We start from the raw sequence: 144,179 nt of genomic DNA, 5'->3' as shown, positions 1-144,179 counted from the left end.
CTAATACTTAATTATTTGAAAATATATAAATAATAGTGAGATTGATTTCTAAATCCAAAGTTTAGAAATATCAGTCTTAAAAAATTTATGATTAGAATTGAAATTATGCAAAAATTATGGATTAGAAAAGCAAATAGAAACACACTGCCTTGCTCTGCAGCTGTAAATACTCCACAGAGTGCTTAGTATAGCAAGGTTCTGTGTCAAAGACTTTGTAAACATGCTATTATTTCATCTTTATAATATTTCTGAAACAGAAGCATTGTTTGCTTCATTTTAAAAAACAACAAAATGAGGTTCAGAACGGTTTGTAGCAGCTAACAATTTCCCAAATAATCTTAAATGATGCATGATGAAGCCCCTGATTCCTTGCTAGCCTCTTCTCACAGCGTGCTCTGCCCACCCTCTGAATCGTGGGCATACTGGTTTTCCTTTCGGTCCACCACCATTCCACCATGCCCCATGCCCCAGGAGCTTCCGCAGGCGCCCCTCTTTCAGCCTGGACAACTCACCCAACCCCACTCTCCCCGCCTTTATTAACTCCAGTCCTTGTTCAGACCTGAAATAAAATGGGATTTACCCAGAAAAGACTTCAGATGTTCCCCAGGTGAGACTACCCTAACCTGCAAAAGAGACTGGGCCTCCCTTCCATCCTTCATAGTATGCTATGCTTCTCTTCAAAGTACTTACAAATATTTTTAAGAACTCAGTTGCTATTTATTTTTTCTACGTATGTCTATTGTGGACTGGAATGTATGTTCCATGAGGGTAAGGGTAAGAGTCTGTCTTGCTCCCTGCCATACCCTCCCATGCTTCCCTATAACCAATGTGATGGCCTGCCTCTGTGCCTTCTTGTCCCAGTATTTAGTTAATATTCGGTTAATATTGTTTGGAGTGAGTAAATGAATAAATAGAACAATGTAAAGGCAAAAGTAAAACATTTGACCCTAGACCTCACACCTTTAATCAGTAAGCTATGCTGACTCTCTGGCTAACCTAAATCTTAGCTCCCATGGACATGAGGAGCAAAAATATAATTCTACTGTGAGTTCCCTTTGCTCTTGGGAGATGGAGGCATTTGGAAACATAGCCTTGATTTTAAAATATCGTTATGTTAATGATTACTAATATAAACAACTTCTTAATTTTGGTTAGACAAAAGCTATTTGCAAAAAGCTAACGTGTTGTTAATATGAGATGATCAGAGGGGTTTGCAGTCAGCATAGTGGCAAATGCTATTCCTGCAGAGTTTCAATCTCCTATTCAGCGTAACTTCACATAACCAAGGAGGTGTCAAATATTTTATAATTACCTTCAGTTTTCATAGTGCAACCAATACCTGCTCTTATATAGGTTGCATGCTTGCCAATATTGGAATAAAGAAACATATTTGCTTCTGAGCACAGGAAGATTGCATGCAAATCTAAAACATCACACCAAAATGAGTGTTCGTGGCCTCCTTATGGTGATGATCAATTTAGTTTTTTGTGTGTATTATTGCCATTCCTTGTATTAAAGACTAACATAGACACTGTAACAAAGGATATACACAGACAATAAAAGCCAAATATAAAAATTGGTGTGAAGTCCTGAAATAATTTAAACAGTTTCTGGCAGCACAGAGAATATTATCTGGAGCCAAAAGATAGATCAGCTCTGATTTGGGGGGAAATAATTTTAAAAGATCTAGCCCTTCAATATACCTATCTAAATCTTTAAAAATTTTAAAGTATTCACAATTATTTTTAATTTTTTACTTTAATGCTGGTGATGTTAATATTAAATTATATGACATGAAGTAGTTATTTTATTTTGTGCTAAAAGTATATCTAAAACATACTGATCTAGCTTGCATGCTGCCTGTGGCAGTTACCAATGTATTGCCTCACATCTCTAAATTCACTCTACAGTGTATCTGCTCTCAATAACTGAACAACCTCTTCAAGATTTTCTCCTCTGCAGACCATGATATCAAGCTTTGTCAGTAGAGGGCATGGGAAGAGACTTTAAAGGAGAAAGGGGACTTCTTATTCCTGTTTGTGATACGTTTATTTTGTTTTTTTCTTGCTCCTGCTATTCTGTTGGTCAAGGAACAGGTTTGTGGGGATCTGGTGTTGCTCTGCGCCAGCCATGTGCCCAGAGCACACAGTCCTATGACAACTATGCAACCCCATTCCAGAGTTTTGTCTGCTGCTTTCCCGATAACCGTAGAATAGCTTTGGACTAGGCAACTCAATTAACTTACTTGCCATCCAACAATGTCTGAACCCCAGCCTGGATGTGGAGGGCAGGCCGTTCCAAGGACGTCCTCCCTTTGGTATTTTTCCCTAACCTAGGAAAAGGCTGAGCAGCCCTATAGAATTCTTTTTTTTAATCTTTATGGTTACAGTTCTATCATAGCTCAATAATTCTTTATATTGAGCTCCCCTTGTCTAGATTACTGGGTGGCTCTGTCTCCTATGTGGTCTCAAACTAATACATCCTCCATATATAACATAATGAACAATGTTTATAAAACATGCAACATTTTTAAAATTTTGTAAATGATTATAATAGTTGATATGACTATTTATTTTAATGAATAATCAGGAATCCAGCTCAGAATTTAAATGTTTATTTTTCCAGGGTGGAGACATTGCACACATAATGGTCATATGTCTTATTTCATTGCATCACAGAGAAGAATGTGACTTTGTATTTAAGTAGATGCTTCATATTTTTCCACTGTAAGAACACTGTTACTTAGAAACAAATATTAAAACTGCTAGTTTTTACTTTTAAATAGTAATTGACCCTAAAGGTAGAGTCTTTGTTAATATATGGGCATTAAATCGAGACTCAATTTCTAAATCTATGGCCTTACTCACTATTCTTATCAAAGGCCAGGAAGAAAGTACAAGTATGTTCTTAAAAGTTATGAATAGTGGTAAATGTTGATAAAAGTGTTATTAGCACAACTGATTTACAATATATTCCTATCTAGTAAAGTGAAATAATTTCCTGTCTATTAACTATCATATAGCAGTTGTTCTACCAATCTGGGACTTGGTAGTGGCAGGAAGAGTTGAGATTGGATACAAATGGGAGGCTAGAAATCAACACTGAAATAAAATGGACTTTTGGGCATTGAACAAGAATCAAGTGATGGAATTCCAGTCAAACAGGCAAGGCATAATGTCTGGAGAAACCAAGGTAAGTATTAGGTAATACTGGGACAAGACGAGGAGGCACAGAGGCAGCCCATCACACTGGTGACAGGGAAGTCCAGCAAGAGTTGAAGAGTTAGTATTAACTACACTAAGTTAAGTCAGTTAAGTCCTAAAGCAGAGATTTCTAGAGGGGATGAGAGGAGTGCCAAAGAAATTGGGGGGTGGTGGGATGGGGATAGCATAATTATCACTTCAGGGGTAAAAATACCAATAAAGGATTAAGGTACAGAGACTTCAAGAGCATGAAAGGACTAAAATCCTGGATGAAGAGAGGAAATTTGCAGGGAACCCAAACCAAGGCCTAGGCATGAGATTATTAACAAGAGAGAAAGATTAGGTTGTTGGACATGGGATGTAGGATGGCTTTTTGGCAACACACAAGACTATGAAGGAGTAAGTGAATAACAGAGAAGAGTGGAATTGGCAAAAAATTACCTCAGAGTGAAACTGCTGATATGCTGGCTTGGAGCTCTTAAATTCAGACTAAATTCTTTTCCAATTCTGGGGCTGGATTTACTCGAGAGAGAGAGGGGATGTAGAATTTAGTGTTTCCAATTATAGCTCTAAGGGATGAGAGTGAATGGGAACAGATAAATTGGTAGGACATTAAATCTTTATCGCAGAAAATAATCTATGTCTGTTTTGAAGATCATTAAGAATTATAATCCACTTATGTTTATAATCTTCATATTTGGGCAGAGTATAAAATGTTACAGAGTGCAAAATGTTACAGTGAGGCAAAATAAAGAAACAGTTTGGTTTTCCTAAAGACAGTTATTTGATCTTTAAACATTATAAGATAACATTATATAAAACATGTACCCCATCAGGGCCCTGAGGTGTGTTGGAAATAAGAGGAAGATATAGGTTTCCATATAAAATTGCATGAACTTGTACATATCACTTCCTTTCTCCTTGTCATACTTTATCTGTTAAAGATTTACCTTTTAAAAGAGAGGGCTGATATTCCAGTTATTTATTGCTTTGGAACAAACTACTACAAATTAGTAGTTAAAAAAATAGAATCATTGTATTGTGTCTCATAAATTTTCTGGACCAGACTTCTAGCAGAGCTCAGCTGAGTCATTTTACTGTTCCATGTGGTATTGATAGAGGATACGTGGGGATATTGAATCGTTAGAGGGGCTGGGCTATAGAGTGGAAGTGGTATATTCACACATCTAATGACTCAGTGGGTACATTTCAAAGGCTGGGCTCAGCTGGGATTATCAACAAAATGCCTAAATGTTGCCTTTTCAGTAAAGTAGCCTCAAGGTAGTTGGACTTCTTGCATAGTGGATCAAGGCTCCAAGAGTAATTGTTCAAATAGGCAAGTTAATGTTACATGGTCTTTCATAACCTAACATTACTTCTGCAGTACTGTATTGGTCAAAGCAGTCTCAATCCTGCATATATTTAAGGGGATATATTAGAATTAAATGCCCAAAAGAGATATTTGAAATAATTTACTGCCATCTTTAAAACTGTTACAGTTCCCTGCCTGGCTACAAAGTATTGACATTCCTCCATGCACAAGACCCACCATAAATCTCATCCCATTATGCTATAAAGCTCGGGTTCAAGGTCTGAGATCTCATAATCTGAATCAGGTCTAGTTATGGAACTAGACAGCTTGCTGTTTTCCTTGGGTGCAGGTCCTCTTAGTCTGAAGACCTGTGAAATAATGAGACAATTTTTCTGTCTCTCACCAAACCAATGTCTAAACATGAGACAGGCATAGAATAGCTGCAGAAAACACTCTTGTTTAATAAGGAGAAAAATGAGAGACACAGCAATCACTCTCCTATGGCAATTATTAAATATAGACTGGCACACATTTACATTTTCTTGATTTGGCTCAGTCCTGATCCCTGGGTGTAATTCTACATGGCTCTTGGCTTTGATAGCCTCTGAAGACTTCCCTTTCCATATAATGTAGCTTTTCTCATAAAATCTTGTTCCTATAAAAATCTAAGTTTTTTGGCTGCATCCTGTCTGTAGAATTTTGGGGGATCCAAAGGCCTCATTAAGATTTATGTTATTCTCTCTGTCCCTTTCAGTCTATGCAACTATAATTCCTTTAAAATCTTTGTGGATTTCTTGCATGCCAATTCCTAATCTATTCTATTAGCCACTTCTGTTTCAGATACGGCCTTCTCTCTCTCGATCTGCTTGTGAGGCTGTTTTTGACTATGCACCAAAGAGTCTAAAGTACCCTTTTCTATCCCAGAGTGTTTATATGGTGTCCCTCTAGAGTCCGTTTTTTCCTTTTTTAACTGAGATGGTAGATGAGATACTGTCTTAAATATTTCTGAGGTCATGCCTGAATTCACTGAGGCTGTGTTTTACTGACAGTGTCCTAGATTTGATCTTTGCCCTGAGGTTATCTCTTAGGATGAGAACACTTTGCTGGTTAGATGGTTGGGAAGATTGTCCTAAGCTCTTTACATTTACTCCATATTCTTCTCGAAGACTGCACAGTTTATTATTTAGTTCCTCTCTCTCCAGTTGCATTTTATTATAGACATTGGGAAGAAACCAGCTAGCACTTTTAAGACTACCCAGAAATTATCTTAACTAGATCATGAGGTTCAGTAAGTATATTTTGTATTTTCCAGTGCACCTCAGGTAGCAGTATTGCCTAACTTTCTGCCAGCTCTTGGTAACTTCCAATTTTCTTTTTTTCTCAATCTCTTTCTAGTCTTCCATACTGGCCACTTCCAGGCTTGTCAGACTTTTGCCTACTGCCCTGTCCCTAAACCAAAGCCACACATATTAGATTTCATAATGGTAGTACTTCACTTCCAGGTACCAAATTCTGTTTCAGCTCTCTATTGTTGTATTTAAAAATCCACAAAAACAGAACAAAAAATAAAATAACCACCCAGTTTAATGACTTAGAAAATCACTTTATTATATCTCATAGTTTTTGTGAGTCAGTATTTCATTTACCTTTAAATGAGTGATTCTTCTCTCTCTTATGGCTTTGACAGAAGTCATTTGGGGGTATTCATTTGTCCATTTGCAGGAATGTAGGGTCCAAAGCAGAGTCAATCTCATGATGCGTTCCTTGGAATGCCTGGAAGGCTAACCTCAGCTGGCCGCATCTACCAGAATGCCTGCCCGTGGCCAGCAGGGCACGCACCTCAGTAAAGGGGCATTTCTAACAGGGTACCCCAGGGTTTCAAGAGCAGAGTTCTGGCTGCTACCTCTTGATGGGAGAAATGACAGTAATTTGTGGCCCTGTTTTTAAAATGCCAAAATTGGGCAAGATAATCACTAACGTCTTTTCTGTTTCTGAAAATCTGTTCCAAAAACAACAATAATAAAGATGTAGCATGGTTATGAAATAAAAGAAAAACATATTTGCTTTTCATATGTTATAAACCTCTAAGACTGCTGAAGCATTAAATGGTCTACAACACTTATCTCTTAAAATATTTAATTCCAAAGAGAACTGTGGGTGTTAAAGACATCTCTAGCCAAGATTGGGTGGAAAATACCTAAAAATATATAACTTTATATTTGTGTTTGTATAAAAATGGCTGTATTGCTTATAACCTCTTGTCATGAAGCATACTTTTTCCCACAGAAGCTTATAAACAAAGTTGAAAAACACCATTCTTAAAGCTGTTATGTTTTCAGTTATTTTGATAATATGAATAAAAAATTATTGCCATGAAAGTTTTTCATGTCATTATTTATTTAATTAACATTATAAAAATCAACATATGATTTTGATTCATTGTAGTACCTGAAATAACACAAATCTAGAGATGGCAATAATCTTAGAGATCATCTGGACAAATTTTTTCAGCTGCAGTGCGTGATCCAACCAATGCAAACTTTGTCCCCAGTTTGGAACTGTTTTTTTCACAACAATTTTATTCAGATGATAAATTGTGATCTTGTTGGATGGGGGCATCTTGATGCCTAGTGTCGACCCACAAGCACGGAAAAACTCCTCATTTCTCAAATTTCATTAAGTGGGTTTTCAGATTGGTGGAAGGAAAGTGGTCCTGAAGAGAGAGGGATGCTGCCGTCTAGTCATAAAACCTACAAAATTCTCTTTGAAAGTTACTCCTGTGATCAGAATTTGTGGTGTCCACTTTGTCGGCTCCCATAATGCTACTGCCATTCCAGAGTCGTTACATTTACCAAGACATAATCATACAGACTGGTCTTTGTCCTCATTATATTGTTCCAGGACTTCAGGAAGAGCAAGGATATAGTGGGTGGAGGATAAAGTCCAGTAACAGTAATTAACACCCTCGGTACAGTCAGTCTTGGTGCATATCTCCTTTCTATCATTTCTCTCATGTATAAAAGGCATTTATCTGTCCATGGATCTGTCATCTCACTATACTTAAAGTTCTTTAGGAATGAGGGTTTTATTTTATTCATTTTATAATTAGTTAAGAGAATCTAGTCAAGTAGAAAGCAGATAATTCAAATAAATTTTTGAATTCAAAGTTTAATGCTTTCATATTATTTAAATTCATTCAAAGTCTGTTATCTAGGAGTAGACAGGTTAGTCCATTGAAATCTGATCACTGCATGGTGCTATCATATAATTCTCTCACTGCACATTACCTTTATGACAGTGAAAAGAATTTTATACATATTTAATGTTGTTTATAGTAGGGAAATAAATTTTATATATAGTATATATAATTTGTTTCACTACAGTAAAGGAATAAGCATAGATAGTATTTTTATTACACATAAGGATTTTTAGTATTTGTTGAGTTCACATTATATTACTCTATGCATAGTTAACCAAAGTTCTCAGACTCTATCCTATCAACTTATTCCATAAATTGAAATAAATTTATGAATTTATTTCAAGTCTTTTTATCATGTTTCTCAACTTTATAAAATTAAATTTTAATATCTACTATTTATCCCTGAGTAACATTTGTCCCTGTTATCTTTTATAATATAACTTTCCATTTTATTTTCTCTTATTCTACATCAAATATTCCAAAGTTTTAAGTCTTCCATTTGTCGTTCAAAACTTGAATTTTTGTACCTATTACATGCCAGATGACTCTGTCTATCAGAGATGAGTGCTCTCTTTCATTGGTCACATGTAAATTTCTTTGAGCATAAAGTCTGACTTTTGAGATATTGCTTTGTAAAGTGCTATATACACCAGGCATTCTAAAATAAATGTTTGACACTAGAATATTGGATTTTGGTAAATGTCAGATTGTAGTGGAAAGTAATATAGTAATTTGAGACTGATTTAGGACATGGGTTGCACAGATTTCTCATTTCTGTGCATCGATATTTAGAGATATGTATTTCTGGTTTATATTTTAAAATTTCACACAAAGCTTTTACTTGCTAAATAAAGGTGAATATTTAATTTTTTAAAACAATGCACAGCTCATAGACAGAATTATTAGAAATCCTTATTGATTTTATGTAAAGTATGTTATTTGCAAAATCTCAGTTATAAGTTACTCTGATATAAAATTCAGCATTTGAAGAAAAACTTGAACATAGGCACAAGGATCCAACTTTCTAATACATTTTTTGATGAGCTGCATACTCTTACAAGTGCCCTTCTGTGATGGTATTTGCTGAATAGATTCCCAAGTGGCACTTACATTTCTGTTATTTTCTAGTAGAGATGCATTTGTCCATTTTTCTATATACGTTAATACCTTTAAGATTTTATATGAATTTTCTTCACCACCTCACCACAAAATAAATGTTAGATCATTTTACTGTTGTATCCCCACAATTCTATAATGATACCATTACAAAGATAGCTCTCTTTCTCATAATTATGAGTCACTCTCAAATGTTCTCTTTTTAGCCAGTTACTATAAACCAAGGGAAAACAATTTACCACAAACTCTAATAGATAAGTAACAATGCTATAATTTTCAGTGAAACTGTTGCTAAAATGTGTGACTGTTACTTTAGCAGCCATTTCTTTTTTAACCATTATGGGTATTATCTTTTCTCAATTTTATATATCTATATATTAAGAGGCTGAAAAGGGCATGTCTTCCTTTTCACCTATTTTTTATCAATTGGGAAGAGATTGATATCCTTTGAATGCAATTTCCTCTCTATAGAAAAGAAATGTTCACATAGATCCTTTAAAGAAATTAACTCCTGCTCAAAGTTACAAACTCTGGGATGGAAACTGCACTCTATTTTCCATTCAATATATTGGAATAGACCAAAATAGTGAGGGGCAAGAGAGGAAGCCAGACAAGAAGCCAACTAGATACATAAGGAAGTTCTGCAAGTTTGCTAAGTCTCCCTTCACATTTCTTTCTCTCTTTGGGCACCTCCTATACCCAAAGTGCCATGACAACAGATCCCATTGCTCATTCATAACTGAGCCTCTCCCTTGTCCCCAAGACCCAGCTCAGACATACAGACATTGCTTTACTCGCGAAGCTCCCTGTGACCTGTAGGCTCCCCTAGTGCCCTGAGTCCTTTTTTGTTGTTGTTTGTTTTGTTTTTGTTTTCCTTCCCTCATAGCATTATCCAAGTCTATTGTAATGATTCAGTAGCATTTTACCTGCCTGGCTCACTCTTTGAAATGCTTTCTTTCTTTGTATTCTATGATGCATGGTGCATGGCTCTTCTGGTTTTCCTTTACTTCCTGTCCTTTAGTACGTATCTTCATTGGATGATTCTTTCTCCACTAACTGATTACAATTATTTTGTACACTGGTTCAACACTCTACCAGCCAAACTTCTAGGCTCTGAAGATTCAGAAGCATGAAATATTAATAAAAAGTAGACTTCATTAGGCCTTGTTCTTGGCCCTCTCCTTATACACTGTTATTAATGCCTGTGGCTTCTTATTTCAGGTACATCTTGTGGACTTTAGGATCAGCTCTCAGTTCTGAAATTAAATATGATCTATCAAATTTCCTGTTTAATATTTCCTTAGAGGAATCTCACAATGATGACCTCTAAAGCCAAATTCATTATTTCTTCTGGTCTCCCTCTCAGAGATAGATTGAAATTAAGATAATTCTTCATTTAAAATAGAATTCTTTAGGTGGGAAAATTCTGTGTCATAATGAACTTGCAATTCTGGGCCTGACTCTGCAAGCTATTAGTAACTTGGTAACTCTCAAGACTTCTGAGAATTTTATTTTAATTGCCTACAAAAATTTTTACATGTTGATCCAAGATCTAAGTATTATTTGTTTCCATGATCCTAAAGACCATGATATTAATATTGTAATAACATGGGGAAGAAGAATGAAAATAAAAGCACAGAATCTGTGAATCTCAATGAGTTTGTCCAGGCTTGTCCATCAGAAAATCTTGACTTTTCATCATTAATCCTTCTTTGCTATTGTTTTTCCTTTCAATATACAACCCTTGACTTTCCCACCTCTTCTCCTTTCTAAACCCATAAAATAAAAGAGGGAAATCTGACTTGCTAATAACTTCTGTTTGTCTGTCCATAGTTGCCATTATTAGCAAAGTAGGAAGAAGGGCCCAACCTTTATCCCTTCCTAGTGCAAACTTAACTTGGCGTTTAATACAGTTAATAAATGATTTGAGTCTCATGTTTCCACATGATTTCAAAGCATGGTTCCTATTGCTGAACGAGCTTTTAGAGGAGCAGATGAATTTTCTCTTTATCGTCATTTGATGCTGAAACTTAACATTACATGGACAACCATGTCTTGCAATAGTTGAAAGTAAACTGAGTTTGAATCTTAAGTGTTTCTTTAGAATAGCTGTGGTGGAAACATCCAGTTCAATATTGTCTTAGGCAATGAGTTATTGTAACACAAACAACCACACTTAGACAATTGGGGATCAACACTAATCCAAATACATGATGTGCTGGGTAGTCTAGTAGCCTCAGACTTTGGTTTAGGAAGACAGGTAGTAAAGAGAAAGAGAGCAGCTATAAGGGCAGGGAAATTTCAGGAGGAAGGAAACTGAAAAAAATAAATAAAAATAAATAAATAAACCTTTCAAAGTATAAAATGTATAAAAACATATAAATCAGACTTTAAGTTGGCTTCCCAGAAGTACAGGGACTGCCTTTCAATAAAGGACCAAGCCAAACCAAACCAAACAAAATAAACCAGAGCATATATAAATTTAGTTTACATTTGTATATGCATAATTAGAAAAGAGTGTCATAGTATAAATTCTCATGGATAAAGAACCATTATAATGCAATAACCTTAAGATTTTACCAAGCACATGCAATAACAAATATTTACTGGTTACTATTCAAAGGATGAATGTTTTAAATATTTAGAGTAACTAAGAGGTGTGTGATTAATAATTTCCCTCAAGGAGATTTTATCAAGTAAAATAGTATGATATAGAGAATTGGTCATCTAAAAACAAAATATCAATAAATAATATTTAGGAACTTCCAATAAAACATCTTAAAATCAGCAAATATTTGAATGGTTTTAGATTTTCATTTATGTATATGGATGCTGTTTTAAAAACAGCCTAGATATTTAAGAAGATTATTTATAAATTCAGTTGAAATCTATAAATGCTTCATGGAAGAGTGGAAAGCATGCTGGATTTGGAATATAAATATAACTGGTGCTCCCATCTCAGCTATTTCATTTGCAAACTAAAAGATTCAGAGAGGTTTATGGCCTTTCAATTGCAGTTTTTCTCATGTATTAAATTCAGACAGTATAAACAACACCAACCACACAGTTTTTATTTTTGTAAAAGTTAAATAGTTATCCAAGTATTTTGAAAAGGTGAAGAAATGTATCATGCTGGAAATTGTGATTGTGTTCTTCCTATTTCCCAAATAGTCTGTTTCTTTCTCTTATATTCTCCTTCCATTGTCCTTTATAGCTTTTGTGGTAGAAATAATCATAAATGAGAATGAACATACCTTAACAGTTTTATATAAGATGAAAAGGCTGGGTTTGTCCACTGATTTGTCTTCTTGGAATGTTTATTAAACAACCATGTTTGGACTTCTTTTTGATTTTGAACAGAAATGGGACAGCCATTTCTTACCATTTTGCAATTTCCTCCTGATCAGCTTGTATATACTAAAATAATATTTCTTAAAGTACTTTTTTCTGCCTTCAAAGTAATAACCAGAAACATGAGTTCTATAGGATATATGCCATGTATGTCAAGTAGCAGGTAATAATGGCAACATCTGATATTTAACAGATAACTTTCAAATTTATTTCTGTATTTTAGGGCTTATTGTTCCAATTTTACAACTTGAAAGTCATGTAATTTTTCAGTTATTGAAAAGAACCTCATCAGTTAATTGCATAACCTTAAACCTTCACTGCAATAAATGATAGTTCTTCAGAAAATGTGCACATTTTGAAGATCCTTTAAAAAAATGTATCTAAATAAAAAGGCTAATTACCTACATATAAAAAGTTATCTTGCTATATGGTACTGTATTTTCTCCTTATAACATAACCAAAAACTTCAAGCAACTGGAATGGGGTACGAAGTATGTATGTACACACATACACATAAATTGTGTGTGCATTTAAGTATATGTATGCAATACATGCATACATATGCACCTATATTATTTAGTACACACAGTTCATATATGACATTATTTGTAAATATGATACATCCATTTATATTTTTTAAAAACCTATTGGTTTACCCTACCACTGGCAGATCCTAATGGATTGCAGAGATCCTTAAAAAATAAGACTAGCACATTTGCTTTTGCAATCAGCCCTCAAAAGCAAAAAGCCTTTGGCATTGAATGTGCTTATCAAAAGATTAATTACCTTGTTAAGTTGCACTTACATTACCATGTAAATAGTAAGTCTTTATTATTGCAAATGATTTTTCTGCCCTCTGTAAAGCTTCAATAATACTTTTTTTTTCCTGATTTGGTCTGGTTATGAAACTGAATTTAAGAGAGTAATTAAAAATATGTATACTTCAGTGTTCTAAGTTCTGCCAGGTTAACCAAATTATTTCTGTAATATTTTGCAAAACAAAAGAGCTCTGCTTAATGAACTGGTCAAAATGAAGCTAAAAAAAATTGTCTTGTGATGCTTTCGTTCTTGATAAATGACTTCCACGAGCTATAAAATCTAACTAGATGTTATTATCCAAAACACTAAGAGTGTTGTCATAGCTGTGTTATTGATGGTCAGAACTCAAGAGGGACAGGTAAGTGAAGGAGTGGCAGAAGAGAAAGATGTAACACAAAACCCCCAAGGCTTGTACCTCTTGAGATTTGGGTGATGATTCCCATGAATTAAATAAACACACATGAAAGTACAAAGAATTAGAGATGCCAATGACGGTATCTGCAAATGAATAAAAGAAAAAGAGGCTTTCTTTTTGTTTATCGAAACATGACCATTTCTACTTTTCTTGTTCAAATGAGGAGTTGTCTCTGAAAAGCTGTTCCCAAAGGAAATTAACCCCCCCCACCCCCCCCCAAAATCAAGTCTACACTCCTGTGCTGCATTCTAGATGATGACTTTGTTAAGCTGGGAATATTCATAGATAAACACAATAAACTCACTCTCAGGAAACAGCTTGGAAAGGTGAGAAAAAAGAACCAAGCACAGCTCAGAGAGGTGCTTAAAATTTTTGTATTCTAATTTATACGAATGCATGTGTATCTGCACATATCTATATAGCTATAGATAGATATAGATACCAGATAAACATGGCATGTCAAAACAGATGTCTATTTAAAGTACAAAAAGTGCCACTTGTGGTTTTTATGTACGGTTCAACATAACATTGTTTTCTCTCAGTCAATGATGTGTTGGGTCTGGCTGTGAGCCCAGGTCTCTCACATAATGATTAACCTGAGACTAGCATAGAGCCATCTGGTAGTGTCTCAGGTATGAAACACATGAAAAAAATACCTACCAATTTATGCACTTCATTCTGAAAGCACAATAACATTGCTAGCAAAGCTCTCTTTTGCGGAGAAAGATGTTACTGGAGCTCCCTTCCAGGCTCACCATCTTGTGGCAAGAAGGAATTCAAGAATGAAACAGGTAGGTATAAGCAAGGAAGAAAGTTTATTGAGGAAAATGAAAGTACAGGCTCCAAAGGGTAAGCGTGGGGAATGCTCAAGAGAGAGATGTGCAGCACGTTGTTTGGCACAAGGGTTTTTAACAGATCAAACAAAGAGAGGTGGGGTTTGAGATATTGGTACATTGTGATTGGTGAGTAATCATTCAAATTAAGTATTGTAAGTAGGTTATTGTGATTGGTTGTCTGTACGTTCTTGTGGTTGGTTAATAAACATGTAAATTAAAGTCTGTTAGTAAGCTATTACAATAGGCTGAATTCAAGTCAAGGATTGTGAAGAGGTTATTCCCATCAGTCCATGCTGCATGGTTGAACAATGTATCTTACTTTGTTCAACCTCCTCGGGTTTCAAGAGCCTGACTGTTCTTACCAGATACCCTCACACCCCAACCCTCCATCCCCCACACCTAGTCCAAAGGCACCTCAGGGCCAGCGAGATGTTTTTCCTACATCTAATCTGCCTTAACATGAACCACAATATGACACTTTTTCAGTAATGGAGCTACGAAACCTCTTGCAAATAAATGAAATAGATAACATTTTACTCGATTTTTATAGAAGAATGAAAGACACATGATCTAGGGAACAAGAAGAAAAGAATGACTTCTATCATGGAATCATAAATTTGAAAGCAAACATATATTATTTTCTTTTAATACCATGAGTATCTGAACTAGTTAAAATACTAAGAAGCGTGGTAAAAGATGGAAGGGTACTACCAGCCCAGGCCTGTGGTGACTCTTAGTAAATGTCATCAGGAATGAATGAATGATCTCTGACATTGACTTTGTAATAAAACAACGAGAGAAAGGACATTTTTTCTCCTCCCGAGTTGCTTTCTGGGTTGAGAAACAGCATCTAAAAAATCTACATGTGCCTGTGTCTTCCTGTTCTCTTGCAATGTAAACAAGTATTTACCTATGTTTCTTACACTGAGTATGAGAAAGCTTGAGCCTTCGTAGTGATGATTCCTTTTTCTTCTTTTCCATTCCAAGAATTATCTCTGGTATTAGGTTTTTCATTAAGCAGAGATTTTTGTTAATTCTAATATTCTGGGAGTAACAGTCCACCTCCAACATGCTGAATTATCTCATTTTCCCCAGGCACATTGAAGGTTTGAGCATAAGTCAGAAAATTAGGTCTGTGCTCAAAAGAAATAGATCATTTTTTCCATTTTCTGTTTTATTTTGTCCATGAAGACATCTGTTTCTAGCTTGTCTGCCTTTAGGCTGTGAAACTAAAAACCTTCATTAGAATTTTTTAATGTTTTGCAAACTGTATGTAGCAAATAAAACTGTATTGTGTGACTAGTGGATAAGGAACAAATGAATCATACATGGGGATCATGTAAATATTTCCATTCACTGTAATTTAAAAAATGTCTCCTGATCTTATATTCTCTTAAAAAAAAAATAATGCTGGAGTTTATAACATGGTCAACACTAGATTACTGTTATAGGCTAAAAAATGTTACAACTAGGTCCTTTTGCTACTTACTCTAATAAATCCCCTCGGAGGACATTAAAGATAGAAATACGTCAGACAAATTTATCTCACATAAGATCACATTAAAGCAAGACTTCAAGGTGTTTAGATATGAATATTTTTAGCTTATTGTTTCCTTTATTTGCCAAACTCAGGTTTTTCCAAAATGAAAAAACTTATTCTAGATCTACCGTAATACGCATGTTTTGGAGAGTGGAAGGTTGAATGACTCTTTGACCTTGGTAGAAACAATAGTCTATGTATCTTTTTCTCCATTGCAACTTTTCTTTAACTCATCATTTTCCTAACTGGTTTATAGGACTCGATGCTGTGCCTGTCCATTTGGACTGTACGTTTTGGAGATAGACACCACTGAGGGAAATCGGCTTCTCCCAACTCTCACTGCCATGCTTTCATCAGTGTTTCTAATGGACCTCAGAGCTGGTAGATGGTGTCTTTGATCAATAGATCAGATTAACATTAAAAATGAAATATCATCATAAATTGGTAATAAAATTCTGTCAAGGGATGACAAAATTAGAAGTAAGAAGATCTATTCAGTTTTAGCATATGTTCAAAGCTATCTGTATCTGTATATTTATATACAGATATAAAACACAAGTAGATATTTTAACTTTCTTTGAAATTATATATAAAGGCATACTGATGCAAAAATGCCAAAACTGAGTATTAATTTTAATTAAAATACCTATGGAGCAGCACATTGTTTTGTAGCTGCTGTTGATTGACATGATTTTGGGTGAATATATTAACAGTGCATTTTCATCCTACTATTTGAAATCTAAAATATCATATATATGTTTGCAGATATTTCACAGAGATACATGTGGGTATTTTGGGAAAGACACATGTTAAGTCTGATTTCCAAAAAATTCCTGTTCATCTCTAAGTATTTTTGGAGAATCCCTTCTTGCCACCATCCTCCATTATCTCAGAAACTGATACAACTTGGCATGTTAAACTGAAAAGGTCCCAGAATTTGATTAACATTGCAAATAGAATGGTAAATGTCAAATTACCCTAACAACTATGAGGTTGTTCAAATGTTTAAATTAGGACTTTTAGCAAGCCAACTTCTTAGCACTAAATTTAATCCCCTAAGGAAATGGCAGCTACAAAACACTGACAGCTCTTTTTTCTTCTCTAACAAACTGTAAACAGATTACTGTTTTGAATAAAAGTAGTTTGAGGTGAGCAATAAACATTTTGGTTTTGTAATCTATATTTTGTAGTTTATTTTTTGTAATTCATTTTACAGTATTCAGTCTATTCTGGTAATCTCTTGGGAAAATCTTTGATGGTTTCAATAATCTGCCTGATAAAATATATTGTACAAGTGAATCTAATATAACACAATTTCCATTCTGAAGCTAAGTATCTCTCTTTCTTTCTCTAAAGCTTAGCAAGAATTCATGGGCTAAGGAATATTTTCCTGTATCTTTCCAAATCCAGAGGGCAAAAAACTAGAATTGTTCACTACAGCCTGTTATTTATTTGCTATAAAAGAATGGTTTACAATTATCCATTATCCAAGCAAATCACAGCATTGACTATCTTACACATTTTATACTGAATATTATTATGGGTACATACCACTATAACATAGTACTCGCATTTGGGGCTGGTATAGTTTATAGTAAAACACATTATGTTTAAAGCAAAAATAATTTTTAAGGGTGGTTTGGTGTACAATTTCATCTCCTGTAGCATCTGTTGAAAGGAGCTTTAGCTAGAACTGGTTTCATTATGAGCTCTCAGATAGGCTTTATTAGGCACATTCCATTTTTATATTTCTTTAACACTTACTTTGCTCTTGAGGCTAGCCAATTTTTTATTTTTAAAAATTTATGTATTGGCTAAAGTAACAATCAATGAATATTAAGATGGCTTATGGAAAGAGAAGAAAATAGTTTTGTAATCTGTCTTAGGATTCACAATAAAATGATTAACCAGCTAAAATTAATATAGATGTTCAGTTATTGTAAAAAGAAGAAGACTCTGCTTTTCAATAGGTGGAGAAAATTATGCGTGGAATTTATTTATGATGGTTTTGTTTTTTTCCTGTCATTAGTTACAGTGTGATATCTGGCAATTTTACTCGTGGATTCCTTCCAATGTAGATATGACACCAGGATATGTTCTGCTGTGTACAACTCAGAGCTTGATCTTATGAAATATGTTCACTAAGGAGTCAGAATGGTAGAATTTGCTACCCAAAATACTGGAAAGAAGCAATTGCCATAATGGGCTAACACATTGTGGAAATGTCTTCGACATTTTTTAGCCCTTCTATTGAAAAAATAAAACATAGACAGAATAAGCCAATCAAGATAAATGTACACTTTAATGAGTTATTAGGGAAACACCCTTGTAACTTGATCAACAGATAAGAATTTGCTAGCAACACCAGAACTCCATCCATGTATCCTATCCCAAGTACAGGCCTGGCTTACCCTGAAAAATTATCTACCATGCTGAACTTTTATAATGAACATTTCTCCATGTGCTTTTATATTTTATCACTCAAGTTTTCAAATGTGGACATTATAGTTTAATTTTTTCCCAATAAACAATTCATGTACATTTAGAGTCTGTCAATTTACAGATTCCCCTGCCATCCCATTCTTTTCCTCGTAGTATGTTGAAGAACTTGGGCTTTGACCTGTTGATTATCCCACAGCCTGGGTCTTGCTGATTGCACACTTTTGATGCAGTTCAGTATGTTCTATGCACTCTCTAGTTCTTCAAAATTGGTAGCTGAGTCCTGATTTAGGTTTGTTCTCTTTGGCAGTTTTATAGTCAATGTGGTTTTCAATGAAAGCAGTTAAGATCAGGTTGTTTCTTTTTTGTATGTATTGATTGCAGCTATTGTTGCTGAATCCCTAGATCCATTACTTTATTAGAGATTGCAAAATAATGATCTTGCAATTTTATTATTTCTTTTGCAATTATTAGTTGGAATACTTTTATAAAAGGATGCTTCCCGTCATCTACTATTTTTTATCCAGCAGTATGGTTCATATAAGAGAGACAGGATAAATGTTTAATCCTATCCCTTTATTTACTAGCTTTTAAGCTAATGGATTGTTTCCTCAACATACCCTAAATTACTTTAAAAATATCATTATAAGTTCATGGCTTTAAGTATATCAATGGATTTTAATCAATTGCAATTAGTATGCTTTCTGAAGTTCAAATTGTCTCATCTTTGACCAGTTCCATTTTCTTCACATTGACTCCCAAGTTCTTCTGTCATGACCTAGCAGACTTTATAGCTTCCTTACTATTTGGTTTAATGGTCTGATGTTCCAGGTTCAAGTTACATATTTCCAGCCCCAGTTCTAGGGTCTAATTTTTCTAGGAATCTAGGTTGCTTTTACTGGAAATGATGTTCCAAGACCACAATCTCATTGTTTCTGGGTTGCTAATTTTGCCTTGTACTTTTAAAGAGAGGAACTTTAACATATATGATATATGATAAAATAATACATATATGTATAGAAAATTAATATATATTCCTAAGATATATTTTTGTATTCACCAAACTTATTAAATATAAATACCTCATGAGTTAAAATACCTTATGACTTCTTCTGAATCTTCCCATTCACAGTCAACACTGAAGGGGTTTTATTTAACCTTCTTTATATTCCATCTGTTTCCCTGTCCTTCCACACTAAGAATCCTGGCCTCAATCACAGGAAGGGATTGTAGAAATAAAATGTCCTGTAATTACTAATTCACTTTATCTCATATCACATACATGACAGTCTTGGAATTATACAACTAAATATGATTGCCACCACTAAAATTACTAAGAAGAGTTGAAATATTGTTGGTTATGTGCTTTGCATTCCACACCCATTTTTATAGGTGCACTATATTTGCATTAGCACAACATACAGTAATGTCATTCTATACTCCTTTTTAACCTTTACACTTAGTCTTAGTTCTGCAAGTAACTGTAGGTTTAATGATTACAATCTAGTTATGTTAGTTAGCTAAAGATTGTTCTCTAGTAAAATATTTAGGAAGTACTCATGGGAGCAATATTCCTTGAGTTTTTACATGTTAACAGCAGTTTATCTTTGAACTTACTACAGTCAGTCAGTTTTTCTGGACATAAACTCTTTGGCTTACATTGATTTTTTTCCCTTTGTATAACTTAAATATGCTAAACCACTTTCTTCAGATAATAAAGTGTTTTCATAATATCTAATAATGGAATATTAACTTTGTACGTATTATGAGTTATATGCTATTTTTTTCCTAGATGTACAAATGACTTCATAAAATTTTCCTTTAAAATACAGTTTTACTGGCATATTTCATGACAATGGTTGTTCTCATTCATTGTTTTCAAGGGCATGGTGTGATCCTTCAATAAAAGGTGTCAAAGTCTTTCTGAAAGTTTTTTCAATGATAAGTTTTACTACTCTTTCAGTATTTAACTTCAATCCTTTTCTGAAAACTTTCTTGAATTTTAAGTTTTAGCATTATTTTTCCTTTCTTTGGTTTGGTCTTCAAAAGCTCCTATTATCCATATGTTGGATCTTACTTTCAGATCTTAAATATTTACAATTTTTTCTCTTCTTTTTTTTTTTTAGTGGAGTTTATTGAGGTATAATTTGTCTGCTGTAAAATTCACCATTTTTGAATGTATAGTGAGATTATATACAGTAAAATTTACCCTCCTTAAATATACAATAAACGTACGATATAAATCTATACATTCAAGCTATAGAACATTTTTATCAGTTTAAAAAATCCTCTTTTGCTTCTTTGTAGTCAATCCCTTTTCCCTTACCCTTGCCTCTGGCAACTATTGATATGACTTCTGCCCTTATGTTTTTGCATCTTCTAGAAAGTCGTTGATAAATCACACAATGTGTAGCCTCTTACGTCTGGTTTCTTTCACTTAGCAAAATGCTTTTTAATAATCCAAGTTGTGAATGTATGGATAGTTTGTTCCATTTTATTGATGAGTTGTGTTCCACTGTGTGGCTGTACTACAATTTGGTTATTCCTTTACCGACTGATGAACCTTAGGATTGTTTCCTCTTTTTGCTTATTATGAACAAAGCTGCTAAAGACAATAATGGAAAGCTCTTTTTATGGACTTATATTTTTATTTGGGGACTGGATTGCTAGATCATAAGGTAAGCAAATATCCAGCTTTATAAGAAACTGCCAAATTGTTTTCCAATATTGTTATTCAATATTAACTTCATTTCTTTTCCCACCAGCAATATATGGGAGTTACACTGTTTCACGTCCTTTCCAGAACTTGTTATCATCAGTTTTATCTTAAAATTTGTCCATTCTGATAAAATGTGGAAGTATGGCATTATTGTTCTCATTTATATTTCCCTAATGAGTAATCATGTTGGTCATCTTTACCTGTGTTTATTTGCTATCTGTGCTATTCTTTATTGAAATATTTGTTCAGATGTTGTGTCCTTTTTTATCAAATAGTTTGTCTATTATTAAAGAGTTGTAAGAGTCTGCTATATATTCTGCACGCAAGTCTTGTAACAGATACATGTTTGCAAATATTTTCTCCCAGTCAGTAGTTACTTTTCACATGATTAACAGTCTCACAAAAAGTAGTTATTTTAATTTGAATTACATATTTTTCTTATTTTTAACTTTATATCTCCTATATAAAAAATTTTGGTTAAACAAAGTCATAAAAATCTTCCTTTATGTTTTATTTAGAATTTTAGAATGTTCTTTCCTTTTACATCTATGATCCATTTCAACTTATTTTTGTATATTTTTCACAGAGAATGTATTTTTTACTTTTCTTTCTCTTTTTCTTTTATTTTCTCTTATTTCCTTCTTTCTTTTTATATAGCATATTGGCATCAATTGTTACACTACTTTTTGTTGAAAAGAACATTTTTTTTCTCCATTTAATTACCCTAGTAAATATTTGAAAATCATTTGACTGTGTATTTATGGGACTATTTCTGGACTCTGTTCTGTACTATTGATTTATATAACTATTTTGACACCCTTACTACACTGATTTCCTAGAAACCTTATAAAAATGTCTTGAAATCAATAATGTGAGTACTCCACTATGGATTTCCTTTTCAAAAAGTTATAGCTATTTTAGTTCCTTTATTTTTCAATGGAATTTTAGAATCAGCTTTTCAATTAGTATAATAAATTCCACTGGGATTTTGACTGTGATTGATTTGAAACTATAGATGAAACTAGAGAGACTAAGCATCTTAAATATATTGATTCTGCCAATCCATAAACTTCATACATACTTCCATTTTCTTAGGTCTTTTTTAATTCTCTCATCAAAGTGGCTGTAGTTTGAAGCATATAAAGCCTGCACATATTTATCCCTAAGTATTTTATTTTTATTGATGGCATGGTAAATTGCATTTGTTTTAGTTTCAATTTCCTAATTGCTTACTGCTAGCATATATGCATGCAATTGATTTATGCTTATTAATCTAGAATCCTGTGATTTTGCTTAACTCACTAGTTCTACTGGAAGTTTTGTAGTTGTGGGAGAATTTTTATACATAGATGATCATGTGGTCTGTGAAAATTTATTTTTCTTTCTTCCTTTCCAAGAATCTCCCAAACAATGTTAAATAGAATTGGTGCAAGCAGACTTCCTTCCCTTCTCCCAAATATTTGAGGAAAGCTTTCGGTCTTCCATCACTGAATATGGTATTAGTTCTAGGTGTTTTGTAGATGTCCCTTATCAGTTTGAGGAAAGTTTTCCTGTTACTTGTTTGCTGAGAGTTTTTATCATGAGTGGAGGGTCAATTTTTTAAAATAATCCTTCTGTACTTATTGAGATGATCATGTTTTTCCTTCGTTAATGTGTGCTAAACTTTCACTTAGATGAATTTCAATTGATCAAGGTATATTTTACCTTTTAATACTGCTGGATTCAATTTGGTCATATTTTGTCAAAGACTTTTATATCTAATTTCATGAAATATACTGGTCTGTATTTTTCTATTATTTTGTAATATGAGAAATACAGGTGACGAGCAGTGGAGTGTCTGCTATAAAGACAATTGCATCAGGCCATGGCTGTGAGATCTGCAAAGTTTTAGGTACTGGTGCTCCCAGGGAAACATCAAGTCTAGTGCAACTAGAAAGAGACAGCAGAGAAGTGGTGATGTGACAGTCACATCAGTGAAAGTACATCAAGATGGGAACTGAAAGTTTTAAGACCACAATTAGAAATTGGGCAGCAGGCTCTTATTTATACATTCATTGAGAGCTAAATTACCTCTCTGATGAACAGATTGCAGAGGTTCACAGAATAATTCCAGATGGGTCGAAAAGCAAGCATCTTGTAAAAGGGATCAAGTAACAAAGAGTGATGGAACTCCTACCTTGGGTTTATTTATGTTGTATTTAATTACTTGCTTGATTATTTACTTGTCAATTATGTATTTATTTATAACTTATGAGTTTTTTGTCATGTTTTGTTTTAGTCTGAAATTCTGTCATCAGATTTTAGTCTAAGTAACCTCTTTGGGGAATAGCAATCTTAATGAAATTGGTACCATCTCAAAAAATACCTTATTTTACCATCTAGTTTAAGTTAGTCTCTGCTGAGTTACTATCTATAACATTATACAATTTTAGTGTCTTCACTGCATTTATCATTATCTGAAATGGTATTGCTTATTTGTTCATTAGTTGATTCATTATCTGATTTATCCCACTAGAATGTACACTCCATAGACTGTTGTTAAAAGCATATAACAAATGAACATTAAAAGATTAGTAAGTATGTGTGTGTGTATGAATGTTTGTGTATCAAGTGTGTGATATACAGAATGACAGAATGAATTCATTTTATTTTATTTAAGATGTGTATTCAGATCCAATAAAAACTCGTGAGTGAAGGGCACTGATCTAAATAGAGCCCAGATGATATTGGGCATAGAATAATGTAATAGTGATAACTCTGAAATACCATTATCAGTGAAATATTGTATCATATTATACAAGTATCATGACAACTAACTACCCAGAGATCTGTTTCTAGCTGCAATCTCAAGATATAATTCTTTCCACTAAGGAGATCAGGTAAAACACCTCCATCTTGTGATTTCATGGTAGGAAACATAATTGACAAACACTCTTTGTCAAAAGGGAATGCTGATCTGAGCACAGAAAAAATGCATGGGAAAAGAACCCTTAAGTTATTACCAAAATAGAGAAGAAATCAATGCCTTAGCAGTTAATGAAGGAAGCCAGCATTTTGGATGACAGCAAAAATTTCATAGCAACCAATTTATTAAAAGTCATGCCCTGAGTTACCTGTAGCATTTACAGAATTTACAGCAAAGACCGATGACTAAGTGATTCTTCCACCTCAATCTAGGACCTATTCAGCAGGAAGATACAATGAGAGGGATAAGCCAAACCCGAGAGAAAAGGGGAAATTTCCATAGTTACATTTGTTAAGCTTTGCCATCAGATCTTATCAACATTTCCTTGTGTGAGAAGAAATTGAAATGTATTGTCAGAACATCAAAGAATAATATTTATTGCTGTACACATTTATTCTCAAAATTAGTGTAATATGTACACAATGAATTATATCCAGGTAGCCATTCAGACTATTGTTTATAAACTTTTAAGAATTTAATTAATTTACATTTTCTTTGTAAGCATATTAATTTGTTTTTCAAGATGGCACTTAAAGAGTACAATGTTGATATTCTGGAGAGAGAAAAATGATCAAATGCAGGCTTAGGAACGTACCAGCAGACTCTGTCAAAATGATTTGTTGATGGCCTGTAGAATATGATGCACATTTTTTTTTTCTGATATGGTAATGTAAAGTAAGTGTGCTATGAAAACAGGATCCAAGTTATTGCAGTATTCAGTTACAACACATTATCCTACGTTGTGCCCTTCTACATTGATTCCTTTTTCTTGGTATTCAAATGACAGACTTTCATTTGATTATCCTTAACACATTTTGTTCTTTAACTCATTTCTAATCTCTTTTCTTGTATTTCAGTGTCCTTTGCTCATTCACTTTAGGCTACCGTTCATTTCAATAGTAGTAAATTTTGTCTTTTCTTTAACGTTCTTTTAGCATTACTTGTGTGATTTCTCAGAATTCCTCTAACCATTTTAGCCGTTTTCACTCTAGTTAAAATATTTGTTTTGAATAAATAAATACTTGAATGCAAAAAAAAATATTTTGACTACTCTGAGAAATATATCACTTTATACATTTTTCATATCTTGTATTTTGTTCAAAACAGATGATTCAAAATTCTGTGAAATGCCCACAATTCTTGTAAACAATTACTACCTAACAATTTCTGTCAGTATTTATCAATTATTAGGATACTTCATATATCATCACTGGATGTTTGTTTGTTGCTTGGTTAACAGCTTGAAATTCAAACCATCCTGAACATAGGGGAAACTCATCTATGTCATCTGTCATCTACACATTATCAGGAAAAATTCATCTAATTGTTGATAGCCATCATCATCATCATCATCGCTATCATCATCACTATCAGAAGAATTTAGATTCATTCTTGGGAGGTCATTTTACCAAGTCAGTAAAATCTCTCATTAAAGGCTCCTACCTCATATATGCATATTTTACCTGACAATTAGATTCAGGTTCTGGGGAAAACCAGGAAGATTGTTTCCTTTACAGAATACTCTTGGTAAAGATTATTTATGACTGATTATGTAACTGATTACCAATTGCGAGCAAGCCTTGCTTGCTTTTCACTTCTAGTGAGGATAAATATTTTGCTAGTGAACTATATCTTTTGTATAGGAGTCAACTCCCACATGGATTAAGGGACAGCTTTAGTTTGATAGATACGAACAAATAAAATCATAATCAATTTCAAAAAGGATAATCTATATAATGATAATAATATCTTCTATGCATCACAAAGGTTCACAGCCAACAGATTCACCTTTATACTATCTCTGAAAAAAAAAAAAATGAGTTTAAAGCCAAGGTATACCAGTTATGAATCTTCATTAAAAAACAAAACAAAAGAAAACAAAACAACGTACCACTCAAGGCTTAAAATGTTCTCAGAATGGTCGTTGCCATGAAAGCTGCAATGTTTTATAGTTAAAAGAGACCTATATGCAAGTCAGGTGATTTGAGATACGATCCTGATTCTGCCCTCAGAGGGTCTTGATCAGGTCCCCTTTTCCTTCTAACACTCCATCTTCTCAACCCAAATGGAAATATTGAATGAAAACTTCTTCCAGCTTGGAAAACCTGTGCACTACTGTAGCAAGTCCTCTTGTTAAAATATGTAGGAAATTTGAATGACACCATCTTATTCCTCAAAAAGACAGTGTAAAAAAATTAAACACATTCCCACCAATTGCCAAATGCTCTTTCTACTACCATAGTAAATTGGAGGATCTGTAAACCAGGGAAGTGTCATCTCATGCAGCAATCTCTGAGGACTCATGGTTTACTCCATTGGTTTTAGGGAGGCACACAAAGATAATTTATAAACCTTATGAGATGTTTATGAGCCTTAAAACATGGAATCAGTCTTATGTGATGTTTATGGACATAGGGAACTTAGGTTCAATGAGGAACTGAATTATGTACTCAGAGATCTTCACCCTTGCACAAAGTGTCAGAAGGAAGTTATAGAGAACACCTTCTCTATAAATAATTTGAGCCAACTTTCTAAATAATATTTAGTGACAATTATGATTCCTGTAAGCTTTTTGACTTTGGCCAATAGAATAAAAATGTGCCTATTCTCTCATATATGGGATCTTAATTATTGCCTAAATATGGATTAGCTCGTCTAATCAGTAGCTACAGTTAAACTATGGAGCATCTTTTAAAAGGGCACTTGTCAATTGCTACAGACAAAAGTGAGCAAAGGAAAAGAGGGGAAGTGTTGAAGAGTCTGGTGATAACCTGTAACCAGTCAAACCCTGTCCTCGCCTCTCTCTGCAATTCCCCTCCAGCATCTTCAGATTTAGCATCCTCTGTGAGTGCAGCTCTCTTATTTCTCCACTTCCAAAGTATCCTAAAGACATCTCAGATTACTTCATTTAACACTACGTGGTTTGTCTATAAATTCTCTCAGTATCTAAGACAACTTCTATCGATACACTCAAATTGTTAGTGAGTTTTGAATCACAGAAGTCCATAAAATATAAATTCAGCTTATTATAACTAATGATTGTACTGACTGCTGGTTCCTAAGAGATTATTGGTAGATGTGCAAAAAAATTCTACATGTAATCCAATAGAGTTTTTAAGAACAAATTTAATCATAAAATTTATTTTAACAGCTTTATGTGGAATGAGTGTCTCTATATACCAGAGTCAAGGGACAAAATCTGTGTAAAATTTTCAGATCTGTATGGCAGGAAAAGCATAAAATAGTTTATAAGATGTCCCACAAAAATAATCAGGGAAGAGATAGCATACTGTTTATAAAACTTACTCTGTGTTGAAAGTCAGAATATATTTAAGAAATGGTCAATCATAACAGAAAATTGTAGACTATATAAAGTGTTAATCTCCAAGCCTTGCTAGCTATACAGATTAATCAAATATTAACCACTATAAATGATCACATGCATTTAGTAAAACCTCCCAAGTACATGTAAAATGGGGTGCAAGCTATTGTAGCTGCTCAAAAATCAAATATAAAATTTAAATTCCATCAAAATCCTGTGAACACCTTGAATTTACCTTTCAACAGTCTATTAACTATTTGCTTACGGTTGATTTGTCTTAAAAAAAGAGGAAAACTCAACAACCCATTTTGTGCCAAAATTAATTCTAACAGTAATACATTTTGTGCTCCACTGACTTTCAATTTATTACCAGTGGAGCTTGGTTGATTGTTTTGATGTTCAGCTTATTGGCAATGAAGTAGGATTTACTGTACCACAGCCTTTCCGTAACATAAATGTTACTTCATTGAGCCGGTGCCTCATTGTAAAGCACCACAAGAATATAATTTAATTGTCTGTCTTTGCTTAAACTCATGAAGCTTTTGAGTGTGGTAGAATGTTTAATGTCAGACTTGTCTCCCTGAATATTTATTTTGCAATTTCAAGTCATAGGAGGTAAAATGAGTTAGTCTAGAGTTGCTATTGCAGTTTGATTACATTGACACCAGATGGCAGTGAACAGGTCCCAGGTATTAGACATTTTTTCTCTGATATTCAAGAATTCATTTAACTTTATACCCAAGCATTGTATATTCTTTAAAAACAGTTAATATTAAACTTTAAGCAATACATTAAAAGATAATTTTAAAAACAACTTTTTAAAGTGGAGAGAAACCCTTTCTTTAATCAAGGTTAATTTTTAACTCCATTTCTTTCTTTAATTTCTTTATTAATATTTGAAAGTCTAGTTTCAGTTTCAAAGAAATATATACTTTTATATATTTTTTCACATTTCCATTAGTTTGTTTGGATTTTTCTTCAGTTTCTATAAACTCATTTTTGCTTTTTTTACACCAGAGTCCTGGCAATTCCAAGGTAAGTTAATGGATATTTTTCCCTTTTTATTCCCCCCCACACAAAAAAGGATTTACTGCACTTTTTGTCCTATATACAGACTAATGTAGATTGTTTTATTTTTTGAAACATAGTTTCAAAATTACTTCCTCCAGAAGAGGGTTTCTGGACAGAGTTTGTCAGGAAAACACCAACATGCTCTTTTACATGCTCCAGGATACAACTGTTACCCTCTCTTGGAGAATTTCTAGAAAAAACTTTAGGGTTAATATGGCAAAGTATGAGCAATGCTTTATGTGAACATAGAGAGGCAAAAAATCAACAAGACACAGGCGGAAGTTTGATAAGGGAAATGCAGGAACCTATGTCCTTCAAACATCTTGCTTTGGTAATTGCATGGATGATGTTTTCATTCACTAAAACAGGTGTATGGGGTGCAAGCAGAGAAAGATTATAAACAGTAATAATGAGTTATTGCTGACATTTCATATTTGAGGTCCCTCTGAGATCTCCAAGTGGTGATATAATGTAGGGAGTCATGTATATTGTTTTAAAGAATAGGCAAAAGATCTGAGCTAGGTAAATATATCTGAGAATCGTTATTGATATATATGTAATATATATCAATATATTTGGTAATAGTTGGTGCTATATATAAAGCCTGAAAATGATTACAGGGTTATTCTTATATTTTAGAAGCAGGCAAAGAAAGTGGATTCCCTAAAGGAGATTGATAAGCAGCAGCCAGATATGAAAGAAGACAATGATACTGGTGTCATGGGAACCAGGGGAGAAGAAACTTTCAAGAAGGAGAGTAATTTAAAAATAATGGGCAAGATGGCAGACTGGTGAGCTGTATGTTTTAGTTACTCCTCCAGGAAAGTAGGTAAAAAGCCAGGAACTGCGTGGACTGGACACCACAGAGCAATCTGTCTTTGGGCATACTTCATACAACACTCATGAAAACGTGGAACTGCTGAGATCAGCGAAATCTGTAAGTTTTTGCGGCCAGGGGACCCGCGCCCCTCCCTGCCAGGCTCAGTCCTGGGGGAGGAGGGGCTGTCAGCTCCGGGAGGGAGAAGGGAGAATTGCAGCGGCTGCTCTTATCGGAAACTCATTCTACTGATTCAAACTCCAACCATAGATAGACTGAGACCAGACACCAGAGACTCTGAGAGCAGCCAGCCCAGCAGAGAGGAGACAGGCATAGAAAAAAAACAACACGAAAAACTCCAAAATAAAAGCAGAGGATTTTTGGAGTTCTGGTGAACACAGAAAGGGGAAGGGCGGAGATCAGGCCTTGAGGCGCATATGCAAATCCCGAAGCAAAGCTGATCTCTCTGCCCTGTGCACCTTTCCTTAATGGCCCTGGTTGCTTTGTCTATTAGCATTTCAATAACCCATTAGATCTCTGAGGAGGGCCGTTTTTTGTTTTTTTGTTTTTTTTAAATCCTTTTTGCTTTTTCTAAAACAATTACTCTAAGAAGCTCAATACAGAAAGCTTCAAAGAATTGAAATTTGGGCACGTCAAGTCAAGAGCAGAACTAAGAGAGCTCTGAGACAAAAGGCAATAATCCAGTGGCTGAGAAAATTCACTAAACAACACAACTTCCCAAGAAAAGGGGGGTGTCCGCTCACAGCCACCATCCTGGTGGACAGGAAACACTCCTGCCCATCGCCAGCCCCATAGCCCAGAGCTGCCCCAGACAACCCAGTGTGACGGAAGTGCTTCAAATAACAGGCACACACCACAAAACTGGGCGTGGACATTAGCCTTCCCTGCAACCTCAGCTGAATGTCCCAGAGCTGGGAAGGGGGAGCAGTGTGAATTAACAGAGCCCCATTCAGCCATCATTTGAGCAGACTGGGAGCCTCCCAACACAGCCCAGCAGCCCAGAACTGCCCTGGGGGGACGGCACTCACCTGTGACATAGCACAGTCATCCCTCAACAGAGGACCCGGGGTGCACAGCCTGGAAGAGGGGCCCACTTGCAAGTCTCAGGAGCCATACGCCAATACCAAAGACTTGTGGGTCAGTGGCAGAGACAAACTGTGGCAGGACTGAACTGAAGGATTAGACTATTGCAGCAGCTTTAAAACTCTAGGATCATCAGGCAGATTTGATTGTTAGGGCCACCCCCCCTCCCCGACTGCCCAGAAACACGCCCCACATACAGGGCAGGCAACACCAACTACACACGCAAGCTTGGTACACCAATTGGGCCCCACAAGACTCACTCCCCCACTCACCAAAAAGGCTAAGCAGGGGAGATCTGGCTTGTGGAGAACAGGTGGCTCGTGGACGCCACCTGCTGGTTAGTTAGAGAAAGTGTACTCCACGAAGCTGTAGATCTGATAAATTAGAGATAAGGACTTCAACTGGTCTACAAACCCTAAAAGAACCCTATCAAGTTCAGCAAATGCCATGAGGCCAAAAACAACAGAAAATTATAAAGCATATGAAAAAACCAGACGATATGGATAACCCAAGCCCAAGCACCCAAATCAAAAGACCAGAAGAGACACAGCACCTAGAGCAGCTACTCAAAGAACTAAAGATGAACAATGAGACCATAGTACGGGATATGAAGGAAATCGAGAAGACCCTAGAAGAGCATAAAGAAGACATTGCAAGACTAAATAAAAAAATGGATGATCTTATGGAAATTAAAGAAACTGTTGACCAAATTAAAAAGATTCTGGACACTCATAGTACAAGACTAGAGGAAGTTGAACAACGAATCAGTGACCTGGAAGATGACAGAATGGAAAATGAAAGCATAAAAGAAAGAATGGGGAAAAAAATTGAAAAACTCGAAATGGACCTCAGGGATATGATAGATAATATGAAACGTCCGAATATAAGACTCATTGGTGTCCCAGAAGGGGAAGAAAAGGGTAAAGGTCTAGGAAAAGTATTCAAAGAAATTGTTGGGGAAAACTTCCCAAATCTTCTAAACAACATAAATACACAAATCATAAATGCTCAGCGAACTCCAAATAGAATAAATCCAAAAAAACCCACTCCGAGACATATACTGATCACACTGTCAAACATAGAAGAGAAGGAACAAGTTCTGAAAGCAGCAAGAGAAAAGCAATTCACCACATACAAAGGAAACAGCATAAGACTAAGTAGTGACTACTCAGCAGCCACCATGGAGGCAAGAAGGCAGTGGCACGATATATTTAAAATTCTGAGTGAGAGGAATTTCCAGCCAAGAATACTTTATCCAGCAAAGCTCTCCTTCAAATTTGAGGGAGAGCTTAAATTTTTCACAGACAAAGAAATGCTGAGAGAATTTGCTAACAGGAGACCTGCCCTACTGGAGATACTAAAGGGAGCCCTACAGACAGAGAAACAAAGACAGGACAGAGAGACCTGGAGAAAGGTTCAGTACTAAAGAGATTCGGTATGGGTACAATAAAGGATATTAATAGAGGGAAAAATATGGCAAACATAATCCAAAGGATAAGATGTCCGATTCAAGAAATGCCTTCACGGTTTTAACGTTGAATGTAAATGGATTAAACTCCCCAATTAAAAGATATAGATTCGCAGAATGGATCAAAAAAAATGAACCATCAATATGTTGCATACAAGAGACTCATCTTAGACACAGGGACACAAAGAAACTGAAAGTGAAAGGATGGAAAAAATATTTCATGCAAGCTACAGCCAAAAGAAAGCAGGTGTAGCAATATTAATCTCAGATAAAATAGACTTCAAATGCAGGGATGTTTTGAGAGACAAAGAAGGCCACTACATACTAATAAAAGGGGCAATTCAGCAAGAAGAAATAACAATCGTAAATGTCTATGCACCCAATCAAGGTGCCACAAAATACATGAGAGAAACATTGGCAAAACTAAAGGAAGCAATTGATGTTTCCACAATAATTGTGGGAGACTTCAACACATCACTCTCTCCTATAGATAGATCAACCAGACAGAAGAACAATAAAGAAATTGAAAACCTAACCAATCTGATAAATGAATTAGATTTAACAGACATGTACATTACATTACATCCCAAATCACCAGGATACACATACTTTTCTAGTGCTCACGGAACTTTCTCCAGAATAGATCATATGCTGGGACATAAAACAAGCCTCAATAAATTTAAAAAGATTGAAATTATTCAAAGCACATTCTCTGACCACAATGGAATACAATTAGAAGTCAATAACCATCAGAGACTTAGAAAATTCACAAATACCTGGAGGTTAAACAACACACTCCTAAACAATCAGTGGGTTAAAGAAGAAATAGCAAGAGAAATTGCTAAATATATAGAGACGAATGAAAATGAGAACACAACATACCAAAACCTATGGGATGCAGCAAAAGCAGTGCTAAGGGGGAAATTTATAGCACTAAACGCATATATTAAAAAGGAAGAAAGAGCCAAAATCAAAGAACTAATGGATCAACTGAAGAAGCTAGAAAATGAACAGCAAACCAATCCTAAACCAAGTACAAGAAAAGAAATAACAAGGATTAAAGCAGAAATAAATGACATAGAGAACAAAAAAACAATAGAAAGGATAAATATCACCAAAAGTTGGTTCTTTGAGAAGATCAACAAGATTGACAAGCCCCTAGCTAGACTGACAAAATCAAAAAGAGAGAAGACCCATATAAACAAAATAATGAATGAAAAAGGTGACATAACTGCAGATCCTGAAGAAATTAAAAAAATTATAAGAGGATATTATGAACAACTGTATGGCAACAAACTGGATAATGTAGAAGAAATGGACAATTTCCTGGAAACATATGAACAACCTAGACTGACCAGAGAAGAAATAGAAGACCTCAACCAACCCATCACAAGCAAAGAGATCCAATCAGTCATCAAAAATCTTCCCACAAATAAATGCCCAGGGCCAGATGGCTTCACAGGGGAATTCTACCAAACTTTCCAGAAAGAACTGACACCAATCTTACTCAAACTCTTTCAAAACATTGAAAAAAATGGAACACTACCTAACTCATTTTATGAAGCTAACATCAATCTAATACCAAAACCAGGCAAAGATGCTACAAAAAAGGAAAACTACCGGCCAATCTCCCTAATGAATATAGATGCAAAAATCCTCAACAAAATAATTGCAAATCGAATCCAAAGACACATTAAAAAAATCATACACCATGACCAAGTGGGGTTCATTCCAGGCATGCAAGGATGGTTCAACATCAGAAAAACAATCAATGTATTACAACACATTAAAAACTCGAAAGGGAAAAATCAATTGATCATCTCAATAGATGCTGAAAAAGCATTTGACAAAATCCAACATCCCTTTTTGATAAAAACACTTCAAAAGGTAGGAATTGAAGGAAACTTCCTCAACATGATAAAGAGCATATATGAAAAACCCACAGCCAGCATAGTACTCAATGGTGAGAGACTGAAAGCCTTCCCTCTAAGATCAGGAACAAGACAAGGATGCCCGCTGTCACCACTGTTATTCAACATTGTGCTGGAAGTGCTAGCCAGGGCAATCCGGCAAGACAAAGAAATAAAAGGCATCCAAATTGGAAAAGAAGAAGTAAAACTGTCACTGTTTGCAGATGATATGATCTTATATCTAGAAAACCCTGAGAAATCAACGATACACCTACTAGAGCTAATAAACAAATTTAGCAAAGTAGCGGGATACAAGATTAATGCATATAAGTCAGTAATGTTTCTATATGCTAGAAATGAACAAACTGAAGAGACACTCAAGAAAAAGATACCATTTTCAATAGCAACTAAAAAAATCAAGTACCTAGGAATCAACTTAACCAAAGATGTAAAAGACCTATACAAAGAAAACTACATAACTCTACTAAAAGAAATAGAAGGGGACCTTAAAAGATGGAAAAATATTCCATGTTCATGGATAGGAAGGCTAAATGTCATTAAGATGTCAATTCTACCCAAACTCATCTACAGATTCAATGCAATCCCAATCAAAATTCCAACAACCTACTTTGCAGACTTGGAAAAGCTAGTTATCAAATTTATTTGGAAAGGGAAGATGCCTCGAATTGCTAAAGACACTCTAAAAAAGAAAAACGAAGTGGGAGGACTTACACTCCCTGACTTTGAAGCTTATTATAAAGCCACAGTTGCCAAAACAGCATGGTACTGGCACAAAGATAGACATATAGATCAATGGAATCGAATTGAGAATTCAGAGATAGACCCTCAGATCTATGGCCGACTGATCTTTGATAAGGCCCCCAAAGTCACCGAACTGAGCCATAATGGTCTTTTCAACAAATGGGGCTGAGAGAGTTGGATATCCATATCCAAAAGAATGAAAGAGGACCCCTACCTCACCCCCTACACAAAAATTAACTCAAAATGGACCAAAGATCTCAATATAAAAGAAAGTACCATAAAACTCCTAGAAGATAATGTAGGAAAACATCTTCAAGACCTTGTATTAGGAGGCCACTTCCTAGACTTTACACCCAAAGCACAAGCAACAAAAGAGAAAATAGATAAATGGGAACTCCTCAAGCTTAGAAGTTTCTGCACCTCAAAGGAATTTCTCAAAAAGGTAAAGAGGCAGCCAACTCAATGGGAAAAAATTTTTGGAAACCATGTATCTGGCAAAAGACTGATATCTTGCATATACAGAGAAATCCTACAACTCAATGACAATAGTACAGACAGCCCAATTATAAAATGGGCAAAAGATATGAAAAGACAGTTCTCTGAAGAGGAAATACAAATGGCCAAGAAATACATGAAAAAATGTTCAGCTTCACTAGCTATTAGAGAGATGCAAATTAAGACCACAATGAGATACCATCTAACACCGGTTAGAATGGCTGCCATTAAACAAACAGGAAACTACAAATGCTGGAGGGGATGTGGAGAAATTGGAACTCTTATTCATTGTTGGTGGGACTGTATAATGGTTCAGCCACTCTGGAAGTCAGTCTGGCAGTTCCTTAGAAAACTAGATATAGAGCTACCATTCGATCCAGCGATTGCACTTCTCGGTATATACCCGGAAGATCGGAAAGCAGTGACACGAACAGATATCTGCACGCCAATGTTCATAGCAGCATTATTCACAATTGCCAAGAGATGGAAACAACCCAAATGTCCTTCAACAGATGAGTGGATAAATAAAATGTGGTATATACACACGATGGAATACTACGCGGCAGTAAGAAGGAACGATCTGGTGAAACATATGACAACATGGATGAACCTTGAAGACATAATGCTGAGCGAAATAAGCCAGGCACAAAAAGAGAAATATTATATGCTACCACTAATGTGAACTTTGAAAAATGTAAAACAAATGGTTTATAATGTAGAATGTAGGGGAACTAGCAGTAGAGAGCAATTAAGGAAGGGGGAACAATAATCCAAGAAGAACAGATAAGCTATTTAACGTTCTGGGGATGCCCAGAAATGACTATGGTCTGTTAATTTCTGATGGATGTAGTAGGAGCAAGTTCACTGAAATGTTGCTATATTATGTAACTTTCTTGGGGTAAAGTAGGAACATGTTGGAAGTTAAGCAGTTATCTTAGGTTAGTTGTCTTTTTCTTACTCCCTTGTTATGGTCTCTTTGAAATGTTCTTTTATTGTATGTTTGTTTTCTTTTTAACTTTTTTTTTCATACAGTTGATTTAAAAAAGAAGGGAAAGTTAAAAAAAAAAAAAAAAAAGAAAAAAGACAAACAAGGAAAAAAAAAAAAAAAAGATGTAGTGCCCCCTTGAGGAGCCTGTGGAGAATGCAGGGGTATTCGCCTACCCCACCTCCATGGTTGCTAACATGACCACAGACATAGGGGACTGGTGGTTTGATGGGTTGAGCCCTCTACCATAAGTTTTACCCTTGGGAAGACGGTTGCTGCAAAGGAGAGGCTAGGCCTCCCTGTATTTGTGCCTAAGAGTCTCCTCCTGAATGCCTCTTTGTTGCTCAGATGTGGCCCTCTCTCTCTGGCTAAGCCAACTTGAAAGGTGAAATCACTGCCCTCCCCCCTACGTGGGATCAGACACCCAGGGAAGTGAATCTCCCTGGCAACGTGGAATATGACTCCCGGGGAGGAATGTAGACCCGGCATCGTGGGATGGAGAACATCTTCTTGACCAAAAGGGGGATGTGAAAGGAAATGAAATAAGCTTCAGTGGCAGAGAGATTCCAAAATGAGCCGAGAGATCACTCTGGTGGGCACTCTTACGCACACTTTAGACAACCTTTTTTAGGTTCTAAAGAATTGGGGTAGCTGGTGGTGGATACCTGAAACTATTAAACTACAACCCAGAACCCATGAATCTCGAAGACAGTTGTATAAAAATGTAGCTTATGAGGGGTGACAGTGGGATTGGGAATGCCATAAGGACCAAACTCCACTTTGTCTAGTTTATGGATGGATGTGTAGAAAAGTAGGGGAAGCAAACAAACAGACAAAGGAACCCAGTGTTCTTTTTTACTTCAATTGCTCTTTTTCACTCTAATTATTATTCTTGTTATTTTTGTGTGTGTGCTAATGAAGGTGTCAGGGATTGATTTAGGTGATGAATGTACAACTATGTAATGGTACTGTAAACAATCGAAAGTACAATTTGTTTTGTATGACTGCGTGGTATGTGAATATATCTCAATAAAATGATGATTAAAAAAAAAAATAATGGCACATTCTACAGAAAACTCAAAAATGAAAAAAAAAAGAAAAGGTCCATTGTGTAAGGACTGAGGAAGTTACTGCTGACCTCAGCGAGGGCCTTTTCTGTGGAGTGGTGTGGGAAGGAGCCAGATTTTAGAGGTAGAAGATGCTGAAGTGGACATTGATAAGAGATTATGCTACAGATAGTTGCCTGTGAGTGGAATACAGAGGGGAATATAAAATACTAGTAGCGTATTTAAAAGTGCAGGAGGCTTGAGTCAATTATAAAACAATGTTTTTTTTTTTATGGTAAGGACTCAACAAACGTTACTATGATTGTTTGTGAGGGGGTACACTATTATTTCCCCATTTCTGTTATTTCGATGTGTGGAGAAACACTATGAGTCTCTTTCCATGTCTTCCCCACAGGAGAAGGAATGTTTTAGCTTGTTGGGGAGTTCTGTGAAAGAATTGTGTTCATTCTGTGTGCATATTCTCTCTTTCTCTCTCCCCTCCTCTCCCTCCTCCCCCCTACCCCATATCTCCGTCTCCCTCTCCATTCCTGTCTCTCAGTCTGCCATTGATTTTATAAAACCTCCTGCAACTAGATGGATAAAACTAATTGATGAGTGTGTAACAGCAAGCCCATTTGGACAACGAACCCCAAAATCATAGAGCTTTATCCATAATAAAAATGATATTTAATCACTATAATCTGATGTGTTCATCTTTATCACAAATGATTCAAATCTGGCTGAGAAAGAGAGGTTTGATATATTAAATTCCCCACACCTACAAATTGGTATCATGTTCTGGGGCAGGGATAAGGACGTTGCATCAACCTGGCATTTTGGAGGAAGGCTGAGTGGCTGGTCTCCACCCTCTCCTGCCGGGGTGAGCGCCGTCTCCCAGCATTCCCAGAGGTGAACCGGGTCCTGACACAGCGTTTGCTCTAATGTCCAGAGAGGCAATCTGTGTCCTGCTCCTCCAGGACCCAGATATGTACATCCCTTGATTTGTTTTATGATGTGACCACACCCCTCTCAGAGGAGGGCTAGGGAAACTCGTGGCTGCTTCTCCTACTTCAAGATAGGAAGTTCTCTTGTTGCCCTGGCACATCTTTCAGATACGAATGTTCGATTGTGCTGATGCCATGCTGTTGTAGACATTCTTCAGAGACTTCCAGTCTCTCTGGGCTGCACTCACAGAAATGTTATTTCTCTGTGAATCTCCTTAAACTTTATTTTTTCTTTTTCTGAAGACAGTGCTTTTCAGACCGAAAGCCACGACTTGTTTGTGGCTAGTGCCGTTAATCTGTGAGTCATATGATTTAACCAGAACTTAGAAAATAGCCCAGAAAACAGCACACTGCCTATTGTGAGACCAAAGAAATGTTTGGCGAAAGCTCTGTTTCCAGTTTGTAAGTATGTGTTTTTTGCTCTAGGTTAAAATGATGAATTCTAACTCCTGGTCTTGGTCAAAAACAGTTTGAAAAAATGCTGGCATAGACCGTTTCCCACTTCAAAGTTTAACACTAATCATGGGCATATTGTTGGGCTGGCTCAAGAATTCTCAAAAGGAATCATTCTTCTCCTACATTACACTTCTTTGCTAATTCTCTTTCCTCTCACCTAGGGGATCTTTGTCATGGCAAAGTCTTGAAATCTTAAATTATCTTCCATCCCTCCCCACTCAATCATTTATGATGAAAATATTATAGTTTGAGTCATATATATATATACACACACACACATACATACATATATATATATCTGTGATCATATAGATCACATATCCCAAATATACATATAATTAACAAATTAACAGGTACCAAAGTGATGTTTTTCCAACCATTTTCTCAGTGCCCAACAAAAAAACTTTGGCTTTCTAGCCTACAGCCTTGAATTAAAAATCCATTTCAGCCACTCAATTCATGTTCACATTTCTTAAACTGTATCCATTTGATGGGGAGACAACTTAAGGACGAATACATACATACATACATAGAATCATTAAAGAAAATCTAATAAAAACATATTTAATTTGATAATATCCCTTCTTCTTCATATCTAATAATATTAACCTGGTTCAGACCCTCAAAATCTCTCACTTGGATTATTGTGAGAGCCTCCTTATAATTCTGTGGTTTCTAGACTCAAAACCAGTTTATATCCTCTCCACTATGAGAGGGTCAGGAGGATATTTACAATGAGAGAACCTGGTCTTGCCAATTTTTCTAGTTAGAGTATTTATTATGGGGTAACAAACTACCCCAACATTGGGAATCTAGAAACAACTATTTTTTTTTATCATATCTCATTATTTGTTGCTCCAGAAATAAGGCAAGGGTGAACTGAGTGATTCTTCTGTTTCATTTAATGTTGATGGAATTCGCTGTGTGCTCTTCAGCTGAAAGAGGGGCTGATGTGGAGATTCCAAGTCAGCTTAGCTCATGTCTCTTTTCTGGGTGGAGAGGATGTAAAGGCTGTTCTCAGCTCGGGCTATCAACCACAGCATCAATAGGTATCTTCTGCTGTATACTCAGATCTCTTACAGGGGGCTCAGGGATCCCAGAGAGAGTGTCCCAAGGGCTTGGAAGTGAGAATTTGAACTGTCTTTATTTCATCACGTCACTCCTCTGCTTAAAATACATTATCTATATATATTTTAAAGGAATTTAATATGATTTATGATTTATCCACCCTGTCTTATTGAATCCTTTCTTAAATTTTATATTTTGGAAAACTTCAAGTCCCCAATTTTATTTATTTAATTTTATTCAACAAACACTTAAGGAGGCACTATTCTAAGCATGTCACATACAGTGACATGCAGCTTTCATAATAACTTCTATGATGTAGTTACTATTTTACAAATAAGGAAACTAGAACACAGACAGTCTACATAACTTTTCCTAAGTTTTCACTCACTAAGTTGTGGAGTTGTATTTGATCCTAGAAACAAGAGTCCTTGTTTCTAACCTTACTTTTGACTGCAAGCTAGAGCTTCTCTTGCCTCTGAGAATTTTTACCTGTTTTCCTCTCTATTGGTTTATCCATGTTTCAAAAATTTAAGTGGTTTTTCCATACCAGCTCAGTTAATTCCTCCTGTGTGAGACATTTTTAGCACTTTGCACAAGGAACAACTTTAGCCATGATTAAATTCTTTGCTTATTTGTTTCTGCCTGTTTGCACATTAGAAGACATTAAATATGTCCTTAATTTTCACAATCCAAGACTCAGCATAGAGGCGAGCACAGGATTGATGCTCTGTAATTACTTTATGAAAAAATGAGGGTGGAGGGCAGGGGAAATGGGAGTTACTGCATAATGGGTGCAGGTTTTCTGATTAAGGTGATGGGAAAATTCTGGTAATGGATGGTGATGAGGGTAGCATCACATTGTGAATGTGATTAATCCCACTGAATGGTGTGTTTGGTAATGGTTGAGATGGAAAAGTTAATGTTGTATACATGTTTCCTTAATTAAAAAAGAAGAGAGACAACTAAGAATTTAAGAGACAATGATATCTGGCAACCCCACTACTACTAGGTATATACTCCAAAGAACTGAAAGCAGGATTCAGATATTTGAACACCGATGTTATTCACAACTGCAAAAGATGGAAGCAACCCAAGTGTCCATCAACTGGTGAATACATAAACAAAATGTGGTATATACATACAATGGAATATTATTCAGCCATAAGTAAGAACGAAGTTCTGATATGTGTAGCAACATGGATGACCTTTGAAGGCATCACGTTGAGTGAAATAAGCCAAACACAGAAGGCAAATATTGTATGGACTCAGTGACATGAAAGAATTTGAATATGCAAACTCATAGAACCAGAATCTAGAATTTAGGGTACCAGGGGGTGGGGTGGTGATAGGGAATGGGAAGTTAAGACTTAAAATGTGTAGGGTTCCTATTTGGAATGGAAATGTTTTGCTAATGTATGGTGGTGATGGTAGCACAATATTGTGAACATAATTATCAGCACTGAAATATATATCTGAATGTTGCTGAGAGGGGAAATGTTAGGTTTTATAAACTGTAACAGAATAAAAATTTAAATTAAAAAATCCATGGAACTGCACTACACAAACAATGAACCCTAAGTTAAACCATGGACTATAGTTAATAGTACAATTATAAAAATGTGCTTTCATCAATTGTAACAAATATTTCACATCAATGCAAGGTATTAATAATAGGGTGGTATAAGGGAAGCCTGTATTTTATGCCAGATTGTTCTGTAAACACACTTCTCTAAAAAAGACAAAAAAGGAGACAATGACAATTAAATGCAATACATGCTCCTGGACTGGAGATAATAAGAAAAGGCCCAAAAGGACATTGTTCTAGTTTGCTAATGCTGCCAAAATGCAAAGCACCAGAAATGGATTGGCTTTTATAAAAGGGGGTTTATGTGGTTACACAGTTACAGTCTTAAGGCCATAAAGTGTCCATCAACAAAGTGTACCTTCACTGGAGAAAGGCCATTGGCATCCAGAAAACCTCTGTTGGTTGTGAAGGCACGTGGCTGGTTTCCGCTTGCTCTTAGGTTATGTTTCAAAATGACGTTCTCCAAAATGTCTGCATCAGCTTCCAACGGCAGTCTTCAAAATGTCTGTCTCAGCTCCAGCTAGCTATGAGCTCTCTCTGTCTGAGCTTATATAGTGCTCCAGTAAACTAAACAAGGCCCATGCTGAATGGGTGGGGCCATGTCTCCATGGAAATGATCCAATCAGAGTTATCACCTACAGTTGGGTGGGTCACATCTCCATGGACACTGAACCAATAGGTTCCAACCCAATCCACACTAATACGTCTACCCCCAAAAGAATGCATTAAAGAATATGGCTTTTTCTGGGGGACATAAATATACAAATGGCACAGACATTACTAGGACATATGAAAAAAATGGTATATAGACTGAAAGCTTTATATCAATGCTAAAGTTCTTGAACTTGATAACTGTACTTAAGGTGGTTACATAAGTGAATATCCTTGTTCTTAGGAAATGTATATGGGATTATTATGTGTTGAAGTAGCATGACAGATAGATAGAATGATACAGAAAATGTGACAAAATGTTTAAAGTGGGGGATCTGTATATCTGGGTTGTGTATGCTAGAGTTCTCTGTATGGGTTATGCATTATTTTTGTAACTGGCTTATACATTTGAAACTATTTTCAAAATTAAAAGTTTAAGAAAAAAATGAATGACTAGAGATGACTAAATAAACTAGGGTTTCCTTCATTCTGTACCTTGAAGGCTGACACAGAAGTCTGAACAAGTTTTATGTCATGATGTTCATGCCAGAACATATTTTATAAGAATACCTATTAGGAGATGGACAAATATTCTTTGGTCTGAATCATAATATATATATTTTATAAATCTTGTGAATTTTTCCCATGCTGGTAATACTTAAAGGGTTCAATTTTGAGGGGAATGTTTTATTTTAGGAGTACTCACTTTGTTTGAAGAGATCATAAATGTCACACAGCTCCTAGCTGAGGTTTCACAGTGAGGCATTCACTCTATAAAAATTCAGTGGCATTAGAGAATACTAAAAATATTATTATTACAGTTAGTGTAGCTATCTGGAGAATGAGCTAAGGAGAAAAGAAAATCCATATTTAATTAAAACTAAGATTGCAGGGCATATTATGGGTAAGAAAGAATTGATATACATGCATGGTATTCATTTAATGCTTAATGAGAACATCTGGTCATATTTCTAGATTTTAAATTTAGACTGCAGAGTAGGGAAGGGCCTCCTTTCCCACAGGCTACAATAGAAAGTCAAAGCTTAAATGATGTAATGAGTAGATTTGTGCAATTCAATTGTGGTGGCTCTAAACCTTAACATAAAATTATACCACAAAGGATAAAAGATGCTCAAAGAAGACAGGAACCAATATTTATCTGGTAATCAAGGAGCTGTGCAGAAAGAACAATGAATACATAATACAGGCAAATGCTTGCCTGATAATTTCTTTTGGTCAGTAATCCTTCAGAAAGAAATAGAGAATTTAAAAGTACTCAGTGAGAACAAAAAACATAGAGCAAGCTCAAAGACGTGTTCAAGAAGTAGTGATTTTCAATGACTTGAAATTATTTGCTAACTGGGTGTCTGTGCAATAATATAAACACAGCTTCCCCAAAATGAACCTAAGTAAAATGCTTGGAAATAACCGAAAAATATTTTTGAAACAACATATCAAATAACTAGTGCTGATTTATGGTTAAAATAAAAATGGTGGGGGAAAATATAATTATAAAAGAAATTTTTAACTGTCATTGGAACTAAAGATATTTTAAGTGATTTGCTCAAGAAGCCCAACAGAAATGTTAGAATAGAGTCTGATATAAATTATCAGTGGCAATTCTTACATGAATCAAGGTGACTCAAAGTGCTTCTGCAAATATTTGTATTAATGCAGAAGAATTTTTCTGTGGAATCAGATCTGAAATGTTGCTATATATACTTAGGAGGTCAAGAAGTAAATTATAGAAGCTAGTTAAAATAATAATGGAACAACAGTGATCTTAAGAGCCAATAAGCAGAATAATCAAGGGTAATACAATTTTGTTATTCATTCTTTAAGCAGGCATTTCTCTCTTTGAACTTTAAATTCAAAGGCTATAAAGAATAATTTTTGCATATAAAATGGTCTGGGTAAAGAGTGCTTACGGTATGTTAAACAATTTAAATATATAATTATCACATTTTTTTTGTGGCCCTGAACATCCTTGGACAAATTATTGCTTATATTTTTCAATTCTTAATCAAGTGTAATTTAGGAAACTATATTTATGAACAAAGGATTTTGTCACTTACCTTCCAATTATATTTAGAGTTCCTGTGCTTTGACAATTGTTTAACTCTGAACAGAAATAAATGTTTCCCACATTTGGGGAAGTTCACAGAAGTTTATCATTTAGAGCTATTAGTTTGGTGCTTTAAATATGTTTGGTTAGAAACTATTCAATACAAACAAAAAGTGATGTAATTCTTTCTTCTACCTACCTTTATACTAAAATAATCAAGGCAGACTGTTTGAACATAATCATACATTAACAGTGACAAATAAACATGGATAAGGAAAGACTGTGAGGTCCTGCCTTCAGAGACCATATATATTTCATTTAATCAGTGCTGTATCCCAACATCTATCACAGAGGTAGGTGCTTAATAAATACTTGTTGAGTACTTAAGTGAATAAATGGCACAAGCAAGTGATCCTGATGCATCATCTGAAACTACCCAAGGAGCTTACTCTCAAGGAGAGCCTTGCAGTTTGAAATGAAGTCCCCCAAATGCCAGGGCTCTGCTTTGCCTGAAGGTGAGATAAAACTTTGTGAATTTACACAGAAATGGTTCTCAGCTTCTACAGGTTTAAGGACCCAGTATTCTCCGGACGACTGACTAATACATCAGATAGATGATTAGTAATGTTTGGTGTAAAAGAATTTTTTTAAAAAAGAAGTTAGTTGTGTGAGTAAAGCATTAAATGGCATTTCTATGACTTCTGTTCATATCCATTTCTACATCAGCATCCATGGAACTGAGTTTTTGACTGGAGGGCCTGAGCACGCTCTTGGACAGTAAATAGATGGACATGATCAATTTTTGCTACTTGTCCCAGCCTCTTTCAGTTTGACATATTTGTTTGCATTTATAAAAGCTTCATTAAGATTATATTCTAGCCTGGAAAACTTCCATTTCTTTAAGATTACATATTTTCAAGTATTTCTATTTTATGCTGCTCTTCTGTCTTAACTTTCAATTACAGATATCACATCTTTCATTTCTAAGTTGTTGGAGTGAGGCGAATTTTTGGTTCTTTACCATTTCAACAGGAATTATTTAGGATCGTGTTTTAGGTCCCTAACTCATTTGAGAATCTGATGAAAGTTATACTCTAACTAGGAAAAAAGTATATATATGTTAATATAATAGGTACTGATATAAACTATTACATACACACAACTTGGCAGCAGTTTCACAAACATACTGTAATTTATATACTTTTCTCTAGAAGAAGATGGAGTGGAACCACAAACTACAGGAAGAAATCCAGTATCTAGGGAAGAAGGGAAGATGAAACAAGGGACGCGATGTTGCAAAGAGGGTGGAGGAAAAGGAAGACAACAATGGAGAGCTCTCCAGTGATATCATGTAACAAAACTAGTCAAGTATTCTGTGGTAAAGCACCATTCTTTCTTTCTTCCAGAAACTTAAAATATCCTTTTTCCCCCAATTTAACATTTTCTATTTTCAGGAAATCTATGGATCTTCAGGAATAAAGAGGATATTTATGGATATTTTTGGTCAAAAATCAAGATAAATTACTTTCTCCTTGCCAGGTCCCAATTTAATCAAAAGGAGTGAATGCAAGTTTTAGAACTCCATGAGGCAGACATTAATCCAAAGAGGTTTTTCAGTAAAACCTGTTGATTTCCATACTCAAGCTATCATTAGATAAAATCAGATATTACCTTGCAATAGATTTTTGGTTCTCTGATGGTGGGTTTTCTCTCCTCAAACTGCTTCAAAAGTCTAAGCAGAACCGGAAAATGCCACCACCCTGCCCCCACTTTGTCCCAGCAGGAGAGTCTCCTTTGTCAAGTTCCACAAATAAGACATGGCCACCACTTCTTCTCCTTCTGGTGATCTATTCTCACCAAAATCAATTGTTATGTTTCCTTTCTCATGTTCAAGAACTGAGAAGTTTCCTCTCTTCTTTAATAGAGATATAACAAAGCAACAGGCACGCCAACGTTCTCTTGGACAGGTCCACGTTATATGAACTAAAGATTATATCAAGCATGGATCCAATTTCTCTTCTTATAAAATAAAAATATCTCAGGTTTGATGTATTATATACTCCTAATGGCAGTTTAAAAAATCTGTATGAAAAAATCATTAACTCATGGCAAATGACCAAAAATTCCCCTCAGTCTATTGAGTCAGGACCATTTGAGAAGACCATGGAGACAGAGATTTGGAGATGAAAGTAGAATTACACAGTTTTACTCTAACTCCTGCATTTAGGCTTAAATAACCTCCTAATCATCTCCATCACCCAAGACCACCTTGCAGTATCAGTCTTAACTAGCCTTTCAACTAAGTACCAACTGGTCCTAATCCATTTGTTTGTCACATAGAATCTGATCCATTATTAGTGCAGTGGCAATGGAAAGAAAGAAAAATTGAAGAGAGAAAACCTTGCCAGATAGGAACACTGTTTATTACCAACAGGGAAACTATAAGTCAAAAAAGCCTACCACAGTCATAACTAGAGATGACAATTAGAAACTATGTGAAAGGAATCAAGCCTACAAATAAAATTCAATTTTTATTTTCCACACAAAGGGGTGACATTTCAATTATTCTTGTAACTCAATCAGAGAAAAATGTGCCTGCAGTCTTGTGTGAACAAGTGACTGAGACTTCGCAAACACTTGCTCTCTTCTTTGGACAATCTCCTCAAGTTGACATAGCCCTCCTTAGTGAGAGAAGCTCCTTGTATATACACACTTTATATTCCACAGTCTTTCTCAGTTGGAACAGAATTTCATCTCATAGTCTCTTATGTGCATTTAACAACATCATCTTTTTCAGCAGTTATGTTACCCCAAATAAAAGGATTATTATTTGTGTAAGACCGCATATCAACCACACCATTGTCTAAAAATGGCAGTGACATTTTCAAATTTGGAGCAGGACACACACAAATGAAAAAACATTGTTTGATGTCAACAGTACACTGATGACATAGGGTAGTTTGTTTATCTCCATCAAGGCTACATGACAGACTCTGGACCAGGAGACCTCAGTATTAGGGCTTGGGGACATTGCCTGTACACACAGAGCTCTCTGTTGGCTGGGAAGATCATGGAATGTGCTCTGGTTTGCTAATGCTGCTGTTATGCAAAATCCCAGAAATGGACTGGCTTTTATAAAGGGGGTTTATTTGGTTACAACTTTACAATCTGAAGGCCATGAAAATGTCCAAATTAAGTCATCAACATGAGTATACCTTCACCAAAGGAAGGCCAATGGTGTCCATAAAACCTTTGTTAGATGGGAAGGCACATGGATGGCATTTGCTGATCCCGGGTTGTGTTCCAACTCCTCTCTCAGCTTCTGTGCATTCTTCAAAATGCTGCTTATGAGGCATTTTGTCCTCTCTTAGCTTCTCTGGAGCAAACTTTGGGCTACTATAAGTCTGCCTTTAATGGCCATCTTCAAAATGTCTCTCTCAGTTGCTCTCCAAAATGTCACTCACAGCTGCTGTGAGGTCCTTCTGTTTTGAGCTCTTTTATAGGACTCCAGTGACTAAATCAAGACCCACCCTGAATGGACAGAATCCATATCTCCATGGAAATAATTCAATCAAATGGTTTGTCCACAGTTGATTGAGTCACATCTCCATGGAAACAATAAATCAAAGGATTCCAACCCAATCAACACTAATACATCAGCCCCCACAAGATTGCATTGAAGAACATGGTGTTTTGGGAGACATAATACATCACAACTGGCACAGAGCTCTATGAATACATTAATGATGCATGTGTTTTGAATACATCCTTCTGAAGGTCAACAAACAATGCTAAACATTTTTTGTGTGACTACTTTATCCATAACTTAAAGAATGAGAATCAGCATAATCTATTTGCCATTACAGAATATTTCTCCTGAATAGGTTTTTAAGTTTCACCAATTTGGATGTCTAATTTATACTGAAATCATGCTACAATAAGAATTAGAAATAACACTATATTCTTTAAACCATCCAGAAGCTTCAAGTGATCCAGATTTTTTTGGGACAAACACATAAGCAAAATGACCTTAGCATTATTTAGTGAACTTGATGAATATAGACAATCAATATGAAAAATATGAAAATAAATAACACTTGAAAACATTGAAAAATATTAATATAGTAAGAACAGAAATAGATAATCCTGTTTCATTGCCTTTTGTTTGTTTGTATGCTTATTTTTAATTGAGATTGTTCACATACCATACAATTATCCAAAGATTCAAAGTGTACAATCAGTTGCCCCCAGTAACATCATACAACTGGGCAGCGGTCACAACAATTAATGTTTTTTTTTTCAAATTTTTAGAATGTTTTTATTACTCCAGAAGAAAATAAAGACACACACACACAAAAGAAACTCCAATTCTTCCAAACCCCTAACCCCTAACCCCCTTCCCCCTCCATTCTTGACTTGTAGTATTTGTATAGCATATTTGTTACTGTTGAAAGAACATTAAAATACTACTAACTGTAGTATATAGTTTGCAGTAGGTATATGTTTTCTCTATATGCCTCTCTATTATTAACTGTTCTAGTTTGCTAATGCTGCAGAATGCAAAACACCAGAGATGGATTGGCTTTTAAAAAAAGGGAGTTTATTTGGCTACACAGTTACAGTCTTAAGGCCATAAAGTGTCCAAGGTAAGACATCAATAATCGGCTACCTTCACTGGAGGATGGCCAATGGTGTCCAGAAAACCTCTGTTAGCTGGGAAGGCACGTGGCTGGTGTCTGCTCCAAAGTTCTGATTTCAAAATGGCTTTCTCCCAGGATGTTTCTCTCTAGCAAGCTTGCTCCTCTTCAAAACGTCACTCACATCTGCACTCAGTTCCTTCTCTTTGAGTCAGCTCATTTATATGGCTCCACTGATCAAGGCCCACCCTGAATGGGTGGGGCCATGCCTCCATGGGAACATCTCATCAGAGTCATCACCCACAGCTGGGTGGGGCACATTCCAAGCAAATCTAATCAGCACCAAACTGTCTGCCCCATAAGACTACATCAAAGATAATGGCATTTGGGGGACAATACATTCAAACTGGCACATTCCACCCCCTGGACCCCAAAATGACATTATCTTTCCAAATACAAAATACATTCATTCCATCACAATATCACAAAAACTTAAATCATTTCAGTAACAAAAGTTAAGTACAAGATCCTATCAAAATCAATTACAGGTGTGGTGGGTCCTAAGGCATAATTCTCCTTTAGCTTTGGATCTGTAGACTTAGAACAAGTTATATGCTTCCAATATACAAAGGAGGGACATTCATAGGATAAACATTCCCATTGCCATAAGGAGAAAGAGTAAGGAAAACAGGGTTAACAGGACAAAAACAGTTCCCAAAACCTGCGGGACACACTCCATTAGATTTCAAAGTCTGAGAGTCATTTACAGAACAATGTTGCATCCTTGGGGCTTGAGAGAGCAGGAGTCTAACCCTTCCTAAGGGCCTTTGTGGCAGCCCTTTCCTCTCCAAACACTTGGGTGAGTGCTCCAATATATCCACACATTGAGGAGACCACCTTCTCGGCCCCACCCTCCTAAACCATTGGGGCAGCTCCCGGATTTCCTTCCATCTCCGGGGCACACACGCAACCCCTTCAGAACAGTGTGGTGGCAGCCAGGCTCTCCCCAATTCCCTGGGAATGTGCTCCACTCTCTTTGGGGTTTTGTGTGGCAGAACATTTCCTGAGCATCGAGGTGGAAGGCCCGCCCTCGACCTCCAGGGCAAACTCACCCTTTCCATGCATGTGGGCCACTCCACTCTCCCAGCCCAAGACCTCTTGACTCCAGATGTCAACCTCCATGGCTCTATCTTTGAAGAAATTTTTCCTTCAGTTTGTTCCTTGTCTGTCTTCTCCAGTCCAGACTGGCAGTGGCTCTGTCTGTAAAGATCTCACAAAAATTCTGTTGGCTTCACATGAAGCATACAGGGGTCAAAGCCGTCAGACAATAGGACTTTCCACAAATCCTTTCTGGATAATTCCATCTCCAATCTTGGCTTGTACTGAAATGGCGGCTAAGTTCCATGTTTGGTAACATCCTCACGTTGGGCTGTAGCTTCTGGGATTCCACCCCATGGAAGCTTGTAATTTTCCAAGCCATCAGCTTCTGGTTTCTTAGAACCCAAGAGTTCAGTTCTAAGTTTCTCTCTCTCCACTCGCATTTTACTATAAGCTGCAAGGAGAAGCCAGGGTACATCCTCCACACATAGTCTGGAGATCTCCTCAGCTAAGTACTCCAGGTTGTCGCTTTCAAATTCTTCCTTCCATCTGACACCAGGATTCAATTTTGCCAAATTCACTGCCACTTTAAAACAAGGATTGCCTTTCTTCCAGTTCACAACAGCATATTCATCATTTCTGATGAAGACCTCATCAGAAGTATCTTTAAAGTCCATATTTCTACAAACAGTCTCTTCAAAGCAGTTTAGGCCTTTTGTATCAAGCTCCTCACAGTTCTTCCAGAAGCTTCCCCTTATCCATTTAGAAAGCTGTTCCAACATGTTTGGTATTTGCAAACACAGCAGCACTAGCACCCCACTCTCAGTACCAAAATCTGTTCTAGTTTGCTAATGCTGCAGAATGCAAAACACCAGAGATGGATTGGCTTTTAAAAAAGGGGGGGTTATTTGGCTACATAGTTACAGTCTTAAGGCCATAAAGTGTCCACGGTAATCAGTAATCGGCTACCTTCACTGGAGGATGGCCAATGGCGTCCGGAAAACCTCTGTTAGCTGGGAAGGCACGTGGCTGGTGTCTGCTCCAAAGTTCTGATTTCAAAATGGCTTTCTCCCAGGATGTTCCTCTCTAGCAAGCTTGCTCCTCTTCAAAACGTCACTCACATCTGCACTCAGTTCCTTCTCTTTGAGTCAGCCCATTTATATGGCTCCACTGATCAAAGCCCACCCTGAATGGGTGGGGCCATGCCTCCATGGGAACATCTCATCAGAGTCATCACCCACAGCTGGGTGGGGCACATTCCAAGCAAATCTAATCAGCACCAAAACGTCTGCCCCACAAGACTACATCAAAGATAATGGCATTTGGGGGACAATACATTCAAACTGGCACATTAACTTCTAGAGTGTTATACATTTCTTCTTGTTCATGAAAGAGATTTCTAATATTTGTACAGTTAATCACGGACATGCCCACCACAGGTTTTACTGTTTTATACATTCCCATCTTTTAACCTCCAACTTTCCTTCGGGTGTTATATGTGACTCTGAGCTTCCTCTTCCCACCACATTCACACACCATTCAACAATGTTAGTTGTTATCACAATGTGTTACCATCACCTCTGTTCGTTTCAAAAATTTAAGTTCAACCTAGTTGAACATTCTGCTCATAGTAAGCAACCACTTCTCTTTCTTTAGTCTTGTTCTATATCCTGGTAATTTATATTTCATGTCTATTAGTTTACATATTATAATTAGTTCATATCAGTGAGACCATACGATATTTGTCATTTTGTGTCTGACTTATTTCACTCAATATAGTGCCCTCAAGGTTTCTTCATCAACCCTGTTTTTTTTTTAAAGTGGTTTTGTTCACACACCATACATTCCATCTTAAGTAAACAATCAATGGTTCCTTGTATAGTCATATATTTATGTATTCACCACCATCACCATTACCTATACAAGAGCATCACCATTTCTTCCACAAAGCAGGAGGAAGAGTCAAAGAAGTTAGAGAGACAAAAGAAAAGGAAAAAAAAAAGAAAAAAAGAAAGAAAGAGAAAAAAACAAACAAACATGACAGCTAGGAAGCAATAAAAGGAAAGATAGCATTAAACTGAAGTAGAATAAAGTGTCATACAACATTACCAATGCCAAGAGTCCCATACCCCTCCTTATGTCCCCCTCTTATATGCATTTAGCCTTGGTATTCTGCCTTCACCACATTAAAGGAAGCATAATACAATGTTTCTGTTAATTATAGTCTCTAGTTTGCATTGACTGTATTTTTCCTCCAATATCTCCCTATTTTTAACACCTTGTAAGGTTGACATTCATTAGTTCTCCCTCATGAAAAAGTGTATTTGTACATTTTATCACAATTGTTGAGCACTCTAGGTTTCACTGAGTTATACAGTCCCAGTCTTTATCTTGCCTCTTTCCTTCTTGTGTCCCTCATGCTCCTAACCTTCCACTTTCAACCATACTCATGGTCATCTTTGTTCAGTGTACTTACATTGTTGTGTTGCCATCAACCAAAATTGTGTTCCAAACCTCTCACTCTCACTCTGTCTTTTCCTATCTGTCTGTAGTGTCCCCTTTAGTATTTCCTGTAGCATAGGTATCTTGTTCACAAACTCTCTCATTGTCTGTTTGTCAGAGAATATTTAAACTCTCCCTCATATTTGAAGGATAGGTTTGCCAGATATAGGATTCTTGGTTGGTGGTTTTTCTCTTTCACTATCTTAAGTATATCACAACACTTCCTTCTTGCCTCCATGGTTTCTGCTGAGAAATCCACACATAGTCTTATGAAGCTTCCTTTGTATGTAATGGATCACTTTTCTTTTGCTGCTTTCAGGATTCTTTCTGTCCTTGGTGTTTGATAATTTGATTATTAAGTGTTTTAGCATAGGTCTAATAAGATCTATTCTGTTTGGGGTATGCTGCACTTCTTGGATCTGTAATATTATGTCTTTCATAAGAGATGGGAAATTTTCATTGATTATTTCCTCCATTATTGCTTCTGCCACTTTTCCCTTCTCTTCTCCTTCTGGGATACCCATGACGGGTACATTCCTGCATTTCATATTGTCTTTCAATTCCCTGAGAAATTGCTCATGTTTTTCCATTCTTTTCTCTATCTGTTCTTTTGTGTGTAGGCTTTCAGGTGTCTTGTTCTCCAGTTCCTGAATGTTTTCTTCTGCCTCTTGAGATCTGCTGTTGTATGTCTCCATTGTGTCTTTCATCTCTTGTGTTGTGCCTTTCATTTCCATAGGTTCTGCCAGTTGTTTTTTTGAACTTTTTATTTCTAGCTTATGTACATCCAGTTTCCATTATATGCTTTATTTCTTTTGCAATATCTTCCCTAACCTTTTTGAATTGATTTAGCATTAGTTATTTCAATTCCTGCATCTCAGTTGAAGTGTAAGTTTGTTTCTTTTACTGGGCCATAATTTTGTTTTTCTTAGTGTAGGTTGTTGTCTAGGCATCTGGTTTCCTTGGTTAACCCAATTAGGTTTTCCTAGACCAGAAGGGGCTCAGATCTCAGGATGAGACAATAGTATCAGGCTTCCCTGAGGGTGTGTCTTAGAAGCTTGACACACACTGTGACACTTCAAGCTGCTGTGCTTTTCTGACCATCAGGTGGTGCCTGTTAGCCTGTCGCTCCCGACTGGTTTAAGGAGGTGTGGCCCATGGCTGTTTTCCCCCAGGCTCTGGGTCTGGTTCTGAACGGAAGGTGCGTACTAGGTCTGGGCACCACGTATTTTCTAGGGAGTTTTCATTTGCATTTAAATAGGCTCTTTGTCTCTCTGACTCTGCTATTTCCACCTTGAACTGAACTGAAAATGGGCCAGAGTGCTGTGAACTGAGTGCTATGAACTGAAAATGGCTGAGGCTTTCTCCACTGCAGAGTGCTGTGAACTGAAAATGGCTGAGGTTTTCTCCACTGAGCCGCTCAGGGTGGGAAAGAGAAAAAGGGACAGAAAGCCCACTTTCAGGGACAGTCCATGGCCCTCAGTTTCCCCCGTGGGCCAGAGATAGCACCCAGTCCTCTGGGGTCCCCCACCTGGTGCAGAGCAGTCCCCTTGCTCTTCAACATCAGTCATCACTAAAAGCCTCTGTCTACTTGTTGGGGATTTGCAGCTTGCATTGAGCAGTCCATGTTTGCCAATTTAAACCCCCTTGGGGCTGGACTGAGGTATATTTGCTTGTTCAGAGAGTGCTGCTGTCTATCACAGTGAGGCTTTGCAGTTTGGGTTGCATGGGGGCAGGGGGCTCCTGGCTGGGGTCTGCAGTTACTCATAGATTCCATGCTGCAATCCAGGCTGGTGCTCGATGTGTGGACAGTCACAATTTTTCCCCAGCAGTTATTCCAGATCATTTACTAGTTGTTCCTGGTTGTTTATTCATTGTTCTGGGGGGACTAACTAACTTCCTCTCCTCTCTATGCCACCATCTTCTTCCTCCCTCTCTTCATTGCCTTTTGATTCATCAGTTTGTCATTTAAAAGTTAAAGTTGTGTTTATGTTTAGATCACTTGTTCACCTTTATGATTTTCTAGCGTGTAATGAATTGAAGCCCAATTTACAGCTGGGTAACCAATTTTGAGACCTATCAGAGGGCAAAAGACATGTCCCAAGTCTGAGAGAAGTCTGAGCCTCTAGGAGAAGAACAGGTAAGTTGAGAAGGAAAATACTAATCTGTGCTCCCGAAGTGGGGCAGTGAATGTCCTTCCATTATCACCTCATAAAGTATACTCCAGAGGCTGGGAAACTGTTGCACTTCTAGGACTGCTGTCCCTGAGGCTTCTGAAGGCAAGATGTGGTGGCAGCCTCTGTGGCCATACCACCAACACTGTAGTGGGCAGGCTCCAACTAGAGGGGCCTGATTCTTGTGCCTAGGCCCTCATTAAAAAGAGGCTGGAAGAGTAACTACCTGGCCAGGTTCTGCTTGATAAGGTGAGGTATTTTTGAAATATAGGAGGGCAGTTGAGGAGCTGGGCAGCCAAAAAAGAATAATAAATATCTTTATACCGTGCAATTCCCAACAGTCTTGGCTGTGTGTCTTTGCTTTTATATCCTTATAGTGAACCAGTTTGAGTTCTTGGATTCATAGGGTGGCATTATCAAATTTTAGTTGGTTTTCTTTCAGGTAGGTTGGAAAAACTTCAAGTGTCTGAGAGTTTGTTGACCATCTTTCAGACCAACTAGCAGGCAGACCAACCTGAAAGCAATGAAAAATTAGTGAAGGGAGAGACAGGTTTGGAATGAGCAAAGAGCAAAAAGCCAGGACTGGAATTTTAGGAAAAGGTACTCATTTTGTAATCCTGTTGCTAAACACCTGGTAACAGTTATTTTGCATATACTTGTACTTTTCTGGTCTTAAAAATTACCTGGGGAACTTGTTAAAAAATAAAGATTTCCAGGATCTCGACCCACCCACCCCTAGCCCCCCACAACTGACTAAATGAATCAGAAACAACAGGGGCCTTGGAATGTTTATTTTCAACATGCACTCAAGGTGATTCTTATGATCTGGTAAGTTTGGGAAATTCTGAACACTTAGATCATGTTCGTTGACATTAGATCCTGGAGCGCAGTCAGTTAATATACGTTGCCTGGGTCAGTACTCTGTTTTCCACCTTTCAGTTTCATGGTAATGGCAGTGATAATTGGGAAACTCCTGCTAAAGAGAATAAGATCTGCCCTTTGGCTGGCACCTAAGAATTCTTGAACCGAGCATGTTCTTTTATTGCCTAAACAACTCTCGAGGACTTCCATTAACTCCTCTGGCCTTTAAGATACAGTGAAAAAAAAAATAACTTTCCATGTCAGGGTTATAACTTGTATATCCTCTCCTGAACTAACAGCCTTTTAAACCTCTCAATCATGAAAGCATGGCATATGATATTTATCTGTTTAATAAGACTTCTTTTTCTGATTGACTGAGTACCTGCCTTTATCATTTAATTTAAAGTGTTCTTTATCTATTAATCCACTATTTAGGCTACAGATCTTTTTAAAAAATCACAAAAATAAATAAATCAGTTAAAGTTAATAGTTTATATCTATCTCTTTCATATGCAGATACAGAAAATAAAATATGTTTCCTTGGAAAGACAATTAATGCACTTTGGTTAAAATTATCTACTTGACTTTCCAAAACTCTGATTTTTCATCCATATCTGTGGGAAAATGTTTATTTTGGACTTATTTATTTATCCTCCTTGAGATGGAGGGTATATGTGTGTATGCCTGTGTAGTGTGGTGTATGTGTAGATAGTGGTAAGGATGTGGTGTGTGTGTGTGTGTGTGTGTGTGTGTGACTTGTGTGTTCCTTCCATATTTTTATTAAAGATCTTGGACAGTTTTTACCTGCAGCACTCACAGGAGGAATAACATGTTAGAACTGGTGTCCTTTTTGATATTAATAGATCCCCCAGGTACATACAAAATTCCACCTGTCTCTTTGGCACAGACAAGTGTTTCTGAGTTCTTTGTCATTCTTTATTGTTCAGAATCTGGATTCTTTTGGAGAATAAATTGAAATAGGGGAAATGATGTAAAGATATTGAAATAAATCAAATAGCCTTTATAGAACAAAAGGCCTGAAAAAGTCACTGAGAGTTTATTTTCAGCCCATGCCTATGCTTCTAGTAAGGCACACAGCTGAATTTTCTGTCTGATGACATTTTCCCCCATTGCTTTAGTTGCATAGAACATTCATCCAGTTGATTTCAGATATGGTACTTCCGTTTAGTGACATGTGGCTATTCTCTCCCTTTATAGGCATTTCTGTGACTTACAGACTAAACCATATAACCTAGCTAAACACTTATATTAATCTCAAATGGTTGGGTGTGTTCTAGTTTGCTAATGATGCCGTTATGCAAAATACTAGAAATGGATTGGCTTTTATTAAGGAGGTTTATTTGGTTACAAATTTATAGTCCTAAGGCCATAAAAGTGTCCAAACCAAGGCATAAACATAAGTATACCTTCACTGGAGAAAAGCCACTGGTGTTCAGAAAACCTCTGTTAGCTGGGAAGGCACGTGACTGGTGTCTGCTTGCTCCCAGGCTGCGTTTCAAAATGGTGTTCTCCAAACTGTTTCTGGGCTTAGTGTATCAGGGAAAATTCTGGGCTAGTATCTCCAAAGCATCAGCAAGAGTCTGCTTTCAAAGGCCATCTCCAAAATGTCTCTGTCAGCTGTGGCACTGAACTCCTGTCTGAGCTCTTACAGGGCTCCAGTAAACTAATCAAGACCCATGCTGCAAGGGCAGGGCCACGCCTCCATGGAAATAATCTAATCAAAAGTATTACCCATAGTTGGGTGGGACACATCTCCATGGAAACAACCTAATCCAAAGATTCCAACCTAATCAACACTAATATGTCTGCCCCCACAAGACTGCATTAAAGAACATGGTGTTTTGGGGGACAAAATACATTCAAACTGGCACAGGTGTATAGAATTAGGTTTTACTTTTTCTCTCAAATAAAACAAGTTACTTGAGAGGAGAGAAATTTTCTCATGCTCTTTCTTAAAGTTTTCTAGGTGCAATAAGTCAGTGCTGGGGACAAATTATACCTTCAATGAATAATTACTTATTTTAATGCTAAGAGTTCGACCATGAAGTTGATATGGGATGAGACCCATTTTTGACATGGATGGAAAGAACTGTGGGTGAGAATCATAAAGAGCTGACATAGAAACTGACTTCTTTCTCATTCAAAGGATATACTTGTCTTAGGAGAGACAGGGTAGCCAAGATGTATATCTTGTACCATAAGATCTAAAGAAGATCTAAAGCAAGAGTTTTTATCAAATTCTTGTTATATTCATTAAAAAGGCAAAAATTAACAGTAAAAACTATAATCAGAAAGATGAAACAGAAAGGGAAGCAAAAGGAATAAAAATTAAAAAAGTATGACTGAAGTCATAAAGAATAAACTCAATGTATAAAAGAGTGTACAAAGGAAGAATATGAAAGATTTAGTATTTAAAATCTTAGGTTGGTTAAATTCACTAGAAAGACCCTAAAAATACTATATAATATCTTACAAATTCTTCAGTCTGGATAGTATCTAAAATGTGCATAGAAAATAAAAATAAGTTTCAATGTCATCTTTCACTGAGTTCTAGGATATTAAGCTCTAACTTTTGAAATTAACATTTGGTGAGTGGGGCCAATAGAAAGCTGGTGTTGTTTTGACACACAGGGGGAGAAAGTGTAGCTCATTAAAAAGTTTGTTAGAATTATATCTATCCTGTGAAGAAGACACTTTGAGACCCTGTGGTGTGTTGGAACTATGTACCCCAGAAAAACCATGTTCTTATACTTAATCCATTCCTGTGGGAGTGAACCCATTGTAAGTAGACCTTTTAATGAGGTTACTTCAGTAAAATGTATCCCAGAATGGTTCTTAATCCTATTACTGGACTCCTTTATAAGCAGAATGAAACTCAGACAGAGAGAGAGAGAAAGCCACAGGAAGCAGGAAGCCGAAAAAAAGGGAGAGACCAGGAGAGACCACCATGTGCATTGCCATGTGACAGAGAAGTCAAGGACCAAGGATTGCCAGCAGTCAGCCCCAGAACACCAGTCTCTGGGGAGAAAACATCACCTTGATGTTGACTTTAACTGGACTGTCTCTTAGCCTCAAAACAGTGAACTAATAAATTCCCACTGTTTAAACCAACCCATTGCATAGTATTTGCTTGAGCAGCAGGGAAATTAAAACAGACCCCAAAATATTCCAAGCACTCCTCTTCAAACCTCCCATTCTTCCCTATTCTGTCTACACATGGCTACACAGTAGCTGGGGGAACCAAAGATGATACAATGTCATCATCACTGCATTTGACATGTGACAGAACATTCCTGAATGAAGGATGTTCAGAAGTAGCAGTGTGCTGCTCTAGAAAGAGTAGGAGAACGGGAAGAGTAGAAGTTGACCCCACTTTTCCTGTTTCTCTCTCTTTTTAATAGGTCTGGTATAAGAACTGGTGGATTGCAAAAATTTTACACTTGGTAGCCGAGACATCATTCCTTCATAACAAAAAAGACCAAATTGGTTTAAGCTAGCAAACATTATTATAATTTTCAAAAGCAATTACATTTTTTACTGTAATTTGCTTTATCGTTTTTATTATTCATTATTCCTAATACACTTACTAAACTTACTAAACATTAGGGATTTTCTTGTTTTAAAGCTAGCTGATTTAATTCCACTCCCCAGCCAAAAGAAGTCTATCATTTAGGAACTACAACAGAGGCACACAGGGAGGGGGTGGGGGAAGCCATTGCTAAAATGGAAAACTGACTAACCTTTTAAACTGCAATGAGTAAACCTATTCAGGACCAGAAAATAAACTTAAAGAAGTCTGGCAGGTAGAATTTTAATTTGGTTCTGATATATATATACCTTCTATTATTCTTTCCATTTGTGTGGGAATATTATGACATATCACTTCTGTAATATGTAATATGTAGGTTATGTAATATGGGAACAGTGAAGGAATTTTTCAGATATAATTAAGATCCCTAAGCCATTGACTTTAACTTAATCAAAGTGGAGATTATCCTGGATGAATGTGACCTAATCGGGTGGGCCCCTGAAAGGAGAATTTAGAAATCAGGGGCAAGAGAAATCAGATACTCGAAGCAAGAGAGGTTCCCTAGCTGGCCTTGAAGAAGAAATCATGTAGTTAACTGCCTATGGAGGGCCCATGTGGGAAGGAAATAAGGGCAGCATCTAGGGGCTCAGAGCATCCCTGATCAGAAGCCAGTATGAAATCTGGGACTTTAGCTGGTCAACTGCAGGGTACTGGATTCTGCCAAAAAGCAGTGAGTTCAGAAGAGGACTCTGAGCCTCCTTATTAAGATGACTGCTGAATCATACATCTTTATTCACCCTTTTACTTTTAACCTATCCTTTTCTTTCTGTTTAATTATACTATTTGGGTCCTGCTATATTACCTACTCTGGTAATATTTATATGCTATATATATATATATATATATATATATATACACACTGAAATCCCCCCCCTTTAACCACATTCATTTATATAATTCAGTGTTGTTAATTTCATTCTCGATGTTCTGCTACTATCACAGCATTCATTATCAAAACTTTTCCATTGTCTCATACAGAAATTCTGTACATTTTTAAAGCCTTACTTCCCTATTTCCTACACTTACCACATCCCCTGATAAACATTCTAGATTTTGACTGCATGAGCTTGCTTATTCTAATTGTTTCAAATCAGTGGCATCACACAATATTTGTCCTTTTTTGTCTGGTTTATTTTACTCAACAGGATGTCTTCAAAGTTCATCCATGTTTTCACATAATCAGAACTCCATTCCTTTTTAATGCTGAACAATATTCCATTGCATGGATTTAATGTATTTTGTTTATCCATTCACCAGTTGATGGACACTTGGATTGCTTCCATCTTTTGGCAATTGTGAATAATGCCACTATAAACATTGGTGTGAAAGTAACTGTTTGAGTCCTTGCTTTCAATTCTTTTGGGTATATACTTAGAAGTGGGATTGCAAGGTGATAGAGTAATTCTATACTTAACTTTCTGAGGAACTGCCAGTGGCTGCACCATTTTACATTACCACCAACAATGACTGAGTGTTCTTATTTTTCCACATCCTCTCCACACTTGCAATTTTCCATTTTTTAAATAGTGGCCATTCTAATGGGTGGGCAATGATATCTCATTATAGTTTTGATTTGCAATTCCCTAATGGCTAATGATGATGAGCATCTTTTCTCATGCTTTTTGGCCACTTATATATCTTCTTTGCAGAAATGTTTCTTCAAGTATTTTGTCTATTTTTTAATTAGTTTTTTGTTTCTTTGTTGTTAAATTGAAGAATTTCTTTATATATTCAGATTTCAAAATATTATCAGATTTGTTGTTTGCAAATATTTTCTCCCATTGTATCAGTTGTCATTTTACTCTCATGATAAAGTCCTTTGAGTCACAAGCATTTTTAATTTTGATAAGGTTCATTTATCAATTTTTTTTCTTTTGTAACTTGTGCTTTGGGTGCAAAATCTAGGAAACCATTGCCTAACATAAGGTTCTAAAATGCTACCCTACATCTCCTTCTAGGAATTTCATAGTTCTGGCTCATACTTAGGTCTTTGGTCCATTTTGAGTTGATTTTTGTATATGGTGTGGAATAGGAATGCAACTTTATTCCTTTGCAAATGGAGATCCAGTTTTCCCAGCACCATTTCTTAAACAGGCTATTTTTACCAACTGAGTGGTTCTTTGCCCCCTTGTCAAAAGTCAGTTGGCCAAAAATAACATATGGGATGAAAGAAGATGGTGGCACAGAGAAAAGTGAAGTTAGTTAGTCCCCCTGGAGAAACTAATAAACAACCAGGAACAACTAGCAAATAATCTACAATAACTGCTGGGGGAAAACCATGACTGTCCACACATCATGCACCAACCTGGATTGGGAGGAATGCTTGAGATCGCAGCACAGAATCTATGAGTACAAACTGCAGACATGAGCCAGGAGATCCCTCCCTCAATGGCAGCCCAAACTGCAAAGCCTTGCAGTGATAGAGAGCAGCACTTTCTGAACAAGAGAATATTCCTTAGCCCAGCTCCAACTGGGGTTTTAATTGGCAAATGTAGACTGCTCAGTGCAAGCTACAAATCCCCAAGGAGTAGACAGAAACTTTTAGTGATGACTCACCTTGGAGAGCCAGGGGACTTCTCTGTCTCAGAAGGGGGAGCCCAGAGGACTAGGTGCTATCTCTGGCCAATGGGTGCAACTGGGGGGCCATGGGCTGACCCTGAAAGAGGGCTTTCTGTCCCTTTTTCTCTTTCTAGTAGAGTCAGACAAAGAACCTATTTATATGCAAATGAAAACTCCCTAGGGGGAATATCTTCCGTAAGAGGAAAGAGGTGGTGCCCAGATCTACTACCCACCTTCCATTCAGAAACAGATCCTGAGCCTGGGGGAAAGCAGCCACAGGCCGCATCTCCTTGCACCAGTTGGGAACTACAGACTGACAAGTGCCACATGCTGGGCAGGTTAGGAAAAGCACAGCATTTTGAGGCCTCACAGGGTGTGTCAATCCTCTAAGACACCCCATCAGGGAAACCCGACACTGAGTATTCCTTCCTTCTGGGATCTTAGTCTGTTCTGGTCTGGGAAAACCTGATTGGAGTAACCAAAGAAACCAGATGAATAGACAACAGAAAACTAAAACTTACAAACACAAAAAAACAAAGTTATGGCCCAGTCAAAGGAACAAACTTACAATTCAACTGAGATACAGGAATTGAAACAACTAATGCTAAATAAATTCAGAAAGTGTAGGGAAGATATCACAAAAGAGATGAAGTGTATAATGAAAACACTGGGCATACATAAGGTAGAAATTGAAAGTTCAAAAAAACAACTGGCAGAATCTATGGAAATGAAAGGCACAACACAAGAGATGAAAGACACAGTGGAGACATACAACAGCAGATCTCAAGAGGCAGAAGAAAACACTCAGGAACTGGAGAACAATACAACTGAAATCCTACACACAAAAGAACAGATAGGGAGAAGAATGGAAAAATACGAGCAATGTCTCAAGGAATTGAATGACAACATGAAACACATGAATGTGCATGTCATGGGTGTCCCAGAAGGAGAAGGGAAGGGAAAAGGGCAGAAGCAATAATAGAGGAAATAATAAATAAAAATTTCTCATCTCTTATGAAAGGCATAAAATCACAGATCCAAGAAGCGCAGCATACCCAAAATAGAATAGATCTGAATAGGCCTACGCCAAGACACTTAATAATCAGATTACCAAATGTCAAAGACAAAAAGAGAATCCTGAAAGCAGCAAGAGAAAAGTGATCCATCACATACAAAGGAAGTTTGATAAAAGTATGTGCAGATTTCTCAGCAGAAACCATGGAGGCAAGAAGGAAGTGGTGTGATATATTTAAGATACTAATAGAGAAAAAGTCGCCAACCAAGAACCCTCTATCTGGCAAAGCTGTCCTTCAAATATGAGTGAGAGTTTAAAATATTCTCTGACAAACAGACAGTGAGAGAGTTTGTGAACAAGATGTCTGCTCTACAGGAAATACTAAAGGGAGCACTACAGACAGACAGGAAAAGACACGAGTGAGAGGTTTAGAACACAATCTTGGGTGATGGTAGCACAATAATGTAAGTACACTGAACAAAGATGACTGTTAGTATCATTGAAAGAGGAAGGTTAGGAGCATGTGGAACACCAGAAAGAAAGAGGAAAGATAAAGACTGGGACTGTGTAACTCAGTGAAACCTAGCGTGCTCAACTAAGTAAAATGTACAAATATGTTTTTACATGAGGGAGACCAAATGAATGTCAACCTTGCAAGGTGTTAAAAGTAGGGTGTTATTGTGGGAAAAATACAATCAATGAAAACTAGAATCTATAGTTGACAGAAACATTGTATTATGCTTCTTTTAATGTGACAAAAGCAATATACCAAAGTTAAATGCCTAAAAGAGGGGAAACAAAGGGAAGGGGTGTGGGACTCCAATCCCCCAATGTGTGGCACTGGGGATGTTGTCTCTTTATTTTACTTTAGTTTAATGGTACCTTTCCTTTAGTTTCTTCCTAGCTGTCATGTTCTGTTTTCTTGTTTTTTTTTTTCTTTTTTTTTCTTTTTCTTTTGTCTCTCTACCTCGTTTGACTCTTTCTCCTTCTTTGTGGAAGAAATGGAGCTGTCCTTTTTTAGAGAGTGGTGCTGGTGGTGAATACATAGACACGTGACTATACAGGGAACCACTGACTGTTTACTTAGGATGGAACATATGGTGTGTGAGGAAAACCATTTAAAAAAAATGGGTTGGTGAAGAAATTTTGAGGGCACTATACTGAGTGAAATAAGTCAGATACATAAGGACAAATATTTCAGGGCCTCACTGATATGAACTAATTATAATATGTAAACTCATAGACATGAAATATAAGTTACCAGGATATAGAATGAAGCTAAAGAATGGAGAGTGGTTGCCTATTATGAGCAGAATGTTCAACTAGATTGAACTTAAAATGTTTGGAAATGGACAGAGATGATGGTAGCATGTTGTAAGAATAACTAACAGTGCTGAATGGTGGGTGAATGTGGGGGAAAAGGAAAGCTCAGAGTCACATATATCACCAGAAAAAAAGCTGGAGGTTAAAAGGTGGGAATATATAAAACAGTGAACTTTGTGGTAGGCAAAGTCCATGATTAACTGTACAAATATTACAAATCTCTTTCATGAACCAGAACAAATGTATGACATTATGACTAGAAGTTAATAATAGAGGGGCATATAGGGAAAAATATACGTATTGCAAACTATATGCTACAGTTAGCAGTATTTTAACATTCTTTCATCAACACTAAGAAATGTACTATACCAATACTATGAGTCAACAATGGAAGGGGGTGGTGGTTAGGGATATTGGAAGATTTGTGTTTCCTTTTTTTTGTCTTTATTTTTCTTCTGGAGTAATGAAAATGTTCTAAAAATATTCATTGTGGTGATGGATGCACAGCTGTGTAATGGTACTGGGGGCAATTTATTGTACACAGTGGATCTTTGGATAATTTTATGGTTTGTGAACAAACTCAATAAAAATAAAAAATAAAAAAATAAAAAAAATAAAAGTCAATTGGCCATAAATCTGAGGGTTGATTTCTGAGCTCTCCTTTCAATTCCATTGGTCTATGTCTGTCCTTGTGTCAGAACCATGTTGTTTTGATTACTGTGCAATCTGTTTTAAGATTAGGAAATGTGAGTCTTCCAACTTTGTTTTTTTTTCATGATTGTGTTGGCTATTCAGGGCCCTTACCCTTCCATATAAATTTGATGATTGGCTTTTCCATTTCTACAAAGAAGAATGTTGGATGCGTGAATGAGACTGTTTTGAATCTGTAAATGACATTAGGTAGAATTGATATCTTAATAAAATTTAATCCTCCAATCCATGAACATGGAATGTACTTCCATTTATTTGTCTTCTTGGAATTCTCTTAACAATATTTTGTAGTTTTCCATGGACATGTCATTTACATCCTTGATTAGATTTATTCTTAGATATTTGACTCTTTTAGTTGCTACTGTAAATGGATTTTTTCTTAACTTCCTCTTCTAATTGTTCATTGCTTGTGTATACAAACATTACTGATCTTTGGGTGTTGATTTTGTTCCTCACTGCTTTGCTGAATTCATTATTAGCTCTAGAATCTTTGTTGTGGATTTTTCAGGATTTTATGATTATAGGGTCAAGTCATCAGCAAACAGGGAAGGTTTTACTTCTCCCTTTCCAATTTGGCTGCCTTTCATCTCTATTTCTTGCTTTCTTGCTCTGGCTAGAACCTCCAGTATAGTGTTGAATGACAGCAGTGACAGTGGCGATCCAGGTCTTGTTCCTCATCTTAGAGGGAGCACTTTCAGTCTTTCACCATTAAATGTGAAGTTAGCTCTGTTTTTTTTTCATCTATGCCCTTTATCATGTTTAAGAAGTTTCCTTCTATTCTTAGTTTTCTGAGTGTTTTTATCAAGAATGGGTGCTGGATTTTGTCAAATGTCTTTTCTGCATCAATTGAGATGATCATGTAGTTTTTCTTCCTTCATTCTGTTAATGTGGTATAGTGCATTAGTTGATTTTCTTATGTTGAACCATCCTTGCATACCTAGGATAAATCCCCCTTGATCATGGTGTATAATTCTCTTAATGTGCTGTTAGATTCAGTTTGCTAGTATTTTTTGAGGATTTTAGAATCTATGCTGATAAGAGAGATTACTTTGTAATTTTCTATTCTTGTGGTAACTTTATCTGGATTTGATATGAGGGTGATGTTGGTCTCATAAAATGAATCAGGAAGTGTTTCCTCCTTTTCAATTTTTGGAACAGTTTGAGCAGGATTGGCATTAAATCTTCTTGGAATATTTAGTAGAATTCACCTGTGAAGTCATGTGGTCATGGGCTTTCCTTGTTGGCAGGTTTTTGATGACTGATTCAATCTCTTTAGTAGTTATTGGTTTGTTGAAATCTTTCTATTTCTTGAGTCAGTGTACATTGTTTGTATGTTATTAGGAAATTTTTCTTTTCATCTATCTTACCTAAATTGTTGTTGTACAGTTGGCCATAGTATCTTTTAGTCATTTTTATTTCAGTGAGGTCAGTAGTAACATCCCCCTTTTCATTTCTGATTTTAATGATTTGTGTACTCTCTCTTTTTCTTTATACATCTAGCTAATGTTTTGTAAATTTTGTCGATCTTTTCAAGAACCAACTTTTGGTTTTGTTGATCATATTTCATTTAACTCCACTCCAATCTTTGTTATTTCCTTCCTTCTGCTTACTTTGGGTTTAGTTTGCTCTTCTTTTCTCTAGTTCTTCCAGTTTTGAGGTTAGGTCTCTGGTTTGAAATCTTTCTTCTTTTTTAATTTAAGCCTTTAGAGCTATGAGTTTCCTTTGCTGCATCCTATAAGTTTTGGTATGTTGTTTCTCCACTTTCATTTGCCTCCAGGTGTTTCCTAATTTCCCTTGTGATTTCCTTTTAAATCCATTGGTTGCTTAAGACTATGTTGTTTAATTTCCACATATTTATGAATTTTACATTTATTCCTCTGTTATTGACTTCTAGCTTCATTCCAATGTTGTCAGAGGAGATACAATGTCTGATTTCAATATTTTAGAATCTATTGAGACTTGTTTTGTGTCCTAAGATAAGGTCTATCCTGAAGAATGATCCATATGCTCTCAAGAAGACTGTGTATTCCGTTGTTATTGGGTGAAGTTTTATATATACATATAATGTGTATCTGCTAGGTCTACTCTCTTTAGAGTATCATTGGAGTCTTGTATTTTCTTACTGATCTCCTATCTAGATGTTCTATCCAATATTGAGTGACATGTATTAACATCTCCTACTATTAATGTAGAATTGTCAATTTCTCCCTTCAAATCTTGGTATTTGTATCATATATTTTTGGGCTTTTATTTATATAGGTGCATTTATATTTATAATTATGTCTTCTTGTTGAATTCACCCCTTTATCCAAATATAATGACTATCTTTGTTTTTTGTAACTGTTTTTGATTTACAGTCTATTTTATCTGATATCACCCCAGCTCTCTTTTGGTTATTACTAGCACGGTATATTTTCTCCTTCCTTTTACTTTCAACCAACTTATGGTCTTTGAATTTAAGGTGAGTCTCTTTCAGATAGCATATAATTGGGTCATGCTTTTTTGTCCATTCTGCCTATCTCTGCCTTTTGACTTGAGAGTTAAATCCATTTACATTTAAAGTCACTATTAATAATGCAGGACTTTCTTCTCCCATTCTGCTATTTAGATTTGTAAGTCTGATTCTTTTTTATTCCTCAATCTTCCATGAAAGCCTACTTTCAGATTTATTTGATTTTTTTTGTATTTACCAAATTGAGTCCTTCTCATTTCTGTCTGGATATATTTTTCATATGTTTTCCTTGTACCATGGGGATAAAATTTTATCATCCTAAATATATGACAGTCATATTTGAATTGATACCAACTTGCTTTCATTATCATACACATACATTTTTCTTATACCCTTCCATTCCCCCACCCTTTTTTGTACTTGTTAAAAATTATATCTTTGTACATTTTATGTCCAAAAACTTAAATTTATCATTACTTTTTATGCAGTTGCATTTTAACACCTGCAGGAAGTATGAATTGGAGTTCCATACCAAACAGAATACATTAGTACTGGATTTACAATTATCCAAATGGTTCCATTAACCAGAAGTCTTTATTTATTTATACTGCTTTGAATATCTGTGTAGTCTCCTTTCCTTTAAGTCTGAAGAGCTCTCTTTAGGATCGCTTGTAGGGCAGAGCTAATGGTGATGAACGCCTCCCTCAGATTTTATCTGTGAATGTCTTACCATCTCCCTTGTTTTTGAACGAAAGTTTGCTACATATAAAATTCTTGGTTGGATATTGTTTTTTTTTTTATTTTTCTTTTAATTTTTTAGCATTTTTAACCAATCCGTAGCCTGGTGTTTACTACATGAACATTAGGTTTATAAGAGACCTTTAAGTAAACTTGTCATGGGACACTTCTGAAACTGAAATAACTTGCATAAATCTTCGTGGTTTAATACGTAAAGACAAAGTGTGTCCTCTTCAACTAAAGAAACGTTGGCAGCAGTGCCTGAAAGTTTCAGACCACTCTGATAATTGCCTGACATTCTTTCAACTGTTGTGCCACCCCTTTACTTTCATTAAAGACTTACATGGTGTTCTGATGACCTCGGAACCTGACACCTGACAGATGAAATTGGTAGCAGTTTATTAGCCACATATACTCACACAGGGGTTGCACTCGGGAGCAGAGTTAACCAGCAGGACCTGTGGGAGGCAGGCTTTGTAGTGACAAGATGATGAAGTGTCCCATGTTCCCCAGGAGGATGTGATTGGTTTGTCTGGATAATTTTGTGACCTGTCAGGGAAATGAAACCCATTAGGTTGAAGATCAGGAGTACAGCTGGTTTGGATGTTAGTGGAATTCACCAGTTGGGGACCCTTTCCTGCAGGGTGGGGGCATATCTGGTGGAAACAGAAAAACTCTTGGTTTGAACTTTGGGGCCATGTGAGGCTCACAGATGTCAAGGCAGCACCTGGAATTCCAGGTCTTAAGACACAGGTGGGTTGATCATGTGGAGTCTTCTGTGTCCTTTCAGTTATTCAACTCTCTGCAATTGTTGCAGTCAACACTTTGAGTAGAATGATTTAAATAATGGTTGACTTATAATTTACATGATGGCTAAGGCTTTGTTTCAGAGAAAGAAAGATGAGAACAGAGGATACTGTGGAAACTTTGCTAATAGGATGGTGTCCTGGCCATCCCTGGGGTGAGGTTGCACAAGTACTGTAATTACTGATGGGAAGAAAGGAGGAGATTAGATTCAGCCAGGGATGGAGAAAATAACTAAATAGATTACAAAAGAAATTTTGTCAGAGAAGAAATCAGCCAAGAATACATGTACTTTTGCTGCTCTTGGCTAATTTGGTAAAAATGAAAATAACTGAGAAGCAGACAGGTTGTTAGGGTGGTGGTTATTCAGTAGTTATTTGATTTGTAAAGAGGAGGAAGATAATGTCAGAAGAGAATTGGACAGATACTTCTTTGAATGGAATATAGTTCCCCTCTGACCAAAAAATCTTAAAAAATTTGGATAAGTCTCAGGGGGAAAAAATCAAGAGATTACTGAAATTCAAGAATATTTGGTCAAAGTATTAAGTCACTTTGTGGATTATGATCAACAGCCCCCTGAAAAACTGCAATTAAAATGAGCTTTGTGGATGAGGGATCAGGGACTATTTCCCTTGCATTATATACTACCAAAAGGAAGGGAATGTTTGATCTCATTTAGGAGCTCCAGTTAGCTTTTGTGGAAATATGTATATTTGTAAAAAATTGGAGGAAACTAATTTGTTGAGTTGGATTAATGCAATGATATGTAACATATACTTTGAAAAGGGAATTTCATACTCGACATTTTGATGTTAAATGTAATACTTCTGAGGCTGCTGAAATGTTGAGAATGCAAGTAACTTTGGAATGGTTATACATGATACTGAATTTCTTCTAATTGTATGATTTTGACCAAAGTGAGGATTCATGCTGTAATAAAGGAGTTCTAACCCTTGAATTCCTATTGTAACTTTATCGTTGGGGGGTAAGGAAGGTGTGAGAGAGGCTGCTGCATATCTTCCTTGCTATGTTTCCCTGAATGGGGCTGAAAGATGGGAAACACAGTAGTATATTCAGATAAAAAGTAATCAACAAAGCTAAAAGGAATGAAAAAATCTTGCAACCATTAAACCACATGAAAGCATTCATATTAAAAATGGCATAGAATGGAGGAGAGGGATGGAGTCGATACCACAGTCTTATTGGGTCGTTCTAAGAGTTCTAATTTTCTGATTATTTCCTCAAACTGTAAAAAGACCACAACAGAATTGTTCAATTTTTATGACCCTTGATGAATTAAACAGCATCAACAACTAGTGATTATACAACAGAGGAATCCACAGTTCTTACAGAACCAGTTCTGATTAAAACAATGTAAGATAAAGGAAAGGGTTATGACTCTGAGTGATGGGTAGTCCAGGTTCTCTTGGCACAATCCCAGCAGGGACCCTGATGCCATTTGCACTGGTCTGGAAAAATGGCCTGGGGTGGTCAAGGAATTCTTTTGGGGTTGTTGGACATGGTGCACAATGTGTTGTCATATCTAAACTTGCTAAGAGGAAATATATTAGGAGTAAGGGCATGCAAATTAGAAAGACTTAAAAGTGGAATTATGACTCAAAGCAGAACTCTATGAACAAATGTCCATATGTTTGTTGCCTCATCCCTACTGGAATGTATTATTGAAGTACATGTTATATCTGAATGGGGGCATCTTCCTTTACCAAAATCATTGATAAAAGGAATAGCATGCAAAGCCACTTTCCATTCATTTTAATTATTTGTGCTGGATTGGAACCTTTAGAACATGTAAGCCTAGACAACCAGTCAATTTAAAACTAACATGGGCTATCTAAGGACATAAAGACTTTTCAGATTTAATTAAGAAAAATGTTAATTCAATTTGGATGCCCTATTTATATATTATTTGCAGGTTTAGTGCAACAATGAGCTAAGTGGAGTCATATACAATTGACTGATCATTTACATTACCATTCACAAATTAGAGGACTAATAAAAAAATGACTAGATGTGAATTATGGTTTGCACAATTGAATTAATATGACTTAATACATATGGAAGTAAAAAGGAATCATCATTACATAGGTTGTTGTAATATTGTGGAAAGATCAGGAACAGTGGGTGAGGAATGACAAAAGGACTTGAATAAACATCTTCCCTACTTCTTTTTTATTGTTCTCCAACTGTTCCCATATGCTAGAACCTGGGTTCCATTTGCACTTTCCAGAAGAAGAAGTGATTGCTAAATGTGACACCATAACAATACTACTAAATAATATTGTCAGATTTCCTAAAGGAATGATGAGTTCCCAGAAGGTTGTTCCTTTCCTTCACTGGTCAAAGTTGAGATGAATGTTTTCTGCCTTTTTCCTACCTGCTGGACCAGAAAGACTTATAAGCTTTTACTTATCTAACACTGCTCCATGTTAGTGATAATGGACAAACGGGAACATGTTAAACAGATTGATACACTGCCAGTTCCACGCTTTAAGAAGCATTCAACCTAGAGTTATCTATGCGATACATCAACCTATAGGACACTCTTCTGGGAACTCAACATCACTTTTTTGCATATAAGAAGGATATGGGGATAGAGAAGTTACTTTTCTCTTCTTAGATTGCCTCAGAACATGAAAGATAAAGAGGAATGTTCAAAGGACTTGGATTCAGCTCTTCCTGGAACCAGTCACCTTTGGGACTTTTACACCACTTACTCAGTACCCAATAATCAGAAGTCCACAAGTTATAGACAATCAAGGCTTTAATATAGGTAAAGAATGTGGTACGCTATAAGAAAGAGAGAGCAGGCAATCAATCATAGATCAACACACTGACAAATGCTGCCCACTGGGATCCTTTCCCAGCTACACAGGGATTATAGAATCAAAGATCAAGGAGATGTATCTCATTTTCAAGGAAGCCAAAGCCCTGATACAGGTTTATTGAGAGGTTTCTTCAATCCAATTTGTAATGTAGCTAAAGCCAAGCTAAGGTTATAAGCTAAAGCTGTGTAACCAATTAAACCAGGCACAAAACATCAATCTATACCCCTGCAAGCAATGTAGGCAAAGTAATTTAGGAGGGCTTCCAAGGGAACTTAAAACTTTAAATGACATTTTTGGGGTCCAAATATATATAGAGAGTACATGTTCAAAAGACACTCAATGGCAATGGGACATTTGTTGAATAAACCAAGATTGGTGAAAATACTCTGCGGGGTTTGAATTATCTACCCAAAGATGGGGGTGGGGCATGTTCTTAACCCATTTCTGTGAGTGTTAACCCACTGTAAACAGGACCTTTTGAAGATGTTATGTTTAATTGTGTGGACAAACTGAGTGTGGTTGGGCCTCAATCCTATTGCTAAAGGCTTTATGAATAGAAAGCCACTTGGGGAAGCAGAAGCTGGAAGTCAGTGGAACCTGGAAGAAAAAGGAGAGGACATTGCATGTGACAGGAAAGCCAAGAAACCCAAGGATTGCCAGCCTGTCACTAACCTCCATAGAAGGAAGCAGACTTCTAACCTCTAAAACCATGAGACAATAAATTTCTGTTAAGCCAATCCATCGTTTGGCATTTTTCACAGCAGCCAGGAATCTAAGACACACTCAAAAAGACATCTGGGTAAAACTGGTACTGGTATGGAATTCTATGACAAACCAAATTTGCCTTTAATGAAAAGAGATACTCTGAGGAAAAAGACTTGTTGGCTCATGTTGGCCACGTAGAAGGAATGTTATTTAAGGAGGAAGGGACAGGATAGCAAGCAGCTTAGAAAGATAACATGGCTTAGAATTATGGATATATAAACTTAATAAATGGTTCAACAGCATTCTTAGGAACAAAGATGGAATGAAGACTGCACACAAGAAGGCTTGATAAGGATGCTCCTCCAGAAAGAACCTATAGTAGCTCAGGGACAGAGGTATAAGATCTTGGCAGTGAAAACACAAAGAACGAACTTATGGGAGCCTTATATTACCCCTGGTGGAGTCTATGGGAATTTATACATGGAAAATGTAATTTGCAGAGGTGGTCTCTAACTTCCAAGTCCCACAGACAAACAAAAAACAGACTTATCAAAAAGCGCATTATGTTGAAATTAGAAAGCTATTTTAACGTATTCTGCAGTGAGGGGAAGATGGGTATTACTTAAAGATGAAGCTCACTGGGAACACCTGGTAGTACTGCCTTGTAATATGAAATAAGATATCTGACTATGGTCACGAGAGACTTGGAATCTAAAATAAAATGAGGCTTGGCCCTTGATTTATACTGTAATCCATGACAGCATTTAGTATATGGCTAAAGGCTGATTTGTTGGAAATGCTGAGAATATGCTACTGAATTACTTTGTAATTATCTTTGTCCAACTCATTATGTGGTGACTATATGATGTAATGTTGGTATAATTGTTAAGATACATTTGATTGATTTTACAAAACCTATGATAATACTGATATCAATGATCCCACAAAAAAAGAACTATCATAAACCTTTTTTTCCTTTATGTAGGCAAATGTGGCTTGTTATATTTACTATCCCACTTGATTTGGAGGGTTTCCAAGACTAAAAGAAGATTTTTTTTTTTTACTAGAAATCAGGGAGAAGGGATCCAGGAAGGAAGAAAACAAAAACAAAAATAGATATCTATTTCAACATCCAAATAAACAGGGTAGGGAGCAAATGAGATACAGGAGTCTAGGACCTGTACCTGGGCATGTGTACATGTGTGTGTGTGTGTAAGAAACCTAAAGTTAACAATTATACCTGGGAGACCAGAATAGTTCATCTAGGAGATGAGTACAGCTAGAGAAGAGAATAATTTGAACTTAAAACTATTCAAAAATCATTCATTCAAAAAACTGGAATGATTTGAACTTGAAATGTTAAAGATGTCGAGACTTTTGTCTTCTTACCAGTTTATATGTTCAAAATTCATGAAAAATGTAATTTAAAACAAAGCCAAGGCAAAGTGGTAAAATTGCACTAACTTACTACTTTTAATTCCCTGACCCAGTTCTACAGCCAAGATTTAATAGCTGAGGCATATTGTGAGGGAAAATTTTATTACTTTTTTCTTCCAAGAACAAAATTGTCAAAATATACACCATATGTGCTGCCATGTTCTCTAATAGGGGAAATAATTAAAATATAATTCTAATAAAGTATACCATAATAGTCTAGAAAAAGTTAAAGTTTATTTGTTAAATAGTCAAATTCAAAATAGGTCATCAGGAAGAGCATAAAACATTATAAAATATTATCTACATGATTCATGAATTATGAACTAAATGGAATTACAGAGGAACAGAGGAATATGATTTTGTAATCTTTTTTTTTTCCCCCCGGGTTCACAGCAGCTTTATTCATAATAGCCCAAAACTGGGAACAATCAATAGGTGAATGATCAAACTGGTACACATCCATATGTTGGGATGCTGTTCAGCAGTAAAATGGAAACTACAGTCAACATGGAAGAGTCTAAAAAACACACTGTGAGCAAAAGAAACCAGGCACAAAAGAGTAAATGTTCTAGGTAAATTGTACCTAGCACAGGCAACACCAGTCTGTGATGCAAGAAACCAGAATAGCAGTTGACTTGGGGGAGGGGCGATGGGGATTGGGAAGAAGCAACGTGCATTTGTCAAAGCTCATCAAACTGTACTCTTCAGGTGCTATTTCATTTCATTGTATGTGAATTATACCTAAGTTAAAAAAAAAAAAAATAGGGGGCAGAAAACAACCTCCCATTGTTTCCCTTCTCACCGGGAGGCAAAACTAAAGTGCCCCTGGTGACTTCATTTGATCTGCCTGCGTTTACCAGGCCGGTTTACCAGAAGGGTTTACCAGAAAGCCAACCAAGCTCGTCTTTTGTTCTGGTGTCCCACGTGGTCCCAGCCTTCCTCTTTCAACCATATTCACAGTTATCTTTGTTCAGTGCACTTACATTGCTGTGCTACTATCTCCCAAAATTGTTTTCCAAACCTCTCACTCCTATCTTTTCCTTTCTGTCTGCAGTGCTTCCTTTAGTGCTTCCTGTAGAACAGGTTTCTTGTTCACAAACAATGTCATTGTCTGTTTGTCAGAGAATATTTTAAGCTCTCCCTCATATGTGAAGGATGGTTTTGCAGGATATAGGATTCTTGGTTGGTGGTTTTTCTCTTTCAGTATCTTAAATATATCACCCCACTTCCTTCTTGCCTCCATGGTTTCTATTGAGAAATCCACACATAGTCTTATCAAACTTCCTTTGAATGTGATAGATGTTTCTCTCTTGCTGCTTTCAGGATTCTCTCTTTATCTTTGTTGTTTGATAAGCTGATTATTAAGCGTCTTGGCGTAGGCCTATTCAGGTCTATTCTGTTTGGGGTACGCTGCACTTCTTGGATCTGTAATTTTATGTCTTTCATAAGAGATGGGAAATTTTCATTGATTATTTCCTCTATTATGGCTTCTGCCCCTTTTCCCTTCTCTTCTCCTTCTGGGACACCAATGATATGTAAATTCTTGGTTTTCATTTTGCCTTTAAGTTCCCAGAGACGATGCTCGTATTTTTCCATTCTTTTCTCTATCTGTTCTTTTGTGTGTAGGCTTTCAGTTGCCTTGTTCTCCAGTTCCTGAGTGTTTTCTTCTGCCTCTTGAGATCTGCTGTTGTATGTTTCCAGTGTCTTTCATCTCTTGTGTTGTGCCTTTCATTTCCATAGATTCCACCAGTTGGTTTTTTGAACTTTCAATTTCTACCTTATGTACGTCCTGTGTTTTCATTATACGGTTCATCTCTTTTACCATATCTTCCCTAAACTTTTTGAATTCAGTTATTATTAGTTGTTTCAATTCCTGCATCACAGCTGAAGTGCAAGTTTGTTCTGCTGACCAGGCCATAACCTCATTTTTCTTGGTGTAGGTTGTAGTTTTCTGTTGTCTAGGTACGGTTTCTTTGGTTACCCCAATCAGGCCTCCCCAGACCAGAATGGGCTAAGGTCCCAGAAGGAAGAAATATTCAGAATCCTGTTTCCTTGAGAGTGTGTCTTAGAAAACTGGTACACCCTCTGATGCCTCTGGTCACTGTGCTTTTCTGCCCAGCATGTGGCACCTGTTAGCCTATAATTCTTGACTGGTGTAAGTTCTGAATGAAAGGCAGGTAGTAGAGCTGGGTCCCACCCCTTTCCTCTTAGAGAAGATAGACACCCCAGGGGGAGGTCATTAGCATTTCAATGGTCTCTCTCTGCCTGTGCTATACCCTTGTCTGGGTCACAGAACTGGGAACTGAAAATGGCTGAGGCTTTCTCCACTGAGTCGAAAAAGGAACAGAGCTAGTCCCAGGTGACCCTCCAGCTCTCCAAGGTCAGTCGTCACCCAAAGCCTCTGTCTACTTGTTGGGGATTCGTACCTCGTAGTGAGCACTTCACACTTGCTAATTAAAACCCCAGTTGGAGCTCAGCTGAGCTATATTCTCTTGCTGGGAGAGAGCTTCTCTCTGGCACCACGAGGTTTTGTACCTTGGGCTGTGGGGGAGGGGTCTCCCAATTTGGATCCACAGATTTTACTTACAGATTTTATGCTGTGATCTCAGGCATTCCTCCCAATTCAGGTTGGTGTGTGATGAATGGACAGTCACGTTTGTTCCCCTGCAGTTATTCCAGATTATTTACTAGTTGTTTCTGCTTTTTTTTAGTTGTTCCAGGGGGACTACTTAGCTTCCACTCCTCTCTATGCCGCCAGCTTAGATCCTCTCCTTGTGTATCATTTTTAAGAGTGACACAACTGGAATGATTTCAACTATGTGTGTATTTAATACTATCTCAGAGTATTTCCAGTGACCAAACAACTATATTTTCACTATAATATGTGGATTTCCATTCCTAATTTTGATAAACTATTTCATAAGGATTATTCAATTTTTAGACAAAATGCAATGAACCAAATAGTAGAAGTGAACGGGAGAAAGTAAAATCCATAGGTAAATTTTTACGAGGTGTGGCCAAGGAGGCTAAAAGCCTCTTGCATAAAAGCAGTGTATTATATTTTATTTTGGTTTCAATGTAGGAAAAAAATCAGGCAATGTGTCACTACTGTAGCCTTTTCAATGGTAACACGTAAGAAAACTTGTTTCTGGTAATAAATACAACATTCATCAGAACGTTAATTTTCAAAAAGAAAGTGGCTCTAACTTAACTAACTTGAAACAATTTCAGTACTAATTCACCTTTAGTCCTAAATGCAGCATCTACATTCACTTAATAAATAAAAAGATGGAATATTTTACTTAATATTATTTATTTTCAAAACCAGGAACCACTTAATGAAATAAAAGCAAAATAAATAGAAAGCTTTACTTTACAAATCTAACTAATATAATCAAATATCTTAAAATGTGTAAACCTTGAATAGTGGTGTGGTCACTGAACCAAACAGACCTAACATTATAATTTAAATTTTTCTTCAAGTTGACGGAGGTAAGTATTGTGATGATAGCTTTCCTATACTTTTTTTTAAGTAAAGAAGTGTACATTAATTGATGTAACAGTGTAACTTTTTGTAATTTTTAAATTACTTGTGAAAGTCCTCATTTTGACTAAAATTACATGTATTTTGCAATTCAAACGTCAACAGTTTGCAAAGGTGGGACTAACTCTCACTTTATATAACAAAACATAATTTACCAAGACATTCTTTGCCTTCAAATTTATACTTTTCAAGTTGTTTGAATCTGCTCACTAGTTGTCGATATCTTCATTTGTCTTCAAATCTTCACATGAGGAGAATGGCCTTTCTGAAATAATGGATTCCCTTTGTCCAGTAGTGAACAGCTACTATGTATCTGGGTCTGTTCCAGGACAATGAATAAATTGGAAGATGCTTTCGATTATATTTTAGAGTAAAATCTAATAAGTATGAAATTCTTAGAAAATCATATGATAGTAAAATGTGATGGACCATGTCGTGTGACACATTAGCAGCGTGTCAGCTCTGTGTGTGACAGCAGGACTCACTAGGTCACACTTGAACTAGTTCTGAATGACAGATGGGATTTGGGTTAGGCAGAGGGTAGTGGTGGTATAATGGAGGTCTTAACGCAAAACCACGTTAGGTAAGAAAGATGGGAGGGGGTGTATTTATTTGCTTGTGGAAGCCAGAGGAGGTTAAAATATATTAGGCTTCAAGGAGTGGAAACTGAGGCCAGTAAGAGAGAGTGCTGAATTTTGAACCCAGATACGGTCTTCCCAAAAGCCAAAAGTCTGCAGAATCAAACATTCTATTGAGTTTGCAGTAGTCTCCGTTTAAAAACCAAGCCATAAGTGCAAGTGTGGTGCCTGTGTATATGTGTTTATGTGTGCCTTTTTCTGTGTGAATGTGTGCATGTATGAATGTGTGCACGTGACTTTGAGGGTCAAGTAATGTCTTATTATTTTTAAATAAGATGCTTAATGTTGATAATGCCAAAAGCTAAAATGAAATATTAAAGTTTTGGGAATGCATGTGTTATATATGTAACTACCTGGAATATTTGAACTCTTATTTTTAATGTTTTTTTTTTTCATGTTAGTATATGTCTTGAGTGGAAAATTGTCATGTATTTTTCTTAGGAAGGTATGGAACGTATCACTCATTAAACACACCTTGAAAACACAATTCTGTTTACTGAGCATGGAGACTTGGGATGATATATCTGTATTTATCCTTTAAGAATACTTCATATCAGAAAGTGGGCTTATGGTCTGACTAAGCGGATATTTGTCTGATTGTAAATATTGCCTTTATTACTTGGAAAAATAGGAAATGAAAGGTAAAATGCATCCCTAATCATCTGCTAAACTATACGATCCCTCTTATAAGATTTATATTTATGACAGTAAAAGGCAAGGATACAGATCCCACGTATATGTAATCACTCCTTTAAAAAGTCTGTCTGATAATACAGAGTATCAGCCTACTACCTTCTCCCCTTATTTGATTGTTCTGATATACTCTTGCAGGAAACATCTCTGAAGTGTGATATTTAGAAAGAGATGAAAATTCCGTCTTACTCTTCTGGATTTCAACCTAATCCAGCCACTATTTCAGAACTTCCCAAGGTTTTGTACTATGCAAACTGATGTAGAAGTATCTTTGTTGTTCATTCATTTCTCTGCCAAGATCCCTACATGCTGTACAAAGAAGGCCACTGAAACAAAGATAGTGAAGCAGATTGAATGAATAAATGCATATGTTGCATTATTAATGTACTCTTCTCCTAAAATGTAAGAATAGGACAATTGTAATACTTAAGTTATACTTTGTTGAAAACAGCGTGCTGGATTTTTACAGCACATATTTTTGGATTAAAGCTCTAACCATTTGCAAATGCCATTCTGAGCACACACTGTATAAATTTAACTATCTTGTAAAGTACATAGCTAACATGCACAATTAGATCAGCATGCACGCATACACATCCCCAGAGGTCCACACATTTAAAAACTTGTTAAGAAGTACAAGCCAGTTTTACGCTGAACTCTTTGAGGTTTACATGGATTAACTTTGCACTTCAAAGAAAATACAGCTTAAATAGATATCAAGACCAACCTCTTAAGAATAGTAACGGTACTTTTAGAAGTATCCCTCTCTCATGCTTTTCCACCCTTTTCTGATTACAAATATGTTGTCACTTTTATTGTACTTATTATAATTTAGGATGTTAACACAAAATGTTTTAATTGATGGTTAGCACGTTGCATGACATTTGTACTCACAACGTGTCGATGGAATCAGTGTCCACGATGTTTGACACTAATTGCACCTCATCTTTGATATCCTTTATGTCTATTTAACTTTTATAGCAGCTTTATTAAGATAGAAGTCACAAACCATGAACTTTGCTCTCTAAAGTATATAATTCAGTGGTTTTTAGTAGATTCACAACTGTCACTACTTTCTAGTTCTAGAATATTTTCATCACCCCTAAAAGAAACCCCATATCCATTAATCACTTCTTATTTGTGCCCTCCACACCCAGCTCCTGAGAAGTACTAACCTACTTTCCAATTCTATGGATTTGAGTATACTGGCCATTTCCTATAAAAGGAACCAAGATATATATGTTCTTTTATGATTAGTTTCTTAGTCCATGTCTTCAAGGTTCATTCATGTTGAAGCATGTCATGGTATTTCACTTCTTTTTTATGGTTGAATTATACATATATATATATATATATATATATATATATATATATATATAATTAAATACATATATATTTAAGAGTTAATGGACATTTGGGTTGTTTCTGCATTTTGGCTTTTATGAATAATGTTGCCGTGAAATATAAGTTACACTTTTTTATGTGGATATATGTTTTTATTTCTCTTAGGAGTGAAATTGCTGGGAAATATAATTCTATAGTTAGCATTCTGAAGAATGGCCAAAATGTTTTTCAAAGCAGCAGCACCATTCTACAACCCCACTAGCAATGTAAAAGTGTCCCTATTTCTCCACATCCTTCCAACACTGGTTATAGTATCCTCTTTTTTTAGACATACTGGTTGATTGAAGTGTATCTCCTTGTGGTTTTGATTTGCATTTCTTAAATGACTAATGATGTTGAGCATCTTTTCATGTACTTACTGGCGATCTGCATATCTTCCTTGGAGAAATGTCTATTAATATCCTTTGTTGTCCATTTTCTAAATTGGGTTGTCTTTTTAATGTTGAGTTATCATATATGATGGATAAAAATCACTTACCAAGTAGGATTCTACAAACATTTTCTCTCATATTGTGGATGTCTTTTCTCTTTCTTGATGATTTCCTTTGAAGGGCAAGCTTTTTAGAAAAACCTGATTCAGTCCAATTTATTTATATTTTCTTGTTTCACTTGTCCATTTGGTGTCGTATCTGGAAAACCATTACATAACCCAAAGTCATGAAGATTATTCCTATATTTTTTTCTAGGAATTTTACAGTTTAGCACTTACATTTAGGTCTATGATCCATTTTGACTTGTGTGTATGTATGTGTGTGTGTGTATGGGGTGATGGTGATGTAGAGGTCCAATTTCATTTTTCTTCATGTGAATATTCATTGTCCCAACACCATTTGTTGAAAAGGCCATTCTTTCCCAATTAATTGTCTTGGCCCCTTTGAGAAAACTGTTTGAATATAATTGTAAGTGTTCATTTCTGTACTCTTAATTCCATTCAGTTGTTCTACATGTCTCTTCTTATGCCGATATGTTGATTATTTGCAGCCAAGTAGTAAGTTTTGAAGTTAGGAAAGACAGTCCTCCAACTTTGTTCTTCTTTTTCAAGTTTTTTTTGTTGTTGTTGTTGTTTTCTATTCCATATCCACTGTGTTTATGTGCATTTTATGCAAAATAGTCACCTGTGGTTTGGAAAGGGATTGTATTGAACCTGTAAATCAGTTTGGGGATTATTCATGTCTTAGCAGTATGAAGTTTTCTGATACTTAAATACAGCATATTTTTCTATTTATTTAGGTCTTCTTTGAATTCTTTCAGCAATTTTTTTGTAGTTTCAGCATTCAAGTGTTTTGGTAAATTTATTCCTAAGTGTTTTATTATTTTTGATGTTATTAGAAATTGAATGGTTATCATAATTTAATATTTGGATTGTTCATTGTAAATTGAATGGCTATCGTAATTTAATATTTGGATTGTTCATTGTGAATAGAAATAGAATTGATTTTTGAATATCATTATTATATACCATAACTTTCCTGAACTCATTTATTATTTAAATATATTGTTTATATGGATTTCTTACTGTTTTCTGAATACAAGATCATATCATATGAAAACAGTGATAGTTCAGTTTTTCTTTCCAATCAGAATTTTTAAGCTTTATTTATGTATTTATGTATTGCCTAATTAGGTTAGAACGTTGATTAGGATTGGATAGAATTAGCTAGAGCTGACGTCCAGTCTTTGACTATTAACTCTGATATTACCCGTGGATTTTTCAGAGAATCTTTTCTCAGGTTGAAGAATTTCCTTTCTAGTCCTAGTTTTGTTGAGTATTTTTAATCACGAAAGGAGGTGGTAGTTTGTCTCATGTTTTACTGCATCTGTTGAGATCTTCATAAGGTTTTTGACCTTTATTATATTAATATTGTGCATTATATTGATTGATTTTCATATGTGGAATCAAATTTGTTTTCCTGGGGTAAATCCCACTTGGTCATGGTGTACAATCACTTTTATATGTTGCTGGACTTGGTCTGGTTTGCTAGTATTTTAAGTATTTGTGCCTGTATTCCCAAAGGATACTGGTTTGTAGTTTTCTTTACTTGTGTTGTCTTTGCCTGGTTTTGGTATTAGGATAAAACTTGCCTTATGGAATAGATAGGAAGTGTTCCCTCATATATTTTTTGGAAAGTTGCGAAGTGAAGAATTAGTGTTAATTCTTTTTTAAACATCTGATAAAATTCACCAACAAACCCATCTGGAACTGGCCTTTTCTTTGTAGGAAGAGTTTTAACTACAAACTTTTTTTATTACAGATCTTCTCTGATTTTTTATTGCTTCCTGAGTTAGTGTCATAGTTTGTATCTTCCAGGAATTTGTCCGTTTCATCTAGATTATCTAATTTTTGCTTGCAATTTATCATCTTCTTTCCTTATAATCCTTTGCATTTCTGAAGTAGGTAGTGATCTTGAATTAAATGAATTTTACTGAGTGATCTTTTCAAAGAATCAGCTTCTGGTTGTGTTTATATTCTCAATTATTTTTCTCTCTCCATTTCATTTACTTTCCTTCTAATGACTATTATTTCCATCCTGCTGCACACTTTAGGTTTAGTTTATTCTACTTTTCCTAGGTCTTAATGTGGAAGGTTAGGCTAATTATTTGAAGGCCTTCTCTTTTAATACTGGTGTTCACAGCTATAAATTTCTCCCTAAGCACTGCTTTAGCTCTTGAACCCCTCTAATGAATTTTTCAATTTAGATATATTTCTTTTCAACTCCAGAATTTCTATTTTCCCATAATTTCTTTCTCTTTATTAAAATTTGGTGAGCCATGCTTCTTATACTTTCCTTTAATTCTTTAGATATGCTGTTCTTTAGTTCTTTGCACTTATTTATAGTAAATGATTTAATGTCTTTGTCTAGTAAGTATGACATCTTGGCTTCCTGAGGGACAGTTTTGACTGACTGCTTCTTTTTCATTTTTCATGGGCCATAATTTCCTGTTTCTTTGCACATTCTATACCTTTTCTTTGAAAAGTGGCATATTTGACTAATATAAATGTGACATCCATGTATATCAAATTGCCCCACCCCATCACCTTAGAAATTTGTTGTTCTTTTCTTTTTTTTTTTTTTGATGGTGTTGTTGCTGTTTACCAGTTTAGTGACATTCTTGGACTAATTCTGTAAAATATACATTTGTAGTCATGTGTAGCCACTGAAATATCAGCTAATGACTGAACAGAGATTGCCTTAAATGCCTTGAACCAATATCTCCTGCTGTTAGCAGAGGGCCGATGTGTATGTTTTCATGTGTGTGTGTGCACATGCCTGTGTGTATTGGGGCAGGGTTTCAGCACTCTGGAAGATTATAACTTTCTCAGTCTTCTCTTCCTGCTTGCACAGAACTTCAACCAGACATGGGAGTTCATGGTTTTCTCATGTCTTTTCAGGCATATGCACATCCCTGCAAATCTCTGTGGCTGGCAAGATCCCTGGAAATATGCAAGAATGTATCAAAGACTCTTACGAACATCTCTTTCCCAAGATTTTCTTTTTAAGTTTTTTTGGGCAGCTTCTTTGTTTTACCCATGTGGTATAGCTACCTCAGGCAGCTGAGATGTTACACAATTCTCACTTACTGTTTTCAACAAATGCTCTCAGGATAGCAAGATTTTTTGTTAGGTCAAATAAAGGCAAGTGAATGGAGCTTTTCCAATGAGCTGCTAGACAGATCAAATGACATCACTTCTATTGTGTAAAGCTATTTTAGAAGCTCCAAATCTGTTCTGTCCTCTCCACCTAGCTTGCTAGTTTTCACAGCTGCCAAAGTTGAGAAGCTGCTGTTTTTCAAGAATAACATGAGGAGTTCAGGAAAAGGAGATGTGAATAGGACAAGTTTTAATACCATAGAGCTCACTGTTCTTACCAAAATTCAGCCATTTTTCTTGAAAAACTCTACCTCATATTATTGCAAGCCTTCTGAAAAAGTTGATTTTCACACTTGTTACCAATGTTCTCTTTTTTTTAAAAATTGAGAATTATATTTTCAGAGGTCCTTTGTCGGCCGTTCTGGACGTACTTCCCTCTGATGTTTATTGATGAATTAGAATTCCTAAATGGATGACTCTGCTTTTTTCTTTTTACTCTAGTTTATCCTCATCAAATGACTCTTTCTTCCAAAGTCAAAACATAATTCTGTACAATCAGTTACAAAAAATACTTCATGACTGTTGGTTGCTGATGCTAAAAGGATACAACCATGTGCTAACAGCATAGTCTTCACTTTCGTCTATTTAGATTCTGCTCAATAATCAGGCATCCTTATCAAAGACAATTTCCATTAAGTACTAATACACAAGCATATTATAATATAATTTGTCTTCCTCCTTCAATACTGGTTTGACCATAAAAAATTTTCTTTTCAAACAGATTATGTCTTTCTTCTGCTTCAAACCTTCCTATATCTTTCCTTTATACTTAATAAGGTACATTAACTCTCTGCCTTGGCCTACAAGGGCCTACATGATTCTGACCTGACAATTTCTCAGAGCTTTACACTTGCTATTTCTGTGCTAGATTGCCTAATCTGTATCTGCTAGTGCTTTTATATCTGGATATTCTCTGGCCATACACCATGAAAAGTAGCTCCCCAAGGCCACATTTTGCTTTATTTGTATGTGCAATATTTTGTTCACTAAATTTATTAACTTAAAAGGAAATTAAAACAAAAATGTACATTCATTTCATTAAAATGGTACATATACAATGGCTGTGCCAGGAGTAATTAGAGATAATGATGTTTACAAGAGGAGCATATAATACATCCAGAAATATTTTAAATTTAAATATATCCATAAAAATTACAAAAATTGTAATTTTCTTTATCCCAGACATATTACTTATTACATATAAGACATTCCTAAAACTAGAAGGATTGATTGCACCAACATACAGATTAGAGGCAGATAGATATAAATATATAAACTATATAAAATTCCATTTACGTGTTTACTTTTTGGCATAATTCAGAATGTTAGTGATTAATTCTGAAGCCTTGACATCTTAAACTTTTACCTGACTGTTTGTTTCTTACATTGCTCCCCAGGAGAGCTTAAGGAAAAGCCTATGTTCATAATACTGGCTGTTTTTTGCAAACAAATTTTTCAACAGGTAGCTTAATATTTCAAAAAAGGAGTTTTATTTTTGAATTATGATGGAAAACTACAATGCTTAAGTAGAATGACTGAAGAATATGGAATAGTTATGACTATTTAATATCACATATACATTTTTATGTATATGTAATATATATATATATTAGTATTGATTTTCTTGTGGTCATTTTGGTCTCTGAGTTTTAGCTTCCACGAGATATTGTAACTGAGAAGTTAGGATTTAAGGGCTGATTATGATTACTGATTCATTATATAGGTATTCCTTTTTACTTTCTGGTATATAAGAGTAAACAGAGGGAAATACCTGAAATCTGAACTATAATCCAGCTGCTGTGATCTCTGATAATGATTGAATAGCTTTTATTTTGTGCCCTTGTGATTATAAAAACCTCGTGACTAACTATCTAACCTTCACTTGTACCCATTTATTTATTTATTTTTTTACTTTACAGTCCTATGATCTCTAAAGACAGCCCCTAATGTTTATTAATGAAGGGTCTTGGGTCAGCCCAGAACTAACCCAACCCTAGGCCAAAGTTATCCTGATAACAGAAGCTGGATCTAACCAAAATGGGCCCTCCTGACATGCGCAGTAGTTTAGACTTTAACCTGCAAGTCACCGATACCTCCTTATCATAGTAAAAATCACGACCGTTATCATATTAAGGCCACCATTTTCTTATATACGTTCTATGACTAAGCATTTAATTGATCTGCACATGCTCAATAATTAAATCACTTCTAATGATACCATCTGGGGCCCACTGTGCTCATTATCCTAAATCCTACCCACCTTTTGATACTATAAAACTATCAATTACTGCAGGTCGAGGAGACAGAGTTTGAGCTGATAGGCCATCTGCTCTTCTGCTTCACACTTAGCAATAGAACTCCTTCTTTCTTTGAAACCTGGTGTCCCAGGGATTGGTCATTTGAGCGCATCAGGTAGAGAATCGACTGCCCTGCCCTGGTAACTTTCTCAATCTTTCTCACCTCTCTTTTCTCTGTATACCAGTTAATCCAGATAGATTACTCCAGCCTTTTTCCTTGATTTTATAAAATGCCATTTATATTAGGCATTGGGGAGGTGAAGGGATTTCACATTACAGTCATGAAAGCAACCTGAAACCTGAATACTTGACTTACCTGTTTTTTCTTTTAAAGTCTATAACCTATTTCTGTTTACTTGATCATTAGTTAGTAGCTCCTCCCTCTCTTTCTCTTTTTGATTACCTTTCCTTTCTTTGCGTGTTCCCTCCAGCATTCCAAAAACAAAAGAAAATAATTTAAAAAATTAAAATATTCCCATCTTGTAATACAGAAAAAACTCAGCTCTTTGTACTACCAACTCCCAAGATTAGGGGCTCTTTTGACGTGTTAAAACCAAACAAAACAAACTACCTTGGCCAGGGACCATAGCGGACCCTACGGAGTGCTCCTTCTTCCCCACCAGCGATGCGCCAACCATGGCCGCAAGTTCCTGCGAGACCAGTGCGGCAATGCGGAGCTCTCTGAGGGGAAGCTCCAGGACATGCTGCTGAAGGCCGGGCCTCGCAGCTTTCTGATGCAGTACGTGGGGTGTAGGAAGGCCCTGGGGCGCCATCGGCGGAGGCGGCGGTGGGAGCGCCGCCTGGAGAGTGGTGACCCTGTTCTCCGTGCGCCTCTGTGCCCGCTACCAGCGTGGAGAAGGCCCGGTCTGCGACCACCAGCACTTCTGCCGCCGTTACACGCTAGGCGAGGGCCGGAACCGGGACTACCTGTATCGTTTCCCACGATATCCACATACCTGTCAACCTCCAAGTCCTGAAAAACCATGGAATTTTTGGGCTCAGTTGGGTCCAGTTTGGGATCCCGCTTTTGCAGAATGATCCTTGTCTTTTACTAGAGGTCTGTTTGCTCTAAAACAAAGGTGAAGCACTCTGTGGTTACTGCAACCTCAAGGATAAATCACAAATCCTTTACCAGGGGAGAGTGCGAGCCTCAGACCTGCAAACGATCACATTAGCTCATATGTGCTACAGTCCTGAAGTTGCTGCTAGACCAAGGACTGAATATTCCAAGTGTCAAATTTCAGATAATCTCTGCATACGAACATATGAAGCTGCACAAGATGCTTGAAAATAAAGATAATTCAGCTGTTTTTATTGGAGGTTTCCCAGGGCCCTGAGAAACAAGGAGCGCATGTAGCTGCTGGCCCAAATCAGTCTGCCAAGAATCCGTGCCCAGGCACACCTGAAAGGGCACCCATGAAATAAGAAGAAGCTTGTCTAACTTGGAAGGCTTTTGTAAGCAAGGCTTCTTTTGAGCTTTAATTTGTAAACATTCATTCATTTAATCGTTTATTAGCGGTGGTCATAATAATACCTACCTCACAGGTGGTTGTGAGAATTAAAGAAGATGGAACTGGAGAAGATGTCCAATTGGGAGGATAAAACAGGGATGAGTGTTTGGGGATGAGGTTGGACATTGATCAGGCAGAGAGAGGGTGAAGCTGAGTAAAGAGAGGTCACTCCAAGGTCAATCAATGACCATCCTGCAGCCCCCCAGTGCTTTCCCCAGCTCTTAAAGGGGCAGGTTTCTGCTGACATTGTTCTGTGATCTAACTATGGTCTTTCTATATGCCCATATCCACAGTTTACATTGTGATAAACTTAGAATATGCATACTTCTGTACTCTGTTTCTTTTTATTTAATGCTATTCCATAAGTATCTTTCCATTTTTGTTCACATTTATTATATATAATTGTTTTTATGCATGGATGTATTCCATCAAGGCAATAAATCATTTCATGGTTTATGTAACTCACTCATCCTAGAATATTTAAAGTCTTTCTAACAACTGTTGAATATAACATATAATATATAACATATATATATTGAGAAATATAACTCATTTCTTAAAATCACCACAGCATTGAATTTAAACTTTTTCTTTACTTTTACTTAATTTATAGGTGTTAAATGATACCAGCTTTTAATTTGCATTTTCTTAGATACGTGTGTGAATATTTTTCTGTTTGTGTATGCCTTTATTTTGTGCATTTATTTAGGTGTCCTTTTATTACTGGGGACCATTTCTGTGCTGTTGTGTGATGACCCTTAATTAGACTCCTTAATTTTCAAAAAAAAATGTCAACCATACTGTGCTCATCTGATAGCCAATTTTGGTAGATCCATCCTGAGCCAAACTGCAGAAAATATGACCTTTGGGTTGTTGCCAGAGATTACAACCTCAATCTATCTACTTCCTGTCTCTTCTTGAACTTTTACCTAAATCCCAATTTCTGTAGTTTGAAGGTTGATATAATTCATACATTCCTCTAGGTTGTCTACATTCTTTCCATGGATCATTCCTTTCTTCTTTTCCCTCTTCATCTCTGCCCACACCACCCAACTGTCTTCATTTACATATTTTGTCCCTTATGTTCATCAAAGAGTACCACAAAGCAGCAGCTTTAATGAAATACTTCCCTGTGTTTGTTGCAATAAAAAAAAATTCCCAAATGTCAGATTGTAATATGGTGTTTAAAAAATATTAACTGTCTTGCAATAACATAACATTTGAGAAATAGCATGTTGTGAGTTTTTCATAAAGCTAAATTTATTTAATTTAGAGAAATGCTTTTAAGAAATGCTATCTTTTCTATTTGGGGAGGGAGTGCAAAAATATCCTTTTTAAATGGAGGATTTGCTGTGTTTTCTCCTTATGGATAATGAGTCATGCAACTTAATCATTTTACTTTGATTGTCCATGACAGTATTTCTGAAAGCCTTTATAAAAATTCTGCATATTTTTTCTTAGTTCTGATTTCTCTCTGGTGCTAATCTTTTACAAATTATTTTTATATTTTATTATTATTTACATTTTACCATTTATATTTTTGTTGTAAGCCATCTTAAATCCTTGATGGAAATAGTTATAGTGTATAAATACATATCCTTTGATATTGGGAGACTTGGTGGGCTTTTATATTATCATATTTTTAATATAATTTATAATTATGCTTTTATATCTGAATTTATTTGTCCTCTGTAATCTTTTGCAATATTTTATTCAATTTTATAATATTCCATTCTAATCTTAGTTCTGTTGTTTTTCATCCTATGAAAATATACTGTCTCTCTTTCTCATGTTTTCTTCTGATGATTCAGCTGTTGGACAGTTATCATCAGTCTATAGTTGGAGATAACGTTTCTTTAATCCCCTGGGAATTTATTGAGATTTACGAGATGAAGCTGCACATTTATAGGCTCCACAAATTCGGCACATGCTGAATTGAGTTAACTTTCCTTCAGACTTGTTCCTCCTTTTGTTTCCTTATTTTCGTGTGTCACCACCATCCATCTAAAGACTTGAACAGAAAGCTGAAAATTTTCTTATACTCTTCTTTCTCCATGTCCTCTGTATCCAACTGGTTGCCAGTGTTAGAGATTTTTTTTTTCTCCTCAAAAATCTCTAAAATTTTTAAACTTCCTTTCTTCTCCCTTTCCATCACCACACTGCTTGGTATCAAACCCTCATCATGCCTTGCATTTATTCCACAGATGCATACGTCAGTAGTTTTCAGGTTATGTGCTTTAGGGGTTTTAGGTGCTAAGTGAGCCCCCTACCCCCACTTCAATGGTGGTAGTTCCATTTACATTTTTTATATAACAGGCTTATGTGGATTTCATTGATCTGCCTGTCACCAGTCTCCTCCCAGTGCCTCCCATCCTGCCGCCAGGTTGGTTTTTTGAAATGCAGACCTAAGCGTTCTACTTTTCTCTGCTTAAAACCTCCGTTGGATCCTTGTCAGGTAGGATAGGAGCCATAAACACTAATGCCTACGGGGCCCAGAGGGTGAGTTAAATGGGTGAAGTGGGCTGGATGTAAGAGAAATGATAGAAAGGAGAGAAGTGCTGTGGCAGATTGTAGAAGACAAATCCCTTCAAAAGGGAGCAGCTGCCTCATTTCTGTGTTGGAATGTGGGCCCAGATCTTTATGAGAAATTTTTGGATTTTAAAATATTGATTTTTAATTGCTTTTTAAAAATGCAGACCTACTTGCAGTTTTTGGAATGTGCCATTTTATCTTGTGACTCTCTGTATTTGTAAATGGTGTTCTGTCTTTTAAAAAGTGCCCTTCCTTGCTCTCTTCTCCTGCCTCACAACCTGTGGATGTAGCTGGGAAGCCTCGCTTGACCCCAAGAGAGAAGGTATTCTTCTCACAACTCTAGCATGGCACTTGCCGCATTGTACTGCATTGCTCTGGTTTGTGTTTTTATTCCCTTGGTTTTGAGGGGAAACTTTGTGTATTCTTTTTGGTAGTTCTAATACTTGGTAGTATTTAATAAATATATTTTGTCATGTGATAAATTAGACTCTGAATTTCTTTTAGCCAGAAACATATTGGCCTCAGTTATTCTCTTTTTAATATTCAAAGCGCCTTTTTCCCCCACTAAGGAATGTGTTATATAAGGTAAACATATCTTTGGTGCTTTAATTAGAATTGTGCCCCACCTATAAATTAACTCTTTAAGACTTGCTATATTTAGGATCCTAATTCTTTCCACTGAGGAATTAAATTTCTTCATTATTTATGTGTTTCTTGATATCTTTCATTATAATGTGTTTTTGTTTTTGTCTAGGTCTCGTGTATCCCTTATTATATTAATTCGTTCTTGAGTATTTTATATATGTATTGCTACTCAGTATGGGAATTGATACTGTTAGAATGCTATTAATTCTTAATATATTTATCTTTTGGTGACTTGTCTTCGTTCTAACAGTTTTATATAGTCTATTTGTTTTTTCTAAATAAAAAATCATAGCTTTAAAACATTTTTTGTCTTCCTTATTTTGTTTTATATTAAGTAAAATTTGTGATTAAAAAGATAATTTTTGATATTTGTTCATTAAATTTTAATTCTTGGCTTTAAACAAATGTTCTTTATTATAATAAGGGAGCTAGCATCTTCTATTCTTGTTAATTGGACGCTTTTGGTAGATTCGGTATCTTTTGATATAATCATATAATTTTTATTTAAATCACCTAATATTATTCTTTATATTAATGGTTTTCATGATATTAAAACATCCTTAAATTCTCAAGAAAAATCCTAGTTGATTATGATGCATTCTTTAGTGTATTTTTTCATGTTTGGTACCATTTTTTAAATTTATCATCTATGTAGTCAGAAATAAAATTCATTTATAGTAAAAAAAAATAAAAAAAAATAAAAAACCACTTCATGTGTGTTTCCTAAACAATGGAATGTGTGCTCCAGTTTTCACTCCTCCTCCATAGTTTCTGCAAGGAAATAAATGACTTGGAAATGGGTGATGGCCTGCCTTTAAAAGGGAAAAGTGACTACAGTTAATTGTTTTACAATTAAAGTTTACTTTTCTGTTATTAAAATCTCATTCTTTTGCTCTTATTTTGCCTTTTCCCTTGAGCAGCAAAGAGCTTGTATTCAGATCTATTCAGTTTTGCCATTATTGACCAGCAACTAAGATGTGTGTATATTGACATCTGGATTATAGTTCACTTCTGCCTTGCCTCCACACCCCTTGAATTTTCAAATATCTGCATAAGGAATGAAAAAAAAAGCTCTTTTGCTTGAGTAAGTCTATGGCAAAGTTTTATAGACTGAATAGTAATATTATACTATCTCAAATATGTACTTTGATAAAGACCACCACTATTTCAAAAGTAAAAATTGAGAGGCTTCAGAGTATGACTTACAGGGAGAAATTGGAAATGGTTCAGTAAACAAGGAGATCATTCTTTCTCTCTGAATTGATTCAGTGGGAAGATTTCAGCGACACGTACACCCAAGGCATGAAATTTTAACTGTAGGTCCACAAATTGATGCAACTAATTTTCCATCTCACCAATAGTAAATGTGGATCTTACTCTTGCAGTGATTTTTTCTGAGATGAAGGCCCATTGCTTTCAACATGTTTCAAATTATGGAATTAGCTTTTTAATGGTTGGAAGCATTATACAGATTTGAGAACCACTGCTCTGAGAGAATAAGTCCTCTTCTACCAAAGGAGAGTATGGAGAGATTCCCTATAGGAACAAAACACATCCAGAATGGCAAGGACAGAAATGCTAATTTACAAGTTTCAATTGGTAATAGTGTATATTCATTTTGGTTTTCATTCTTGGGATACATTTTATGACTTGGAAGATAGAGTTAGTAAAAAAATTTGTGAGTTGCTAAAAAGGAGAATTATTTATAAAATTGAGGAGTATATTGCATCAATATATTGAACACCAATTTCAACAAAGTCACTGAAATATGCAAGAAGAATATAGATGAACAATATTGTTCATTGAATAATAATTGAATAATAGAGGTAGTAATCTGGTATTTGAAGGCAGTTACACCAAATGATCTCCAAGTCACATTGCAACTCCAAGAGGCTACCTAACTCCTGGGTAAGCAGGAAGGGGAATCTGTTACAAGGCATATGTATCTCAGATTATTTCAGTCAAAAATTTTTAGCTAAGCAAGCAACCACCATTCAAGATAAATTAATGGATAAATACGTAAATAGCAGAAATTGATCTTGTGCCATTTTATGTTTTTTTGTTTTGTTTTGTTTTTTGTTTTTTTCTTGTCTTGCACCATTTTAAACTTAAGATCTTCTCATTAAAATAGTGATGCAATGTCACTGGCAAATGTCCTAAAACATCATAAAGCTCATCCTCAGGATAGTTCTAAATATGTGTATGTTCACAATCTGCATTTGAAAAAATAGAATAAGAAGATAACCTTGAAGAATTTTCATGTTCTGAACTGTTGTGACCTTCTTATCAGATTCTATGCCTCCTGCTCTGTCTGACTCCACCATCCTTTTCATTTAAGTCAATGCACTACCATTTCCACACTTTCTCCATTCCTATGTTCTTTTTTTTATTCCACCTTTCCTACTGTTTAGTATTCCTATTAGACCTGTAATTAAAATAACTTCTGAAATCACAGCACACAAAGAAGCCTTCTCCATCAAATTGAATAAGTGTTGATGACTCCCCACTAATATGTTTCTCTTTTGATTTAACACCCCATTAAACTTATCTCTTATCATTCCACATAATTAAACTTTGTGCTAAGCAAGCTATATCTTGCTACCCTATTGCCATACAAAAGAAATCTCATCCACCTCCATGAGAAAACCTCCTTTATACACTTGCCCAGTGAGTATTGTCTGTTATAAGCTAAACATTTCTAGTTATTTCTGACTTTCTCTGTATCATGTGGTTTACAGCCACATCACTGATGATACAGTCATCTGAACTCTTTCAGTATTAGGAAGAATTTACAAAGTGCCTCAAACATTTCAGAGTCTTAAATTCAATGTACTATGTCAAGTTTGGTTTACCTTCAGAGTAGTACTGGACTATCCTTTCCTTCATCTCCAATTTGTATTTCTAATACATGTATATTTCTAGTTAGCTTTTTTAATGGTCATACTGTATTATTGACTGTGCCAGTTTGAAGTTGTTATGAACCCCAGAAGAGCCATGATCTTTTAATCCAATCTTAGGGTTGGAACCTTTTGATTAGGTTGTTTCCACAGAGATTTGACCCATCCAACTGTAGGTGAGACTTTTTGATTATATCATTTCCATGGAGGTGTGACCCCACCCATTCAGGGTGGGTCTTAATTAGATCACTGGAGTCATTTAAGAGAGCTCATGGAGAGAAGGAGTTCAGGGAAGCTGAGAGAGACATTTTGGAGAGAAGCTAAGATATGTAATCCAGAGTTTGCCCCTGGGAGAAGCTAAGAGCAGACACAGACCCAGATGCTTGGAGATGCTTGGAGATACATACAGAAGGACATTTGGAGATGCTAAGCTAAGAGATGAAGCCCAGAATTTGCCCCAGAGAAGCTAAGACAGGACCCCCAGACATTTAGAAAGAAATGCCCTGCAGGACAAGCAACGATGCACAAGAGCTGAGAGAGAAGCTAAGAGAGACAGAAGCCCAGAGATATTTTGGAGAAAGTCATTTTGAAGACAGAATCAGGAGCTGGGGACCAGCAGACACCAACCACATGACTTCCCAGCTGATGGAAGTGTTCCGGATGCCATCAGCCTTTCTTCAGTGAAGGTGTCCTCTTGTTCATGCCTTAGTTTGGACACTTCTGTGGCCTTAGAACTGTGAATTTGTAACCTAATAAATCTTTGTGGAAGTCAATCCATTTCTGTTATTTTGTATAATGGCAGCATTAGCAAACCAAAACATTGACCTATACTCAGTTTCCTGTTACTAAATCTTTAAGTATTTCTTCACGTAGTCACATTCTCTCACCCTGATTCTTCCCATTTTTAGATTAAAAAAGAGAATTTTTGTAGTCCTGTGCCTTTTATCCAAGTTATTCATTATTCCTCCAACCCATTTTCAGTGATTTCCAAATTTACTAACCATTCATTTTATATCTTATGTGGGTTGCTGAAAATACTGACTAAGCAGGGTTAATGACAGAGTACTGTGGTATTCTCCAGGAACTTCATTCTGGCTCATAACTGTTAGTTTTTTTTAAATCATGAAACACAGTGATGGGTATTGAATAATGTACACTACAAAATACACAAGTTTAAGTCTTGATCAGTATTCCTGTGCCCATGAACTCATTTGTAAATAGGACCCATGGAGACGATGTATTAGTTAAGGTGTGGATGCATTTGTGAATAGGATCTTTGAAGTTACTATCTAGAGGAGGACAAGTTGAATTAGGATGGGCCTTAATCCATATGACTGGAGTCCTTCTGAGGCAGAGGAAATTTGGATGCAGTCAGGAGGAAATAAAGGAGACACAAAGCCATGTAATGGAGGTAGAGATGCAAGTTGAGGAACCCCAAGTATTGCAGCAAACCAGCAACCAAACCCAGGACAAAGCAGGGCTTTCCCAGACCTTGAACACCCAGAACACACATGTATATTTGAATGTTTGTGTATATCTAAATTCTATTAATCTTCATAATTAATTTTTTTTCTGCTGTGATTTAAACACTCTGACATTTTCTGTTCTATTTTATTCTATTCCATTTTATTTTCTGTAAAGTATTGTTTGTGGTCCACCCTAATATTTAGCTATTACAATGTGAGAAAATATGCTCCAAACTTAATTTATTATGGAAAATACATTCATGGGTCAGCTGAGATTCTGATAATTCAGCTTGAACTTAACTGGGCTTGATGTCAAACTGTGTGTTAGATCTAGCTTGCTTTTCATTCTCTCATCCTCCTTGGATCAGTGGCCTATCCTGGGTATGTCTGATTCTTTGCAAAGGCAAAAACACAATGAGGAAGTACAACTGAGAAGCATATATTTAAAGCTTATGCTTGTATAATATCTTTTAGTTGAGACAAGTGGGCCAGTCTCGGCATCTTCTACTCGTAGCAATAGCAGAAACATGAAGGCCGAGCCCAGTTGCTCAAAGCATATTTCATGCCTCTCTTTTACTTTACTAACATCAAATTGTCCTAAAATCACACGGCTAAGCCTAAAATCTAAGGTGTAAAAGTACATTTTGCCCACTCTGAGGCCAAAGTTAGCTCCATGACCAAGCCACCATCATTGGACAGAGGTATGCTCCCACCATAGAGTTGTCACAGAGGGAATGGATAGTTGTGAAATAATAATGTAATATATGATTTCCATTAAAATAATTTCACAACTCACAGATTGCCACCCACAATTCTATGCTCATATGGCCCTGCTTCAAATGACTAATCCACCCTGTTGTGTTTGTATTCAGTATATAGGGTTCCATTGATACAAAGCAACATATTATTTTTGAAGTCCAGATTCTCTACATTTATCATATTTCCTTGAGAAACCAAGCATGCCTTTATGGAAAAATTTGTTCCGATCAACATATTTTCAGGGAAACAATTTTAATCTTTACTAATCCCTGTGTACTCAGCTATGTATTTATAAGCCCTCATTTAGATCTTCTCTTCTACAATTATGTTCAGATAATATTAGACTTTCAAGTATATAGTTAGGTTTTTAGGTCAAATATGATATTTAGATTAAATAGCACTTTTTCAAAAAGACAATTGCTGATTGTCCAATCAAAAGCATATTCCTCCTATTAAACTTTATTGGTAAATTCAGTGCTCTCCCTTGAGAACATGTATTATAGTTTGTAAATATATATATATATATATTATGTATAAATACTAATTTAATAGTTTTCCTTTGATTAGGGCAAATTTCCTTGAAAGAATTGGTTGTGTTCTTATGGCTCAACTCTATATTCTAACCTCCTAAAACAAGGCCTAGAACATAGAAAGTATTCAAAAAATGAGTAATGATTATGATTCTCTTTTTGAAAATTTGTTATATTGATATATTTTTAATAATCTATCACATTTATATTTCTCCCAGTATCTTAAAAATCTCTCTCAGTGGTTCAGTAATCTGTCTTGCAAAATGCCTAATTACCTTATGTCGAGTTACATGAATTCGGTAATTTGATATAATTGAGAAATGGTTTCTTAAAATTTTAAACTTAGTTATTTTTTCCCTATACTAAGGTTATTGGGTGGATGTTTTTCAGTTGGAAAATTAGTTCTAACAGAATCTTATAGGAATTGACTGGAGCTATCTTTTTTCACAATTGAAGAAATATTCTAGCAAAGTTCTCAGATTGCACCTCAGCCTTTAGATCTACTAAAAATCTTTGACAGGTGCACTATTGAATTTTGATCAACATGTCAACATGCCATATATATGTCATAAACAAATATATAAATAACATGTAATATATAAAATATATAAAAATATAATACTACTGAGTATAGAAACTATTGACAAATTGTTTGGCTTGCTACAAGTATAAAGAGAGAACTGAAGCACAATTTTAAGTTGGACCCAGAGAATGTGTAGAATTTTGGGCAGGACATTAGAGAACAGCACTTTATGAGTACATGAACTCAGTCAGTGTTACTTAATCAGTACTGAAAGATGACCAAGTAAATGGTGCAGTTATGATGGGTGTTGTTATAGATCCTTGGCTTTCATTGATATTTTTGCCAAATTGATTAGTTAAAAATTTTCAAGCCTTTTGGTTACCTTGAATGGGCCACCAGTATTTTTAGTATTGGAAGTACAAAAAGTAGTTGGAGATAAGTTGAAACACTGAATATAAAAATGAGATTGATACATAATCCCATAAACCCTACACTAAACCTTTAACTGCCTATTTTGGGAATGTAGATGTATGAACACGCACATTATTTGTTATAATTACCCTAAAGGCTTCTCCTTTCCTCATTTTTCTTGCTAAAATCAATTTAAAAATTTTTAGTATTTTTGGAATTCTTAACCTCAGTTTGACCTTTGGTCTCCATATTTTCATAGAACTACCCCATGTTTTCTGTTTGTATTCAGTGACACCCTTTCCTTATTTTCCATGTAGCTCTTAAAATCATAGCTCATTCGAAGCATTCCAGTGCCTCCAAATTAGATTTAATTTAATTCAACACTAATTTATTGAGTACCAATTATGTAAATCAGACAGGATTCCTGACCTTGAAGAGTTCATGTTTTCACAAACCATTAAAATTTGATGTGATAATTGCTGTTGAAGAGAATTGGGTGAAATAATTTAGGAGCACTAAATACAGATAATTTAATGCTGTCTGGAGAGTTTAGGACAGGTATTTTATGACATTTATTTGAGTTGGTTCTTGAAGAATGGGTAAGGACTTGCAAGAGAAAAGTATGTAATTCTAGAAAGAAAACATTATGAACAAGGGCTGAGAGTGATCTGACAGCTGAGGGTATTAAGGTGTTCTTTGAGAGGAGTGTATGTAAATCCATTAGGGGTGGGAATTAGTGCGAAACAAGGTAAGTTAGAAGGCAGATTACGAAATAACTTTGCACTGAGGAATTCAGCTTGTAGCCTGAGGAAAGTAGAAGTCAATAGTAAATTTTAATCTGACTGGTGACATGTTCAATTTTGTTTCTTTGAAAAAGTACTTTGACTCTAGTGCATTAAGTTGTTTGGAAGCAAAGAAAAGCCAGAAGATTTCTAAAGTAATTCAGATGGAACAAAGTAGGATGAAAACTAAGCAGTAGAAGTAAATATAAAAAGAGGACAATGGATTTTAGAGACATTTCTGATTTATAACTGACATGATTTAGTGATCAATTGGATATTGGGGAGAGGAAGAAGAAATATAGAAAATGCATAATTGAACTTAATTGAAGTTGATATCAATGATTGAAAAAGAAATAAAAGAAGTTGAGAAGGGAAAAGGGATAAGAAAGAAATAGATTTTGTTTTGAATAATATATTTAATTTGTATACAATGCAACCAGGTAAATGGGATCCTTTGATTACTTAAATAAAAATGATTTAGAACTGGAGAGAGAGAAAGGAATGAAAATAGAAATATAGATTTGGGTGTATTCAAGAAGAAAGTATATAACCTGGGACATCTGGATATATTAAGAGCATGGAATGGGAAAAGAAGAAGCCTGAGAAGAAACAGATACAATGAAAAAAAAATATAGAAAGACTTACATTATGAAAGGAGAGAGTTTTGAGCAAGAGAGAATTGCTCACAGTCTCAAATTTTATCCCAGTATCACAAGAAATGAGGATGGAAATATAATTTTGGATATGAACATAAAATCACTGATAATTTCAGCAAGAACACTTCAGTTCTAGGTTAAGGAATTATTTAGAAGTAAATGAAAATTGCAGTGGCAGAGACAGTGAGTTTACCATTTTTGCAAAATGTTCTATGAATAGGGATATAATATAGAATGGTAGGGACCTGGTGTTCTAAAGCTAAGGAAAGGAGAGAGAAGTTTGTGTATGTTCCATGTGGAGGGATGGAGCCAGTGGAGACAAAAATAGTAGAGATAACCAATAGGGCAAAGCCAAGAAAAGTCAGAAATAGATGGGATTGACCCATATTTGAAAAGTTTAGATTTGTAATAATGAAATACATATTTTTCTGAATGAAAGTTATATTGTCACACTATATGTATGTTTAGATTTGAGACCAATAAAGAGTGATACCTAACGATTACTACTTTCTTATTTACTTGAGAAGATACATTCTTTTCTAAGAATGTGGTCGTAGGGAAAAATGATGAAAACTATTCGAGATTGGCTTCTGGGATACCATAGCAGCTGGTTTCCTTAAATCTCACTCTCTGCTCCTTCTTCCTCTACTTTTATTTTTGCTCCATATCTTTCTTATTGCTAATCAATCTTTAATCCATTCCCATTGCTAGACGTTCAACCCCTCTCCTAGAATCCAATTTGGGAACAATCTCAAATTTCTTGTGAGTCTTAGTTTCTTGACTTGGCTCCTTGTGAATAAATAAGAATAGATTTTCAAAATGAGGATCATCTGTGCAGGCCTTAGAAAGGGCATGGGGCTTTTGAAGAACTGTAGGAATGTCAGTGGGACTAGTACTCAGAAAGGACAGAGAGTGACATAAAATACAGTGAAGAGGTAGAAAGTATCCAGAAAATACAAGTTCCAATAAATTGGTGGCCACTCATTCCAATCTGGTCTGCCCTTGACAGTCCTGGTTTATACATGTTGTCCCAGCACAACTATTTAGAAGTGTCCCTTTCACTCTCAATGATGTCTGTTTGTATAATTAATTGCACAGCCACTGAAAAGAGCAAAACATAGCATTTGCTGGACACTAAAAGATGGCTAAAGGCATAGTGATAGGAAAAAAAAAATGGATAGCGTATATTAAGAAAGTTAAATGTAATCAGCATTTTACAAATTGGGAATAATTGAATGTGTCTAAGGCTAAGAGAAATGAGCAAGGGTGGAAGTGTCAGAGTTTTGGAGATGACTTGAAATAGTGATGGCAAAAGTAAAGCGTACAACTAGAGAAATTTATTAGAATAATCAGATGATGTTTGTGATCATCAATTTATGGTGGTATGCATCTGTCCAGTTGTTTCCTAAGCTACAGCAGTTTTGAATACGGGTTTAGAGATGACATGTGGTGAAAAGGCCCTCCAGGATTGGCATTTAGCCAGTCAGGTACTGTGGAAGGAAAAAAAGAAGGCAAGGGAGTTCAGCATTTGCCTTATATTTATTTATTTATTAAGATTGAAGTAATACACTAATGATCTTCATGTGTCTTAGCTCATGCTATCATGAGCATTTTCTTTTAGAGCTTCATGTAATAATGTATCTGAAGATTCATACTATTAGCTTCCTAGGTTGAAGTTAGACCACTATGATGGCGACTTTATCCCCAGAGAGACATTTAATTTAATGCCACACTCTGAGGCATGCTCACTTACACTCCCTCTTGCTAGATTGTCTTGAGTTGGACAATAGATTAACTCATCCTTGTCCTAGATAGGAAACAGGGAGTCTGAAGGAATTGGGTCTTATACAGATGCATTTTGATGATGGGGAGAAAGTTGGGGACATTTGCAAGCACTGGCCACAGCCTGGAGAGGGCAGGGCAGTGTGAGGGCAGCACGGGGGATATACAAGTGGTTGAAAATAAGATTTTATCATCAACTGCAGCAGTATATTCATTCAAGGGAAGCAAATAATATCTAAAATGTAAAAATAGCATTGAGAGATTAACTTATAAATGATGGATGTTTTCAAATTTTATTCTAGTGGCATTGATTCAAAGTAAAAATCTGTTACTGCAATTCATCTTCTTTACAACAGCACAGAGCAGAATAAGTTAAATATGTCCTTTGGATAGTCTGTTAAGTGACATTTTGTACTCTAAAACATGTCATGAACATTATTGAGATGCTGCTTCTTTCCTAGGTGGAGTACATATTTTAAATGCATGATTAATATACTGGAAATGATTTAGAATTTTGAAAGGATATTTCAAGTATCATCCACCTACTTTTATTCTCAAAATGTTTATCTTATCACAGTTTTAACAATAGTGAGTAGAAATTCCTTTGACCATCTTGCTCTCCTGCATGCATTTTATATAGTACACCAGACTGCTAACTATTTCCACATTATTATAATTTAATGAGAAGAACCTTAGAGGAAAAATAAATATGTATTACCAGAAGAAGGATAATAAAGTGGACACTTGAGCCTAAATCTGAAAGAATCTGCTTTGGTTTTGAGTTGACTGAATCCTGCAAAATAAACTATTTTACCCTTGGACTCTCTGCTCTAAATTACATGAAGCATAGTCTTCATAAAAACATTTGCTATTAATTTTTAAAAATTTCTGCTTCACTTTATTGACATATTTTGGGGGGAAATTAAAATCAACCTTTCTAATCTCTGTTGTAAAAATTGATTTTAGGAATGGAAGGCATCTAAGGGGACAATTATTCTAATCTCTCCCTCCTCCTATAGCTGACTAAATATCTCTGATCATGGGGCTCTGTATTGTACAGTAGATCACTAATTCCAGATGTGCACTTTGACCTCACTTTATTTTTATAGGATTAAAGACTGGCAAATAAGATTACTGTAGATTTTGCATGCGTGTTTGTGTAGTGATTTCAGCAACATATTTATCTAATTTTCTAATGAGAGCTTTTGAGTAAGATAATTCTATGTTTGTGGCTAGGTTACAGCATTAATTTTGCAAGCAATTGATACCAATATTGTTTTTATTTTCTAAAATATACCTGTTAGTATTTATATTTTCTTTTACGTGATTGTGACCTCAGCTGTCAGTCTACAGTCCTACATCTTGTGCTATTCAGCATGTGACTCTGGGAGCAGGTAGTTGAGAAGGACAGGAGGACAAGTTTATTGTTGGAATCCAAAGAGAAGCTGTCAATAAACCCATCCACCCATTTGGTGGTGAGGGCAGCAAGAATGGTGGCAGGAGAAGGGAGGAAGAATGCAAGTCATGGGTTAAAATATCCAAGGATAGAGGGAGTAACTAGAGGTCAACCAACTAAAGCAAGGAAGAAGCAAATAGGATGGTGAAACCGGACACCATGGGGCTAAACAGGACTTTTTTTTTTTTTTTTTTAATGGGAAGAAGTGAGTTGGATGTCACCAAAGGGATTTATGAGGAAAACACCCAACCTCTTATCCCAAGGCAAATGAGAGGAATCAAAACCTTCACTTGAGAGGGCTGTGGGAGGCACAAGTTCAATGTTACAGCCAAGGCTCATTTCAGGCACGGAGGTGAAAGGAATCTTTAAACCAGATGTTAAGTATAAGGAGGCTTTTCAGATTATAGAGCAGGAATTTCAAAAGTTTTCCAAGAAAGGAAGGAGAGGAAATTTCCAGATTAGAGACTACATTCAGGGTTATATGGGCATGGGAATCTTTATATGAATTTATGGTAATGAATCCATGGGGCAGGGGAACACGTCTATCGAAGATTCAGAACCTGCTGGTGTCCAGCATAAAACTGATGATTCTAAATATTTGTCAATGAAACCCAAACCCATAAATAATTACTGGCTTCCATAATGTTGTGAATGCCAACTATTCAAGATCCAGTAACAAAATTCCTTGAAATGCTTAAGTAAATAAATAGTTCTTTTCCACCATTTAGAAGGAGTTCATTCTTTACGGAAACTGAATAATTCCCCCAATTTGAATAATGTCAACAAATTTGTCTGGGTTTTGGAATTGAATTCCTATTGTAAAATTTACTCAAGCCAATTGGCATGCTATTGGCTATGGATTGTGGGTACAGTACTAAATTGTTGACTTAATATTGTGAGAGATTTGAGACTGAGCAAGTCGTTTTATTCAAACCAGTATGCATTTGGAGAAATTCGCTATTGGTTAAATCTTAATCATCACTACTGGAGTGAGGTTGTGCCCTTAATTAATCAATCAAAATGTGTTATGGCCAATACAAAATACTGGAATTCATTTTAAATTAGGTATAGGCAACTATTAACTGTAATTGCTGTAGCATTATATATAGCACAACATAAATATTTAAATCACTACATATCCAGACAGAAGCCAGGACAAAACACAGAGAGAATACTTATGACATTACTCCAGGTAAAGTCAAATGATGACATTTAATATTAACAACAAAATAAATATTTAAAGTATTGCCAAGCCTATTTTTATACAGTGAACATTAACAGCATCATTTTGAAATTTTCTTTATACTAGCTAGTCACAATGTACGTTTTATCTCTGTTTTCTGTTTTATAGATACCAGATTTCATTATTAAAAGAAGCATCAAATTAATTTAACTCAATCCCTTAACTTTACAGGAGAAGGAATTGAGGCACAGAGAGAAAGATAACACAGGCAAGAAATGACAAGACTTAAACCCACATCTGCTAAATCTCTGTTCAGTGCTTTTTACACTCACTTTGCCTCATTTCAATTGGGTTTTCTATGTTGAACTGTGCAAGCTGTCGCATGGGATACAAATGAATAAGGTATGCATTTGGCACTGAAGATGTTTAAAAGTGAGGAGGTGTTTAAAAGTAAAGAATGAGACAAATACATGCATTATTAAAATTTTGGAGTAAAGTGGTTTTTAAGAAAAGAACAAAGCAAATGCATTCAGAGTTCAAAGTGCAATCTTATTGGTTTAGGTGTGTCAGGAAAGACCTCAACGGTTGTGATTGAAAGCTGCCTTAGATGATGGACAGAAATTAACCATGAAAAATGTGTTCCATAGTGGGATTAATGGACCAACAGCAGGAAGGAGGAGAGAGGTTAAAATGAGTATTTTGCAGTAATGGTAAGAATAGATTATACTGAAGAGTGAAGAAATAGCTTGACAGAAGCTGGAAAAATAAATTGTGTTCATATTTGAAAGTTGAAAATATTTGAAGTACATTTAAAAATTAAAAGATGATGAATATGTAGGATGGGTTCCAGTTGGCCCAGAAAGGTATACAAAATTATTTAGAAGGTTATTAAAGCATTCCATGAAAAATTCAATGAAGCCTGAACTAGAGTGAAGGCAGAAAAGTTAATAGAGGCCAATGAAACACTTGAAGAAAAATAACTTGAGTGAAAAGTAGTTATTTTATTTATTTATCATAATTGGTAATACACTTACATAGTTCATAAATAAAAATAATTCATAAACGGATACAAGAAGTTTGCTCCCGTACATGCTACCGTCTACCCATCTATCTTTGCAAAGATAATTATTTTTATTAAACCTATGTGAATAAGTGCTTCTTCCTACAAATATGTGTAAATAAGACTATAAATTCTTATTTCCCTTATTATGCAAATGAGATTATATTATATATACTATCCAGCTCATTGACTTTAAAAAAAGTAATGTATTGAGGTGAACCTTAAATAATATAAAATAAACCATTTGAAAGTGAACAATCCAGTGGTATACATAGAACATTCACAATGTTGCATGACCACCACCTCTATTTCTGAAACATTCCTGTCACTCCAAAGTAAAATCCCTTACCCATTAAGCAATTGCTTCCCATTCTCCCCTCTCTCCATACCTTTGGCAAACACCAGTCTGCACTCTGTCTCTGTTTTTCTTTTATTCTGGATATTTCATAAATATGGAATCATGTGATATATGACCTGTTGTGTCTTGCTTCTTTCACTTAGTATAACATTTTCAAAGTTCACTCATGTAATAGCTTGCATCAGTACTTCCTTCCTAATTATGGCTGAAGAGAATATTCTAAGTATATACAAGAATTAATTTATCCATTCATTGATGGACATTTGGGCTCATTCCACCTTTTGGCTATTCTGAATAATGCTGCTATGAAAATGGGTGCCCATGTACTTGTTTGAGTACCTCTTTCCAAGCTTTGGGGTATATACCTAGGAGTGTAATTGTGGGGTTGTATGGTAATTCCATGTCTACCTTCTTGAGAAACCACCAGACTCTTTGCTATTAATTCTTTACAGTTTATGAGCATCTCTCTCTATGAGTATATAGAAACCTTTCTCATTACACTTTTTTGTTTACGAAAAAGGTTGCCCTTTTGTGCACCATTGCACAGTTGTGGCTTATTTAACTAGTCCCTTATAGATGGATATTTGGATTGTTTTCAGTTCCTCGTATTACAAATCATGCCACAAGGAATACAACTGTGCATACTAAATTTTGTATGATAGTACCTATAATACATTTTTCCCAGAAGTGAGGTTGCTGGATTAAGAATAGATGCATTTTTAATTTTAGTAGACGTTGACTTATCATTCTCCCTAGGAATCATCACTTTGCTTTCCTACCAACAATATATGAGGGCGCTTCTATCTCCCTCCAGCAGAGGGAGTTAACGAACTTCTGAAGGCTGCAACCTGCAAGGTAAGAAACAATATCTCCACATAGGTTCATTTTGCATTTCTCTTATTTTGACTGAGGTTAGGTGTCTTTCCATATGTCCAGGGGGCTATTTTATTGCTTATTCTGTGACCTATTGGTTCATGTCCTTTTCCCCGTTTTTTTCTATTAGGTTTTGCTGCCTTCTTTTTATTTTTTTTTTTATAAACTGTCATATCAGAAAGATTATTCATTTATCTATGATTTGAGATGTAGATATTTTTATTGATTTATCATTTGCCTTTTCCATTTATTATATTTTCATTTTTATTGGCTTTTAGGTTTGGAGTCAGAATTAAGAAGGCTTCCTGGCTTATAATGGAATTCTCTAAAATTTTCTTCTATGATTTATATGCTTAATGTTTGAATCTTTGATACATTTGGAGTTTATTCTGGTGTGCTGTTTGAGGATTTATCCAATTTTATCATTTTTCTAGAGGACTACCCAGTTTTCCAACACCATTTAATAAAAGAATACATCATTATCTTATTGATCTGAGTCGCCACATTTTAACATACTAAGATCCCTTGTGTAATTTGGACCTATTAATGGGTTTTCTATTCCGCTGCATTGGTTGATTTGCTTATTCATATACGAGTACCACACTGCTTTAATTACTGAGGCTTTACACTTAGTTTCAATAGGGTTCCTGGCCTTTTTCCACCAATTTTCCTGCATATTCTTGCCTGTTGATACTATCCATATGAATTTTACAATTATCTTGTTTAGTTCCAGAAATTTTTCATTAATAATTTAATTGGAATCACATGTAATTTACAAAATGACTTAGAGAGGCTAGACACATTTCTGATGCTGAGCCTACCATCCCTAAAACATAGCATGTTCAAGGAGTCTTTTGTTTCCTTCAAAAATGTTTTAGAATTTTCCTCATATAATTACACATGTTTTTATTATATTTTCCCCAGATGTTCTATCTTTTGGTTGCTATTGAAAATGGGTTCTTATTTCCAATTATATTTTCTAATTAGGTGTTGTTTGTTTTCATGAAAGCTATTGATAAATTATATCATTTAGACAGAAACTTTTATTTTGATTATATTGAGTTTCCAGTATACAAACATATGAGTTGCCAAATAATAATAATTTAACCTCCTCCTTTCCAAATCATATATGTCTAATTGTTTTTCTCTTGCCCAATTTTGGGTCAAATATTCTCAGACACTGTTACAAAATATTCTTGGTAGTGGGCATCTTTATAATTTCCTGACTTTCATAGGAATGCCTCAATTATATTCTTATTGTATGATATATAGATTTTGTATTAAGGTAATTGGGGGCATAAACAAAGCAAACAAACAAAGTGTATGTGTGTATATTTGTGTGCACAATTTGGACAAAATATCCTTCAACATTGTTCTTACTATTTTTATTAAGAATGAATATTGAATTTTGTTAAGTACCTTTTTAACCTCTTTGATGATGACGACCATACGATATATTCTTCTGTATATTAATGTGAGTAATTTTACTAATTAAATAATAATAAAATTCTTTAAGATGTGGAATGTATATGTCTATGCTTCATTTTTCTTAAAGTACCTTTATATTATGTTATGCTTAATTTCAGATTGTTGCATTGATATTTATAAATTAAGATCAATTTACTTGACTTGCTTTATTTATATAATCCTCATTAGGCATTCTTAATCGTTTCATTTGCTTCCAAAACCATTTATAAGATATTTTTCTTTTATGACAATCTGGGACAATGATGTAGTATTAAAATGAACTATTCTTTAATGGTTTGGCTGCATTCCTTTGTGAAAGTTTCTGAGCCTGATGCATTTCATGCCAGGGCAGCGAGGGCTGGGGGGAGGTCCTTTTGTACTTCTTTATATCTTTCCTAAAATTGGAAATCATTTTTTTTTTACTTTATCATTTAATTGGTTTTAAATTTTTAGTTTTATAGAGTTGTATAATTTAGATTCATATTTTTATGTCTCCTTTGCTTGTACTTTTTCTTTTTTTATAATTTCCTATTTTATTTAATATTCTTCATTATTTTCTTGATTACATGATCTAATGTTAACAATCTTGCATTTTCAAAGTACCACCTCTTTAATTTAGTTAGTCTTAGTGATATTGTTCTTTCTTTTCCAATTAATTAAATTCAACTTTTATCTTTATTAAGGTTACTATTTGGAATACAAGTTTGACTGAAATATATCTTCTTACATTACCTAGTCATGTGGCCAAGACAAGCCACTAATCTCTCTGAATCTCAGTTTCCTCATCTGCTAAATGGAAATGCTAACAGTAACTATCATGTAGGATTAAATGAAAATAGATGCCCACACATACACTGAGATACCTACAAATTTATGGGCATTCTCTCTCTCTCTCTTTTTTTCCTATCTATCTTTTTATCTATCTATCTTTCTATCTATCATCCACCTATCTATCTATCTATCTATCTATCTATCTGTCTGTCTTGTCTGGCAGTTAGCAGTCACCTAACAAATGCCAGAAATTACTGTTGTTGTTGCTATTAGCAGCATTATTATTATATAGTGTGGCTATTGATTAACTACATTAGGCTAATATTTAATTTCCTATACTTTTGAATATTTCAGTTATTAGGAAAATGATCAATATGCTTGAGTCAATTTTTATTATCATTAAATATTTTTTTAAATGACTGAGGTTTCAATTTTTTCAAAGATTATTCTCAAGCCTTTTGAATATTTGAATTGTGCATTTTGAATTTTAAGGAGTTTTCAGTTTCATAATTTTATTCTTACAGAATAGTGCTGTGCAGCTGTAAAAGAAGTCACACTTTCTTCTTATAAGATTTGATTTTTTAGGTATGGGTTACTCTGTTGTTTTAATCACCTTCTGCTAAAACTATCATTGTACATGGAATATAGTGTCATATAATTAACATATTTTTCCAAATTTAAGTTCTTTCATTTCAAAGAACTAACTGCCTTGCATGATGGTTTCATTTGTCTAAAACTTGATTTCAGATCAGTCGTGCCACTCGGATGGCAATGTATCAAATATTTCCTCAGCCCTTCAGCAAGCCTCCTATTTACAGATTGTTCCCCAGGGATTAGTTGTATGGAGCACTGACTAATCTTCAAGAATATGGCAAAGTCACATAGCTACAGAAGTTGAGAAGAAGAAAACTTGGCTAAGAAAAACAGCTGAAATTTTTTAAAAGATAAGAAATGCAGAGAATAACACAGAATCCCAATGTATGACAGAATGTTTGTTCTGTTTTGGAATGCCTAACTCAGAAATGTGTTAAATGACAATGAAATTTAACAAAGTGAAATAGAAGAATATTTCATGTTTTGAAATAGCCCCCTTGCCCATACACACACACACACACACACACACACACACACACACACACACACACACATCCTTTAGGCAATAACCTGGGCATTAAAACCAATATCCCAATATTTTAAGTGTGGTATGAATGAAACTGATTAAAGGTTTTATTATGAATTTGTTGTATATTTTGACATGACTCTAATAGTATCTAAAGTCTGTCTTATTGCAGATTGCAGTAAGTCTGTTCATACTGCAGATATAGATACTTAAATTAAAATTATGGAATCTGTAATCAAAGAAAGGAAAGTGACATTGGAGGTAACAAAAAAGAAGTTGTATTGAGCTAAATTACATCAGTTGGAAATTTAGTTTTGGATCCAAATTTGAGCCATAATGATAAAAATAATAAAACCAGGGAAACATCGCTTGTGTACTTTTAAGGTCAATAAGTTTTGAAAATTATGCAAAATAATTTTCTGGCTTCTGAATGTATCTTTGTATAAAATGCACCCATTTAATTCCATGGTTGTAGTGATTTAATAGTGCCCCTCCCCCCCCCAATTCCTTTCTTCCTGGAACTTCAGAATGTGACCTTATTTTAAAAAGGGGTTTTTGCATATGTACTTAATGGTAAGGATTGAGCTGATACATACTGGATTAGGATGGGCTCTGAATCCAATGAAAGTGTTCTCACAGGGGACAGAAGAAGACCCACAGACACCCACAGGGAAGAATGTCATGTGAAGACAGACATAGAGATTGGAGTGAGGCAACCACAAGCCAAGGGGCAGTTGGAGCCACCGGAAGCTGAAAGAGGCAAGCAAGGACTCTTACCTGAAGCCTCTGGGAGTGAGCAGGGCCCTGCTGGCAGATAGTGGACCTCTGACTGCCATCACTGTGATAATTTGTTACGACTGTGGTAATTTGTTATGACAGCCCTGGGAAAATAATGTCATGGTTAAAGGCTCTAGTTGAGAAAATACATCTCAACCACATCATTTTAATTTTTCAATGTTGTATTGCTTGTAGGTCCAAATTTTGGCCCAACTTGGAACTCTGAGTTCCAATGACACATATTAGTTTCTCTATAATGCCACTATATGAGAAAAGAACTAATGACAATGTGAAGTGAGTCTGTAAGAGAATGACTGAGAGGAAAATGTTTCATAATATATATAAAAAAAAATGAGGTCCAGAAATTTTTTAAATGGGAAGACTTAACTAGGGTATTGATAAACCACATCATATCATTTTATATCTGTAGAAGGAGAGGAGATCATGTAGAAAAGAGGGAATATCTCACATAAATGGATGGGAATGAGAGAGGAGCAAATTTTAGTTTGCTGTAAGGACCACTACTAACCGTAGGTAAAACCAAGTACTGAGTTCTGTCAACAAAGTGTTCAAGCAGAGGCAAGACAAATGAGATTCCTGGGTTAGGAGGGCGGTTGGAATTGACTCATTCATGCATGCATGTATTCATTTATTCATTTTTCATCCTATCAACAAGCAGCAACTAAGTCTGATAACTTATTTCCCTCTCTGCTCTCAGATTCCACAATTCCTCGAAATATTTTAGACTCAAGGAGACAAAGTAGCAGCCTGAACATTGGTAAGTAACTATATCACACTAAAAGCAAACAAAATTATGAAATATTTATCTACAACATTGCTCTTAAGTTAATATCTTTATATTTTTAAGGAATTTTCATGAATAAGAGCATTTGTTCTTCTGTCTCATGAGCATCTTTTAAAATTCCAGGAGAAGTTAACAATTGTTGTAAAACCATAGGACGAACAGTATAAAAATTACTTGAATGAAACTATTAAATACAGATTGGAATGCTAAAAGACTGCACAAATTCAATATCTAAGAGATCATTACTGAAAAGATGAGCAGATAGAGTGATGAGAAACACAATTGTCAAGTTGGAAGATGGCAATTATTAATTGTTAGAACACCTGGTGCCTCTGAAGTAGTTTTCAGTCCTTTATCAGTTATAATTTTTTCACTCGACTTCATTTTAAGTGGGCAATTTTCCTTATATCACCAGTGAGAAAACCAACACAGAAGAAGAATTAACAATTTATTACATCCTACAGCAAATGAACCACAGAAGAAAGATTTGGACCCATAATTTATTTCCTCTGTGTTTTAATAACCTAATCTTATATTCATTGGTTGGACTTTCATGTAAACTAGACAGAAAGGATGATTATTATGTAGCCTGCAAATATTTATTTCTACTAAGGGTGAGTCCATCAAAGAAACGATGTAATCAGTCTTGTATAATTCCTGGAGAACTTGGGGGTGTTGGTCTCAAAATTACACATAAAATTATTTGTGCCATCACAATGTTTATGACACATTCAAAGAAACTTAGAATTCAACTTCTCACTCTTCCAATCAGAATTTTTCTCAATTCAAAAAGATGTTTGGATTTATTGTGATGAACTATAAATGCAACTTTGGATTAAACCTAGATACTGTAATAGGATGCAGAAAGTTAAGGAGACACTGAATTATTCTTGAGCTACAGAAAGTTACAGGGAAATTTACCAGATCTGTTAACTCTGGAGGAGTTTTTCTTTTCTTTTCTTTTCTTGTTGAAAGCTTGAACTATCAGTAATTGTGTGATTTTAAGCAAGTTCTTAGCCTCACCTTGCCTTGGTTTCCTTATTGATAAAATAGAGAAAAACAGCTCTGCGCTAAAGCACTATGCAGAGTACAAAGCCCATCGAAATCTCTTAGCAATTGTAAAGTACTATTTTAGCCATAACTTTATTTCAGTTTTTAATATTAGAATTTTGTAACATACACTTTAAAAATGAAACTAAGTATTTTTAATTTTGTCAGGATAAATCAAATGCCTCATAAGGCAGAATTTCTAAAATGGCCCTCAAAGTTCTCCCACCCTTATCCCTAAAACCTGTGAATGTAACATCACTCATGATTATGTTATGTTATGTGGTGCAGTTGACCTTAAAATAGGGCAACTATCCTGGATTGTCCATTAGGGCAGCTATCCTGGATTGTCCACGTGGTAACAGGAGCCCTCCGAAGCAGGGAGCTTTCTCCTGCTGGTGGCAAAAGAGGAAGTTGGAAAGTATTAAAAGTATGAGCAAGACTCTGCTGTGGCTGCTTTGAAGGCGGAAAACCACATGAACAGAAATGTGCTGTAGCCACCAAAGCTGAGCCTGCAGCCAGCCAGGAAACAGCGACCGTAGTCTTAAAACGGCAAAGAACCAAATTCTGCCAACACACTGAAGGGTCTTGAAGTAGATTCTTCCCAGGCCTCCGGTTAAGAGCCCAACTCAGTTAACACCTTGATTTCAATCTTGAGACTGGAACAGAGAACCTAGTCAGCACCCCCCAGACTTCTGATCTAAAGAAAGTGTGAGATATTAAGTAAGTGTTGTTTTAAGTTGTTAAGTTTGTTGTAATTTATTAGGTAGCCACAGAACTAACACACCACGGTTTTGTCTATTTTGTCAACATATAACTTTTTTAGACCCAAATAAAGCTTGAAGATCAAATAGATTTAACATGAAAATTTAACTTACTAATTGGATGTGTAGAATTTTCATCTCAGTTAAAATATTGGGTTTTAGAACGGAAAGGGAATTTCGGGACTATATCATTGAAGATTAAGAAAATATGGCTGAAAAGAAAGGAAGATTTTCCTTGGCTTGGTGATTTTCGTCCTGTGGGATCTGTTCTTATAGGCTGTGAAGAGTTAGTAAAAGGGGTCTGCAAATCCAAATGTCCATCGAATGTCACCTGTAGCTGAAATACTTGTATTTCTGGCACATTCTGCAATTATTTATAGATGTGCTTTCTATTATTAAAATGCAATATAACAAGAGAATCAGTTGTAAATTTTCCTTATTCATCTGTCATTCAACTTCTGCTGAACGTACAAAATACTCCCATGGGAAGGTCTATCTCATAGCTACACGCTATAGCCACAAATTCATAGCCCTGACTTATGACATGTATCTGCTGGTCATTCAGTGGGACTTTTAGAATTCCAGATCATGTAATTCATGAACTGCCCATTATGCTGGAGTGCCTCATTCGTCTGCAGAAATGACATCTGTTTTATTGTATTTGCACTTTAACATATCCTTGTAATGGGTTAGATACTCCCAATCCATCTCCTTAGAACTGTTGCTGGTCACTACTATTTCTGACCACTCTGACTTTTCAAAATACTTAACTTCTAAAAGAAAAAAGGTGCAAGTAAATAAATAAATCATGCAGTTTTGGATGGGCCAAATCAGACAGACACAATGAATTTGAACAATAAAAAATAATTAGTAAGAAACTCTTCTGGTTTGGAGTCAACATTTTGCAAATGCTTTCTTTTCATATAAATTATGATAGGTCAAAAAGAAAACTTTTGTGCTTATAAAATATTTGTTTCTGAGATAGTTATTTTTATGTCTGCTTAACATAAAGTAAGAACTAGACTATTCCTCTTTAGATCCCATGATATGACTGAACAAAGAAAATCTCATGTTCACAGAGCTTCACTCTTACTATACTGAGTCAAATGTTTTGAGTGTTGACTTTGGATACTTCAAGAAACTGTCATTTTTACTGACTATTAATTATTCTGTAATTTTAGTTATTTACAAGCACCTTAAAAGCTAGCACACCTTAATGAACTGGATGAGGGGAGAGAATATAATCAAATACAATATAGGGAGCTTTATTTCAGGGATATTTATCTTCAGAGAGACTGGGTAAATATTTAAATAATTTCTTGCCTCAATCCAAGCTACCCAATACTTTTCTATTTAACAAACTTATGGCCATAAACTTCTGCCTTGGAGCACAGATAAAAGGGCAAATAGACCTGGTTTGGGGGGTCCAGTATTTCTTCTTATAAACTAACATTAAGTCACTAAATCTCTTTAAACCTTAGGTTTCTTTGCTTGTAAAATAATGTAATAATAATTACTTCATATTTGCCATAAGGATAGAAGGAGACAGCATTTTCAGTTGCTTATAGTAGTGCCAGCATATTGCTAATTAATAATTGCCATTATCTGAAAACCAAAACAGAGTTGCTTTTAATAAATAATCATAGACTCCTATCCAAAGGCATCCCCAGCTTGTAGCACTGATTGTCACCCACCTCACCTCTGCTACATCACTTCTAGGATGAGGATGCCTGCTATTTCACAAGACTGTGAATTCCATTCCAATTGTCCTTCCAGAAAATTCTTTCTTGCAGTCTGCCTATCTGTTGTATTTACTGGTCCTATTTCTCATTCTATCAAAAAGCAGTTTGAGCACACCTTAATTAGTATTATTTTTGTATTATTTTAGGACTTCCTAAACCTAAACCCTCCATCTCATTTTGAATTACCATCTAAATTAACAAAATGTAAAAGAAGCCAACCGTTATATTGCAGATTTGCTTGTCACCTCCGTATCTCAGCACACTATGCACCCTGGATTCACTAAAGTGGTTGGTGAGGCCTGCAAGGATGATTGGATGTTGATGTGTCAGATTCCAAGGCACCAGGGATTTTATTTTAGATGCATGACAAAAAGCGACGGAAGTCAAACCTTCTAAAGATGCTGTCGTCGTTCCGGCCAGCGTAAGGAGAGGTGTTTTCAGAACCTCAGCAGCACCAATCCTGTCAGGCTTTAGCCACCTCTTACTGACTTTTCACTTGGGCAGTGGAAAGAACAGAATCCTCTCAAATGTGTGCTTCTAGGATTTACTAAAAGGGAGCAACAGAATCAAATAACATACAGATTAAACCTCCATGCACTTTGTGTATAGAGAAAACTGTAAATTTGTTGACTTCACGGAATTTACAGTCATTAAACAAACTTGAGAGACTTCGCATGGTGAAGGAATTCATACAGAATGAGGGGTTTGACCTTCCTGACATTGTCTGTCTTTTATCGGTTCATCTTATCTTTGTGAAATTGATCATTTGCAGTCCCATTTCTTTAATTAAAATAACTTAGCTACCTTTATCTTTAAAAAAAAAAACACATGAAACTTAATCTACTCAAGACCATCTCACCAAGTTGACTTTTATGCATAGTTTCACTCTCCAGGTCTTTGAATCACAGTTCTTTCAGGCTGTCCCCCCGTTTTAACTGTGTTACCTGGTCATACCTTCCTCTCCCCTTAATCTTAAACCCTTGGCCTTCTATGGTTATGTACATGGGCTTCCTTTAGTTGCTTCATGTACATTGCAGCCTGCTTGGTATTTTTAGGCATCCAATGATTTCCTTATTAACACTTATGGCAAATGTGATTATTTTATTCATGCCAATCTTCCATACTAAGCTTTCATCTCTGTGAATCTGGGACAACTTCTGATATTTTAATCTATGGTATCTCAGTGCCTAACACAATGTGTGGTGCGTAGTAGGTAATAAAATGAATGAAAATGTCTGCTTGTATCTATCCTCTTTATTATTCCCCAGGAAGAAAATTTACTATGTTTTTCAATTTTACAGATTATATAGCGTATTCACAGCTCACATTAATGAAGCACTTACAGAGTGCCAGGCTTGTTCTTGCATGCTTTATAGAATAGTAGTTAAGAAATTAAACTGTAGAATCTGGATTTGTCATGTATCCATGGAAAAATTACTGAACTGCGAAGTACTTCAGTTTTCTCATCTGAAAGGAGACAGTATGGATTAAATCACAAAATTGTTGCAAAACTTATATAAATTTATATATATCAAGTACCTAGAATAAGGCTGGCAAATAGTAAGCAGACAAAAATTTTAGTTTATAAAATTATCACTTATAAATATAACATGTGACAGATAACCTTGATTGACCCTGGGGATACAATGGTAGTAATATATAGTCTCTGAATTAATAAGTTCAAAATATGGTAAAATATAGCCAAAATATAATAAAAGTGTAATATGTGCTGCAATATAAGTATATGCAAAGACTATGGCAAACAAAGGAAGATATAATTATTTTCAATGAAGTATAATATCTTGAAGGACCTATTCATCCATGAGATTTCTAATTTTTTAAATAATCACTCTTCTTTTTAATTAGGGAAGTTGCAGGTTTATAAAAAAATCATGCCACATTCTCATTTGCCCTCACTCCCCCCCACACGGACAGACAGTCTTCTATATTCTTAACACATTGCATTAGTGTGGTAACTTTGTTACTATTGATGAAATAGTATTATTATAATTATACTACTAATTATAGTCCACAGTTTATATTAGTGTTCATTGTTTGTGTTGTACAGTCTTATGGTTTTTAAATTTTTATTCACTTTTTTATTATACTTCAAATCCTACTTTTTAAAGAAATTTTATTGAATTATGATGCAAAAATTATGCCAAAGATAAGTTTCCTGCTCAGGGAATTTTTACAACTCCCATTACATTAGATGAGTGTTTACTATTTCTGAACTGAATATAAAAGGAATTAAACAGCATAGACTCTTTTGTCCTTGGTTTCTTTCATTCAAAATTTTGTTTGTGAGATGCATTAGTATTATCACAAATGGTGATGGTTTATTCATTCTCATTGATGAATAGTTTTGCCTCTTGTGTCTATTTTTACATATATTATCCATTCTACTATTGATGGACATTTGTTTTGTTTCCATTTGGAGGTTATTATGAATATTATGAATATTCTTGTATATGTCTTTAGGGCCACATACGTATATAATTCTGATGCAAGGTCATAGGCTTGTTCAGATTTAGTAAATCTACCAAACTTCCAACTTAGTTGTACAGACTTACATGATGGTCATGAGTGTAAGTGAGCTACAGCCGCTCCAATTCTCACTAGCACTTGGTAAATTTCATATCACCCTTGAATGTCTCCATTTATGAAGTTCTTAATGAGACTTTTTTCTCATGAAAAAATTAATCTTTAATTTTAAAAGAAAGATGTATTGGTGGTCACCTTTGTTTTCAGATGTTTCTAATATAGTTGTTGATTTCTCAGGAAATGTCACAATTTTAAATCTGACTTCTCATGACTTGCGATGTTGTTGACATTTTTGAGATAGCTTCTTAAACCAACCTCTTCATATTTAAGCATATCTATTAGTTATATTATCCTAAATTTTAATCTTAAAATATTTATTATCTCAAATAATTTGAGACACTGAGAGGAGTATTATTTCTAATCCCCATAGAAGCTAGTGAGCAGAACCTGAGGTTGAAATGACAAGCACATCAGTGAATGATACAAAGCAGCTGCCAGGCCTCTTTAAATGCAAATCATTCACTGAGATACCAAAATGTGGAAAATATAATGCTTTTAGCAACATTGCTTGTTGAATTAATGCCCAGGTGAGTTCTTCTGAAATACTGCAGTTGTATTTTAGCAAAAACAAGAAGCAGTAAAGCAGCACCCTTATTAGGATCCAATTTGCCACAGCAGCCGTCAAGTGCTTCAATTTCTCCCAAGGGTGATGGGAAGAAAAAAGTAGGGACAGAGAAACTTAAATTAAATTCATAGTGCAGTGCACATTTGGATTTCAATATTGACATCTCTAATTACACCTACCTTCTCATCACAAGTTCATTAAGTGAAAGTAAAGGATTAAAAACTACACTACACAGTTAGAAAAATACATGGCATTCTTTCCCGGCTGCAGATCTCATCTCTTTTCCTCACATTTTATGCATCAATGATGGACATGCCCAGTGTTTCTGGAATGAGAGGATTTAATATTTCTTTAATGCACACACAAATGCACAGATATACAAATGCACAATTAGGAAGTCAGGAGACACTTAGGCATACTATTTGAAATGGATTCAGCCTAAAATGTTAAATTCAGATATCCGTCAACTGTCTATTCGAACTGCCCTGATTTATCCAGTATTAAACCAACCCGTTAACTCTCTAGGTCCTAAGCATGTCTAAGTTGTAATTACCAATAAAATTACTCATTACACAAAGTCACTTCTTGTCATCTTGCTTTGCAAACTCAAGAATGATAACTTAGACACTGGGTTATTTCCCTGCATGTAAAAGGAGAAAGTCTGGGACATTCTATCACAACTTCAATGTACAATCCTTCAGACTCAAGGTTAGCATATATCGTGTTGTGAAATGTATCTGTTTACTAATAAACAATAGGCTTTTTATACATATAAGCTAATCTTAAAGCAAGACGGTAGATATTTCCTATGACCATCGTGGTGATTTTAGAAACATGAGAAAACCTCATTACCCAATGCAGAAAATTCTTAGGATTAAAAATAAGGAGGTGAGGGGGTAAAAGGACTCATTTTGTCTTTAGCATTTACCACATGTCGTTTGTCAGGCATAAACTAACAGAGGAATGTGTGAAATTGCAAAGGAATTTTACAGAAAAGGACAGCATTTTGAGAGAAGAAAAATATTCAGAATTGTAATTAACATAGGAAATATCTTGTCAAGTTCTGTGGTTTTCATTCTTAAAGAAGAAAGAAACTGTATATGGCAAATGTCTTTTTTCTTTATGTAGTGGACCCAATTAAACTAACTTGGGATGTAATCACTGAGGCAATCTTTAACTCTTTCAGATAACTTTAGATGATTCGTACAGAGCACCTTATAATTCCTCCAGTTTCTGCAGAAGATTAATTCAATGCCCTCAACATTTAACTAAAAGCCAAAAGAATGACTTAGAATTAAAGGAAATATGACTACTACCATCTGTACTAGAAAAACTGAGGAAATTTACTGTCTTAAATTATCTCTCAAAGTTGGAGAGTGGTTTAATAGTAGAGGGATGTTTCAGCATGTGTACATGTGTGTACATGAGTGTGTGTTTGTGATTGTGTATTTATAAGGAGTAGATGGAAAAAAGGAACTCAAATCTTACAGAAGTTTATTTGCTTGTGCCAGTGACATTAGGACATAGAGATCTCCACAGCCTCTACAATCTAACAACCTTCTGAAGGTAGTATGGAAGTTCATAGAATGCCTCTTGGAAGCTATAGCCTTCAATGGAAACCTGAAGACTAAATTGGAATTAGCTGGGCCACAAGGAGGAAAAGAGCATCGTAGGCACGTGCACAAATATTGAATGTAGAAAGAGAGAACATTGATTACTTGAAGAAAGAGTGTTAGTAAGGTGGTGCACAGAATCCAAGATAACAAAAGGACAAAAGGAAGAGACTAATACTTTTGAAAAGACAGTTCAGAATCATAGCTAGAATATACTAGAAACTAATTTCCCCAGATTCAAAATATCAGGGAAGAGTTGGATGCACTTTCTCACAAAAGGAAGCATGACATGCTTAACGGGGGAGGCACAGCTTTTGATGAGCCTATAAAATATTAGTTGAAAAGAGAAGGGAAGCATTTCAGATAAGGAATATTATGCAAAAGCACCAAAGGGGGAAATATTTTTCATTTCAACTTTTTCTATATTATAAAAAAAATCTAAAACAATCATTTGCCTAGCATTTCAAGTAATAGAAATTTAACAGAAAAAATAAATGTAAACCACTAGTTGTAGTTTTAGCTTTTTAAGAAATTAAGATATTTGTGGATGTTTATATAAATGGAATTGAATGAGTAAACAATGTATTTCCCCACAGTTTCTCAAAAAAGAAGTTATCAAAGAAGTTATCTTCCTGATTTGTCCCAAAGATTGTCAAGCTCTTTACCACATCACCTAATATTTCCTTTTATCTTTACAACAGATGGTATCTTTTATTGAAAATAACATCTCAACAGATGTGATAGTACTCCAGAGTAGTATAAACAATTATAATTGAAGATGCTGGGTATGAGTATTGGAAGAAATGTTTTGATACATTTTTGAAGGGTTCACATAACGTTTTGCTGATTGCCTCTCTACTACCTGTCATGCACATGAAACATCTGTGTTCCAAGAAGCATGGAACAATAAAGAAATATCTGAATCTTCAGGACAAACACAGTATTCCCTTAGGTTACTTTCACCAACAAATTAAAAAAATAAAAAAAAGCAACAACAACAAAACAGAAACCGTTCTCAAGGAAATAATAAAAATATTCCAAGTTTTAGTTCCTTTTCTTATATATTGCCTTCAAATCCAGGTTCTACAATGTATCATTCAATTGATGCAAAACCAAGGAGAATTCATTCATTCTCTTCCTTGTGCCAGGTTTTACCTCATTGCCCATATCACCTCTGGGAGTAGCATCATTAGCATCACTTGTCGGATGGAGAATGCAACATTCTAAGACATCAAAAATCAGAGTCAAAGTCTTGGTGCTTGTATGTTGTAGAAGTGGATTGCAAAATGGGCACTCTGAATCCAAACATCATGCTATTTCCACTATTAAACTTTTCATTAAACAATAGTACCTGGAGGTGATGTTTTGGGAACTAGAACATAAAAGAGGAAAGAGTAAGAACTGAAAATGAGAAAACTAGCATCAGCGGATAACCAGAAAACAAGCAGGATCTGGTTTCCGAAGAAGTAAACCTCACTTTCCTATAGATATATTATCATTATTTTTTACATTAGCTAGATTGGGCTATGTGATTTCCCCAAAAATCTGTGCCCTGACTATTTCTTATCTCATTTTTTCTTTTGAGATCTGATTAGGGACAGGAACTGGAAAATGATGGAACATCCATCCAGGTGAAGATTGGTGAGGGATGAAGAGAGTCACAGCTGATGTGCAAATCAGCAGGCTAAAGTATAGGATAATATGTTAATTTATAAACTAGGTCTTAAAGGCCCTAGTAAACTGAAATGGATTTCAGAGGCACTGCAGGTGAGTGAGGATTGGAGTGAAAAGTTCAGAGAAGTTGTGGCTGGAGAGCAAGAAGGAAAGCTAGTATAATGCTTTGTCATGGGGGCCATAGCAGTTACATGAGGGCCACTGATAGAGAGGCTGAATTCAAGGATTGTGGAGTTGACCAAGAAAAAGATTAGATGCCAGTTGACACACAAACCAGGCATTGGGGCTGATGCACTGTCAAGTGTGCATGTGAAGGAAGGGCCCATTGGCACCAGGGAACCACCAGAGGGGAAGCAGGATAAGGAGAAACCACCACACTGATGGGGGAGAGGAGAAAGGAAGGGGGGGCGGGAGTTTATGTGTCTAGGTGTCACGGAGTCAACACAGTGGGAAGCTTCTGGATCAGAGAATTCCAAGGGGCCAAAGCAGTAGAATCATGTAAGTGCAGGATCTTCCCTCTTCTCCTAAGAAAATATGCTGGGCAAAGTTGGGTGAAATTTCACAGGGTATGAATATAAGCAGGTTAAATACAATCTGCAAAAAGTTGTTTATTTGGACTATTTTAAAACCATCCAGATGTGTAAGAATTTGAATTTGGCTCCAGAAGTTTTCTCTAATGAGCCCTGGCTGCTGTGAAGAAGTAAATCACACGCAGGTGGTCATATGATACTGTTATATCCAACGTCACTTAGATAAAATCCCTAAGGAAGATAGCATTTCCCAAATTAAAAAGAAAATCAAATGAGAATAGGGATTTTTGCCTTACAGACTTCTCCAATTGAAATGTGACCATGATATCTGGAGATGCAGAATCCATCCTGAAAACACAAGGCAACAAGAAAACAGCTGATGTCCTAAGCGTTAAGGTGGTTGAGTGGAAGGTGGTAAGAGGATGATTGAATTGCTGTGATGGAATTCACCTCTTGAATGGGGTAATTAACTTATACACTGTTACACCAGTACAATATGCACATGCAACAGCACATGCCACATATGATCATCCATTCATTCATCAAATACATATTGATAAATTACTCTGCCAGATACTCGAGAATGCAAAGACTGATGTGAGTCTATGTCTATACCTTCAATCAAAAAGTTTAAAGTCTAGAATGGGAGGAAAATTGCATAAATGAAACAGGAAACCACTTGTTAATTCTCTAAAACTATTTCTTTTAGGTTAGCTATTTCCTGATGCTTGTGACAAACAGGTGAATATCACGTGTAATTGGCTTCTGTCTAGTTAGTAATTGCTACATATTGTGGCACTAATATAAAATATATTTTTATGATCATAAAATTCGTATATTGATTATGTTTTAGCTATAGGATTACTTGATAAAATATTTTAATTTAGGAAGGAATAATTACCATCCAATCCAGATTATTCCAGTGGGTCCTCCAGAGACTTTTACAACCTAATAAATGGCACCAGGTTAAGACAAAAACCAAGGTACCGTCACTGATTCATTGTGCTACTTTCTAAATCTATCAATCACCAAGTCTTCTTTCCAGGTTGCATATTTAAGTCAATCAATTTTCCTGACCTTAATTTTCATATCTGAAAATCCAACTTACCATCATATTTCTCCTGCCTTAGGGCAATAAAGTATCTCCTAACCAGTCTCCAAGTTTCCACTATAGACCTACAAAATACTCTCAGAAAAACTAGATATTTTTATCTTAAAATATGAATCAGAAAATTGGTCTTCCATATTAAAAATTCTTCATAATTTTCCATTATATTTAGAGTAAATAAAAGCAATACAGTGCCTACCAGACTCAACCTGATCTGTCTCCTGCCCATATTTTTAAGTTCACTATTTAGACATATTTTTCTTTTGCATGTTGGAATATAATAGAGCTGGTTAAATTCTGCTATATTTATTTTTGGAACCAATGTTGAGTCTATTATTTATATGTTATTCATCTTGCAAATATTTTCTTCCAAGTCTTTGAATGAATTTTAAATACATTTATTGTACTATTTCTTGAACAAATTTAAATTTTGTTTAGGCAAACTTACCAACTTATTCCTTTATGATTTGTTTAGCAAACCTTGCAATAGCCCAATTAGATGACTGAATTATCCCATATTTTATTTAATGATTTCAGTTTCATCTTTTTGCATTTAGGTTTTTCATTCATTTGGATTTCTAATTTTGGGGGGGGAGGGGGTGGGGAAAGTGTTTTGGGATTGGAATTCCAAAATTACTTATTGAAGTTACTGTCTTAAGACATCAACTTTTTTTCAAATCCTAAATTCATGTGTGTATACACACATAGACACACATACACACACTGTTTTGCAACTTTCTGTTCCATTGTTCTATAGGTCTAACTTATGTCAATACTAATAGTACATAAGTTTTTAATTATTATTTATTTATCTAATATCTTATTATCTGGTAGAATAAGCCCCATCCCCTATAGATTCTTATTTTTCATTATTTTCTTGGCTAAATCTGCTCTTTTGCAATTCCATCTGAATTTAAGAAATTTTAGAATGAGCCTGTCAAGTTCCAAGACTATGATGAATTTATAATTTGGGGGAAGGAAAGATAATTGACAGTTTTACAATATTGACTCTTCCCATCTAAAAACATATGTGGCTTTTCATTTATTCAGATTTTCATTTTATGATCAACAGTTGATTTATAGTTTTATACAAAAGTTTATTGCACATTTCCTGTTTCATTTGCATGTTGGGATATTGTACCATATGCTGCTTATGTAAATGGAGATCCACTATTTTTATTATGTTTTTTTATTTATGCCAAATAGGAAAACTATCAATTTTGAATATGAGCACCTTCATTTATCTTATTATATGGCTGAACTCTTGATATCTGCATACAAATAACAGATTTTTCTCAGGGAATTTTTATGATTTTTATTTATATTTCCTTGTCTTGTTGATTTGGCTAGAAACTCTAATACTACTGATTAGTAGATATTTTGGTGAGCATTCTTATCCTGATTCCAACTGGAATGAAAATGGTTTTAATATTTCACTACCAAGGATGATTTTTATTATTACAAGACCATATATCCAAATGCATCTTCTGGTATTCTCCACCTTGCTCACCACGCTAAAGCTATACTATCATTTTCTCAAAAGCCTTTCTTATTTCAGTGCCTTTGCACATGCTTTTATTTCCTCCCTCACTTGAGTCCTTGTCCTTCATCCTTATTCATTTATTGCATTGCTGGTTTATGCTCATTTTTCAAGCCTTAGCTTCAATTTCAATTTCTCAGAGACACAATCCTTTATCACATTACTCCTTTTTCTCTCTGGCCATGATATATATTTGAATTACACTTAATATTTATCATAATATGCAATTATTCTATTTGTTTGTTTATTTGATTTTACTCTTTCTTTCTATTAGAAATTAAACTACGTGAATAATGGGATATATTAATCTGTTTTTGTATGTGTGAATATACCTCTCTTTCCTGTTATACTGGAAAATTCAAGAAATTATTTTAGTGAAAGAATGGATGAAAAGAAGACCAGAATATTTGGAATGTGTTAGGGAAGGGAACAGTGGCATAAGATGAAATTGGAAAATATAAAATAGATTAAAAAAGAAAAAAGATTGCATTTTAAGGTAATGTAATCTGTAGAAACTGTAAGCATGGTACAGGCAGGTCTAAAATGAGGGTCAGTAGTCAAATTATAGACAACTATGTGTCCCAATATATGTGTCCACCAATAATACTGAAAATGTGTTTACATTTTATATTTCACCATAAGTATTAAACAACTTTTTCCTTAGACACTCTTTTTTGCCATTAGATTGACATTAAAATACAATATTGCTAGAGTAATGCTGTATCTAATTGGTTATCTCTTTCAATTAAAAAAAAACGAATTTGTGCCTATGATTTCCTCAGTTTCCACTAATCCACAAAAAGTTAAAAACTATGTCCAAGGTTACAGAGGTTATAATGACTCCTCAAAGGATTTGTATCAAGTTTTCTTAATTCCACAAGTCATTTCCCCTGCATCTACAAGTTCAAAAACAGCAATAAGCATCAGCAAACCACAAATACAAGGGCACTTCCCAACCTTATAAAGTGCATCTATGACAAACTCACAGCTAACATTATGCTTATAGGTGAAACACTGAATTTTTCCCCCCTAAGATCAGGAGCAAGACAAGATGCCCCCTCCTGCTACTTCTATTCACCATCATACTGGATGTTCCAGCCAGGGCAATTAGGGAAGAAGAAAATAAAAGGCATCCAAATTGGAAAGGAAGAATTTAAACCATCTCTATTCACTAATGATATGATGGTATACATAGAAAATCCTAAGGAATCCATTAAAATACTATTAAAACCAATAAATGAGTTCAGAAAGATTGTAGGATACAAGATGAATAAGCACAAATCAAAGGTATTTTTATACACTGGCAATGGACAATCTGAAAATAAAATTTAAAAATAATTGCATTACAATAGCACCAAAAATAATAAAATACTTAGGAATAAATTTAACAAAAGAAATGCAAAACTTATATTCTGAAAACTACAAAATATTGTTGAAAGAAATTAAAGAAGGTCTAAATAAATGGAAAAACATCCCATGTTCATGGATCAGGCCACAACATTAAGATGACAGTACTCCCAGAATAGAGCTATGGATTCAATATAATCCCTGTCAGGATCCCAGAGAAGTTCATTGTAGAAATTGAAAAGCTTTTTCTAAAATCCTTATGGAATTGTATGGAATCAGAATAGCCAAAACAATCTTGAAAAAGAACAGCAGAGTAGGAGAATTCACCCCTCTGATTTCAAACTTACCACAAAATGATGGTAAACCAGACTGTAGTATGGGCACAGGGATAGACATAAAGATCTATAGGATAGAATTGAGAGCTCAGAAATAAACTTGTACATCTATGGTAAAATGTTTTTTGACAAAGTTGCCGAGACCATTCAATTAGGGAGAGAACAGTCTTTTCATCAAATGATACCGGAAAAACTTGATCTTCACATCCCCCCAGAAAGAAGGTAGACCCTTATCTCATACCATATACAAAAATTTACTCTAAATGTATAAAATACCTAAATATAAGAGCTAAAACTATCAAACTATTCAAGAATATATTGACACAACTCTTCATATTTTTGGATTAGGAAATGTTTTCTTTCATATGACATCAAAAGCAAAAGAGACAAAAGAAAAAATTAGATATTTTGGACATCGTATGAATTAAATAAAAACTTTTGTGCTTCAAGGACACCGTCAAATAGTGGAAAGACAATCCACTGAATGGGAGAAAATATTTACAAACCATATATCTCACAAGGAACTTGAATCTCAAGTATATAAAGAACTCCTAAACTCACTAATAAAAAGAAAAATAGCCCAATTCAAAAGCAGGCAAAAGATCTGAACAGACATTTTTCCAAGGAAGATATATAATAATCAATAAGCACATGAAAAGATGTTCTGTATCTTTAGTCATCAGGGAAATGCAATTCAAAACCACAATGAAATGTCACTTTACACCCGCGAGGATGACTAGAATAAAAAAGTCAGTTAATAACAGATGTGGTGAGGTTGTGGAGAAATTTGAACCCTCAAAAACTGCTAGTGGGAATGGAAAAGAGTGTATGTATACACAATGAAAAAATTTCCATCAGTTTCTCAAATCATTAAACGTAAAGTTATCATATAACTCAGCAATTCCACTGTTGGGTATATACCCAAGAGCGATGAAAACATATGGCCACTCAAATATCTGCACATGAATATTCATAGCAGTATTATTTGTAAGAGTCAAAAGTATATACAACCCAAATATTTATAAACTGATAAATGGATAAACAAAATGTTGTGTATCAATGCAATGTAATATTATTCAGCCATAAAAAGTAATGGAATACTGACACATACTACACTGATGAACCTTGAAAACATTACACTAAGTGAAATAAGCCAGCCACAAAAGACCACATGTTGTATGAATCCATTTATATGAGAGCCCAGAACAGAGACATTCATAGAGACGGAAAGTAGATCAGTGGTTGCTTGGGGCTTGTGGGTGGGGTTGGGTGTGGAGGGATTGGATGATAGCTAAAGGGTATGGAGTTTCTATATGAGTGAGAAAATGTTCAAATACTGACTCTTGTTAATATTGACTATGTGAATATACTAAAAACTATTGAACTGTACACTTTAAATGGTTGAATTGTGTGTTATGTGAATTATACCTCATTAAAGCTGTTAAAATAAAGAGCATTAAACAACACGGCAATCTCTCATATACAGAGCGATGAGTGCTGTCTTCGGAATGGGAAAGGGCAAAAGAAAGCATAACAACATAGGCACAGCGTCTTATAGTCTCCTATTTTCCTTCTCCTAAGCTTCATTGCTTAGGAATGACAAGGCAGATGAGGGTGTTAGATTTATCTTATCAATAAATAATCACTTATTGTTCTACTTAAGATCCAGAAAACATTCATCTATGAGAATATTTGAGCCACTTGCACAAATTGTGGGCTTATTTTGAAGCCCTGTTTCTGATCCTTGCTTATCTTGTTTGTTATTTTGAATGCTCATTGAATCTTAAACAACAGTGTGGACCAGAGATGAATAATTGCCAGCATGTCTTGCAAATGAAAATGCTCCCAAAGTTTTGGTGAGACAGTGGCAACGGAGTAGCTCTCATCAACTTGGAGCTAAATATCCCTGTATCAATTTTCACTATTGCAATTTGGAGTGGGAGAATTGAAGCATATTGGCTCTTTGTCACACTGCAGTACCAGGAATGACAGAGCCTTACAGATTAAAGCTAAAAGAAGTTTTCAAATTCTTTTTGTATACTGGAATGCTGAAGCATCACTATAAAATATACAGTATCACTTTCATTCTTTGCTAGCACCTCTTTGAGGCACAATATTTTCAAAAGATTTAAACTTAATGGAGTATTTCTACAAAAGTTCATGTCCACAGGGGAAACTCATTCATCATTACTTATTGTGTGCCACTCTCATAAAACAAGTTTAGAACAGACCTAGGATTTCAGAAGGCATGTGCAAATTTCCCTGAAGTCCAAAAGCAGGAACGAAGAATCAGCTTGGTCGCCTTTCACTTTATACTGAAACAAAGCAGCAATTATAGCAAAGTAAAAGAGGTGGGTCATCTACCCCAATGCAAGCAAAGCATATTTATAATACTGTCATTGTACATTTAAATTTATTCTGTAGCAGCAAAAAAAAGATTTGTCCGTTTTACAAGCAACTGTACATTTATTGGAATAACAATATTTTATTTTAATATTTACTTTGCTTTTTGTTCTGCTATCATTTTCCCCTAATTAACTAAGAAATGTAACTTGGCTATGATTAAAAATGAAGAAATAGTAGTTCATCCAATCCATTTGGTTGATTCATCTTTTGTGCTGTTAGGTCAATTTGCTATTTTCAGTGCTGCAATATATCGCAAAAGTTTATGTAGCGGAACTTGGTTAATACCAAATACCATATGTCAAAGTAGTTAATTGAAAACTTCTTTAGACTGGACTTCAAATATTTTTGCATCAGCTAAAACTGTTGGGATTTACACAATCATGAGAAACCAGGCGTACCTGAATTTTTGCTAATTTAACAAAAGAAGAAAAATATATTTTCAAAAGCTTAGCCCTTCTACTCTATGACAGAAAAGCAGTTCTGAAAGGGGGAAAAAACTCACCAAGCTTGTATTTTGGTTGCTAACACTAAAAGGCAGAATATTTCTTATTCTACTGCTTTGTTCCAACTGGAAGGAAGGTTCATCTTAACTAGATTTTTAAATTTAAAATATATTTAGGCAAACAATCCAAAAGACAAACAAACAATAAATAGTGCAAAAAATGTCTAAAATGAAAAATATATTTCCTTCCTAGGCCTTTTCCCCAATATAACCACTCTTTTCAACATATTGGCTGTCCTTCAAAAAAATACCACACAACATCCTTTACACAAACGGAAGTGTAATGTGCAAACTGCTTGTCATCTTGTTTTTCATATTCATATTCGTATTTTATTAATCATTAAATATGGCACAAATAAAATGTGTAGAAAACTTTAATGTTGAGATAATGAATTATTGTAAAAGGAACCACAGTGTAATCATCATGCAATTCAATAAATACAATATCATCAACACACACCCACACACACATGCACACATGTACATACATGCACACACTCACAAACCCTTCCAAATAAAATTGTAAGCTGTCCTCTTTCTTTTGGTAGCACTAAGCTGAATTTTATGATAATCACTTCTTGATTTTCTCCATTATTTACTCTCTGTATATGATCACTAAATTCGACAATTAGTTTTGCTTGGTTTTGAATTTTATTACATTTATTCTTTCACTTCCCATTATTTTTTTGTTTGTTTACCATGAGTATTTCAGATTCAAACACATTGTATATAGCTATGCTTCGTTCATTTTCTTTGCTGTATAGTATTTCATTGGAACAATAGAATGCAAGTTATTTATCCATTCTCTTGAGTGTGGTTTCTCATATTGACACTTACTTGTATTACATGCAACATTGCTATGCAACTTGCATTTTAAAAATTTATATAACTTGAAGAACTTTTGATATTTGTGGGTATACAAACATACACATATGTAATAGTATATAAATACATGTGATACAGTGGTTTATACACATGATATACACACGTATAAACTATAAATGCTTATATACAATTACATGCATTATATATATAGATATAGATTATATAGATATAGACAGATATAGATAGATATAGATAGATTTCATGTAACACAAGAATATTCTTTTAAATGGCTGCATAGTTTCCATTTTGTGGAAGTTTCCCATGCCATGTTTTCCTTACTCAGTTTTCTCAATTTTCTCAGCTTCATATTTTTAGGGATCCATCCTGCCAACCAGCGGAAGCAAATGATTCCCTCCTTCTCTCCCTATAGAAATTCTTCCATTACATGGCCCATTCACTCATGCTGTAAGGAGAAACTGATTAGGTGAACTGATCTGTGCTATAGCATCAACTCCTGACAATAGATTGTTGCACAGCATTTCTAAATATTAGCCCTCAGTATATTACCTTGTGCAGCCTTCTGCTCTGTGTGCCCTGAAGACAAGTGTGCCATCCTCTGGCATTATTGTTTTATCTGCATTAAGAAAGAAAGCAGACTCTCTGCAAAATGATAGTTATGACCAGTGGTTAAAATATGTCTCAAATGGACTCACGAGAAGAATAAGTAATGGTAAATGGTAGCTGTGAGGAGTGGAGATGAAGGTCAAGCAGTAAAATCAATTTTTAACAAATATTTTCCAAATCTCTCAATATGTCACCTATATATTGGACCTGAATAGAGCTCTTGCACTTAGAGAATAGCCTATGCTTTCCTAAGAAATACTTTAGCAAAAGAAAAGAGTAACAATTGTGTTTTATTGCATAATTGCCTTTTCTTATTTTTTATTTGTTCGTAAATTACAATAAAATAAGCAGTTGCACATATTTTTCTTTACATAGCAGAAAACTTGAGACTGATTATGACAACAATAACTGGGGAAAAAAAGAAATAAAACCACGTGGAGGAAAAATATATGGTAAAAATAGGATAACCATTAACAATAAGAAAATCCAAGTTAAGTAATGAGAAAGTAGGGCATTAAAATAAAGTGATTGACCATAAAGAAACATTAACAATTATTATATGAAGATGGTACCTGTGGTATGTTTTCCTTTCCAAAAATTTTGAGTTCACTCCCCTAAAAATAATTGGGTGAAATTAACACCCAATTTATTGGCTGACACTAATAAATCCTGATTGCCATTCTTACATTTTATCTGGTGTTACAAACACACACTTTACTAATTTATACTTCTCATTCTGTAAAATACATCATTATATGTGTGCAGAGGATTTGCTTATAACAAACTTAAGCTAAGTAAGAAAGTAATTAGGTGGTCTAAGGAACTTTCCTAATAGATAAGTGAGTAACCATCAGTAACTGAGAAAACTGTTCTCATGATTAAAATAGTATTCTTGACAGTATCAGTGATCAGCATGAAGCACCAGTAATCAGTATTACTCAAAATGAAGTTTTGTACTCTACTTTAACCAGTCATGTGAAATCCCTATTCATAACAAAGCTGTACAATGGTTCAGGAGACATTCTCCCCTTGGTTCCTTCATGTGCATATTTACCCACGGGAGGTAAAGTAATTATGGAAAAATGTAATCAGCTAACAACTTACCTTTTTCCCCTTTTCAAACTCTTTGTGGGGCTAAATTCATCATCCAAACATTGGCCCTCCCTCTTGCCCATCTCATGCACATAGCTGAATCAGCCCTGAAATACCTTTTGTAAGGCGAAAGTCATGGAACAGCTGCATTAAAGTAAAATGAGAAGATTGATGCCCTGGTCTTGCCTGACAGCTCTGCTCCTATTAGGTTCTCGAGATGGCAGGATAAAGCCCTGGGCAGCACAGGCTATGACAGGCATGGACTTGACCTATTTCTGTTATTTCCTTTGCAAGTTGGCTGGCATTGTTAGCAATTTCCTATCCATCGATGAGATATCTCTAAGGCACGGCCAGGGTTAGGATTTAATATAGTAAGCAGAAAATAATGATAATAAAAAAGAACAAATAATGAATTACAGAAGGAATCAAATTCATTCAAATGAAACATTTTTAAATTCCATGTATGTTTAAGAAACCCAAATCTTACATTCGTTTCTCATTTCTTTTAAGACTCTGACACGTCATTTGAGATGTTATCACCTGTCCAGGAATGTCATGATTTTCTCTGCCCATCAAAACACTTAGTAAAGAAAGCCAATCATTTCTTGACCTTATCTGTCAATTGCTTTTTCCCCCCTTAATGTAAAATTCTGCATATTTTGGAAAACATGGAAAACTGATTGTGAACTGTTTTAAAAATAAACATTAGTAAGCTATATGCTTAGGTTGATCTATTGACCTGGAAAAATGCGTTTTTGAATCAAGCTGTATTACATAATAAAATTTTTCTGATTATAAAATACAGTCATAATGTTTACTATTACTTCTTGAGTTATTATGAAGTTTGGTTTTCTGCATCCAAAATGTAAGGGTCATAAGATTGCGTCTACTTAGTTCACTATCTTTCAGAAATCATTATTAAACACTTGTTATGTGTAAAGCCTCAAGCATACCATACATGGTTGTACAAATTTAGTGCCTGCACTTAAGGAATTTATGCTGTAATAATTGAGATTTGAACTTTGAAGAACATTTCCATGCAAAATAGTATGTGGTGTTGAGATGTACTCCCACCTCAACTGTACTCCCACCACCCCTTCTCTGAGAACTACATTTCCTGGGAGTGTGAGGGAAGTGGGATCTAAACAATAAGCTGCTATAACTTCAGCATCTCAAGAACTAAGAACGAGATCCAGCCTTAACCAAATCCAAAGATGTCCTCTCAAGACGATGAAGTACAAAACAACAAAGGATATTCAATCACATGATTTAGAATTACACTGACTCTTACCAGACTCACTGGATTTACACCACACCCAGAAATTCCTTTTAGTGTATCAGATAATGTTAAACACTTTTATTAAAAAATTCAGTTTACTTTCCTCAATGCATTATTTGTTTTCTCTATCATGAACCCCTCCCAGTTTCCTATTCAAACCGTCCCAAATATGTAGCTATCCAAACCATGCTTCACCTTCTTGAGAGTGGAGTACCTACATAAATTATTTTGAATTCTGCACAGGAGTCTGTCTACTCTCCCCCATTTATTTATTTATCAATAATTTTTATCGTGATGGAATCACAGATCTTTATTTTTCTACTTTTTTTATAATTCAATATTACTTATTTACTTTGCTACTTAAATTGTTTCATTTTTGGTCATTGGAATCACTTGCACTTCACCCCTGTGTCCCTTTTCCATTGCCCCTACCAATGTGTTTGGGTTTTTGTTTTATTTTTCAGCACTTTCTTACTTAGTGGCACTACAACTCACTACTGGCGCATCTTGTGTATTTTCTGACAGTCCTAAAATCAACCATTTCCTCAAGGATCCCTGTGTCCTATCATGGGAGAATGTTATTATAAACCAAGATCTTGGCACCCAGTATGTTCATTGTTAGTGCAGAGTTATTTCTTCTAGGACTTCTCACTAATAATCAAGGAAATATGTGTGTGTATTAACCTTTGTGTGTAGATCTATCTATCTAGTTACCTATATGACTATTACATTATGTAACTTCTGCATCTATAATAAGTTCATGTTGTGGTCGCCGATCTAATCTATTAGCATTTGCATTATTCTATCCTTGTCCTCTTGCTTATCTGTCTTCATCCATTCCACAAGGGAGAAAATCAGCTCCTTCCAATCACAATACATTTACTTAATTTTTCAATTCCAGTATGCATATATAGTGTTTTCAGAATTACTAACCAAACACCTCATGGGAGACAACTTTATGAACTTGAGTACAGTGCTTATGTGCAGTTCCTTTCACCTTTACTCTTACAGATTTAACTCTTTTTCAAAATTACTTAAATCAGCAAGTTTTTGCTTCATTGCCTGCAGAGAGGTTGTTTCATGTGTTTATAATAAAGTTAGTTTATTTTGTCACATGCTCATTTCTATCCTGGGACTCTCAGACTTCCTAAATTATTTTTTAAATATATACAGACATTAAGGTTCACTCTTTATGATGTAAAATTATATGGATTTTGACAAATGCATCATATTAGGTATCCAACAATACAATAGTATAAAGAATAGTTTCAGTGACCTAAAAAAATCCCCTGTGCTTCACCTATTCAATCCTTCCCCTGAACCATGGGCTCCTGGCAACCACTGATCTGTTTACTGAGTTTATAGTTTTGTCTTTTCCAGAATGCCATATGAATGGAATCATACACTGTGTAGCCTTTTCAGAAAGATGACTTTCACTTAACTATATATATTAAAAAACCATGCATTTTTTTGCATGCATTGATAGCTAATTGCTTTTTACTGCTGAATAGTATTCCATTGCATGGATGTCTGCTGTTGTTGCATAAGGTATTCTAAAAACATCAAATAAAACAAATTGATTGATAGTTTTATCCATTCAGATCATCTATAGCGTCACTGGTTTTCTCTCTGCTTGATTATCAATTACTGATAGAGGGCTGTTGAAAGCTACAACTATAATAGAAGATTTGTCCGTTTATCATTTCAGTTCTATCTGAAATAATGTACGATGTATTTTGATGTTCTGTTACTATGTAAATACACAGTTCAAATTGCTTTGTGTATTTTATGAATATGCAATTTCCCTCTCTATCCCTAATAATCTTTCTTGTCCTGAAGTCAGATTTTTCTGAAATGAATATAATTACATTACTCAGGCTTCCTTTCATTTTTAGCATGGTCTATATTTATCTGTCTTTTTACTTTTATCACATCTGAGTTTTATATTTAAAGTGTGTTTCCTGTAAAAAATTTAGAGATGGATCTTGTTTTTTTTTAATCCATTCTAATAATCTCTGTCTTTTAACTGCTGTATTTCAACCATTCACATTTGAAGTGATTTTTCATGTAATTGGATTAAAAACTATTCATTCAATTTTTCTTTGCTTCTTATTTCCTTTTTTTCTGCCTTCTCTGGCTTTAATTGTGCATTTTAAGTGTTTACATTTTATCTTTTCTCCTCACGTATCAAATGTATTTATTTAAAGCTTTTAAGTTGTTACCTCAGAGTTCATAATATAAATTATAAACTCTAATAACCCTAAACTGTTTCACTTGTAGTGAAGGTAACTTACAATAAAATATACCAGATTTCTTTTTCCCACCCCTTGTGACATTGCTGTCATTCAGATCACTTATCAATATGCTATGATAACCCAATACATTGTTACTATTATTTCCTTTATTAAAGAAGAAATTCTAATAAGAATTATAATGTATTTAGAAAGTTTATGGGAAGAAAAATTGCCTCAAATTTTTAAAATAAAGTTGGAGCAGAAATAATGAGATACATAGTATAAAAGGCCTAATCTATAATAGATGATTGAATGTAAATAAGCTATACAACCAAATTAAGAAATAAATAAAATGGTAGAAAAAAAGGAAAGAAGAATAAAGGTAGTAATATGCATAAAATAATGTGTTAAGGATATAAAACACAAAGATATAACAGAGTGATTTCTTGAAAACACCAATAAACAATTAATAAACTTTGCAAAACACTGGACAGATACATAAAAAATAGGTGCAAATAAATAATGATAGGATACAAGGGGACAAAGTTATACATGAAGCAAAACCCTAAATCATAATTAAAGGACATGTGGACCATATTTTGAATAAAAAAGGAAACCCTTGGACAGATGGAATAAATATAAAAAAATTACATTTGAAATATTAATTAAGAAAACAGAAATCATGAAATATTTGATATCAATTAAAGTAATTGAATCAGTAGATTTTACCTTTTTAAGAAGGATAAACTCTGGCCTATATTCAGTTTTACAGGTGACTTCTACTAAACCTTGAAATGATTAGATAATCCAAACAACCAAACAAGAACAACAGGAAATAGAAAAAACCAATCTCTTTATTATTGATGTTGTAGGTTTACAGAACAATCATGAATAAAATACAGGATTCCCATATGCCACCTTATTATTTACAACTTGCATTAGTATTGAACATTTGTTGCAACTGATGAAAGCACATTTTTATAATTGTGCTATCAACTATAGCCCATGGTTTATCTTATAGTTTACTGTTTGTGTAGTGCAGTTCTGTGGATTTTTAAATAAAAAAATCAATGTAACAAAATAAAAGCCTGTGTGTTTGCTGTAAAAAGTTGACACAAGATTTTAGGTAGAACAAGATGGCAGTGTAAGACACTCCTGGGTTCTATTACCCACAGAATATTTGAATAACTAGCAAAAACTGGCAAAGCCATTGCAGTAGTTTGAAGCTAAATGGGCTCCAAAAGATCATGTTCTTAAAGCTAATCCATTCCTGTGGGTGTAACCTATTGTGGGTGGGACAGTTTGATTAAGTTATTTCAGTGGAGGTGTGCCCCAGGTGGGTCTGAATCCTCTTCCTGGAGTCCTTTATAAGTGTGGTGAATACAGAGAGACAGACAGAGAGAAAGACACAGAAGTTGAAAGAGAAAGCCATGGAAGCCAACTGAAAGCAATGAAACCAGAAGAGAAGGGAGGGACCAATAAACACCTCCATGTGCCTTGCCATGTGAAGAGGGGTTGAGGATCTCCAGCAGCCTGTCTTCAGGAAGAAGATATCATCTTAATGATACCTTGATTTGTAAATTTTCATTGCCTCAGAAATGTAAGCTTGTGTACTAATAAATCCACATTGTAAAAGCCAGCCCATTTTATGGTATCTGTATTGAGGCAGCCTAGCAGACTAAAATAGCCACCATCCTTGAAACTCCAGAAAAAAAGGGCTGAAGTAACTGGGTAAGTGCTGAATCAAGAAAACGCAACATAAGAATGGTGGTAGAAGCTCATGGAATAAATGCTAGCCCCTCCTCCATTCCCTTCCCAGCATGGTGTGGTGCCAGCCTGCCCTCCTGACAGGAGCCCTGTCCCTGTTCCAATGGAGATGACACTTAACTATTACAGAGTTTCTGTCTGGGGCAATGGAAAAGTTTTGGTAATGGATGGTGGTGATGGCCACACATTATTAATGTAATTAAAACCACTGAATTTCAGTATTTGAAAGTAATCAGAATGGGAAATTTTAGGATGTATATGTTACCAGAATAAATATTTTCAAAAACCATAGAACAGAGGAGGATCTAAGATGGTGGCATAGAGAGGAGTGGAAGCTAGTTAGTCCCTCTGGATCAACTAATAAAAAACCAGGAACAACTAGTAAATAATCTGGAATAACTGTGGGGGGACAAACTCTACCATCCACTCATCATACACCAACATGAATTGGGAGGAATCACAGCATAAAATCTGTAACAACTGCAGATCCAAGCCAGGATACCCCTCCCTGCCCCTCACAGCCCGAGGTGCAAAGCCTCATGGTGCTAGAGAGAAGCTCTCTCCCAGTAGGTCACTGTGCTTTTCTGCCCAGCAAGTGGCACCTGTCAGCCTATAATTCCAGACTGGTGTAAGGAGGTGTGGCCTGTGGCTGTTTTTCCCCAGGCTCTGGGGTCTGGTTCTGGATGGAAGGCAGGTAGTAGAGCTGGGCCCCATCCCTTTCCTCTTAGAGACAATAGACCCCCTAGGGAGAGGTCATTAGCATTTCAATGGTCTCTCTCTGCCTGTGCTATCTCCACCCTTGTCTGGGTCAGGGCACTGGGAACTGAAAATGGCTGAGGCTTTCTCCTTTGAGCCAAAACAGGGACAGAAAGTCCTCTTCAGGGCTAGTCCATGGTGTCCCTCTGGCTGTCCAAGGTCAGTCATTACCCAAAGCCTCTGTCTGCTTATTGGGGTTTCATAGCTCTTAGTGAGCAGTTCACACTCACTAATTAAAACCCCAGTTGGAGCTCAGCTGAGCTATATTCACTTGAGGCATCACAGGGTGTACCAATTTTGTAAGGCACACCCTCAGGGAAACCAGATACTGAATATTTCTTCCTTCTGGGACCTGAGCCCATTCTGGTCTGGGAAAATGTGATTGGGGTAACCAAGGAAACAATGCCTAGACAACAGAAAACTACAACTTACCCTAAGAAAAATGAAGTTATGGTCCAGTCAAAGGAACAAACTTACACTTCAGCTGTGATACAGGAATTGAAACAACTAATACTAAGTCAATTCAAAAAGTCTAGGGAAGAAATGGCAAAAGAGCTGAACCGTTTAATGAAAACACTGGGCATACATAAGGTAGAAATTGAAAGTTCGTAAAACCAACTGGCAGAATCCATGGAAATGAAAGGCACAAAACAAGAGATGAGAGACACAATGGAAACATGCAACAGCAAATCTCAAGAGGCAGAAGAAAACATTCATGAACTGGAGAACAAGGCACCTGAAAGCCTACACACAAAAGAACAGATAGAGAAAAGAATGGAAAAATATGAGCAACATCTCCAGGAATGTAAAGACAAAATGAAAAGCAAGAATGTACATGTCATTGGTGTTCCAGAAGGAGAAGAGAAGGGAAAAGGGGCAGAAGCAATAATAGAGGAAATAATCAACGGAAATTTCCCATCTCTTATGAAAGACATAAAATTATGGATCCAAGAAGCGCAGCATACCCCAAACAGAGTAGATCTGAATAAGCCTATGCCAAGACACTCAATAATCAGATTATCAAACATCAAAGAGAAAGAGAGAATCCTGAAAGCAGCAAGAGAAAAGCAATCCATCACATACAGAGGAAGCTTGAAAAGACTATGTGCGGATTTCTCAATAAAACCATGGAGGCAAGAAGGAAGTGGGGTGATATATTTAAGATACTGAAAGAGAAAAACCACCAACCAAGAATTCTATATCCGGCAAATTATATATCCTTAAAATACGAGGGAGAGCTTAAAATATTCTCTGACAAACAGACAATGGCAGAGTTTGTGAACAAGATGCCTGGTCTACAAGAAACACTAGAGGAAGCACTGCATGCAGAAAGGAAAAGACAGGAGTGAGAGGTTTGGAAAACAATTTTGGGAGATAGTAGCACAGCAATGTAAGTACACTGAACAAAGTTGACTGTGAATATGGTTGAAAGAAGAAGGCTGGGACCATGTGGGACACCAGAACAAACGACAAACAATAAAGACTGATACTGTGTAACTCAGGGAAACCTAGGGTGCTCAATGATTGTAATAAAAGGTATAGATATGCTTTTATATGAGGTAGAACAAATGAATGTCAACATTTCAAGGTGTTAAAAATAGGGTGGGATTGGGGTGAAAATGCAATCAATGCAAACTAGAGACTATAATTAACAGAAACATGGTATTATGCTCCCTTTAAATATAACAAAGGCAATATACCAAAGCTAAATGCATATGGAGGGGGGTGGGGAATAGGGGAAGGGTATGGGACTCCTGGCATTGGTGATGTTGTCTGACTCTATTTTCTACTTTAGGTTAATGCTATCTTTCCTTTTGTCACTTTCTAACTATCAAGTTTTGTTTTGTTTTTTGTTTGTTTGTTTTTTCACTCTTTCTCTTTTCTTTTTCTTTTGCCTCTCTGCCTTCTTTGACTCTTCCTCTGTCTTTGTGGAAGAAATGATGTCCTTTTGTAGATAGTGGCTATTGTGCTGAATACAAAAATAGAGTGACTACACAGGGAACCAATGATTGTTTACTTAGGATGGAATGTATAGTGTGTGAACAAAACCTTCTTAAAAGAAATGGGTTGATGAAGAAATCTTGGGGGCACAATATAGAGTGAAATAAGATAGACACATAAAGGCAAATATTGCAGGGTCTCACTGATATGAACTAATTATAACATGTAAACTCATAAACATGACATGTAAGTTACCAGGTAAATGAGGCTAAAGAATGGGGAGCAGTTGCTTATTATGAGCAAAATGTTCAACTAGGGTGAACTTGAATGTTTGGAAGTGGACAGGGGTGATGGTACATGTCGTGAGAATTACTAACAGTGCTGAAAGGTATGTGAAGGTGGTGGAAAGGGGAAGCTCAGAGTCATGCATGTCACCAGAAGGAAAGTTGGAGATTAAAAGATGGGAATGCATAAAACAGTGAATCTTGTGGTGGACAATGTCTGTGATTAACTATACAAATATTAGAAATCTCTCTCATGATCTAGAACTAAAAGTTAATAATAGAGAGGCATATAGGGAAAAATATATACCTATTGCAAACTATATACTACAGCTAATAGTGTTTTAACATTCTTTTATCAACAGTAACAAATGTAGCATAACAAAACTATGAATCAATAATGGAGGGGGGCCTGTTTAGGGGTATGGGAAGATCTGAGTTTCCTTTTTTTTTCTTTATTTCTTTCTGGAGCAATGAAAATGTTCTAAAAATTGAAAAAAAATAATTGTGTTGATGGATGCATAGTTGTATGATGGTACGATGGGCGATTGATATGGTATGTGAACAATCTCAACTAAAAAAAATATATATATATACATATATATATATATATACACACACACACACATATATATATATATATATATATATATATATATATATAAAACAAACAAACAAACCACCATTGAATAGTACATCACAAACAGTGAGTCCTAATGTAAACTACGGATTGTAGTTAATATTATAATGGGATAATAATTTGTTTCATCAATTGTAACAAAAGTACCACACTAATGCAAAATATTAATAATAGAGAAAAGTGGGTGTGTGTGGGGGGTGGTTCTGGGGTTATGTGGGAACTCAGTAATTTCTTCATGATTTTTCTGTAAACCTATAGAGTCTCCAATAAAAAAAAAAAAAAGACACACAGACAACCAATCTCACTCACAAATAAAAATTGAAAAATTCTTAAAATAAAGTAGTAATGAAAAAATAAAGATAATATAGCAAACTTGGTTTTATTCAAGGTAGGTTTTAAATGAAAAAAATACTGACATGCGTTCTAACATGTTATCTTATAAAAGACAATAATATGATAAAATATGAAAAAATTGATAAAAATTCACCATCGTTTTATTATTAAAAATACCTCTTGGCAAGTTTTAAATGGAAAGGAATTCCATGGTATGTGTTTTAGTTGCTTGCTGCTTGACAACAGGAATTTATTGGCTCACAGTCCCAGAGGCTAGAAGGCTTGCTTTCACTTGGGATTGGTATCTTCTGGCTGGTTTGCAATCTTTGGGGTTCCTTGGCTTTTCCATCACGTGGCAATGCATACAGCAGTCTTCTCTCCTTTTTCTTTTGGGTTCTATTGACTTCTAGCCTCTGGCTGACCCTGAGGCTTCTTTTTCTGCATACAATTTCCTTTGCTTATCATGACTTCAGTCATTGGATTAAGGCCCACCCTCATTCAGTGTGGGCACAGATAACTGATAACATCTCCAAAGAGCCTATTTCTAAATGGGCCCACAAGATTAGGGGTTGGGACCTGAACATGCTTTTTTTGGGGGACATGATTCAATCCCCAACAGTATGTATTCATTAAAGATCTGCAGTAAGTATCATATTCAAATATGAAATGTAAAAAAAAAAAAAAAGTATGCACCCTTTAAATTCCAGAAAAAGACGAGGAGGCCTATTCTTATCACTTCTATTTTATATCATTTTGGGAATCCTGGAGACTGTTGTAAGGTAGGCTGCAGTATAAATTGCAGCCTGGGTCTCCTGGGGAGCACTCAGGCTTCCTTTGAACAATTAATTCCTAAGGGGAATGAGCCAAGCAAAACTCACCTTTGCATTTTAAATTATTATTTTCCAATTATGCCAGTTAGAGAAATCCAAACCTTCTTCATTGGCCAAGTGAGTGGAAGGGTGGAGAAAAAAACCTGAAGTAGAAACAGGGATAAATCCTTCCTAAAACCAGAAGTCACAGGAAAATATGCTTTTCCTTTAAAAATTCTCATTAAAGGAAGGGTAGAGACTATATCTCTTCATATGCCTGCACTTTATTCTAATTTGAAATAAAATTACCCATCTATTAACAAAATATTTTTTCAGTAAATCTTAAAATAAAGATTTTTTTAATTATTTATTAAGACATGCTAAAATGTATAGACATCATGATTTTCGAACAGTACCACTCAATGGAAGACACACTGAGGGCTATTTGATTCACAAAAGAATATAAACTCATATGGAAAGACCAATAAATGAAATGTGAAATCAGACCAGCAGAGACTATTATTCTAACTCATGCCTACACCCATAGGACCTCAGCCATTTTATGGTATCTTTTCAGGACTGTATTTTGTCATTTTTTTTTCTTAACACAAATTGAAATCCACTGTATCTCTGTGGCCTGTTAAACCCTGATGCCAGGATCCAAATTTCTGTTACCATGGGGACCAGATACCACATAAGATTCACATAGTAGCCAACTTTGTTCTCTTTCTGAAGAGCTATTCATTCAAACATAAGGTTAATAGAGTCCAGTGGTTTTAGATTGGGCATTCTATGTATTTTCTGAGACTAAGAAAGACATGAAATGGAATATATGTGAAAGTTTATAAGCAGTAATGGCATAGACTTTTATTTTCTTTATTACAAAGTATGCATCCAGATTCTGAAAATAATCAACTCTCAATACTCTTTTTTTTTTTTTTAAATAGACACAGGCAAGAAAGAACATTACAGACTTCTCTCTTACACTCTATTTCTTATAAGCCATTTGACTTTATTAAGACAAAACATGTTAAATGCCCAAAGATCTACATAGACTCTCTTTTTGGTTCATTAGCCCCATTAGTCAGAGGGAGTCATATTCATTCATTCACTCTTATGACATCTCTTCTTGATGTCCCACGGCTTCTCAATTTTAATGCACTCAACCCTGAAACTTCAATTTAGAACCCTTCCTCCCAGAAATCTGTTCCTCCATTTCTACCCTGATAAATGGAACCGATATTCTCCCAGTTGCTTAAGTCAGAACTAGAATAGTCATTCTTCATTTTTCCTTGACATTTCATATTCAATCCATCATACAATGCTCACTCTCAATTTCATCACAAATGCACAGCTATAACATCTCCTGGATTAAGAACTGAGTTTTCTTAATCTCTGGGCAGACACATTATCTGAGATTTCATCTTTCTGATCAAGTTGAAGAGATGACTAAGTAAATCATTGCAAAAGACAGGTCAGTTAGATGAATCAGGCCACATGCCAAAAATGAATTCCTTAATGTTTCCATCCAGACAACTGAAAATTTAAGCAATTAAAGATCACCTGCCCTGGATACTGCTCAGGCAGGGCCACCACAGTGCCTAAATCCACAGGGACCTGAATCTCACAGATGACGTGTGCCGAGTGTGTCACATGGCAGCCCCAGAGGAGTTTTCATATAAGACGTACATTTTTAATGCAAGAATTAGTAATTGGTAAAAGTAGATCTCAGCAATACCTGAAGCCATGAGGCCAATATTATTCCACATACAGGGCCTGTGAACAGTGCTTTGCCACTTAGAGACAGAATATGACCTGAAGATGCAAATAGACCAGAAAACAGTTCTTGATATGAGTTCTTGATATGAGTGACCATCATAATTGAAAACAGTTCTTGATATGAGTGACCATCATAATTGAAGAAATATTGAAATATTTTATTAAAGAATCAAAATAACTTTTTTAGTAATCAGGCAAATTCAGAAAATAACAGTTCTTCATTTTTTGTGTCTTTCTTGGTCACATATTGTATTGATAGTGCTTTGCATATTTTTAAAGTGATAGCTTTAAAAATTTTTAAAGATTTTCCAGCCATCTGTGATTTACCCAGAGAGAAGTCAAGTATTTCTTATTATGAGGGTCAATCAGGACACCCCCAGATGCCAGGTGCAGTGGTAGCTATGAAAATCGTAACCTCAAATTATTTAGAAAACCAACTTTACTAGAAGCAAAAATATTTTTTTTAAAATATGTAAGTGTTTGGGGCAAGGTAGCAGTACTGAAGCATTTTTTGGATAGCTGATCTATTTCAAGGATCCAATTAGAAAGGACAGTCTCTTGCCAATTACTAAGGGAAGGAGAAACCCAGTACCCTAAAGAAATGTAGCTGGCTGATCTGAGGGACAGAGGCTGCCCTAAAATGAAAGTTATATAAAGGAGTGATTGGAAGAGACTGATTCAGGCCTTGGGGCTGTGCCTGCCTAACTGGTCTTCTCAGATTCTTATTTGTCTATACATAGCTGCTCAGAACCTGAAATCTGATATAATACACTATTTTAAATTGACAATGTGCCCTTAGTACTGGTGAACAAGGTGGGGCACTGGAAGACAGTGGAGAAGAGGACTCATTAGAGAAAGATGCACAGGTTCTGTCCACTGAGACAGAGGAAACAAAACCCCATAATTAAATAGGTGACTGTGGTGGACAGACTTGAGGGTGGCCCCACAAGATCCCTACCTGTTGGAGTTCATGGCCTTGTGTAATCCCCTCCTATTAAGTATGAGAGCTCCTGTGACTGCTTCTAAACAATAGACTATGGCAAAGATGATAGGCTCCCATGATTATGATGTATTATGTAAGACTCCATCTTCTTATCAGACTTGCTCTAGGAACTCTCCTTTCTGACTTGATGAAGTGAATGCCTTGGAAGAAAACTTGGGAAGTCTTGGTGGCAAGTAACTGTGAGAGGCCCCTAAGAAGTGTGGATATCTGGTAGGATTTGAGGGTGGCCTCCAGCCTCAAGCCCAGAAAAAAAATATATCAGAAGCTCCCAGTTCTACAGCTACAAGGAATTGCATTCTGTCAACAACCCAAGGGAGCTTGGAAATACATGCCTCCCTAGTCAAGCCTCCAGATGAGATCCCAGTCTTGGGTGACTCTGATTGCAGCCATATGAGACCCTAAAGAAAAGGACACAACTAAGCCATGTGAGAATTCTTGACCCACAGAAACTGTGAGTTAATAGATATTCATTGTTTTAAGCCATTCAATTTATGGTTAACTTTTACATAGGCTCAGAAAAAAAACACGGTACCTCACAGAGAAATCTCCCCAAAGAGCCCACTAGTAATTAGAAAGATTGGTCTTGCCTCCCATGGTAGCTTATTTGCAATGTACCATGAAGTAGAATTGTTTCCACATGGGTAGAATGACCATTTTGGATGTTCTTGACTATTCAAGAGATTAATGATACAGGAAAGAACAACTTTTATGCAGAAACCAGGAAGAAAATTTGTCTTGCCTTTCTCACTTTGCATTTTTTAGACAATGGCACTAACTGAATTTTGAACCATTCACTGTGGTGGTGGTGAAGACATAGAAACCTTTATTTTCCTTTCTGTCTGCAAAGGCTCACCTCCAGGAACTCATCTGAGTGGTTGTCAGTTTGGTAAATCTATCCTGTCCACAAGCCATTTCTGGGAAGACATTATCTAACTGAGAAGAGATTTCCAAGTTCTTTCTGGATAAAATCACAAAGTTTGGAGTTAATAGTCCCCATTTGCTATGGCAGAGAAATGTCTGACACATGAAGGCATGCTGTCTCCTCAAACTGCATTTTATCTAGCATTTTAGGAAATGCTTTATATGTAGCTCTAAAATAATTCTAACATAATTTGCAAGGAAAAGTTTTCTGAAGTCAGTTAATCATTTTATCAATTCTCTCAAAAAATGGATCAAATTACATTAGAATTTGTAATGATCTGTCATAAATTACCTTCCCCACCTGACCCAAACCTTCTGAGTTTCCTCCACTGCAGAA

General features: G+C 35.5%; 1 pseudogene; it reads left to right on the top strand.

Annotated features, from left to right (window-relative positions):
• The first annotated feature begins 26,593 nt into the window (after nucleotides 1-26,593).
• On the top strand, nucleotides 26,594-86,842 carry LOC119506904 (annotated as a pseudogene).
• Nucleotides 86,843-144,179: the final 57,337 nt, after the last annotated feature.

The sequence above is a fragment of the Choloepus didactylus genome, chromosome 12 (genome assembly GCF_015220235.1).
Source record: "Choloepus didactylus isolate mChoDid1 chromosome 12, mChoDid1.pri, whole genome shotgun sequence".
In the NCBI taxonomy this organism is placed as follows: Eukaryota; Metazoa; Chordata; class Mammalia; order Pilosa; family Megalonychidae; genus Choloepus; species Choloepus didactylus.
Note: the sequence above shows the minus strand (reverse complement) of the source record. Positions and strands in the feature narration are given on the sequence as shown.